The sequence below is a fragment of the Balaenoptera ricei genome, chromosome 7 (genome assembly GCF_028023285.1).
Source record: "Balaenoptera ricei isolate mBalRic1 chromosome 7, mBalRic1.hap2, whole genome shotgun sequence".
Classification (NCBI taxonomy): Eukaryota; Metazoa; Chordata; class Mammalia; order Artiodactyla; family Balaenopteridae; genus Balaenoptera; species Balaenoptera ricei.
The window spans coordinates 104,266,284-104,410,462 of NC_082645.1; positions in this window are offsets into that span (position 1 = coordinate 104,266,284).

The following is a 144,179-nucleotide window of genomic DNA, read 5'->3' on the forward strand; positions in this document are numbered from 1 at the left end:
CTAGCCTCGCAGTGCTCAGTGCTGGAGGCTGAGGAAGTTTAGAACACAGTAAAGAGCCCTCAGTGGGGTGTGTGTGGGGGGGGACACCCCATGATGAGGCATATGATACTCACTCATAAAGACACAGTGAAACAACCCAACCCAACCTGGAGTCAGATGAATGGGCAGCCGCTCAGGGGAGCTGGTTAAAGTTACTGTAGTAGAGTCAGGTAGAAATTTCTGGAAAGGCTTTTCTGTAGAGGTGAACCCGAGACAGGCTTTGGAAGACAAAGGCTGTCTAGCAGAGCCGTGGGAGTGGGTTCAGGGAAAGGACAGGGAAGCCCAGGCAGGACCAGCCGGCTTGGAGGAGCTAAGTGGAGAATGGGAACTTGAATTCTGAAGGAGGTGAGGGCATTCAGGCTTGGAAGGGCAGAGGAGGGGGACGAAATCCTGTGAGGGAGACATCCTTGAGGAGTCAAAGTTTAAGATCAAGTTAAGGACTAGCTAAATTACTTGGCTGAAAAGATGGAGGAAGAGAGGGGAGGATGGGTGAAATATCTCCTACCCCAGAGGAAAGTCAGGCACACCTGATAAAATTGGATTCACATTAGTACTTTCCCTTGGCTTACTTCTAGGGATGCTTTTTTAGCATCCAGTCATACTGTCCGATACCAAAATCCTAACTCTTCTTTTCTTTCCTCACTTCCTTTACTAAACCCTGGTTAGGGATTAGAACCTGCAGCCAGAGGTCAGTCCTCACAATGTGGAATCAGCGGCAAGTCAGGCCCTTTCATCTCGGTGTGAGGACTGTCAGGCTTTGGCAGACAGATTAGCCTGAAGCAGACTGCCTGTTCCCAGGGGCACGTCTACTTGCAGGGACTTGCTCCGGAAGACCCCTCTGGGGCCAACACACCAGTTCCATACCTGAACCCAGTCACCTGACCCTCCCCAAGCGGGCGTGTTTCCCTTGTACTGATACAGAGAATGTGATTCTTGTCCTTCTGAGTAAACAGTTCTGCACAGTAGAGGGTGGGGACAGATTCAAACGGAAAGCCTGGGATTAGGTTGTTTGTCTAGCACCTGCCTCCCCGGGGTGAGCTCACAGCTCTTAATGACACCCTTCCAGCCCAGTCTGGCCCACCTTCTTCGGAACCCTGGGTAATGCCTGACATCCTCTCTGCTCTGTTGCAGCTGGGAATTCACCTTTTTTCATGCCAGTTAGAATCAGATGGAATCTCTTTAAGATCCCCAGATAAAACATGTAGATCTGTCAGTCATTAACCTGCATGTGACTGATGCACGATTTTCATTTCTAATTAGACCTGTTTGTTGGAGAAGGACAGATAAAACCAACTCGCGCTCCTTAATGCTGTGGGAGCTAGTGGCAAGGTAGACTTTTAACATTCAAACTATAAATGTGAATTACTTTTCTGTCTGACTCCTCTGGTGTAGGTTATTGTTATGCTAATTCAGGTGTGTGTCTTCCCAGACCTTATAAGTATATAAATCTTGTGTTCTTTTGAACAAATTGCATGGTTAATCCTTTAATCAGTTATTGAGAGATTGCTACATGCACAGAGCAAAGGCCAGAGCTCTAAGCTCAGCAGTTTGAAGGTCATCATTGTTATGCATTTGGTGTTTCTCCTTTGTTTTTCCTTTTTTCTTCTATTAAATAGGAAAGTTAGCCTAATCCTACAGCAAGCAGGTTCCTTTAAAGTGGCAAGATGGAACCAGGGGAGGAGGAGGAGATTCCAGTGATTCAAACAATAGGTAATGCTGCTGATGGGAGCAGTATCTCACCCTCCCTTTTTCAGCCCCCAGCCCCCCATCCCTTTTCTCTTAGGTATTTTCTGAGAATGGGTATCTATCTCAGCAGGCTGGCTGTATTTGTCATCTAGCTTTTCTGTTTTCTTAGCAAAGTATTTATATGTATTCTGTGGATAAACTTTTGTTAGCATAAGCAAGATGTTTTTCCTTGATCTGTCCCTGAAAATATTAGTTGAGACTCCGTTAATTGCTGAGAAATAATAGTTTAAATTCAAACACATCATCCATTGACAGCTGTTTTTGGCGGCAATGGGGGAAGGATTAAATCTGTGTGAATAATTAATGTTGGCAATAGAAGCATAAGGAGATGATTTACCATCAGATTTTTTGTGTGTGGAGGTCCTGGCTTGAACCCTGGGCTACTTGGCTTGATATGGACCTATGGCCAGTCATGCCCCAGACACTTGTCCTATCTCCTTCCCATAGGATGCATTCTGAATTAATTTATATTTATAAGGATTGTGTCCACCTTTTTGCTCCTCCAGCTGGCCAAGGTCATGCTGAAGGTGACCTTGACAGTTGTTAGGATGGTCCCTCTTCCATTCTCCACTCCCACCTTGGAGTTCCTCTGCTGGGATGGTGGACCAGGTGTGACTGGGGCTCAGCCTTTCCAGGCAAGGGTCCCAGGTGATCTGGCCTCTAAAGGAATTCTCCAAACCCTGCTCTCTTGAAAGAGGCTGGCATGGAGAAAACCTCAGAGCATCCGATTGAGCCAGAGGACCTCTGTGGGGCCATCCCCAAGTCAGCCCCACATTGGGCACCCAATTTGATGCTGAAACTCAGCCTCTGTGTACCAGTGCTGAATTGAATCTTGGAGACAGAGTTTTAGGTGAAGTAGAAAAGAACAGCTTTCTTGCTTTGCCAGGCAGAGGGGAACACAATGGGCTCATGCCCTCAAAACTGTGTGCCCCAACCTGGAGGGATTTGGCGAGGAGTTTTATAGCAATGGTTCAAGGGCGGAGTTGCTGATAAGGATCAGGATGCGTGCAGGGCCTGCATTCCTTTAATCTGGCCTCAGGTGTTCTCCTGATGAGCTTCTGTGGTTCTCAAGGTTATCAAACTGTGACCTTCTCTCTGGAATGAAGAATGCTTCATCAAGTAGTTAACATTTTCCATTTGTTGGGGGTTTTAGTTCTGTAGAAGACTTAAAAGATATTGTAATATGTATCCCTTGAAGTGGCACCAGGACGCTGCTCCAAGGCTGCAGTACAGTTTTTTGACTGCTCCTCCCTTGTCTCTGCATCCCCTCCCTTCCCTGATTAACAGCTGTTTGAACCTGCCCTTTGGAACTCAGGGAAGGTCATGGAGGCTGAAGCCTATTCCCTAGAAACAAGAAACGAGGGACACAGAAAGGCTTCTGTGCCCAGGAGCCCCACAGGGTCCTGCTAGGTTTCAAAGGCACATCATTGTATAGCCTCTCCTCTACCCAAGCCTCATTCAGTAGAGCCCAGGGAGGGCCTTTTTGGGGATGCTCATCCATTGAAAGCCCCATGTGGAAATGGGGGTGGGATGACCAGGTTCTACCTGGACAAATGAAAAGAAGATGGAAGGAGTGATAGAGGTGGAAGGAGTAATAGAAATCCAGATCCTGGCCTCAAAGCAGAAAAAATTCTTTGCAAACCTTCTTCCATGGAGTAGGGGCAGGATTCAAATCAGAATTGGAAGCATGTATAGAATTACACACAAATGATGTTTTAAATCTTTGTGGCCCTGAGGGTTTCAAATTTTTCTCCTTTTTAGAAAGTCGTTATCTAAAAATCTGTCTGAAATCTAACCTGCCTTGCTTGGTGTCTTCCAGTGGCTCTTGTCACACACTCGGCCAGCTGGTGTGATAGCAGCCCTTCCTTTCGAGGATGTACCTTGAACAGATACAGGTGTGTATAGGGTTGGGCTTCACATATGTATAACTGAGGAAGACTGTTTAGAAAACACAAATAGAAGTTCCTCATGTTGAAAAATGAAGTCGGTTCCATTTGGAATACAGATCCATATGGTGATGATAACGAAAATTACCCATTAGGGAGCCTTCACCGACCTTGCTAGTACAAACTGGGCATTACTATCTGCTGTGTTACGGAGAACACTGAGACTCACCTCAGTAAAGCAAGCTAGTAACAGTGGAGTGGGGATTTAAGTCTAGGTTTGTTGCCCATAGTGATTGATTCAGAGGTGGTCACATGAGCCAAGCCAGGCCAATGGAAAGTTTTAAAAATAATTTCAGAATCCTGAAAAGTTAATTTTAAGCCTTAACATTCTGTGATAAACTCCTAAAGGGAACTTGCCTAAGAATGAAGCTAAAGCAGAGGGAAGCACAAGAAATGGAGAAAATTGGATCTCTGAGGACAGGCTTTCAGCTCCTGCAGATAGCTATACCTGAGGCCAACTGCCCCTGGACTGTTTAGTTACATGAAACAATAGATTCCTTTGTTTGGTTTAAGCCTCTTTCTTGGGGAAGGTCATCTCAAGCACTCAAGTAGGCAGTCTTTTGACCTCCACTTGACTATATAAGAATGGGCTGTGAGCTTGGAACATTTCCTTGCCAAGAGAAAGAGAGTCCTCACAGCCTGTGCCGGGCTTATCACCTTGTGTGGGAATATCTTTCCCTGTTTCAGATTCCACGTGTGCTCCTTTGTTCAGCTTAAGCATGTGCATGGTGGCACCTGGCCAAGCCTACTACGATATCTGTCCTCCTAGGGGAGGGGACTGAGTCCTTTTACTGCAGCACAAGAAGGATGCATGCAGGACAATGGCCCTGCATCTGCTGCTGAGAGGGACCTGCTAGCCATGAGGGACCGATGCCCACCCTTGGAGCTGACCTTGCTCTTTCCCTTCTGTGTGAGTGAAGTGTTGTCCCATCCAGTGCCTGACTGAGTTGTGTTTTTCTGGTGATTTTGATACCAAGATGCAGTGGACAGAAGTGTTTGAACTTCTGCTCCTGGTGACACGCAACAGGTGTCACTTGCTTGTCACTCTTTGAAATAGTTTTCTGCCTTGAAACTGAAAACTGAAAGGCTCTTGACTATTCTATCTCCATTGCCAAACTTTCTCTGCATTTCCTAGTTAAACCCAGTAATTTTTTCTATGCTTCCCTCACACCTGAATCTGCCACCATTATTGTTCCATCACAATGGATGATGGTTGCTTTTTTTACATATCTGCCTTTCACTAGATTGCAAAATCTTGCAGGGCAGAGATAATGCTGTGTGTGTGTGTGTGTGTGTGCGTGTGCACACGTGCACACGCGTGTGTGTATATTTAATTCACACACATTTAATTCTTGCCTCTAGGCCCAAATTGCCTCCCCAAATGCAAAGCAATCTTTAAGTTTTCACCAGAAAATTCTTCAGGTAACCTTAAATAATAAGGTGCAGATTCTCCAACTCCTCCCCAATATGATAACCCTTCCCATGATTCTCAAACTTTAACATGCAAACAAATCATGTGAGGGTCTTGTCAAAATGTAGATTCTATTTCAGAAGGTCTGGGATGAGACCAGAGATTCTCATTCCTAATAAGCCCTTTGGTACTTTGAGAAGCAAAATATTGGGTATGTGTCATTAGTTCTCTCCAGGAGGATGTCAGGTCAGAACATGTAGGAAAATTCTGATAAATCTCTAACTTGAGCTAAATAAATTCCAACTTTATTCCAACAGAGATTAACTTAATAAAAAAAAACCTGAGACACACAGAACCATTATTTTCTTAGGCAACGAAAAAGTACTTTTTTGAGCACTGATTTAAGTCTAGCTCTCAGCTAAATATAATGACATACAAAAGAAATATGAGACTAGTTCAGTGGATCCCATTTTAGTCTTGGAGAGGACTGAGAGCTGCTGATTTTAGGGGTGTTACCAAAGTTTGTCATACCCCCAACTACCTTTACTTTCCCCATTGCTTTGACAATGTTTTACTTGACATTATAGAACCAGAACAAGAAAAGATTCTGGAACTCATCATCCATTCACACCTTGACGTGAATTAGTTTACTCTGCTTTCCTTTCTCTTACCCCAAAGAGATCCACCAAATAAGGGAATGGGGGTTTTGTTCTGGTGGCCAAGCCAATCCTAGAGCAAAAGGATAATTCTAGAGGAGGGCAATGGGGATTCCTGTAGGGTGGCGTTCTCATTGCTAGAGTTTCCTAAAAGGCTGCTGTGTATGACCCAAACCCAACTGTATTGCTCAGGAGAAATGGCACCAGAGATAAGATGAAGTCTACCTATTTTGAAATTTTATATCTGGACCATAAGAATCACTGAACATTTGTGACTTCAGGGAACTGAGTGATCGCTTGGTCCAATCCTATCACTTCATAAAGCAGGAAACCATAATCCCTAGTGGAGTTTGGCTTGCCCAGACACACTTCTAGTGCAGTGTGGGGCCCATTCCTCCCAGTTGGAGTTCTTTCGTAGCATGAGGGGCAGCGAGCAGGGGAAGCTACGAGCCCAGGCTCTCCTCTGTAGTCAGGCTGTTTGGGTTTAACTCCTGCTTCTTCAGGTACTAGTGGACTTGGAGTGAGTATTTTAGTCTGTGTCTCAGTTTCCTCATTTATAAAATGACGATAATGGTAGTAACTACCTCAATGGGCTGTTGTGAAGATGAAGTGAGTTGATACAGGTAAAGTGATAAGAACAGTGTGTGTCCATAGCAAGTGTCCAGTAAATATAAGCGACAATTATTATCCTCATTACTACCTTGTCTTCCATGGTGTGCTTTCAAGGCTACGAATAAGGAAGCCTCTGCTACAGGGCTCCCCAACCCCCAGGCCGCAGACTGGTACCAGTCTGTGGCCTGTTAGGAACTGGGCCGCACAGCAGGAGGTGAGCGGCGGGTGAGTGAGCGAAGCTTCATCTGTATTTACAGCCGCTCCCCATCGCTTGCATTACCTCCTGAGCTCTGCCTCCTGTCAGATCAGTGGCGGCATTAGATTCTCATAGGAGCGCAAACCCTACTGCGAACTGCACATGCGAGGGATCTAGGTTGCGCTAGAGAATGAGAATCTTATGAGAATCTAATGCCTGATGATCTGAGGTGGAGCTGAGGCGGTGAGGCTAGCGCTGGGGAGTGGCTGCAAATACAGATTATCATTAGCAGAGAGGTTTGACTGCCCAGAGACCATAATAAATCAATTGCTTGCAGACTCATATCAAAACCCTATCAGTGAGTGGCAAATGAAAACAAGCTCAGGGCTCGCACTGATTCTGCATTATATTGAGTTGTATAATTATTTCATTATATATTACAATGTAATAATAATAGAAATAAAGTGTGCAATAAATGTAATGCACATTTATTGCTTGAATCATCCCCAAACCATCCCCCCCACAACCTGGTCTGTGGAAAAATTGTCGTCCACAAAACGGGTCCCTGGTGCCACAAAACCGGTCCCTGGTGCCAAAAACGTTGGGGATCGCCACTCTGCTACATTCTATCCCTAAACCCTAGACCTTCCCCTACCTACTTGCCATGACCTCATACTTTATTGTATAAATATTATATTATATTACTTATAATAGTTTTTGACCCCCCACCCACCCAAATAAAAAGGACTCACGTTACACAGTTGACAATGTGATTTAAAATGCCAGTATCCCTGAGAGAGGAACCATGATAATTTACTGCCATCCTACATCTGGAAGAACCAACATTCAATCATTTCCCAGGAACAGGTTTGCAAGGAAGAAAGACCATGAGGCTTTGGGAGCCTGGAGTGTCAGGATGGCAGGGATAGGGGGATGGGGAGTGAGGCTACAGAAGGCGGTTTGCCGAAAGCCAAGCTTCTTAACATCGCTGGTATTTGTGACATATTCTCCATCTTGTCCTCCCTAATTCTTTCTCTGTGGCCCCTCACATGGGGATAACTGAGCATCCGATCTTTGATCCCATTAGCCCATACAACTCTGAAAGGCTGTTGAAAATATCTCCCCATTGTGAAGGGGGAAATGTAGCTCAGGGTTGCCGGGCCCAGAGCATCCCAGGGAATGACTGGCATAGGTCAGAGTTTCTCAACTTCGGTGCTGTTGACATTTGGGGCTGGATAATTATTGTTGCACTGTCCTGTGGGATGTTTAGCAGCACCCTTGGCCTCTACTCACTAGAGGCCAGTAATATTCCTCCCCAGCAGGTTGTGACAACGCAAGAATGTCTCCAAACATTGCCAAATGTTTCCTGGGAGCAAGATTGGTCCCAGCTGAGAATGCATGGTTTAGGTCTTCCTAAGACCTGCTGATTTTATTCTTTCTTGGTCAGGGCCAGACTGGACCCCAGTCCCTGGGATCAAGGACTTATTGACTTCCACTCTCCACATGGAGATTCTCTTCTACTGCCCCCACCTTGTTCTGGACAAAATCCACTTGGGCCTTAATTTACCTGCTATAGTCACTCCCCTGTAATAGGAGAAGGGTGTTTCCTCCTGGGTAGAGGTGACTGGCTGAGGTCCCAGCAGGCTATCCAAAGTTGGAGGACAGGCTGACCTTTTAAGTCCACTACCCTAGCTGTCAGCTAGAGGCACTCAGATTTTGACAACCAGATAGGATCCCCTCAAACTCCTACTTCCCCAGACAGGGGAAGTCCTCTTCCCACAAATGTCTGCTCCCCACGCCACCCTGTATTTCTGCAAATCCTCAGACCCTTCATCTTTGCTCTGGGGTCCAATGTCCAAGAAGGCTTTCCCCAGGCTGCACAGACCAGGTCACAAAAGTTAGCATCTTTTTTGATTTCCTGCTAAAGAATTCACTTGTATGACAACATTAATTTCTGAAGCTTTCTCAAGGAAGATAGAGGAGTGGTTTATATAACAAATCCCACCCCCCCCAAAAAAACACCTTAAAAACGTCAATTAGATATATCCCTTCCCCAAGCTCCCTCAGCTTTTCTACCACTTGCTGGGGGTGAGGGTGGGAGTGCATGGGTATGTTTTCGCTTAGGACCTTCCCCCAGATTCTGTTAGTCTTGACTGTCCCAGATTTCTCTCTCAAATAGATTGTTTTTCTTTTGTTGCTTTAAAGTAATAATTCTCAAAGTGTGGTCTTAGAGACACCCTAGTCCCTAAGATCCCTTCATGGGGTCTGTGAGGTCAGACCTTAATAATACTAAGTGACTACTTGCTTTTTTCACTCCCTTTCTCTCACAAGTGTACAGTGGAATATCCCAGGAGTTACATGATGTGTGATGACATTCTGTAATGAAATGTGTCAACATTCATTTGAACCAATATTTTCCAAATGACCAACGCATGATATTACAAAATCATGCCTAAATGAAAGAACCATTCAGAGTGCAAGAGACTTCAAGAAGTAAGTTTATTTATATAGTTTTAGATTCTTCATTGCAACAGACCTCTAAAAAACTACCACTTGTAGAGTTTTGGTGCTGCATCAAAGAAGACTATCCACAATTATATGAAAAGGCTAATAATGCTCCCTTCCCTTTCCAACTACACATCTCTGTGAGGCTGGATTTTCTTCACATACGTTAATGAAAGCGACATAACACAACTGATCAAATGAGAAGCAGATATGAGAATCCAGCTGATTCTTTTAAGGGAGATAATAAAGAAGTTTGTAAAAAATGTAAAACAATGTCGCTCTTCTCACTAAATTATGTTTGGAAAATATAGTTATTTTTCATAAAAATGTTATACAAACATATACTGAATTTATTATTATTTTTAAGTGTTTATAAATATTTAAGAGTGTTTCTCAGTTTTAATTTCTACTGTGGCAAGTGTTGACATATACAGTTTACATAAACAAAGGCTCTTTGAGGTTCTTAATAAAGGGGTCCTGGAACCCAAACTTTTGAGAACTGTTGTTTGCGAGCAACTCATCTCTTTGATTCATATCTCAAATCTGCTGCACAAATACATGAAGTTGCTGAGCCACTGGCCAAATTCCAGGCACTTTGTTAAGTATTTTACATGGAGCTTAATTATTGTTAACCCTGTGAGGTAGGTATAGTTATTATTCACATTTACAGTCAAGGAAACTGAGGTTTAGAGAGGATTAGAAACTTTCCCAGCATGACACAGCTAAAAAGTAGTAGAGGAAAAATTTAAATTTAAGTGTCTGACTCCAGAAGTCTCCAACTTAACAACTTTACAACCTAACTCAGCTGAAAAAAAAAAAAAAAAAAAGAATTCCTTTTCATGAACAAACTCCACTTTGCTTAGAGAGCAGTGTGTGTTACAGGTTCTTTTGACAAACGTTGTTGTTTTGGTTACACTCTTTTCTGCACTCACTCCATCCATCTCTAGGAAGTTGACCCCAGCCACCGGAGCTGTCATTTGGGAAATGAAGACCCCAAATGAGCCTTAGTCCTCAATCTATGGCACGGATCGACTTTCTTCCCTAATTGTCTGGCAGCCTTTCTCTTGGCTCCTTTTAAAGTACAGTCTCCAAGTCTCTTCCAAATGCGGATTTCTCCGTTCTCCAGGGCATGCTCACCTATCACTCAATGGCTGAGCCTGAATAAGCACCTGGTGTGCGGGAGTTTGCTCGAGTGCACATGTAGCGTCAAAGTCAGGTTCCGAGTTGGCTCGTGACGCGGTACCTCTCACAGCCCAGAAACTTAGGCAGGAGGCCCTCTATCTGGGCCTTTCCAGACCCCACAGTCATGCTCACATGAGCACGTGGGACAGGAGTCCCTAGTGTCACGTGATAATCGGTGCTCACCTCATCACACCTGTTTTAGGTCGCAAAAAATGAAGTCTGAGATGACTTCACTGGGGGGTCTCAGTTGGTGTGAAGGCACTCAGCGTTTCAAGACGCACCATCTGGAAAAGTCTCTCATAATATGAATATTGTAAATATTTATTTAAGCTTCCTCATCCTCCACTGGCATTTCAGAAGCAAGAAAATTGTTCAGACTTTGACACATAGTATTCATAAAATATACTATGGGCAGTGAGAGTGTAAACGTCTCTGCCCTGCCATTAAACTCTCTGCAGAAACTTCTTTGTGACTGATGGCATTTCAGATCGGAAATGGAGAGTTACGGTTTTTAACTAATTTGCCCAAAGGCACACAGTTAGTAAATGACTTTGGAATCAGACGGAACTTGGTTTAAACCTCAATCCTGATAGTCATGCAATTTCAGCATGTTGTTTAATGTCTCTGAGCCTTGATTTCTCTATCTGTAGCATGAGGACAGGGTACTGAGATGATTAAATAAGCAGTTCCAAGTTCTGAGTAGAGTGTCTGGCACGGGCTCAATAAATTCAGCTCTGATGGTAATTATTATGCTGTTACCTAGATAGTTGTTTTACAACTCTTATCTGTTTTCACAACCATTCCTTCACTTCCTGGCGTCAATGGACAGTAGCTGTGTATGTCCAGTCAGTGCCTAGCACAATACTTGATATTTGTTGTATTGGATAAGTGTTTGATGAATGAATGAATGACAAATGAAAAAAATGATGAGATCATGACGCAGGAGATTTTTATTGATTAGTGAATTTCTAAATTGAAATGCTGGGAAAGCTCATTGAAAAAAATCAAGAGAAAAAAAAAAAAAATCAAGAGTCTCAGAAGTGACTGCTGAGAGTAAACAGTGATGAACTAGGTTGAAGAAGGTCCTTGGGCAGGAGGGCAGCCAGAGAGCAGAGTCTCTAACTGACCCACGCGGGCACCCGTACACAGGTGACTGAAGGATAGCAAGCTCTTGCTGGAGGTCTATCGAAATGGTTCTATATGTAGGTAACTTCTAAACTAGGTGATTTGCAGGGAATTGGAAAGTCTCTTCCATCCTCCAAAATCTGTCATTAAGGAATGATTCCTTTGGATTAAGTAGTGTTTAGGGTAGTATGATTACAGTTAAAAAAATAGAAAGAGAGAGAGACCCAAATGTGTATTTAACCACATTGGGAGGGCGTGTATGTACATGGGGTGGCCCTATTTCATGAGGTCATTCAGGAACCCAGGTTAGTGGAGGTTTGTCAGATCACCCTGGGGATTGTCTCCCTTGCAGTCAGCTGAATGAGGAAAAGTTCATGGAGAAGAGCTGTCAGGAAGGTGTTCACGGGCCAGACTTCAGGTAGCACTTATCACTTCTGTCTCTATTTCATTGGCCAGAACTCATTCACATGGCCACACCTGACCAAGGTGTGTCTGGGAGTCTGGGAAACAGAGTGCCTGGCTGGCCAACAACTTTCCAGAAACAACTGTGCAATAAGAGGAACAAACATTCGGTGAACTGTGGACCGTCTTTGCCATACCTTGTAAGGAGCCAGTATCTCTGGGAAGGGCAGTTTAGTGTAAATAAAATTGTCCCCACCAGAGGAATGTCTCCACCTCAGTAGGAAGGCTTTAGCCGAGAAAAGGTGAGGGAGAAAGGTTCAGAGCTATAAAGCTGAGTGGTGCAGGCTGTGGGAAAGATACCTGGGACCAATCTTTGGTCCTAGGGTCTTAGGCTCTGGGTATGAGAAGTGGGGCTTTAGGAGAGGATGGGAGAAGTGTAAGATAGAGACAACAAGGTGCTGAAGTCACAGATTTGTGGAGGCTAAAATATGACTGCCCTACAGAGAGGCAACATGGTACTTGTGGGAGGTCTTTACAGTAAAGCATTTATGAGCCATTTGGAGGCTCCACTCAGGTGCCCCAAGCTGTGGAGGGAGAATAAGGGTCTACTTCCTCCCTCACAGCTTTTCCTCCTCCAAGAAGGCGAGTCAGGCTCATTATGTCTCTAGGTGGATTTTATAGTTCTGGGTTTGAGCCTAAAAGTTGCATGTGGCTTTCAAATACTTATTTTATCACACTCCACGATTACTTCCATTATGTGTGGCTAACATTTGAGTCTTTTCAGATTTAGGAGGGATATAAAAGGTTTAAATAAATCCAATATCAGATGTGTCTGGGATACCATTTCTTGCATGCACACTGTAAATAAACGCTGATGAAAAATATTTTAGTTCCAAATTCTGCCACCCCAAATCCTACAAATATGCACATTAAAGTTCCATAATCCCATAAAAGCCTTTTTACTTGTAAATAACACTATCTTGTTTTCCATCTCAAATTTCTTCTCCTGTAATTACACAATATTTGGTTTCCCCTTTTTAGTCAATTCAAATTAAAACTTATTTCATTTCGTAATTACAAACATTCATCTTGAGTAAAGACTAATCTGATGGGAATTTGGTTCCAGTGATATTGTAACCCAGACTTGAAATAGCAAAGCAATCCATCTCCTGACTAATGTCTTGGAATCTCCAGCTAAACATTTGCATTTGGAAAGTTTTATCCTTTTCCCTTAAATAATAATGCTTTATTAAGAGCACTGTGTGATTTGACTTTTTTAAAATAATGATTTAAATCAAAGACCTCAAGGTATAAAGAATTTAAAGGGTGAGCCATTTCACCCTCTTACTTTTGGGTGATTTTATAACTCCCATGAGTTCTGGAGTAGAACGTTGCTTGGAAAATGTTTATTATTAAGTTCGTTTTTAACCATTTCCTGAAAAGGGAGAAAGAAAATATTCTTTGTCTGGGTATCATGATAGATGGTAATTTTGAAATATTAGATAAAGTATATGTTATTACTATTCCCAGTATGGATAGAGGGAAAAAAAGAGCATGCTGACTGCACACTTAGGAATGGATAGTTAATACCTAAGGAAACACAGTGATTATTAACTAAAAAACACATTGAGGAAAAGCCGGTTGGAGTGCTTGCATGATCACTGTTTATGCATTGCAGTGTGAAAACCAGCCCAAAATGTAGTGATTTACAACGGTGATTTATCATGGTCTCGCACGGTTCTGGGGGTTGATGGGTCCAGAATGGCAATTTTTGCTTGTTGGGGTCTTTCATGTGAGTGCAGTCGGAGGTGGAGGCTGGGGGCGTCTGAAGGCCTCATGGCCCACAGGTCCGGCTCTGAGGCTGGAACACCTGAGGGCTGGTTGGGCATCTTTCCAGCAGCTTCAACACGTGGCTTCTACACAGTGTGATGGTCTCAGGGTAGTCAGACTTCTTATCTGGCAGCTGATTCCCCCCACAGCGAGTGCTCCAATAGACCGAAACAGAGTTTGCAAGGCTTTTTCTAATTTGACTTTCAAAGTCCTTTGGGGTCAGTTCTGGCTCATTCTGTGGGTTGTGAGTGAGTCATGGGACAGCCAAGTTCAATGGGAAGTGATTACCTAAGTTTGTGAATTGAAGAAGGTGTGGTTTATTGCGGGTCATCTTTGTGGAGTGCCTACGACCATCACCAAGTTGTTGATGAGTTTGCCTGCTCAGCTCTTTTAATGGGTGAAATCATGAGTATTCGTATTCTGAAAGATTTGATTGGTAAGAGCTAGGAGGGAAGGGAGCGGATGGAGGCTCTTTGTTAGGACCACCTCACACTGTTTGAATGGGGTGCGTGTGTGTGTGTGGGTGGGTGTGTTTGGGTGGTATTTTGGATTACTCTGATTATCCCTGCAGTTTGATTTAGGCTGGGGTCAGGACGAGAGTGATATTACGTGCCCAATCTGTGCCAGGTTCTGTACTACACACTTTAAACATTTAATATCATTGTTATGTGGCTATTAATGTAAAGGTCATATTCAAATCCTTGGTGGCTTTGCCACTTGCAGGCCACAGGACTTGGAACAGGGTAAGTTTCTTAACTTCCCTGGACATCAGTTTTCTCATGTGTGATATATTTGAGGGACTTTTGTTCATGGAGGGAAACACTCAGTTCTTTTTATACTTTTTTAGTACTCAATTTATTAGCCTTATGAATTTATTAGTCAATGAGTATTTAAAAATATATAAAAGCTTAAACGTTTCTCTCTTTTATGTACTGTTTGTACAACGAATACATACAAATTCATGAATTTAACAAGTGACGTTTTTGAAAACATGCAAACAGTGATTACTGATTAAATCTAAGATTTCTAAATATTTAATTAAAATTGTAAGTCTAATTTATCATATTCTTGTAAATGTTTTAAACACTTAGAAGACAGACAACACTCATACAATATTAACATGTTTGCAGTACTTATCAGGACCCTCACACCAAAACCTGGTATAAAAATGGTAATATACCTATTTGTTTCTTCATTATCTCTAGTCTTATTCTGTTTATTTTTTCCGCGGCAGAATGATGTGGTGCATTCACTCACCTGGAGATTCAGAGTGACGTTTCCCAAGCTATTGAGGTTGTAGATAGAGGTTGACATTTTTTGCTCCCCTGCTCCCTCCCCCCTCAGAGCTCCTAATTCCCTACCCCTGCTTTAATTTTCTGCATAGCACTTTTCATTAACTGATATGCCTATTGTACTTATTTGTTTATATGCATTTGTACTTATTTGTTTGTCTCTACATCCATGCATATATTTTTTGCCTGTTTTGTTCACTGCTGTAATCTCCGTGTCCAGGAAGGTACCTGGCACATAGGAGTTGCTCACAAAGATTTCTTAAATGAACAGATGATGGATTCTGGATCAGGATGTCAATTAGCTTATGAGATGCGGGTGTCTCTTCCATAGAGATTTGGATTGACTACTCCATTGGGCAGGCTATGATCTAAGTCAGATACCATCCATTTTATGGTGAACTGTTCAAATTATGGGTTTTGACCAGGGTGATAGTTTCTATTCTTCTCGAACCAGCCTTTCTCCTGAATCACATGGATCTGTATCTTATAATTAAGGAATCTTATTTTAGAGTTGCTCTCATTTTAGAGTTGCTTGCTCTGAACGGGAGCTAGTTTATGTCAGTCACGTCTAAAACTTTGGGTCAGTTTGGTGCCCTGAAATGGCAAGTTTCTTTCTCATTGACCATTATGACCTATAATATTAAAACCTGCATCACAGGGTTGAAAGGATTAAATGGGATAACCCACGTAAGGTGAATAGAACCATGCCTGGCACATGTTAAACTCTCAATGTTATTATTTTTGTTAATAAGGCTATTTTCAGTTATTCTTGCTAAAAAGAGAGCCATTTGTTTTCTTTGTAGGTGTTTATGAGGAGTTCCTTTGTCCCAGTTTGAATGACAGGATAGGTGCATTGTATATTTGAATGAATCCTAGAGCAATAAAGAGGTGTCTGTTCCCAGCTCTCCCTTCCCCTCTGCACAGCTCCTTGACCTACAGATTACAGGAGCACAAATGCAGAAGGGACTAACATTTGCTGGCACATAGCATGTGCCATGAATTTTGCTGGGTGATATAGAATCATTACTTCTTTATTCCAACCAACAGTCAACTGAGATCTGAAGGATTTAAAAAAAAATCAGTTTTTTACATGCATTTTATGGATATGAAACTGAGGCTTAGGTAAAGTCACATAGCTGGCAAGTATCAGAACAAGAATTAGAATCACATATGACGGACTCCAAACTGATTTTTTTTTTCCATTATACCTTTTCTAAAGGAGAGGACAACATGAAGACCAGGATAATGGCTTCTTGTGGTTCTTATGGTTTTGTCAGTTGAATTATCTTTTTAATCCCATTCCATAAGAGTTTATTACTGAGCCTCTACTCAATTCTTATTGGGTAAATTTTCCAAATGAAAACTTGCATCCAGTATGGTCAGATACCTAATGTCAATCAAATACATGGATGCTAATGACATTTACTTGTGGAATTGACAGTAAAGTTATTTAAATATAATAATAGTCTCTTACACTAACATATAATTTTGTTAGTATTTCAAGAAGATAAAGTCCTAGAAATGGATGTCATAAGTACACATTTTAAATTTAAATGGCTATTGTAAAATTACCCTCAAAAATGATTTGAATAATTTACACCTCAAAATGTTTTTGCTTATATAGATGTCCCCAGCTTTTAATGTTCCTACCAATGTTTTCGGCAAATACTGCTTTAATGTGCATTAATTTGTTAATGAGGTTGGGTCCTATTTTTATTTGTTTAGTAGCTGTACAATTTCATGTGTTCCATGAATTCTCGTTCATATTTCTTTTGGCCCGTTTTTATATTGAGTTTTTTTTATTAATCATTTGTAGGAGATTTTTTTGTATAGAGATATTAACCCTGATCATTATTTGTGTTACAAATATTTTTTGCATATTCTGTCATTTGTCTCTCAACTTTGACCACAGAATCCAGTTTCCTAGCAAAATTATTTTGTAAATGTCATCTCAAAAGAGAATGTAACACTACCAAATGTAAAATAGATAGCTAGTGGGAAGCAGCCACATAGCACAGGGAGATCAGCTCGGTGCTTTGTGACCACCTAGAGGGGTGGGATAGGGAAGGTGGGAGGGAGATGCAAGAGGGAGGAGATATGGGGATATATGTATATGTATAGCTGATTCACTTTGTTATAAAGCAGAAACTAACACACTATTGTAAAGCAATTACACTCCAAAAAAGATGTTAAAAAAAAAAGAGAGAATGTAATCTGTTATGAATGTTCATTGGATAATAACAGTATTAAACAAATATATTTAATGTGTAAAGTAATAGTCACAGAACTAAATTATCTTCTGGAACAAATACCTAATTCAGTATATAGGAGTGCTCACCGTGGAAGACCTAACAATATAATTTTTCATCTGCCAGAAGTATAGCACTATATTATAAACAGCAAAATAATTTGTGGAGAAATACACCTCAAAATAGAATGAAGACAGAACTACTTTAGATGGTAATAAAATATGCTTAGCTTCTAGAATTGATATATAAGGGGAAAAATAGAGTACAAAGGAAAATCCTCCCTTAGTGGCTCAAAAAACCCCATTCCAAGAAAATCTTCCCTGCTGCCAAACAAACCTATAGGACAATCTCCTTTTACGTGGGCATGAATCCTTCCACCCTGTCTTTTGTCACCACGGGCCCAGGGGGCATAATTCCTAAACAATGTGATTGAGGTGGCAGTAGTGGGATAACAGGAAAAGTCTTGGTGCTACCATTTATTATCTGTATAGACTTTAACAGTTTACTTAACTCCTCAGCCTCAGTTTTCCTCCCTGTAAAATGGGAATAAGAATGCCTACTCACAGGGTGATTGTGAAGATTATCATGGGATAAGATATATTAAACTGTTTTAAAACTCAGACATTGCTATAAATCATAAGTTATTCGATCTGATAATTCATTTTTAACATCATTTTCCAATAATGAATAAATTAATCAATTCAGGTACCTTTTACTGAGGAAACGAGGTATGGGAAGAAAAGAAGACAAGAGTTCTGCTTTAATCAGCCTTCAAATCTAATAATTATACTTTGCATTTATATAACACCTCAGAGTTTACAAAGCATTTTCACTCACTGTATTATTTATCCATTCATCCATTCAATCATGGAACTGGAGGATGGAGTCCTGACCTCATGGTTAGAGAAAAAACGAATACACAGAAGAGTGAATGAAATGTGTGCAAGTTATAATACTTGCTGTGGAGGAACTGAGCATAGGGCAGGATGGAGAATGACAGGTATGGTGTGGGTATGACATATATCTTAGGAGGGTGGTTGTCTTAGGAGAGTGGTTGGAGAACGTCTCTCTGAGGCAGTTGCAGGCAAAGCATGCTAAGGTCCTGGAGCAGGAAAGAGTTTAGCACTTTCCAAGAGCAGAACAAGTCGGGGAGGTGTGTCCCAGAGACAGAAAGTGCCTTGAGCTCAGAGAGACAGCATGTATAATAGCTGGATCCTGGAGGGCTCTCTAGGCTACTCTAAGGAGTTTGGACTTTATTCTAAGTGCAGTGCAAAACCACTGGAGGCTTTTAAACCAGAGAATTTCCAAATGTTGAGAAGATCACTTTACTGAGAGTGGATTGGAGTGGGTAAGAATGGAGGTGGGGAAACCACTAAGGAGGCTGTTGGATTAATCAAGGGAGAAAGAATCTATACTTAATTATGACCAATGGAATTTATTAGACTAGAGCAGACATGTAAACTCTTCACCAGCCTAACTTCATCTTGTCTGTCAGAGGGGTTCAGAGGAGGAGATGTGATTTCACCCAATTCTAGGACAGCGGTGCTCTTTATTTCAGTGGCTTTGAGAGTTGAATGTAAATGGCCATGGCAGGCAAGTGATTGTATTGCAGATTTATTTCAACTGAACTGCCTTAGATTTATCCATATTGAACATCTACAGTTTTGGATTCTGTGTTAATTTGCTGGGGTTACCATAGCCAAGTACCATAGACTGGGTGACTTAAACAACAGAAATTCATTTACTTACAACTCTGGAAGCTAGAAGCCTGAGATCAAAATATTAGCAGGTAGCTGTCATCTGAGGCCTCTCTCCTTGGCTTTTAGATGGCCACCTTCTCCCTGTGTCTTCACATGGTCTTCCCTCTACTTGTGCCTGTGTCCTGATATCCTCTTTTTATAAGGAGACCAGTCATAAGGGATTATATCCACCCTAATGACCTCATTTTTATTTATTTACCTCTTTTAAGACCCTATCTCCAAATACAGTCACATTCTGAGGTACTGGGGGTTGGGACTTCAACATATACATTTTGGAGGGGGCATAATTAAGCCCATAACAGATTCTAAGATGACATCTGTGTCTGGGGAATCAGGCATGGTAATGAAAATCAGGATCTAGTTAACTTTCTTCTGGCATGTGCTGAAATGGTTGCATTTCTCCTAAGTCTTAAAGAAAAAGACGTGGTTTCCTTTTATAATTAGTGCCAACTGTGATGACTTAAATACCTCCTCAAAGGATTGTTTAGCACATTCACTAAGCCTTAGTTAGACCACCAGGTTACTTCTTGTTAATATTCATGTGATCTGTGCTCTTTCTTTAAGAATAATATTTTAACTTCTCTTCACCTAGGTAAATTTTCAGGAAAAATGCAATGAAAACAAACATGAGCTATTGTTGGCACTCTGAATTTGACGATTGCATGCTTTCCCCACTCTGTCTGTGATATCTAATTGTGAGAGTCAATTTCCATGCACACTTGTAGCTACGGTGATTGGAGGCACCACTTCCTTGGCTGAAGCAACCAGAGACCAAGCTGCAAGTTGTTCAAAAGGGATGAGCACTGCTGCCCCTGGACACAGCTTAAGCTCATGAAAAGATGAAATGGTGGAGAAGAGGTGGTCAGTGTGAGAAGTGGCTCAGGTTGGTGAAGGATAGGGAAAGCTCGGTAGTCTTCCTGTGGGTACTCTCTGGCCCCATGGCTACACGCTCACTCATCGGTAGCAGTTTGAGCTTTTCTTACCCTTGCTTAGGGAGAGTGGTTTATTGCTGTATGGAGTTCAGTTGATATTTTGATATTAAAGTGCCTCATGCAAATTTTTCATGAGCTTGTTACAAAGCTTTGAGACTAACAAGGTACATGAATGTTTTCCATTCTATGTGTAATATTGAATCCCAACCCATGAAAAAGCTCTCTGTCTCTCATGTGAATTGCCATGATCAGAGCCAGGAATGGCTATTGACAACTTCAGGAATCAAATTCTGAAGCCAGAGGGTTCTTTTCGAGTTTTGGTGTTGGACCAAGACCTGCGGTGTTGGAAAGATGCATAGATGAAATGGTCTTCCCTTTTCATCAGAGAATTTCATCTGTTTACTTATGAAGTCCTTGGGGACTTTGGCTAAGCAGAAAGAAAACTAGCTTTGGACTGAGACATGGGCTGGATCACTATTAATTGTGTGACCTCTCTGAGCCTCAATTTTCATACTTGAAAATAGGAATAATAACTCTTCTATGGCTTGGGTCATAGAAGAGCTTAATAAATACTTGTAGGCAGAATGACTATTATCTTTCTTACCTCAGATCAGCCTACCTCTATCCCTTTATCATTTTGTCTTTATGAAAAGCACTTCTTAGAGATGGTTTCTGATATTTTAATCTACCTTCAAGTAAATTTAGGACACTGTTACCTGTCTTGGAGCTATCTTTAAACTTTGTCTCTAACCATAGAAAATTCTATGACCTCTTAAAGGGGTGTTAAGTATTAAGTGGAAGTAGGTGGCAAGGCATTGGTAATACCATCCAAAGTTTGCCCCATGGGTGATCACACAGCTCTGCATGAACATGGGGATAGTTTGGGCTGCTGTAATCACTGGCATCGTTATAATTTTCATCATCATCATCACCATCATCTCCTCCTCCTCTTCTTTGTTCTTCTTGATCATGATCATCATTTGCAATCATAAGCATCCAAGTAGTTATTCTGTTACTGGGTCACTTGGAACAAGTGAACAGTTATAAGGGTAACGGCTTTCATAACCTCCAAACTGTTGAGCTTAACAGATTGTCCTTGACACGTTCCATATCATACCTATCAGTGTTCCTGTCCCTGTTGTCTACACTGTCACTTAGCTTTTGGAAATAGCTTGGTCATTGTATTTAGACAAAAACTCTATTCAAATGCTGGCTCTGCTACTACAAGCTGTGTGAACTTGGACAAATTCCTAAACTTCTCTGAGCCTCAGGTTTCTCATCTGTAAAATAAAAATAATAAGTAAATGACAACATTGCAGAAGTATTGGATTAAGTAAAAAGAATATGTTTAGAGCACTTAGAGTTCTGGGCATATATTAGTGCTCAATTAATGGTAGTTATTATTATTGTTGTTATTAGTATTGATTCTAATGTAGTGTAAATAAAAGCCCCTAAGATAATATCTAGCATAGAGTAATGCTCAGTAAGTTGTAGTAATGGCTGCTATTTTTATTATTTTTGTTGGTACAGGAACCCTTCAAAACTTAACCTAAATCTTCCACCTATGCCTATACCTTTAAAGGAGCCTGACTTAACCCAGCCTGAGTGGCTGACACCCAATAAAAATGAGCCTTTAACCCACAGCTCCAATGTCAGCAGTTGCCATGTACTCATTTTCATCTCCCACTTTGCTCCTGCATATCTGCTCTGGTCCTTGTCTTTTGGATTCTGGTTTCTCAGTTTGGCCTTGCTCACCCAGCTCTGTACTCATCCCTAAGACCTGGTGGCCTCCTGATCCTGCTGTCTTAACTTGGGGACTCTCTGAACACGGCTCACCTCATCTTCTGCCTTCCCTGTGCCATCCGCAGATTTCTGCTTTTCCCTGGCTTCTGCTGGGCTCTGGGATTCCCATGGGGGCCTTGGACAAAATCTACCGTGGTCTAGGTTTGGTCATTAGGAAGTCCTTGATCAAATTGCCTTCTTATTATCTCAAAATGTCTATTTGGCATGAAATTCCATCTTGGATCCCAAAATCTGCTCCATAGGTAATGTCTCTTCTTTTCTACTAGTTTACTTGGCTTGTGAGACGATTCTAAGATTAATTCACCTTTTTCCCCAGGGTGAGAAAGCTGCCAGCAGTCTCCTGTTCTCATAGTATTGGCAATATTTTGTCCATTCTGACCCTGTCACTCTCTGGCCCCTATTTTTAGGAAGGTCGCTTTACAGGGCCTGGCCCAACGATTAGGAGGATCATTAGTCCAGTGGGTAGGGCACACTAAAACATATTTGGTAGAGCTGCTCTGGGTCTGTGCCAAAACGTCTAGGAGGAGAGACCACGGTTCTTGCCAAAACTCTGAGTGCCACTGCTGGCCCATGAATTCCGCTAGTTAAAGGGTTTAGCCAGCCCTAATTTTAATTAGAAAGTTTGATCATACAGTTGCTTGTTGCCTAAGCTATGTCTTACCAGAATTCAACAGACTTCCAAAACCTACTGCTAAGGCCTATTTAATATACACACTTCAGCCAATTCTTATCAAAATATGCTCAATAACTAAACAGGCAGCTTTAGCTTTCTAAACTGTGACCTTCCTCTCCTACAGAGGCTTCCTGATAACTATTAGTAAACTGTGGTCATGCTGTTTGTGCCTCATGAGATCTGATTTTTATTCCATACAGAGAAGTGGACATGTAGAAAGCTTAAAAAGAAAACACACGCACACTTCAGTAAAAACAACCCAACATTTATTTCAGCGTTGTTTCATCAGGCAAAAAGGCTGCCTTTTAGCTGCTTCGATGCTTTCTGAAACCTTTCATGCTACAAGGAGAGTGATTCTGGTTTGTGTGGCTAAAACACGAGAGAGGATGATTGATTTCATTAGCCAGGGAGGAGTGATAATATGCTGCAATACTTCTCCAGTTATTGGCACTTTATATTAATAACTCATGATGGCTGGAGTGTTTAGGTGTATATTTCAAACTCAGTGTCAAATACAATGCCATTAAGAATTTAAACACATTCTAACTTAATTATGGCCAAGAGCTGGTTCGAAGTGATCCCATGGTTTTGTTGGCTAGTTTCAACATTGCAAGTTTCAAATATGGAAAGATTTATTTTCTTTTACTCTTTGCTCCTTTTATTCTGGATTGTTAAAAAACTTTAGTCATTCTAAAGAGCACACATTTAGAAAATGAAGTGCAATTGAAGTTACGGAAAATTCTAGTTTTCTTCAGTAGTATTTTGTTTTCCATTTTGAAATGTGCCAAATTTTTTCTTGCCCATGACATATTGATTACTCACAAGTTCTTTTTACCTCCTTTTTTTGTCCTTAAATGACTTTTCCATTTCTCAAATGGCTAAACTCTTGTCATATAATTTTTCTATCATGGCCTAAAATGGGACCATCCAAGTCAACTTGGGATATGACAAATAGAGATGACTTCTTGAGTCCTGTTTTTTTGGGGGTCCCTGTGCAGTGATTTAGCCAGGCAACTACAAGGGAGGGGGAAGGAGTTAGCACAGGAAAACTGGTAATGAATAGTATTTGGGGTCAGGGATAAACTCAATCACATAAGACTATTTCTACCCTGTCCTACAGTTCCAGTGTTCTTCCACATATTCGTTAAGCTAATGCCTTTGGGTGGCCTTTGATAATCAATTTAAGTAGACCTAGATAAGCTACTACTATTTTAAAAAATAAGGTGGCAGCACTATTTACAATAACCAAGACATGGAAACAACCTAAATGTCCGTTGACAGATGAATGGTTAAAGAAGAGGTGGTATATATATACAATAGAATATTACTCAGCCATAAAAAAGAATGGAATAATGCCACTTGTGGCAACATGGATGGACCCAGAGATTATCATACTGAGGGAAGTAAGTCAGAAAGAGACAAATACCATATGATATCACTTATATGTGGAATCTAAATATGACACAAATGAGCTTATCTATGAAACAGAAACAGACTCACAGACATAGAGAACAGACTTGTGGTTGCCTAGGGGGAGGTTGCCAAGGTCGGGGGGGAGGGATGGATTGGGAGTTTTGGACTAGCAGGTGCAAACTATTATACATAGAAAGGATAAACAACAAGGTCCTATTGTATAGCACAGGGAACTATATTCAGCATCTTGTAATAAACCATAATGGAAAAGAATTAAAAAAAAAATAAGATGGAGGAGACGAGGCTCCTCACTGAGTGATTTTCTGGAATCTGAATGCTCTGAATCTGTTGGCCGCGACTCTTCAACTTTTAGGAATGAGTTCAGTTATCAGTGACCTCTGGGGAGCTGGTGGAATGTATGAATCTAACGCCCATGCCCAGCTTATAGACAGCCCCTTTTAGAACCAATTGTCATTGGATCCCCTGCCATCTCCAGCCATTGGGGACCTTGAAATCTCCAGATATGGTAGACTGTAGGCTCCCTAAGTATAAATCTGGGGTCTCTGAGTCCTCTAAAACTTTCAATTGGTAGACAACAACAGGTTGATAGACCCCTTTCCCCCAGGGTGGGGCAGTATGTCCTAATGATTTTGTGTTATAAAATTTAATTTAGAAAAATATTTACTGTTTAATTTGGAAAAGGAACAAGCACACCAATCCATTTTTCTTATATAAATTACAAAATGAAAAAAAAAAGTTGGTTGGGATAAGATGACGAAAGAATCCAAAGGATTCAGATATCGTTTTAGGGGGACAGTAGAATTAGCTTTTTGGATTTATAATTTTTAAAAATATATATGTCAAAAGATGCAGGGTTTGGGGGAATCTTTCTTGCTTTGATGGTTTTGAGTGGCAAGGAATCATTTTCAGGAAGTATTTAACCAAAAGGACTGTCCCTTAGGAAAGGAGGATTCCTGTCTTTAGTCCTTTGCTGCCCTCTCATTTCAGATGTTCCCCTCTGTCTTGCCTGCCCTAGGGAATGAGGGCTGGACACTGCACATGTGGCAGGCCGCCTAGGACTGCTGAAAAGGCCTGTAATATTTTTGCCAAATTATTTTTCCAAAATCCCCTAATAATAAGATAAAAATACTAAGTTTATATTTAAGACTTACTTATTGGCATGTCTCCCTACCCCATTAGGCTGTGAGAGCCCTTCAAAGACAGAGGTTATGAGCTAGTGCCTGACTTGCAGCAAGCTCACAGTCAATATTGAATAATTGAATTAATAAATGACTTGGATTTAAATAAGAGATACTTGAACCGTATGAAACTGCCCACACATGAAGTTACAATGCTGGTGGAGAGAGGTCAGTACCTGTGAGTCATGCAAGGTAGAACTAGACCAGGTGTATTCCTGTAGGATGCTACCCATTACTCGTCTGTATTTTAGCTATTTGTACTGTTAATGTATATGATATTTTATCTTCTGACTTTTTCCTAGTTAACCACTTATTATAAATATTTTTCCATATGGCTTCAAAGCCCTCATGTTTTATTTTTAATAGATGAGTACTATTCCATTGGCTTGTTATAGGATGCTTTTCTTAAACTTTATGTCCTATTGAATTACTGGTGTGAGATTATTGACTAAAGGGGAATGGACATCGTGGTGACTTTTGCTATTAATTGTCTTATTGTGATAAAAAAAAAAAGCTAGCACAAATTTACATGGCCATCAGTGTAGAGAAGTGAATGAATTTCCAATCTGAGTCTACCAGCAACCTCTCCCAGACCCACTTTGAAAATACAACCTCCCACATTGTACACTCCCCTCACCACAAACACCCACAGCCATTTCCTGAGGCTTGCCTCTATAGGACACCAAAACATTCAGGGGGAAGGAAAAATGTTCCAAATGGTTCCCAGATGTCTGAATGTGTGGCATAATTGGGCATTGAAACGATTGGAGTTTTCATTTTTCAATGCGATATTTTGGTAACAAGCAAACACAATCTTAATATAGTAAGTAAATTTCTCCCTGCCCCCTCAAATAGACTTAAATTCATAAGGTATTTAATGAACACATACTACATGCCAGGTACAATAGTGGGGATTCTGGAGCCTATCTGAAGAAGTTTAGGCTTTGATGAAGGGTAAAATAAGGATGCAGTTTTCTGTTTGGGCAAAGGTCTTATAGCAGTTACTTATGCTTTCAGTGGAGGAGATTGTATTTCTCACACAACTCTTTAATTTGCAAATTTAGTATAATAATTACACTCTGGACAATATGTCACTTATCTACCAAGATGTTTTTCACAAGTCAGAGGAGAGAAAATGGAGACACAGACTGGTACACCTAAGCACCTCAGGAGAGGGTGAAACAGGATGTGCTGCCCCTTCCCAGGACCCCATCCTTCATCTTTTGGACTGAGAGAAGAGAGGGACTCTTGTCCTGCTGGTGTGAACTCAGGTGGAAGAGATACAGAAGAAAACCATACCCACAAAATCGCCCAGTTAGTGTGGTCTTTAAGAAGTCTGATTGTTTCAGTCACATAATCTCAGTGGTAGAGGCAGACCTAGGATGAGTTAATCAATTACTTTTCAGTGCTACTCTGAAAGAGGCATGGTTGCAGGTGCTAGGGAATACACATGTCTGTACCTCCCACACAATGCTTTAGGTAGGTGACTGGTTGGAAAGGTCTGCAGGGAAGGATCTGATTTGAATATAGGACCTCCAAGTGATAAGATGCTTTAAGATTAAGTAGTCTATTATACTTCTTTTCAGGATGAAAAGTCAGTGACTCAAAGGAGGAAAGTGATTTGCTCAAAGTGACACAGTTCGTTGATGTCAGGAAAACAAGGAAAACACAGTCCTTCCCGCTTTTGGTCTCCTAGGCTCCTGTTTTCTTTTCCATTGTCCAATATTCCACATTCATTTCCTAGGGAGGCAAAGGCAGTGAATGGAGGAAAAGACGTGAATGATTATCTGGAGCTCATTCATGACTGAGTAACCACTCTTTCCCAGATTCCACTCCTGTAGTAGGTTGTAGAAATGGCCACACTTCCTCATCCCTTCCTGTATCCATACTATTTACTATGCAACTTCACAGTTCCTCCTAGTAAGCAGTGGAGTCCATTTCCACACTCCTTGAATTTGGGCTGGCCCTGTGACTGGCTTTGGCTAATAGAGGTGGGCTGAGTCTCAGAGTGCCAGTACTGAACTTAAGCCTCAAAGGTTTATGTGCTTCTCTTCTTTCTTGGAAACATCTTGAAAACCGGCCTGGGCTAGCTGTGGAAGATGGAAACTGCATGGCCCAGCCACCCCCATCATCCCTGATGACAACTAGACAACCATCAGCCCGGTGACCGATGCTATCCTAGACCAGTGCCCCTCTCCCACCCCCAGTACACACACACCCGCCACCTGGCCACAGACATGAACAAGCCCAGAAGAAGTCAGCCACATCTGCCCCAGGTCAGCTAAATTGCCCAGCTGGGCAAAGATAAATGCTCAGATTTAAGCCAACGAGTTTGGGGTGGTTTGTTACTCAACGATAATAATGATACAACTGTAATGGTATCTAGTCATGTGATCCTGCCTTTGCTCTGGAATTCTAAGCTGCGTGTTTCCCAAGTCTCTGCCATCTGAGTTCCAGGAAGTGTCTGGAACACTTTCATCCTGGCTCAGCCAGTCTAGATTTACGCTGAGCCCAGAGCAAGCTCTCAAATGCACAAAACCTGTGGCACCAACATGGGTATTGCCCTGGTGAGGCCCCCTCAGAGGGAGCTTGTAGGAGGATGAGGTTAGTGGCACTGGGGACTAGGAGGGAACCAGGGGGTGTGGAGTCTCTGGTGCTGTGATTCACCGAACCCTTGCCTGGGGCATCCCCCATGGACACCAAAGGTCTGGCTTACTTAATGCTAGAGATGAAGCTTGCTATGGACTGAATTGTGTCCCCTCAAAATTCATCTGTTGAAGACCTAATCCCCTGTATGATGGTATTTGGAGCTGGGGCCTTTGGAAGGTAATCAGGTTTAGATGAGGTCATGAGGGTAGGATCCTCATAATAGGATCAGTGCTCCTATAAGAGGCAACAGACAGCCGGATCTCGCTCTCTGTCTCTGTTTTCCTCCCTCCCTGCAATGTGAAGATACAGCGAGAAGGCTGCCATCTGCAAGTCAGGAAAATAGTTCTCATCAGAACCCAGCCATGCTGGCACCCTGATCTAGGATTTCCAGCCTCTAGAACTATGAGATAATAACTTTCTGTTGTTTAAGCCACCCAGTCTAGGGTATTTGTGATGGCATCCCCAAACTAATACACAGCTGTTTCTAGTTAGACAGATGTTTGGCATTGCTTCAGGGGAAAATAATCTGAATGATTAAATGAATTTTTCATTCCAGATGTTTTGGCAATGTGAAGATGTAGCCAATATGTGCTTGTGGGATGACCCCGTGGCTATCCTGGGGAGTAACTTCTGGACAAAGGGGGAAATTCTGGGAGGGGCCAGGGGAAGCTTCCTTCTCTTCCGTATCAGGGAAGCACATGTTCGTTTTTGGAAAGAGGGCACCAGAACTCCATATGCGAGCTTTTGGTCCATGGAGATTTATGAAATATATCCAGCCCCCTCCCTTTAGCTACAAACAGACTACGTTAAACAAGCCTGCCTGCTGATTTGCCATCGTCCTCCTCTTCTGTTCAGTTTGTTGGTAGCCTCTACTGAATTTGTGGTTGAAAATTGTAAGAAGCAAATTCTGGGCAAGGTCAAGTGAGTGAGCAAAAGAATGTCAAAAGATGAAAGTAGGTGACTAGTGCTTGTACTGAAAAGGATCCCCAGTACCAATTATACAATGATAAAAGGCATGTCTTAATGAATAGATGTTAAATAAATGCATAAGTGTAAATTGAGCTCCCCAAACCAAAAATTCTGTTAATAACGATTCTAACTTTCTCACATGTGACTCAGAGAATCAGGTTTGCTGACCACACAGTGGGGAATTCTCTAGCGCAGGTGGGCCAGCTTTCTATAAACACTAGACAGTGCATATTTCTGGTTTTGCTAGCCATAAATGCTGCAACTACTCAACGTTGCTGTTGTCCCATGAAAGCAGCCACAGACAACACTTAAGAGAATGTTTATTTATCAAAAGAGGTGACTGACCAGATTTGGCTCATGGACCGTGGTTTGCCAATGTTTACTCTACTGGGTTCAATGAATCAATGTTTCTAAGGTGCTTTAAGCAGTGCCTGGAATATGATAATGACTTTGAAATTGGCAGCAGGAGCTAAGCACTAAGAGGAGATGGGTTAGTGTATAGAGAATATGAGAGTCAGTCAAATGAAAATAAGGGCGGAGGTCAGTTGAGGGGATGTACACACAGCCCCAGCACTTGGCAGAGAATTGCCTTGGAGATTGTGTCTTACTCAGTTCAGGCTGCTGTAACAAAGTACCATAGACTGGGTGGCTTATGAACAATAGAATTTTTTTTTCTCACAGTTCTGGAGGCTGAAAGTCTGAGATTGGGGTGCCAGCAAGATCAGGGAGGGAACCTCTTCCAGGTTGCAGATGGCCAGTTTCTCTCTTTGTCCTTACATGGCAGAAAGAGGGCTAGAGAACTGTCTGGGGTCCCTTTTATAAGAGCACTAATCCCATTTATGAGGGCTCTACCCTCATAACCAAAGGCTTCACCTCTTAATACCATTCTATTAAGAGTTAGGATTTCAACATCTGAATTTCAGGGGGGTACAAACATTCAGTCCATTGTTGTGATTTTCTTGCTGTACCAGGAAATTAACATGCCATGCTCCCTCATGGAGTAGGCCCTGCTACCTTTCCCTTCTACATCAGCTTTATGAACTAACAGTCTATAGATATTCTGCCTGCATAAGCTACCTTGATATCCTGTACCCCACAGTATCCAGCAGAATATGAGGTTATCGCTGTGACAAGACAAAGCAAACGAAACTCTGAACCCCAAGGCAACGTGTCATCTTGCATGATCCAGACTAAGTGCCCATGCTAGCAACATTCCTACATGATGTACAAATCTTTTCACTCAATCCTGGTTGCATTGGCTTTTCCATTGCTCTATTAGCTTAGTGCAGGTATGTGAAAAGATTTGAGCATGATGAATTGTTTCTCCAAGAGCCAGAAAGGTAAATGATGAAAGAATTGGATAGAAAACATGTTAACAAGGTATTTTATATTAGCTCCAAGGAGCTAGATCAATTACTATGATGTGTTACATGTTCAGAAGTCAGGAAATTCTAAATTATGGTTCCCAGTATGAACGTAACTCAGACCCTTTGCACATGCAATATTTTATATGACTGTATATGGTGTTAACTTTAATGCTTTAACATCTATGCTTAATGTGGCAACTATAAATTTGAATTTCTTGACTTCAGAGGTTATAACATTTAACCATACAGCTGCATTGATGTACTTACTGCATTCAAATATTTTTTGGTATAATATTATGACAAATCAACCCCCTATATGGATGGGTCTGGTCTTTTTTGTTACCATGAAAAAAAAATAAGAGTGTTGCCTGCCACTGTTTAGCTCTGTGGCCTCTCTAGGTCATTTGAACTAAGTGGGATGTGACTGAACAATTTTTATTTTCTGGTAGTTTCTACACCAAATCACATCTTGAGGAAGAAGGATTTTCTGAACATTGTTGTGCCATTTATTTCAAGAGGTTTGGTTACCCTGGAGATGTTGTGGGAAATGTAAGAAAAGTTCAGAGCTTACTTCTAGTCTGTAATTCACATTGTAATAACTGTAAATGGAACCCCCTTGAGTTTAAAATCTAACGTGAGAGTCTGATAGGAGATTTATAAATGAAAAATTCTGCATGCCTGGGAGTGACCAATTTTGCCTGTTAAGAAACTGGTGTCAGAGCCACTTGCTCCTTCTATATATATTTCTTTGCTCCTGCATGCACATTGTTTCAGGCAAACAGGTTTCCTCTGTCTCCCCTCCCCCCCATCCCCATACCACTCAGGGCTACAACTTTCTCTGGTTTTAGCAAATAGGCTGTGAAGCAGCTGTCCTGTCTGTTGCTGGCAAGAAGCATGAAGGGCCAGGAGGGAGTCTGTGCTCTTAACCACTTTGCTATTATAATTAGTCCCAAGTTCCTTGTTCTTGGGCCAGGCACTCACCACCCCCTCCCCCACACAAACCTACATGTAGGTACAGTGAGTATGGGTCTTATTTTGTAAGCTCAGGTGTGCAGGAAATGTACCTCTTTAAACATTTTCTTTACATTGACTTAATTTTAACTCCTGGCACCCATCCTACCGGGCTGTATTATATGCTGTTCATAAGAGTCGTACTTAAAATAGTATAAGGACACTGAGAGGATGAAAGTAAAATATTGGAAGAAAACGTACTATACTAATACTAACCAAAAGTAAGCTGATATATCTATACTAATGACAGACAAAATAGATGTTAAGGTAAGAAGTATTACTAGAGAAAAATGGGAACATCTAATAATGTTTAAGGGAATAATTCAACAGACATAATAATAACCTAATAACATAAACTTTAAAAATATGAAGCAAAATATTGCTGAAGTAAAAGTAGATGTTGACAAATCTACAATTAATTGGATTTGTTGTAATAAGCAGCCAGATCTGTTAGAATACACAGTTATTCTAATGCAGCTCACTCTAACACAACTGTTAGAATCTGCAGACAAAAATATGTGAGGATATAGAAGAGTTGGCCAACATTATCTACCAATTTGACCTAACTGAAATTTATAAAACTCTACACTCAACAACTGTGTAACAAAAATTCCTTTCAACTACACAGAACATTTGTTTCTTAATATTGACCCATAAGCCAGATCATAAGGCAAGTCTCAAAAATTTCAAAAGATTGAAACCATGTGCAGTATATTCTCCAACCACAGTGAAATTGAGCTGGAAATAAATGCAAAAAGATAACTAGAAATCCCTCAAATGTTTGGAAATTAAGCAATACATTTTGAAATAACCCATAGGTCAAAGAAGAAATAGCAATAAAAATTAAAAACATTTTTTCATTGAATGCTACTGAAAATACAACATAATAAAACTTGTGGGATAAAACTAAAGAAGTGCTTTGAGGAAAATATATGGCCTTAATTGAACATGTCTGAAAAGAGGAAAGGTTGATAATCAAAAGTCTTATCTTACTTCTCAGGAAGCTAAAAAAAAGATGAGCAAATTAAAAGGAAAGACAGAAGGAAGGAAATAAAGATAAGATCAGAAATGAATGCAATACAAGACAAACACACAATAGAATCAACAAACCCAAAGTTGGTTCTTTGAATATACTAATGAAATTGAAAAACTCCTAAAAGGATGTTTTTTCTTCTCTGGATATGCTGTGTGTTAATATCTGAATTAGCTAGAGAAAGAATCTGATTTTTCATGTGAAGAGACAAAGTATACAGTGACTGCTATGATCCCTTATGGAACCCCAAACTCTGGACCAAGGGTTCTCAACTTGGAGTGAATCTTCCTGGATGAGGTTTATTACACGGTCACCACTGTTAGTTCATTGGGGTTATATAATTTGCAAAAGCAAATAACAATAAAACTTGTGTACTCCAACAGGCAAATGTGTGACCCCAATGACGAGTCTCAGAGAATTTGAGAGATGTTCACTGTGGGTTGGAGAAGACTTCATAAAAGAGAGGGACCTTGGCCAGGGACCTAAAGCAAAGGCATCTTAGTCCATTAGTGGTAATGTCAGCTCTTTCTAGCATGCACCTCAAGACTGTTGCAGCCTGTACCCATTACTCAGTTCCAAAACCACTTCCACATTTCCAGGTATTTGTTACAACAGCACCCCAGTTCTCTGAAGCAATTTCTGTCTTAGTCAGTTTGAACTACTAAAACAAAAATACCATAGACTGGGTGGCTTATAAACAACAGAAATTTATGTCTCACAGTTCTGGAGGCTGGGAAGTCCAAGATCAGGGTGCCAGCAGGTTTAGTGTCTGGTGAGTTCCTACTTCCTGGTTCATACATGGCCAGCTTCACCCTGTGTCCTCATATGATGGAAGGGAAAAACTCAGGTTTCTCCAGCCCCTTATAAGGCACTCATTCCATTCTTGGGGGTTCCACCCTTATGACCTAATCACCTCCCAAAGGGCCCATCTCCACTCACCATCACATTGCAGATTATATTCAACATACAAATTTTGGAGGAACATACATTCAGTCTGTAGGAAGAGGTAAGCCTTAGTTAAGAGGAGAGAGGGGAGGGCATGACCACTAGAGGTAGCATCAGGGAGAAAGATGCAGGGAAGAGGAGTATGGAGGAGTTTGCTATTAGGCACCTCTTGAGGTGCCTGTTCAGTTGCCCCAATTCTGTCTTCTTTTCAAATTGCCTTTGGAACACAGGAGTGGGTCCCCAATAATGATGTCTGTAATACATGACCCTGACCCTCTGTCCAGGACTGATTAACCCACTCTGGGTCTTAAAGACTTAGAGTGGAAAATTGAGAATCACATAAATGGGAAATGCAGAGCTGGGTCTCCATACTGATAGAAGTATTAATACTATAGCAATGTTTCTCCACCTTTGAAGGAGCTTTTTTAGACATTTCCCCCTAATGACTCCCACCCCTATGAAATTTTAATACCACAGATAAAATGTATGTATCTGAGTGTATTATATGTATAACTGTGCTTTATACATAAAAGAGTAAGATTTTTTGCTCCTTCCTCCAGGAATCAAATTTCACTCCCTTGAGGGCAATATCACCCACACTGAGAATATCTTTTTTAGAGAGAAAAATTTCTGAACTTTTCTATATGGTCCCTATAATATTGATGTTTCCTGACTTTTCTTAGTCTTGTTTGTTCAACTCTTCCATGAAATTCTTGAGACATTGCTTCATCTTTTAAGAGCATTCACTTTCTGTTACTTGCAACCAAGATGACCTAAAAAGAAAAGCAAAAATATCAAATAATAAAGACTTTATGGAAAGGCTATAAGGTTTAAAACATCCAGAGGGCTACCTCAGGGACTTTTTGCCATGACACTCCTTATCAGATATGTTTTCATATCAGTACCTCCTTTTTGTATGGAAAAAAGGCAGATACTGGTTTTTAATTCAAATTGAAGACAACTCTGAATACCACATTTAAATCTACATGTTATAGAAAAGGCAACAGGAAATTGCTTTGAATAATGGAAAATACATCTGTGTCTGAATAATGTAAAGATACTGAACCTATTTTCATTTGCATTTTACACATGTATACCAGCCATCCCACGAAAAGCTGAACAAGTAGGAGAACTGATAGCTGAATTTAATTTTGCACAGGAATTTAAAAGTTGGTAGAAATAGAGGATTAGAAAAAGGATCTCATCTCATCTCATCTCATCTCATGCACTATTACACCATCAAATCAAATCTGAAATTAGTGTGTGATTTGTTGTTTCTTTTAAGAAACTTATTTTAAAAGTATATTTTTTTTCTCAAAAATTTATTTTAAGTTCTCCTCAATAGGACTCAAGTTACAATGTTTATATTAAATTTTTATTTCTGACATTTGGTGGTTTTTATTTTTTTGGTTTTTCTAATAGTGAAAATTAAAGACTATTTTTTATAGTCTTTATACTTCGCTAATCTGGTTCTTATTTATTTATTTATTTATTTATTTATTTATTTATTTATTTATTTATTTATGGGTGCGTTGGGTCTTCATTGCTGTGAGTGGGCTTTCTCTAATTGCGGTGAGCAGAGGCTACTCTTTGTTGCAGTGCATGGGCTTCTCATTGCGGTGGCTTCTCTTGTTGCCAAGCACAGACTCTAGGCTCGTGGGCTTCAGTAGTTGTGGCTCACGGGCTCTAGAGCGCAGGCTCAGTAGTTGTGGCGCATGGGCTTAGTTGCTCCGCGGCATGTGGGATCTTCCCGGACCAGGGCTCGAACCCGTGTCCCCTGAATTGGCAGGTGGATTCTTAATCACTGCACCACCAGGGAAGTCCAACTAATCTGGTTCTTGATGGTTTAAATCTTGTTCTCTTTATGTTGTGATTCTCCGAGATTTGATGAATCTTTATTGCACTTTTTAATTCCTGTGCCTTATGCATAAAAATGTGTATGTATATTTTTCATTACTTCCATATTTTCAATGATATCCTCTTAAAATTTTTTTTTATAGGTTTTAAAATTTATTTTATTTTTGGCTGCATTGGGTCTTTGTTGCTGCGCGTGGGCTTTCTCTAGTTGCGATGAGCCAGGGGCTACTCTTCGTTGTGGTGTGCGGGCTTCTCACCGCGGTGGCTTCTCTTGTTGCGGAGCACAGGCTCTAGGCTCGCGGGTTTCAGTAGTTGTGGCTCGCGGTCTCTAGAGCACAGGCTCAGTGATTGTGGCGCACGGGCTTAGTTGCTCCACGACATGTGGGATCTTCCCGGACCAGGGATCGAGCCCGTGTCCCCTGCATTGGCAGGCAGATTCTTAACCCCTGCACCACCAAGGAACCATCCTCTAGAAATCTTTAAATTATTTTCCCATTACTCTTGCTTTTTTTTTTTTTTTTTTTTAATTTTTAACTCCACCACCCATCCAGTTACTTTTATTTATTTATTTATTTTTGGCGTGTTGGGTCTTCGTTTCTGTGCGAGGGCTTTCTCTAGTTGCGGCAAGCGGGGGCCACTCTTCATCACGGTGTGCGGGCCTCTCACTATCGTGGCCTCTCGTTGCGGAGCACAGGCTCCAGACGCGCAGGCTCAGTAGTTGTGGCTCACGGGCCTAGTTGCTCCGCGGCATGTGGGATCTTCCCAGACCAGGGCTCGAACCCGTGTCCCCTTCATTGGCAGGCAGACTCTCAACCACTGCGCCACCAGGGAAGCCCCGACTCTTGCTTTTAAGGATTTTTTTTTTCTCAGTGTCAAGTGCTTCTTTATGTTACATTGTATTGTTTTCTCTAATATGTAATTGTTAACAATCATAAGATAGAAAGTAAAATCAAACATTTTTTCTTGGCATGCTTTGTGTTACATAGCTTCTATTGAAGCTTCACAAGTATTCTGCCTTCAGTGAAACAGGTGAATACTAATACTTTATTAACATATACATTTAAAGAAAATATGGCTGATTCTTCCTTTCTGGGCAAGGGGATCTAATTTTAAAAGTAATGTTTAGTAATGTAATAGATTAAAATCAAATCCTCTATAGACTGAGTACTTCCCTGGGTATGAAGCACTGTGTAGGCTTTCTACAAAAGATCTGGCTTAATCTCAGGACAATGCAAAGATGTAAAGTTATAATTCTGCCACCTCACAGGACTGCTTAAAGAAACTGAACCTTACAGAGGATGGCAGAGAATAAATGTCATAGGACTGGAGAATGGTTGGAAAAAAAACCCCAACACTCAAATTGAAATAAAATATAAGCCTATATAATCCCAAGGCCTAAGCTGTTTCCACCCAGGTAAATATTTTTGGAAAGTTTAAAAATATTAACTTAAAGGATAATGGATCCATGCAGATTTATTAAAGAACTTGGGGTGTTTAGTGGATAGACATGTGCCTGGAGCATTCTAGGTACTCACTTCTTGTTTGTTTTTGAATGATTGATGAATTAATTAATGAATCAATGATTTTGAAGATAAACTGTTTCTTGGAGTCTGTTTTGAACCAGGTAACTAGTCAGGTGACTTCTTTTTCTGATGCACTTTGCATGTTCATGTAACTGTTACTACAGAGGTGTTTCAGTTGGGTGAGGCAATTCATGGTTTGTGCAGACGACTGTAACTTGACTGAAGACCCATTTTGCCCCCTCTTTCCATGTGTCTGGCTTTGGCTCCCATTCCAAGAGTGCTAATGACCAGGGCATCTGCAGTCTGCAGGCTCAGCAATTGCTTTGGGGGCTTCCAGCAGCTGTCAGCTGAGGGTCCAGGGGATTTCTCTCCACTGGTGATCAGCTGGTCTCATCACAAGGAGGGCATTGGAACTCTGTCTACTTCCTGGGCAAAAAGAAAAGCTCTCTTCTGGTTAGGATGTAATCAGGCACCCTCTTCTATTCAAATTGTTCACAGGTTCTTCCAGTTACTGAGCTGGTGTCTCTACATCCATCAGCACATTGACTGGATGTAGGCCCAAGGGGAAGGGGCCTGCGTCTCCCATCGGAGAGAGCGGAATTGGCTTCTATGAGGCATAGAGAGAGTTTTCATTTTTATTCCACAGACCAAACTACAAGATTCTGCAGCAACGGTGAGGGCTGGCTGGAGAAGTCAGGAGGGAGGCCTGCAAATATGTAGGTATTTGAGCAAGTATTGTGGGTCAGAGAGGCAAGTTCTTGTTTATGGAGATTAGCACAGTGCCAGCCAGATTTATAGTAAGGGCTCAATACATTCTAGCTGTTTTTCATGTTAATGGCTAGAGTGTCAGTTAGGGTTGATTTTATTTGGAGATGAAATCAATGGATTAAGGGAAAATCTGGAATCTACTCCCAGCTCTGCCACTAGTAAGATGTGTAGTTTGGGGCAAGTCAGTTCTCTTCTCTGGATCTCCAATTCTCATTTATAGAAGAAGGTAGTTGGAGAAGATGGTCTCCGAGATTGCATCCAGCTTCTTCAGTTTGGGGTGGAGTTGCAAAATCACATGCTAACAAGGGTCAGCAGGTAATAGTAACAAGCCAAGTAAGCGTAGTGGATTTGATCTGACCTTAAGCCTCTGGACACAAAGGAGAAGGGTGGAGACAGTAAACTGAGTGCTTCTGCAGCCTTGAGGAATATGCCTAGTGGTACTATCCTGAATTTTTCAGAGAAGCTGGGACTCCACATTTTCTATGAATTCTCATAATTTTTGAAAACTAGCAACTGATTCAATTTTTTTGTTGATTTATTTTAGACATTGTTTGGTCCACTGCTTCAAGAAGCAAACCAAGTATATTTGTGAGCCACTGGTTTGCTGCTTCTGGGTCTAGGAAGATAAGAAGAAACCAAGATCTGAAAAATGAGAGTCTTCAGGGCATTTTAGCAAAAGCAGAATCACTACTGACCCTGGGATATAGTGGCTTGCCCTCTGCAATGCTTATAAAAGTTTCTAGGGATGCCCACCAACCCAGAACATGACCTGCATGTAGTCAAGAGTACTGAAACAGAATCCTGTTCCTAATTGGGTCAGAAATCCTGAGATCCTCCCTTTGATATTTCCAGCTACATTCAAAATGTTTTTAGTTGCTTAAGAGTGTTGAGCATGGTTTAGGACTCCTCAGAAGGAACTAAAGCTAAAACATATCCATGTGACTCTTTTCAGTTAAAGTCAGCTGTAAATGGGGGATTCTCAATCTGGGAAGGGGGATGACCTCTCAGGATTTCAGTCTTGGTGGAAGGTGTAGCATGAAGATGTCTCTACCTGCTGAGTTTTTGATATGCCTTTTGCAGGATGGAAGCAGGAGCCCTGCGATTTCCCCTCATTGCTGAGAGTCACAGTTGTGGGTTTGAGGTCTTGGGAGAGACAGAAAATATCACTGAGTTCATCAGTCCAGACTGGGTCAATCAAGGGTTGCTGGTCCAGTAAGAATATCCTTCTGGAAGAGTGGTGGTCAATTTCTACAGATGGAGAATTCATGTTGATTCAACCGACTGGCTTCACGTAGGCCTCAGTGAGAGTCTAACTGAGCATGATGTGATCTTTTGATCATCCAGCAGCAGCTGACCAAATCAATTGATTTTTTGTAACTGCAGCTTTTCATTTAACATTATAAAGACACAACCTAAATAAAGCATTAGCCTCTAGAATGTGTTTAAATTGAATTTCTGGATACTTTGGCATGTGTCCAGTTTTAAATACATTCTGATCTAACTGTATCTAATCTCTAATCAAAGGATCCTAGTATATGGAACATTCCCGTTAATAATGATACCTTAGACATCCATTAAGTCTGGACATTAATTTTATGGAAATTCTCCAATACATCTCCATTAGAATTTTTTCTGGGCAAAATTAGTAATAAAAGCTTTTAATAAATGTCATAAATATCTGTATTCAATCAGACTATTACCCAAATTAAAGCCAGACCAAAACAGAAAATAGTTACTTCTGCTAAAAGTCATGACCTTCAGAAGACATTTTGAAGAAAGAAATTATGTGCTCTGTTATTACTTAAAATGTATTTGCTATAAAGAATAATTAGCTAGTGGGAGCAAATTAGTAGCTATTTGACTACTGTGTGGATTCCCTAGTCTTACACAATTAGTGGCTCCTGCAGTAAACTGTAAGATCTATCCACATTGTGAGAACAGGCTTTGCAGCTAAGAATGTCAAGGTAGGAGTTCTGTACACTTTTATGACTAGTTCAGAGATCCTGAGCAAGTTAGTTACATTTCTTGAGTTTTGCTTTCATCATCTTTGAAACGGGTTTATCATACCTAGTAAGCTTGGTGAGAATCAAATGAAATTTTTTGTATGGAGAGCATTTAGTACCACACTTGGCCCATAGGGGGCGCTAAAGAAATGCAAGCCATTATTGTAAATACGGCGGTGGTGGGGTAGGTGTACCGAGGGTGGAAAAGAAGGGTAATAAGGATGAGTGCTGGCTTTTATTTTCATCAATATATCTAAGCAAATAAAGACCCTTTCCTGCCCATCTTTGGCACTTTCTTCCCCGTACTCTTGGTAGTTAACTAAATGAGAAGTGATAGTGGGATGGAAATATGTATGTGCTCCAGTCCTTTTCTCTTTCAAGCTTTGGGGGTATAGTTGCAATCTAGTATTTGCCCCATTTGGCCCGGTCCATATAACCACAATAAAGCAAATCCAGCACTTAAGAAACATGGGTAGTAGGAGTTTACCTGGAAAAGTGGAAAGACAGGCTGTAGAACCAGATTCACTGGCTTCCTAGCTTCCGAATGGGTACTCACTTGCTTTTGTCCTGTGTTATGTGGCCAACACCTTTGTCCTCAAGATTCAGGCATCTGGTCCTTAAGTCTTTTGTTTCTGAATTTTGGCCACCACCTGAGGTCCTTCTAGGTAGATGGTTATAGTTGCGCAATGAGTTAGAAGTCATCTAGTCAAGGGATTTTCAAATTGTTTTATAAAGACAGTGGAACCCTTTCTTTAAATGAAATCTTATGAGGAAATGTAAATGAATAAAAGAGATAAAAATTATAATCACTCCAGAAGGGGTGAGGATTTTTCCATTTATCCCTTGCTTTATCCCCCTGTTGTTGCCAAGAGTAATAGTTAGAAAACCATTAATTCTAGTTTGATCTTCTCCGAAAATAAATTCTGAGAGGATAATTGATCTGCTCAAGGTCACATAGTTAATTAATGGAATAGCAAGTCTAGGGCACAGTTGTAGTTACTTGAGGTGCTGCATGAAGATCATATTATTGGCAGGGCTTTTGTTGGACTATAACATCAGAAAAATCTTTCCCCTTTATCCTCTGTGCCACTGCTTACCACGTCCCTGATAGAATCTCAGGTCAATGCTTTTGATGCAACAGAAGGTACGGTTTACATGTGTAAATGCAGAAGTGGAGAATGAATGCTAATATCAAAAAATGACATGACATAGAATAAATAGGCTTTTATTGAGAGACCCCTTTATTTTAGATGCCTCTATCTAACTACTCAAGTTCGATCTGCACTCAACTCAGGATTAAAAAGAAATTTTTTTTAGCCTTTTTGATTATCCAGATCCTCTCCAGCCTTTCTGTGGCTACTGCTTGCTTATGTCTGGCTTAAATGTAGCTCATGGACCCCTGAGAACCAGGAAAGCTCTACCTCTTACCTGACTGGTCAGGTTCAACAACCAACTGGCTCATCTGTGGGCAGGCCAGGCAGAGTCCTAACTGAACTTGTTCATTCCATGTTGCAATGTAAAACCAACAAACTCTACAGACAAATAAATGAGACTGGATTTGGCCTATTACAAAGTAGAAAACGGTGGAAATTTTAGAATATAAAGGTAAGCAAATGGAAAAAAGTAAAAATTACTCGTAATTTACCATTACTCAAAACTTTTAACATTTTCGTATGTTTCTTCTCTCTTTTCTTTTTCTTCCTTAAAAAAAAACCAGATATAGGTTTGATTTATTAAAAGAGTTTCCTACTGTAAAACAATTAGATTTTCACACTTTTTTCCTTTTATAAACAATGCCGTTGCAAGCACCCATGTAGCTGAGTCTTGGCCCATATCCTTTGGAGGTACTCCTGGATGTTTGCTATCGGGGTCTTGGAAATATGCAGTTTTAAGGCTTTTGAGATCTATTGTCTCTGGCATATTTTGATCTTTCTTTTGAAAGGTATGGTTCACTCAATTTGTTCTATTAGACACTCTTTTTAACCTACTGCAAATGCTCTAAGTAATCCTTCTGTCTTATAACATAAACTCCTGTTCTGATCATAGCTTTAAAAAGTCAAGTGACATATTGTTTCAATATGATCATAAAGATGTCTCTCAAGCATAGGCAATGGAAAAATTAAAACAATTTAAATTTTAAAACTCTCAGGCTGCTTGCATCATTCTTGCTGTTGTTGTTTTGTTTTTGTTCTTAGTGTTATTATGGGTTGCAATTATGGAACACTTGCTCTGTAAGTGGACCCTTGACTGAGTACTCCACAGTCATTATTTGATTTAATCCTCGACATAACTAAAAATTCCCATTTGACAGATAAAGAAACTGAGGTCCACCAAGATTGCACTTTGCCAAATGTCGTATAACTAATGTGGCTGGCAGGATAGTGACCCCCAAAGATGCCCAGGTCCTGATCTCTATGAATATATGTCAAAGGGGATTTAGCAGATATGATTAGATTAAGAATCTTGAGATGGGGAGATTGTTTTGGATTATCTGGGTGGGCCTAATGTAATCACAAAGGTGTTTATAAGTAAAAGAGGTGGGGCAAGAAGATCAGGGTAAGAGAAGGAGATAAGATGACAGTAGCAGAGGTCAGAGTGATATGATTACATAAGCCAAGGAATACAGGTGGCCTCTAGAAGCTGGAAAAAGCAAGGAAACAGATTCTCCTTTGCAACCTCCAGGAGGAGAAGTTAAGTAACTTTCCCAGGATCACATAACTAGTGCAACTGTCACCCAGGTGGCCCCAAAGCCTGTGTCCTTTTTATTTTTAACATGCTGCCTTCCTAGACATTTTCATCTATTTATGGAGAACCAAGAATGGTTTTAGCCAACACTGCTGCCTAAAACAAAGTTCTCAACTCTGGGTTGGGTGAAACTGGTTTGGAGAGAAAAACTTTGCTACCCACACCTGTCGAGGTTTGATCTGTTCCTTAGAAATGTGTTTAATTTTCAATGAGAGTGGGTGCACAACTGTCAAGCTAGCTTGCTGAAGTGACAAGTGGATAAGATTGGCATTCTGTGCCTTCCTGGCTGATTTTAATTGTTCTTTTGGTTGGAGTGAGTACAACTTTAGTTCTAAAGTTGATAACGAGAGCCTGCTATTGCCCCTTTTATTTCCATGAGAGATATATCTACATTTTTTAAGTCTATTACATATACATCTGTGGTTACTCTCTTATTTTTCTAAATGTAATTATCCAGCTAGGCTAAATTATGGAAAAGAAATTATAAAAATCTTTTCCTGGCAACAGTCTGAATCTGGCCAGCACATTCTTGGTGGTTTGAATGTTGGGTATCGTTTCTCTCCATTCTTTCTTCTCCCCTGCCCCTGCCCCCAGAACCCTTTTAAACTCCAACATGCTTTTGAGTGGAACTGACATTTCTTAAGGTGGTTCCTTGAGCAGAGCACTATTGCCAAGGGGTGTATTTGTCTATACTTTGTAGGGATAGGTATACTTTAACTTTTGTATTACTTTTGAGTTATTGTTATATAGAAAACAAAAATACACATGGTAGCTTTTATACGTGATGAGTTATGCACAGAATGAAGTCATGTGGAAAATCATAACTGGGATTTGGAATGTGGTATTAACTAGCCGATGTAATACCTAATCAATCTATTTTTAGTAAGAATAAAAATAATTGCAACATTTCTTAAGAAAGTTGGCTTAAGCTAAAAGAGAATTAGGTAGAACCATGGCAATTAAAGAATAAGAGACTCTAAGTTATTTTTAGTTATTCATTTTCGCTTGGTCACTGAACCTGTACAGCACTGTTCATACTCAGGCATCATTGGTAGGAGCGTAAACTGGTCTAGCGTTCCTGCAGAGTAAACTGTCAGTGATTAGTAAACTTAACTGTATGATTACCTTACACCTCAGAAGTTTCACTCCTGATTGGACACCCCAGAAACTCTTGCAGAACTTCACAGGAGATAAGCACAAGGATGCTTCCTGTTTGCTATCTGCGGTAGCAAGAGCTGGAAGTAATCTGCATCTCCATCACTGGACGAATGGCTTTGTAAAACCCATTTTATGCTTATATCATGCAAACGGGAAGGGGAGAGCCTCAAAAAACTGAAAAGTAGATATGGACCCTATTAACTAGACTCTATTAACTAGGGTCATTTGGTATAAGATTCTACAGACTTCGGGTTTGTCACTAACTAGCAAGGTATTAAAGCAAATTTGTTAGCAACTTTCCTTTGATTATGTGGATAAGTTTAATGCTGAGCAGAATACCTAACTACAAATTGCCTTTTACCAGCTGGCTGGAATGCATGGTCAAACATTCCTTTGGATGTCAGAGAAAATAGCAGCCACCCATTTCTGCATCCTGGCGGCATCCATGCACCTGGTTCTCTGAAGTCAAAGCTTGTTTGTCACCGGGACTTGGCTCCCAGGTGTCTGGTACCCAAGGAAAGCATGTAAACCGTGTCAGCAAAGGTGGGTGAATGCTTGGGAGGACCCAGAAAAACTGGAAAAACAGTTTCGTAATCTTGGACTCTGTCTCATACCCCAAAGGAGGTTTTTTCGGGTCTTGATCAGTTGTAGTCCAAGGAGATTGAAATTATTTCTACTCGGGTGCAGAGAGACTTAGAGGGATCCCCCCAACCCTACATTTTCTCTCAGAGTGTTCTCTTTTTTTTACGCTTGATGAGAAAGAGTCACTCAACCCTGCTCCACCCTCAGGACTGACTATGGCATCCTGCACAAACACATTATGGCAGTAAATGGGCCTCTACTCAAGCTGCAGAGGGTCCTTTTATCTTCTCCCTAGTTCTTGGGAGTGACTGGCTCTACAAAGTCATTGGGGATTGGTTTGGCTCCATTCTGACCAAGTCTTAGTAATGAAATGTTTACTGACCTTAGTTTTTTAATTTTTTTTTTTTTTTCCTTTAGTGGTTCTCAGGCTTGTTGGCACATTAGAATTATCTGGGGAGCTTTTAAAGGTACTGATGTCAGGGTCCACTAGCAGAGATTTTGGTTTAAAGGCTTTGGTGCAGGGCCTGCCATCAGGATTATCAACAGCCTTCTGGTGGTTCTAACATGCAGCAAAGTGTGAGAACCACTGCCTGAAACAGTGACCTGTGTGAGCTTCTCAATGGAGGTGACCATGGTCATGGTGTCACATCCCAATTTCAAAAGGAATACAACCTTGGATACAGATCATGCAGTATAAGCAAGCATCCTCCAAGAGCCCCACATTAACCCTCTGAGCTCCTTCAAACTTTGGCAATTTTCACAAAGTTCAATGTTCCCATCACTGGGGAGACAGGATGCATCTCAGGGTTCCTTTTGAGGTACAAATAAAAGTGGAACCTGAATCCTAAGAAAATCTAGCTGGTCCATAATTGCATGATTTGTTCTTTCCACTAAGACTGTTCAGAAAAGGTCTTATGGAAGTTTTTTCTGAGAAGAGAAAATATTCTTTTTTTTGTTATTAACAGATAAATATTACAATGGGTTTAAGATTATAAACATACACACACACACACACACACACACATATCCTAAAGCAGAGACCAGGAACAAAGACCTGAAAGGCTGAAATGGGTGGGGGCCGAGTTCATTTCTATTTACTCCTTCTGGTACATATTTTCAAGAAGCAAGTTTTTTTGGTTCTTGTTTGTTTGTTTGTTTTTGTTTTATAAAAGAGGGCATTACAGGATCTTCTGGAGTTGTGGAGGTTGTTAAAAAAACCCCTGTGTGATCCTCATAGGTTCTGATGAACTGTTGCAGGAAGTTCAGTTCATGTAGATTTCATTTAGCAAATTGCTTTTCTTTTATTGTTTTCATTTTCCTGATTTGGTATATTCAAATACTGCTTCATCTGCCAAAGGTCATGGATCCACCCAGGAATCAGCAAGACTTCCCCTAGAGGAACCAAGTTATTGATGTCCTCTGTAGGGGGTGCCCTGCCTCTGACGCTGCAAAGTCGATTACTGGCACTAACACCAGAATCACTATTTTATCATTCTGCAGCCCATGAATACTGCAGTAACTTCCAGAAATTGGTTTGGGGCCTTCTCAGATCCTGGTAGCCCTGTGTAAGATCTAATACCCATCCTGTTCTGAGTGTGCACCCCAGGAAATCCCGAGATATAGCGTCCTGTGTGCCTCACATGTGCTGTTTAAACACTTCAGTATTATCCAAACTCCTATTGCACAGATGCTTACCAGAATGTGTAACCAATTAACCATTATGGACTGTAGATTTTAGCATCACTGAATAGATCTGCATTGGCAAGACAAGTTTTTTTGATATAGGGACATTTAAAAAACAAAAACAAAAACATGAGTACACGCTCTAGTATGAGCCGATACACCATCTGAGAAATGGGACTTACTCTCCGAAACCAGAAAGGTTCCATATAATCTGAAATGCATATTCTTCCCACCTGTATAAGCCTATTTCCTCCTAAATATTATTCTATACTTCTGATCTTTCAAAGAGTAAATGGTAGTTCCCCTGATCCATGCATAGATGATGGAGAAATTGAATAAAGCACATCATCTAGTGGCTTAATTCCATTTTTAATAAAATTAACAATAAAATGGACCAACAGTTGTTATTTTAAACACAAATCAGTTTTGTGTTTAAGACAAAATACCATTTGGAGCAAGGTTTCATAAAATTATAGAGCTGGGAAATACTTGAGATATTACTATGCCTGGCCTAGCTTAGTTTCTTTAAAAATCTGCCCTAGCAATGAACTCTGAAGGCCTGTGCATAAAAAGGAGTAGCCTTGTGGAAGCTCTGCATTCCAGGAGTTAGTTCCACAGCTATCCTGTGTCACCTGCTCGTAAGTTTTTGTCTTTTTTTTCCCCAGGTTAATACCTTTTACTTGTTTTCTGGCTCATTTTCCTAGAATTTTGCCTTTCAATAGCTGCCAGCCTGGGGCCTCCTTTTCTTGCTTCTGAGCTAATTACTTATCCCTGGAGTTAATTATTTTCTTCATGGTGAGAAAGAAAAGTGTAGCCCCTGACTGCTGTCAGCTTGAAGCTGTCTGGCTCTAACAGCTAGACCATGGAGTTCTGTTGGACATAAACAATTTCACAGAATATCAGTATCAGACAATACCACTCTCTGATCATGGATGGAGCAAGACAAAAACAAAACCACTGTGTAAACTTGTCTGCACACAGTCAAAAACAAGAGCCATAGCCAAGCCAAAATGGCCAACCTTCTGCTTTCTGGGCTGACATGAGTGCCTGCGGCTGCTTTACCAATTATAGCTTTAGTCTCACTCTGTTCCTCCTGTCTACTAGAGAAAAATTATTAAGATACTACCCAATGATAGAATTGCTTCTGCTTTCTGACAGTACCCAATTCAAAACAAAACCATGTTTCCTCGAGCCTTCCTTAACATTACCTGTAATTCAAATCGTAATACAAGCTCATCGTAAAACCTTTTCATTAGATGCTTGTCCCATGGTTCTCTTTAGGGTGGTGTCTCCCTCACTGCAATGAGCCAATAAACCTAACTCTGTTGAATATACGTGTCTTCCGGTGGTTTTGGGCTGGAGGGCATGGGCAATGGACCGTGAAAAATTCATTCTCCCTGAAACATTCATTTGATGACAACAACCGTTTTTGGCATGATCTACAACCCCAGGATGGCTCTGTCCTATAAGCAGACCTGGGCAATCTAACCTAATTCCATCAATTTACAGGTAAAAATATAAAAAAACAAAAACAAGGACAAGCAAACTTGTGGTTTTTCCTCACTAAAGCCATCAGGTAGTTACTAGTAGAGCCATGATTAGCACCCAGTTTTCTCATGCCTGTTTAGTGCCTTTCCTGCTCTACCATGCTGACTTTTTAAAGAAATACAACTCCAAGTATAACGTACCTTTGAGCACTAAATTCAATTTGCTGTCCATCGCTACTTAATTGAGTTGGGTTTCCATTCTCTCCCTAGAAAACACTTTAACCTTCAAATGCTGGGCACTGTCCAATGCATGGTTACCCGCAAGTCACTTTTAGCTTTAAGTTTGAAAGCTCCTATGGGTACTTTTGGTGCGGGCATTAATTTCTTAGGTGTGAGAAGCTTGTCAAAGCTGCTGTTTTCTTTTCTGCTAATATTTGGCAGCTAGCTCCATAGAATAACTAGCCAAAGAGAGTTTTTTGCTTTTTGGGTTTTTTGTTTGTTTAGTTGCTTGTTTTTTGTTTTGATTTATTTTGTTTTGTCTCTGACTTCATAGTTTAAAAAGAGAAATTTTCAGAAAGGAAAAACTGAAACAGAATTTGAAAATTCTCTCACCTGGATTCCCCGTGTTTTTCTTCTCTTTGCTGAAGAAATGGTTATTGGTGAGACAGATTTCTCCCGGAAGCTATTCCTCACCTTAGCCTTTTAATTTCCTTTTATTTTTTAATCTCTAAATTGTCTGCATGGAAGAGAATTCTTTAAATACATTGTAATTTTACCATCTGGATTTATATCAGAGCCACACTGACTCTTGAAAAGACTTTCTTAAAACATACACATTTGAAGAGACAGAATAGCTCGTTTGTTTGTTACAATCACAAAAATAAAATCAAGGAGTTTTAAGGAAGAAAAAATGGAACCCCACTATCAGAATAAAACTAGTTTTATTATTTTCGTATTGCAAGCAAACATTTTCAACATATTTGTGACAGTGGGTGGGCACTAAAAATTGATATCTTATTTTTCCATTTAACATGACACAGTGAACATAGCCCCGTGTTTTCAGATGGTTTGCATTGTATGTAATTTCAAATTAGCAGAATATTATACTATGTTAATGGATCATAAACCTATTTTGGACATTTAGTTGTTTCCAGTTTTTGAGTTTTTTGTTGTTTGGTTTGATGGAATAGACAAGACTTCGGTAAATATCTTTGTGCACGTAGCTATTTGCTTTTCCTGAATTCCTTTTTTAGGTTAATTCTCAGAACTTAGATGGTAGTGTTGCTGTTCAGAGACCGGGGACATCTCTGTGGCTCTGGTTACGTATCACCATATTGCTTACCGAAAGGCTGTAGGCCAGCAGCAGAGAGTATACCAGCATCACTGAAGCCTCATTAGAATTGCGTATTATCATCAAAGATATTTACCCCTTGGTTTCAGAACTGTAAAATAACACCTCTGTTTTACTTTATTTTGTATATTTTCCGTTATAAGGGGAAATTATCTTTTGTCATGTGTTTGCTATTTTTTTACAATATTAATTTTGAGTTTTCATGCTGACCTAAGGTAAATAGGTTATTTATTTTTTTCTCTATCTCCAGAGTTGTGTACTATAGTAAAATTAGTAGACTTATTCCTAGGCTGGAAAGAAGCCAGATTTCTCTGAAATTTGGGAAAAATTTGAGGAGTGTGAAGCAGAGATGGTGTAGTATTTGCCTAGAAAAAGGAATGGGGCCCTCTAATATACTTCTTTGTGCCCCAAATAGTAATTTTACGACCTATTCTGTTCTCCTTGCTTTTACGGACATTTTAATTTTTGATCCTAATAGTAATTTTCTCCCTTTCTAGTTTTCTTTGGCTGGGATATTCATATTGGGCGCTTGCCTTCCCTTCATAAGTTGGGAATATTGTATATGTAGTAAAGCAGATTTTCGTTTTATTTGAAAGGAGGCCAAAAGAAAAACTGTCTTTCTCCAAAGCAAGTAGGAGTAACATTTTTTTTGGAAAAGAAGTTTCACTTACTGTGAGAAACCTACATTATATTTTCTACATATTTAGCAATGTTTCCTTCTAGTTGAGAAGAACATGATGATTATTTTCTTAAAAAAATTAACCATTTCTGAAGTGGTGATGTTCTCTGGATAATACTCTTCATTTTCCAAATGACAATCAAGATTACGTGGGCAATGGAAGGCTATTTGTAATTAATACTTGCTGCCTCAGAACATCTAGATACACTGTCACTGTAACTCTGGGCTATCTACATGTAGTGTTTCAACTAGATATGTTAAAAAATGTAACTTTATTTTCCATAGTTAGTCTCATTCTCCATTTCATTGATGGCGGAATGGGGAATCTTAATCTCATCCATTAAAGATGACTCAATTTATGACGTTTCTAATTGTGTCTTTCAAATAGCTATCTGAATGTTCGAACCTCCAATCAGAGGCCTTTTTCTTCCCTGTGAGATATCTCCTGTTCCCCTCCGTCTTCCCAGTGGCGCAGAGTGCTGCTGGGTCCTTGCTTGACTCCTCTGAGAGGTCCTTTGTTCCCTCTGATCACTGGCATCCTGTTCTAGTGCCTCCAGGGTGTGACTTGACTTACCTGGTTTTGAGGTATCACATTGGCTCCTGTTGATGAAGACGGCAGTCCATGCCGTGGCTCATGGATGCTCTCAGTAATCTCATGCTGGCCCAACAGTCCCCTCGCAGGCCTTCCCACCAGGACTTGCTGAGATCTCTGGGCTCCCAGATGCCACACCCAGCCGTAGACAACTGCGTGGATACCCACCTCGCCCGTATGGCTTCATGCACATATCTTATCTTCTCCAAGAAGCTAGTCTTTTTATAGAGTGTTTGAAAAACAGGGAGCAGGCCCCCTCCCCTGTGAGGATCACCAGATCCAGTCTGGGAGCTTCCACCACTTCTAGCCACCCAAGGTGTGGGGAGGAGCAAAACCCTTTACCTGAGTCTGACCTCTTGCTTCTCCCTTCCTCCCTCTCCTATCAGGGTTCTTCTCCTCAGCGTTGAAAGAGCTTTATATTTTTCCCTTCTCATCTGACAAGAGCTGCCCCTATATCATAGCCTCCACTTTTGCTGGGGTTTACACCCTCCTCTTTCTTTAGGCGATAACAATGAAATAGTTGTAAGGAGGGGTGAGTCAGATTATTGAAAAGGCAAATATATCAGAAGACATGCTCAAAATATCATCCCTACTTTAGAATTTTAGAATAAGAGGGGAACATAGAAGACCTAGGTAAAGATTAGAATGAAGGGGGGAAATGAAGAGATGAATTGCATGATGCACATTTTGGAGAAAACTGAAAACTGCCTATAATATTTAAAGAGACACTTGAAGGCTGCTTTTATAGTTGTCTATAGGCCCAGTTTGTTTGTTTATTACTTATTTATTAAACTGATGTATAATTGACATATAAGGTTATATTTGTTTCATGTGTATAAAATAATGATGCAATATTTGTATACATTGCAAAATGATCACCGCAATAAGTCCAGTTAACATCTGTCACCTTACATAGTTACAATTTTTTTGAACTTTTAAGATCTACTCTTTTAGCAACTTTCAAATATGCAATACAGTATTGTTAACTATGGCTGTACAGTACACCCCCATAACTTATTTATTTCATAACTAGAAGTTTGTACCTTTCGACCTTCTGAACCCATTTTGCCCCCTCCTTATCCCCGTGCCTCTGGCAACCACCAGTCTGCTCTCTGTATCTGTGAGGTTGGTTTTTGTTTTTGTTTTAAATTCCACATATAAGTGAGATCACATGGCATTTGTCTTGATCTGACTTATCTCACTTAGCATACTGCCCTCATGGTCCATCCATGTTACTGCAAATGGAAAGATTTCATTCTTTTTTTTGTGGCTGAATAATACCTCATTGTATTTACCTACCACATTTTCTTTATCCATTTATCCATTGATGCGCACTTAGGTTGTTTCCATATCTAGGCTGTTGTAAATAATGCTGCAACAAACATGGTGAATATATCTTTTCAAATTAGTGCGTTCATTTTCTTCTGATAAACTCCCAGAAGTGGGATTGCTGGATCATAAGGTAGCTCTATTTTTAACTTTCTGAGGAAACTCCATGCTTTTTATCCATTGTGCCTACACTGGTTTACATTCCCACCAACAGTGCACAAGGGTTCCCTTTTCTCCACAAGCTCGCCAAGATTTCTTTTTGATAATGGACATTCTGACAGGTGTGAGGTGATATCTCATGTGGTTTTGATTTGCACTTCCCTGATGATGAGTGATGTTGAGCATCTTTTTATGTGTCTGTTTGGCCATCTGTATGTCGTCTTTGGAAAAATGTCTATTCAGATCTTCTGCTCTTTTTAAAATAGAATTTTTTTTTTTTACAATTGAGTTGTATGAGTTATTTATATATATTTTGAATATTAACCACTTATTAGGTATATGATTTGCAAATATGTTGTCCCATTCAGTTGATTGCCTTTTCATTTTGCTGATGATTTCCTTTGCTGTGCAGAAGTTTTTAGTTTGATATAGTCTCATTTGCTTTTTGTTCTTTGTTTTTATTTTAGCTTTTGTTGCCTTTGCTTTTGGTGTCAAATCCAAAAAATCATATCTGAGACTGATGTCAAGGATCTTAGTGCCTATGTTTTTTCCTAGGAGTTTTATGATTTTGGGTCTTACATTAAGTCTTTTTTTTTTTTTAACATCTTTATTGGAGTATAATTGCTTTAAAATGGTGTGTTAGTTTTTGTTGTATAACAAAGTGAATCAGCTATACATATACATATATCCCCGTATCTCCTCCCTCTCGCGTCTCCCTCCCACTCTCCCTATCCCACCCCTCTAGGTGGTCACAAAGCACTGAGCTGATCTCCCTGTGCTATGCGGCTGCTTCCCACTAGCTATCTATTTTACATTTGGTAGTGTATATATGTCCATGCCACTCTCTCACTTTGTCCCAGCCTACCCTTCCCACTCTCCGTGTCCTCAAGTCCATTCTCTACATCTGCATTTTTATTCCTGTCCTGCCCCTAGGTTCTTCAGAACCTTTTTTTTTTTTAGATTCTATATATATGTGTTAGCATACGGTATTTGTTTTTCTCTTTCTGACTTACTTCACTCTGCAGGACAGACTCTAGGTCCATCCATCTCACTACAAATAACTTAATTTCATTTCTTTTTATGGCTGAGTAATATTCCATTGTATATATTACATTAAGTCTTTAATCCACTTTAAGTTACTTTTTGTGTATGGTGTAAGATAATGATGTAGTTTCATTCTTTTGCATGTGGCTATCCAGTTTTCCCAACACCATTTACTGAAGAGACTGTCCTTTCCCCATTGTACATTCTTTTTTTTTTTTTTTTTTAATTTTAATTTTTATTTATTTATTTATTTATTTATTTATGGCTGTGTTGGGTCTTCGTTTCTGTGCGAGGGCTTTCTCTAGTTGCGGCAAGTGGGGGCCACTCTTCATCGCGGTGCGCGGGCCTCTCACTATCGCGGCCTCTCTTGTTGCGGAGCACAGGCTCCAGACACACAGGCTCAGTAGTTGTGGCTCACGGGCCCAGTTGCTCCGCGGCACGTGGGATCTTCCCAGGCCAGGGCTCGAACCCGTGTCCCCTGCATTGGCAGGCAGATTCTCAACCACTGCGCCACCAGGGAAGCCCCACTGTACATTCTTGGCTCCTTTGTTGTACATTAATTGATCATATATTTATGCGTTTATTTCTGGGCTGTCTATTCTGTTCCATTGATCTATGTGCCTGTTTTTGTGCCAGTACCATACTGTTTTGATTACTATAGCTGATAGTTTGAAATCAGGGAGTGAGATGTTTCTAGCTCTGTTTTTCTTTCTCAGGATTGCTTTTGCTATTTGGGGTCTTTTGTGGTTTCATACAAATTTTAGGATTGTTTGTTCTATTTCTGTGAAAATTGCCATTGGAATTTTGATAGGATTGCATTGAATCTGTAGATTGCTTTGGGTAGTATGGACATTTTAACAACATTAATTCTTCCAATCCATGAGCAGGAAATATTTTTCCGTTTATTTGTGTCTTCTTCAATTTCTTTCATCAGTATCTTATAGTTTTCAGTGTACAGGTTTTTCACCTCTTTGGTTAAATTTATTTCTAGGTATTTTATTCTTTTTGATTCAATTGTAGATGAGATTGTTTTCTTAATTTCTATTTCTAATAGTTCATTATTAGTGTATAGAAACACAACAGATTTTTGTATATTGATTTTGTATCTTGCAACTTTACTGAATTTATTAGTTCTAACAGTTGTGTGTGTGTGTGTGTGTGTGTGTGTGTGTGTGTAGTCTTTAAGGTTCTCTCTATATAATATCATGTCATCTGCAAATAGTGACAATTTTACTTTTTCCTTTCCAATTTGGATGCCTTTTATTTCTTTGTCTTACCTAATTTCTCTGGCCAGGACTTCCAATACTATCTTGAATAAAAGTGGTGAGAATGGACACCCTTCTCCTGTTCTCTTGATCTTAGAGGAAAAGGTTTTAGCTTTTCACTATTGAGTATGTTGTTAGTTCTGGGCTTGTCATATATAGCCTTTATTATGTTGAGGTATGTCCTCCATATACCCATTTTATTGAGAGTTTTTATCATAAATGGATGCTGATTTTTGTCAAATACTTTTCCTGTAGCTACTGAGATGATCATATGATTTTTATCCTTCATTTTGTTAATGTGGCAAATCACATTTATTGACATTAAACCATCCTTGGATCCCTGGAATAAATTCCACTTGATCATGGTGTATGATCATATTAATGTATTGTTGAATGTGGTTTTCTAATAATTTGAAAGGATTTTTGCATCTGTGTTCATCAGGGATATTGGTATAGGCCTCACTATACCATAGTTGGCACTCACACACACACATCCACAACTATATACACACATGGCATATCCCATTCTATGAAACTAGAAGGGCATGGCGACATTGTTTTTATAACCAGGGAGATGAGCATCATTCTGAGTTTTAAAAAATTGGTAATTACACACTTTCTCCGTGTTTCAAGTCCAGTCATTTAACTGATTTTCCCATTCTCTCCTGGCTTGCTAGTAATTTGAAAAGCAATTATATGACATATTTGGGGAGACTACTGATATTACCACCACCACTATTACTTACATGATGCTTCCTATGTAGCAGGCAGTTCTAAACCCTGTAATTTATTACCTCATGTATCTTCCCAATAACATTATGGGGTAGAGCTATGGTCTGAATATTTGTGTTCTCTCGCAAATTCACATATTGAAATCCTAATCCCCAGAGGTAATGGTATTAGTAGGTGTGGTCTTTGGGGTGATTAGGTCATGAGAGTTGAGCCCTCATGAATGGGATTAGTGCCCTTATAAAAGAGACACACAGAGCTCTCTCACCCCTTCCACCTTGTGAGGACACAGCTAGAAGGCCCCGGCTATGTACCAAGAAGAGAGACTTCACCAGAACAAAATCATGTTTGCACCTTGATCTTGGACTTCCCAGCCTCCAGAACTGTGAGAAATAAATGTCTGTTTTTTATTAGCTACCCAGACTGTGGCATTTTGTTAGAGCAGAATGAACTAAGACAGGTACATAATAATAGTCAGTGGCCACAGATGATTTGAGTGGCAGTTTCTTAGTTCTTCAGAAATGCTGTGAGCCTGGCACAGGCTAAAAACGTAGAGCAGTGTACAGGAAGGGGAGCCATAGACCTTTACATCAGCTCCCATGAGGACATCGGCTCTGAGCTCCCTTTTGCCTGCCCCAGAACACATACAGGTGGTGCAAGGCAGGGCTGACACCTCTTCAAATTGGCTCTCATCTCACTGATGCAGAGACTCTTCCTGCTATAATGAGTGTTCATCTTGATGAATAATACAGGGATTCTTGTTTAGGTGACAGATATTTAGGATTGCTACCTTTGCTTATGGCAAATCCTTGAGTTTGGTAAAGAACCATATGTGGTTTGAGAGGGATAATGGGAATGTAGACTAACTCCTTAGTCCTCCATCACTATGATACCAAATTAGATCCATTCTGCAACCTATCCTTTTGATGCCACGTCTCAGGATGACCAAAATGTTTTTTCTTGGTTCTCACTCAGATCGACTTCTTCCCCAACTTAAAATGTAAACTATTCCTAAGAATGGACTATGGCATATTAAGGGATGATTTCTTCGCAGCGCTCAGCACTGGGCAGCACTCAGAATATTTGTTGAGTAAAAGAATTAAAAAAATCTTTCCCCTAATGCTAGAATTCATTGCTCTGAGCTTTTATACTGATTCCTTTTGTACCCTTTTCCACCATGACTTCTAAGAGTTTAGTTTATGTTTCTGAATTTTCTGAATAATTGAGTTTCTTGAGGACAGGGACCTGTGTCTTATTAATTTCTGTCCTTATTCACTCAAGTCCAGCACTTTGTCTAGTGCCAAGCACAGAGCAGAGCCACCCAACATAAGTCTTTGAAATGAGTTAAAAAAGACATACCGATTGGATACTTTGGCTGGCTTTCAGAGAAATCATCCAGTGTAGGAAGAGAAAAAATAAATATAGGGTGCAAGGGTTACACTCCCTAAAAGCGATAAACTGAGAAGTAAACTCTAAGTCTGAATTACATTTCAAAGGAAATTGGCAAGACATATGGGCCACAAGCACATTCTGAAGGTCTGTGTTGTTCCTGGGTGAAATTTTCAGAGGCTGCCCTAGCCTAGAGTGGTCCCTTCCTTCCCTGAATGCCTATTCTCATATTAACTTATTTTGTTTCGTATTGGTTTCCTGTTGTACACTATTAAATGTATCTTCAAATGTTTATGTTTTACCATTCCAACTTAATCAGGAACTCTTTGAGGGGGATTATTTCTTAGGCTTTCTTTGTCTTCCTTTCATGCAGAACTGGGAGCTAGCTTAGCCCGTTTACTTAACATCTCTCTCTCACTCTGGGGTGAGGCTGTAGGTGCTTTACAGCAAGCCCCAGGGAAACTCCTCATCCTCCAGCTCTCCTTCCCCATCATTTTGTTTAGGGCCTCTGGCTTCTATATTGTTACTCTCTGGTTTCTTCCTGTCTTTTCTGCTTTCTCAGGCTGAAAATTTGGTTCCATAGCCTGTTCACTGCTAGTCTCCAGCCTTGCCCTGGAGTCCTTTGGATTCCTTTCTTCTAAAACTCTTGTCGCAGGCCAGTCCTACTTCTTCCCTGTTTCTCCATCCAGTTCAACTCTGATGGCTTTGTCTAGCTCCTCGGGGCCTGGCTTGTCTTGGAGGAGAATTTGCACACGCGAAGTACTGAGTAAATATTTGTTAACTGATGAAATATCCTCTCCATGGCTCTTTTTTCTATTAAAAGAGCTGTTACTATTATTATTATTTTTTTTATCACAGTAATGTCATCATTATCCTTAAAAAGATTTGGAGAACATGGGTTACTAATGTTGCTACATGGGTGCAATATTTTGTTGCCTCGTTATTAAACATGACATGGAAGAATAAATGTATGAAGTCAGCTGGATGATGCTGACTGTTATCTTGGACAAGTCATTTATCTCTCTGAGCTTAATTCCTTTCTGTAAGATGAGAATAGAAACAGAGGTTGTAGGTATGGCATAGAAGTTTTGAGAGGCTCAATTGACTTAACATTTGTGAAAAAATAAGCAAAGTATTATGTAAGTATAAATTATAGCATTATTACTATAAAATGTGACTTCGACTGTAGCCAAGTGCTCTAAAGGGAAAATTCACTACTTGCTTAAAAGATATCAAAATTGAATGCAGTGCGTTTTTAGAACTACCTAAAACTGTTAAAAAACTGTGAACCTGAATAATTTCCTTATGCTAGTCCTTCCTGAACCTGTCTGAAAACTCTTTACCCATGAAAAGTAGGTCCTGTTTGAACAGTCGTGTAAATGACACAGATATATGGACTCATTCAACACTGCCCAGAGAGCAAGTTTAACATAACCACTATTAACATCTTTGCTAGAACTTAAAACCACCTGACTTTTAACCTCTCTGCTAATTTGGTACATTTCTTCACTGGTGTATGTTCTCTTGCCTTTAGCTAAATATTCTTGTGTTTTTTAAAAAATATATATTTTATTATTTTTTTTTTAAATTTCAGTGGACTTTGTTTAATTTTTTGACAGTAATATTTACCCTTTCCTGTCCTCACCGCTTTAGTTAGCATTAGTTGTGGGTTTCATCTTGATTTTACATGCTCACCATCTAATTAAGTGCTTCTAGACCAATCCCAAGTCCCATTTTTTTCCATGATTCTAAGTTGATTCATGTCCAGGGATTTCCCCCTCTGTTGAATTCCTTTCACAGGAATTGTTGGTAAAGCTAATTTGCCATCCTCTGATGGCCCTTCCTTCCTCCTGACAGCACCTCAGTGCCATTTTGGGAGATTGCTTATTGAGTAGGGTCACAGAAGAATGATAAATCAAAGGGCTCTGCCCTCCTACATGAGAGGCTGAGAGGTCCTTAGGGGCTTCTTCCACTTTTATCCTTCCTATTATTACTTCAGTACAGCCAAGGGGACAGTATTATACTACGCTTAGCCAACTGGGCTCTCTCTACTGGGACTTTGAATCTTGAACAGAATTACAGAAAGGAAGAAATGGTTGGCAATTGTTCATTCACTCCAGCAATGGTGGCTGGGCTAAGCTTTGAAGAAGCTCCTTTCACTAAGGCACTTTGGGGCTTCCTGCTTCTGCAACCTTCTTTCCTATTCTCAGGCTCTCCCTGTCCTTGCATTATATATCTTTTCTGCTTCAGTCACTGTTGCGGACAATCAAAGAACCTTAAATGATACATCATTTCTCCCACTCAATTACACCTGCCATTTAATGTGATGTGTTGGGGTTTAAGTGTTTCCTGGGTGTTTGTCTTGTCTTATGTCCTCAACTAGATTCTTCCACAAGGACAGAGACCATATCTCATTTTCTTTTGCACACCTTTCGCTGTCAAGTCACAGATGGTGCTCAGACTCCGTGAGCTTTTACTGCTTGGTGGATTGTAGAGAGTTGGTGATTCTCAGTGCCAGACTTGCTCATCTAAACTCTTTGAGCCATATGCTCTCAAGAGCCGTGGAGAGGAAACTGGATCCACTGCTGCTGCATCTTTGGGTGCCTCTGGGCAAATCATTAGATGTTTTCCTTTAATTTGCCTTTGCTTCCTCCAAGGGGAAAATGAGGTGAATAAATGGCCTCCCTCAACCACACAGGGGTAGTTTGATGCAAAAATTAATGTGCTAACTTTGGTGTTGCTTTGGGCTTCTTAGAGGTATGTGCCCTATAATACTGTATGAGTGTAACCAGGAACATTTCTTTTTAATCTTATGGGGATTTATTTTAGAAGAAAATATACTCTTTATCCCCTTCATAAACCTTCAGCGAAGCATATACTTACTAATCTTCCCCGAGGATATGTTTCAATGAGAAGAGTGAAGCTGTAGTTTGTTACAGCCCCTATTTCCTCTCTCTCTCTTTCACATGCCGCATTTGTCCTCACCACATACAGACACGTTATCTAATAAAGTCTATTTATCCACCCAACATTTCTTTACTGAGTACCTACTCTGTGTGAGGGACTGTACCAGGCCCTGAGAACACAGTGAATAAAAATTGTATCCCTGGTCCCTGGGGGAGACACACGTGCATTCATTCATTCATTCAACAAATATTTTTAAAGTTGATTAAGTGCCAGGCACTCTTCTAGATTCTGGGATCTAGTGGTGAATAAATAATATAAACAAGTATTTTTATTCCTGGGGACTGATGCTGCCATACAAGCATGTGCAGGTTTCAGTGAGAATGATTTCCCAGGGGAGCAGTGCTGGGACTGAGTCTCAAAGGGCATACATGACAGGAAATAATAGAAGTGGAGGAGAACACAGACGAACTTGTGTGGGTCATGGGGACGGGGATTCCCTGTAATTCCAAAAGAGCAGAGAGATGTGAAAAGGAACAGATTAAAGACCAGGAGTCTGCTAGCAGGATGGATTGATTATTTTATGCATATGAAACACATCCCTGATAATCTGAAAAGAAAAACAGTTATCTGTTTGAAGCTTCCTACTCAGAGATTTGACCCACTGTTGGGTGTAAGAAAATTTTACCTGCTTGGTTTGTAAGAGGCTTTGGATGTTTATTATCCAGTGTTTCTGTGTGAGCAACCATTACAGGATTGGAAACTCTTTGCATGAAAAGCAGCAGTTGTATGGCGTGGCATGCCTGCATTTCTCTCATAGGCAGAGGGCGTTTTATTATTTCAAGATGCTCGCCAAGTAGCATCAGAAGGCACAGGAACTGGGGAGTTACCAAAACTTCAGATGATTCACAAGCAAGCTGTTATAGACTGTGGCATTTTGATTTAACACTCCCCTGGCTCAGAAACAAACATAGGAATTTTAAAAAACTGTGCCCGTGACTGTGTCAGGGTCACTTTTAAACCATTTGTGTGTAATTTAGGATTTACTGGATTTTTTGGAACATTCATATGTAATTCCAGGCTTAACAGTTGCTCTATAAATAATCAAATATTTATACTGTTTTTTTCCAAATGTATTTATTATTTACTGTACAGTCTATGAAATATTTACACTGATTTTTAAGAAAAGATATACATTATTTACATTTCCGTGAGTTCCTCTTGATGCAGGTAAAATGACAACACAGAAGGCTGAAGAATTCTCAGGTTTGTCAGTAACCACACGGAGGCTCTGTCTCTCAGGAAAACACCTGGAAATAGAATTATGTAATTAAAACCTATGCTGGGAACCACCCAGATTTCCTTGGATCCCCAACTTCCTTTTAGTTCTTGAATCTCAAATGGCAGGAGGAAAAGTTGGAATGGTTCCTACCAAAGTTTCCCTTCATTCTCCCAGATTTCCAGGTGCCTTTCTCTGTAGGATGGGCAGCACCTTGACTTTTCACTTTGGGACCCAGAACATCCCCAGCTGCAGAAGGAATGATTCTTTTCTAGGAAAACTGAGTAGAGTTGAGGTCCTTAGATCCAACTAATCATCAAGTTTAACTTGGCAACGTTAATAATGCTTATTCTCAGCCTCCACCTTATCCCGGGAGATTCTGAGTAAGTCAGTCTGAGATGCTGCCTGGTAATCTGTATTCTTAAAAATGTGCTTGTTGATTCAGATTATCAGCAAAATGTGGGAACCTTTAGAGGAAAACCTTATTTATGTGCTTTTTCATTTGAAACTTGGATGGTCCTCAGTCATCTGGCTGTCTACCCTCTCTTACCTTGTTTGGAAATATCTGATATCCACCCACTAAGTCTTGGTATATGACTTCTCATCCCCATTCAAGATTGGCTTTTGATAAGTTTGGACATTTCCAGGCTAACCATTAGCACATAATTCAGCAGAACAAAGTGGATTTTTCTCTGGGTTATATAAAATGCTCTACTTTCTCTATAAATAGTCATGCCATTTTTTTTTCCAGGAGAGCCATGGTCTCTTTGGGCCAAATGAAATTATTTTGTAGGAACCTGAATGGCATCAGAAATATCATCGGAAGAACAAGCAAATAGTCATTTTCGTGGGCAGACGTCCCCATGACTAACTGATTTCACAAAATTATGTCTTAACAATCTTATCCTTAAAAACCACTCCTAAATCTTCTTTTCTGATAATAAGATCTTAAGTCTATGCTTCTCTGAGTCACATGACCTACATCAGCCTTGTTTACAGCTGCTAAACCTGGTTTCTGAGATTTTTTCATCTGCTGCTCTTAGGGTCTACCGTGAAAGAAAACTGATTATTGGCTTTAGGGTCCTACTCAAGTATGTTTTTTTTTTTTTTTTTGGATGACTAGTTTAACACATTTCCACTTTAATGACTAGAAATTAATGTCAGGGAGCGTTCTCCATTTGGATCTCAGCTGTAATATTGAAACTATTAGGTTGGTCCAAGTTAAGTAGAAGATACTTACTGAGTTCTGTGACTGGTGCAGAGAAGGGTAAGACTTTGCTCCTTCTCCTTAAAGAGTTTACATTCTAGTCAAGATGATAAAACCATCATATATCTGTATATCTATATCTGTATCTGTATCTATATCTATATCAGAATAGCTGCAGTAGCAAATAACCTCCCTTCCCAGACTCAGAAACTTAAAACAAGATTTCTCATTAAACTACAGACACAGCATAGATGTCAGGGGATTCTACTCATTGTAGTCACTCAATGGGGCCTTATTTCAACAGATGCTTCCAGGACCAATGACTAGGGCTGAAGCAAAGAGCTCTAGAGGGTCTCTCAACAGCAATTAAATGCCCTGGCCTGAAAGTGATATGTTGCTTCCATTCACAACTCATTGGCCAGAACTACTCATGTAGGTTCCCCCCATCCAGGACAGCAAGGGGATGGGAATGTGTAATCCTCCTCTGTGCCTGGAAGGAGTACTGAGTATTGGCATGTACTATAGTATGAAGAGTGCTAAATATCCTAATTTATATTTGTTTGTTCATATTATTTTATTTTATATTATATATCATATTTTATTATTTATATATTTATTGCATATTATATATTTTATTTATTTTATAATTTTTAATATTTATGTTATAATCTATATAACGCATGTGGTACATGCATATATATGTTATGTAATATATGTAATCATGTGTTATATATATTATCATGAACCATAGTATGAAGAGTGCTTACCATAGTATAAACACGTGAAGAATGAAACCCACACAAGAGAGAGAACAGTGAATGGAGCAACTATCTGGGAGAGATATAGGGTGAACTGGGCCTTTAATGATGGGTAAGATAGGCCATAACAACAGCAGCATCTATTTGTCATGAAGTATGTGCCCTGTAATGCCACAAATTGGGCTAACATTAAATCATTGTCTAATGTATTATAACAACTCTCTGAGATGGATACAATTTTTATCCCCATTTTATAGATGAGGAAATTGAGGTTTAGGGAAAGTTAAGTAAATTTCCCAAGGTTTCCGAGCTAATGAGCCGCAGAGCCAGGATATGAACTAAGAGAGCAGTAGGTTGTTATAGAGGAAGGAGAAAGTATGAGTCAAAGCAAGAAGATGGAAATGAGCACGGCATATTTGTGGTACTGGAAGTCGGCTGCCTGCCTCAAGCACCAGGGTGGTCTGTAATTAGTAGAGTGCTAAAGTTAACTTTATTTCCAGTTCTACTTACAATCCAAGCAAATCTCCAAGACCTGTAGGGAAATCAGCGTGTTTGTGGCCTTAAAAGAAATAAAATAAGATTTCTGCCCTTGGAAAATAACTTCTGACTTTTGGAGATTTGACCTTTAGTTTTTAACATGCTTTAGGGCATTGCTGACCTAGGGGGTCATGTAGAATTTACTTCCGTCACCAAATTATAAACCTGCCCTTCCCTTGCTGAACCTTGATGGGAGTGAGAACAACTAAAACTGATGTATTTTGAAATTTAGATTCATGGTTCCTTTTTTTCAAGAAGAACATCATGAAACTTATTTGTGAATGGAAACAGATTTAAGTGACAGACACACACGGTAATTTGGAATAGTGAAAACAGCCACGTCCATCAATTTTTGAAATATTTACAGAGGATGATGTCTGCTGATGTGGTTCTAAATTGGAGTCCCTGCTGACTCAACATGTGTGTGAGTCACCCAGCCCTGAATTACTGGGCACCTGAATTACTGGTTATTTCTTTTCACACAGAGAGTAGAAAAATTGAGGAAAGGATCAGCATAATTCAGATAAACGAATAACACGACACAACGTAATCCTCAAAAGGAGGCCAAAAAAAAAAAAAAAAATCCCCACCAAGAACAAACACCAAATAATTCTGAAAATTTAACTCTTGACAAATGTAAATGTTAGAAGTCAAAGGATGGATTTCATTTTAATTATTTAGTTAATAATAATACCTAACAATCATTTAATTCTTATTACATGTTAGGAACTTGGCTAAGCCACTTTCTAGGCATTTCCTTATTTAATTGTCACACATTATGCCCATTGTGAAGGTGAGGAAATTAGGACTTTGATGGAAAAGTCACTTGCTCAAGGTAACAAAGCAAAGAAATAATTAGGCTAATTTTATATGTTTCAGTTTTTCCCTTTCAAGGTCAACCTTTCAGGATAATTCACTTATTCAACCCATATTTATTTAGCTCTTAGTATGTGCCAGAGTCTTTGCAGGGCTTCGCGCTAGGTAGATGAATAAGACACAGTCTCATAGTTCAAGGGGCTCACAGTGCTTCAGGGAAACACATGAATAAATGGGAGAAGGTAATAAATTAACCTAACTAGAAAGAGACCCAGATGCAAAGCATTATGGGAGCAAAGAGAAGGAGAGGAAGTCTTTTGGGAGGGCAAGAAGTACAGGATTAGATGCTAGCCAGGGGAAGGTGGGGAAGGGAGTTCTAGGCAGACGGGAGAACCTAAGCAAAGGGCCAGGAGCGAAAACAACTTGGAGTGTGTGGGGTCCTCGAAGAGCTTACTTCCGCTTTAGTGAACAAAAGGTCAAGGAGTGACAAGAAACACAGGGCTGAGCCTGGGGCACAGATGACCTCCTGTGCCATGTGAAGGCCCTTCGCATTTATCCTGGGGGTGAGGGAGCCTTTGAGGGACTTTAAACAGGGGTAACATGAGAATGACCTCAGTATTCAAGGGCTACAGAGTTTGGGTTGATGAGAGACAATAGTTGGAATTTCCTGATTGGTGTCTTCAACAATCTGTCCTTATTCATGTTCTCTGATGTTTGAACAATATCAATATTGACACTCCCTCCCTTCCTTACTCAGAAACAGGGTGTGTGTCATCTTCCTTTTGTGCTTTCTTGCCACAGCGCATGAGAAGATGACTGTGGGAAAGCACTGCATTTGCTTATAATGCAACGTTCTGATCCAGGCGGGTGAGCTGAGCAGCTGAGGGGCAGGGTGAGAAAGGAGGAAGCTTGGCTGTGGTGATGTCATCCTAACTAGCAATCCCCTCCTTTTCCTCATAGCAAGGTGCACATTGTCTATGGCACAATGGCATTCAGCAAAGGATTAACAACAGGACGGATGACAAGGGGCCATTTCTCAAGCAAAATACATTCTACAAAGTCACACATATATGTTATAATGAAAAATAAGTGTAGTAACACTTTTATCAGGATTCAAGGGACATAGTGTACCGCATGTCCAAGAAAGAGGACATGTTGATATGTTTAATAGCATTATGTAAAGTAGGACCTCGTATCTTTTCCAGGAGAGGACATAGTTTTTAATCCCTAAATGAACTCTTTTTTTTTTTTTTTTAGTACGAGTATAATAAAAGGTTTAATGAGTTTGCAAAGAAAAATCATTGTCCTACACTTGCTTCCACAAGGTCACACAAACCATATCTGGAAACTGGTCCTGAATGAGCTTAGGATAATCAACTGCAAATTTGCTAGAACGTAGACCAGCCTCACACAATAAGAATACACAGCAAAGCTGTCCAGAAGAAATAAATTCAACAAACCAGAAAGAGATGTCAGACCCACAGTCATGAGATTTGTGGGCACTTCAGATTTTAGCTGGGACAAAATTCCAGTGTAAATACTGCGATGCTGAGGTGAAATTCTATTTTTCAAGCTCACACATTTGCAACTGCAGAAAGTCATCATTTAGTCAAGCATTGGATACAAGGTCTTGTAAATGATCATAAAATGAATAATTTCCTGTTTTGTGCGTGGAAAGCATGCGCTTGCGTACACACACACACACACACACACACACACATCCTCTTCTTCCTTTCTCTTCATACAAAGTCAGTTGTTCTAGTAATCATGCTGTGTGCTATTTACAGAGCAAACGCCTGTCCTATTGTCCTTGTGTGCTGAGTTGGTCCACGTTCTCCTGAGTGCAGTGGTCGTGTGAAGGGAAGCGCAGAGGCTGTGTGCTGAAAAGCTGGACCCTGAATACAGGAGAGAGGCTGCCTGGCTGAGCCACAGGTTTGCATTTTAAGGCCATGAATCTACTACTCTAAATTAGGAGTCCCAAAATTGTTGATAGCAATCACCACCCCGGCCACATAATGCTTGAGGAAGCCTAAGAATTGTGCTGCTATGGCACTGGTGCCATATGTTTCTTCCTGCTCTGCTGCCTTGGAGTATAGAGAGAGTTCAAGGGCAATCATTTCATTTAATCAAACCGCAGCAATAATGACTTAACAGAGGCAAAATGAAACCAACAAAGATGAACACACACACACACACACATTTTAAGTGACAATATATCATAGAAAGTAAAAAATTGTAAATTAGTTTATCTATGCTGCAAAAGCATTCATTTGTGTGATATATAGAGCCAGCTTGTGTCTATGGAGCATAGATATGTTTCTCAGAAATTGTGCTCTTTACAAATGTTGTTACCTTGTTGCATGAAGTTTGCGGTTAGAGAGGACTTAATTCATGCCTTAGCCTTTTACCGAATATGTGAGTCTGGATAAATTGCATAATCTCTTGAAGCCCCTCAGTTTTCCCATTTGCAAAATGGGAGAAATAATAATAGCAATGTCCTGGAGTTGTGAGGACTAAATGAGATAATGCACGTCTATGGCCTAGCCCATAGCATAGACTGAGGGATGCATTGATACTGTCTGTATATCCACTGATATTATAAAATATATCCCAATTGTTAATGAGTAGCAGCTGGCTTGAAAATGCTTTAATTGCTTATAAAAGAAAGTAACCAGTTGTGGTTCCTTTTATAAAGGTCAATTTTTTTTTTTATTGGAGTAAAATTGCTTTACAGTGCTGTGTTAGTTTCTGCTGTACAGTGAAGGGAATCAGCTGTATGTATCCCCATATCCCCTCCCTCCTGGACCTCCCTCCCCCACCCCCATCCCACCCATCTAGGTCATCACAGAGCACTGAGCTGGGCTCCCCGTGCTATACAGCAGGTTCCCACTAGCTATCTGTTTTACACATGGTAGTGTATTTATGTCAAACTTAATCTCCCAATTCGTCCCACCCTCCCTTTCCCCACCTGTGTCCTCGTGTCCATTCTCTATGTCTACGTCTCTATTCCTGCCCTACGAATAGGTTCATCTGTACCATTTTTCTAGATTCCACATATATGCTTTAATATACAATATTTGTTTTTCTCTTTCTGGCTTACTTCACTCTGTATGACAGACTCTAGGTCCATCCACATCTCTACAAATGACCCAATTTCATTCCTTTTTATGGCTGAGTAATATTCCATTGTATATATGTACCACATCTTCTTTATCCATTCATCTATCATTGGACATTTAGGTTGTTTCCATGTCCTGGCTATTGTAAATAGTTCTGCAATGAATATTGGGGTACACGTGTCCTTTGGAATTCTGGTTTTCTCAGGGTATATGCCCAGTAGTGGGATTGCTGGGTCATATGGTAGTTCTATTTTTAGTTTTTTAAGGAACCTCCATACTGTTCTCCATAGTGGCTGTATCAATTTACATTCCCACCAACAGTGCAAAAGTGTTCCCTTTTCTCCACACCCTCTCCAGCATTTATTGTTTGTAGAGTTTTTGATGATGGCCATTCTGACTGGTGGGAGGTGATACCTCATTGTAGCTTTGATTTGCATTTCTCTAATAATTAGTGATGTTGAGCATCTTTTCATGTGCCTCTTGGCCATCTGTATGTCTTCTTTGGTGAAATGTCTATTTAGGTCTTCTGCGCATTTTGACCAACTAATTATGAGGTAAGAATCCACCTATTTCTAGTATGTTCTTCCCTCACTAGACTATAAAGTCCATGACAGCTCTTAGCTCACCTCTAAATTCCCAAAGTTGGTACTCAATAAAAATATATAGATTTATCTCTTTTTATTATATTGACCATTTTTCTCTGAGATAAATATGTTTTCCCATAAGTTTATAAAGGCTTTTAAAGTATTAAACATATGAACCCCTTTCACTGTCATATTGTTACAGATGCTTCTTCACTTTTTTATTGTCTTTTATAATATTTAGAAAATCCTTCACCAACTGAATATCAATTGAATATTTCTTTACGGTTTTTTTCTAGTTTTGTTTTAATTTTTATATTTATCTTTTATCCTTCTGGAATTTGTTTTTTACATGAGGTGAGATATCTAACTTGGTTTTTTTTCTTACTGGCAAAATTTATTGGCTAATTCATTGTTCATTCCTTTGGTTTGTGATGCTTCCTTAATTATACACATGTGTCTATTAAACTCTGTTAAGAAATGTGTATTTATATAATTATATGTATACATATGCATATATATGTGAATATACATATGCATTTTCTTGAACTAGTTTTATTTTATTTTTGTCAAAGTACTAATGAATTGTACAAAAAGAAGTAAAAAATTAGACCTCTTCAACTCTATAACACCAGGCTTTAACCCAAAAAGAAATATCTCTATTAATACTTTCTTCTGCAACATTGCAAATGTTTCCCTACCTAAACAAGGATTTATGTTTGCATTGAGAGTGTGTGTGTGTACACTGAACATCTTTTTTATTTACATAAGTGGAAAAATCTTGTGTACTCTATTTGACACCTTGCTGTTTTTCCTTGACTACATACCTTGGAGGTTGTTTCCCCAAAAGCTCTATCTCATTCTTTAAATAATTGTACACTATTCAATTATGTGGCTATTTTAAAAGTTAGTTTAACCAATTCCCTTTTGATCGCCATCTATTTTTTTGTCTTTTGCTATTACAAACTATGCTTCTGATATTTTTATTTTTAATGCTCATTTGTTTATTTCTTTTACATCTCTTATTGCTTGGCCTGTACTGTTTTTATTTCATTTTTAATGTTGATTTTCTTTAGTTGTTGACCTAAGAATATTCTATAACTTCTTTTTATTATTTATCACCTTTAAATATTATTTATTATCTATAATTGATGAAAAATTAATATTAATAATTCTTCCCATCTTTCTTCCTTCCTTTCCACCACCCAATTTGTATTGTTTATATGATTATTCTTAGTTTCTCTAGAGGTTATTTTGTGCTTTAACATATTACACTTAAGCCTGTATTTATCTGCTTTAAATTGCATATTCTGACTCCCTAACTCTGAAAGAAGAGGAGATCACCATGTTTACACTATATTCCTGCCTCCTCCTTTCTTTATCTCTCAATTTTTTTTTAGGCATAATATTTCTACACTGCCATAGTTTATAACATTTATATGCTCTGCTCAAAGTTATTTAGCCTTGATTCTATATTTAAACTTATTCAATGCTCAGAATCAGTCTTTTTACTGTGGTTTCTTCATTCATGTCTTAATTGGCTGAGACTCACTTTCAAGTCATTATTTTCCCCAAGCAATGTCCATGGTTCCTATATTACCCAAATTTTGGAATATATGAGGATGTATACCTTTGATCTTTCTAGTTTCATGATACCTTGGCCAAGTATAAAATTACTGAATCAGACTTCCTTTCTCTCAGAACTTTGTAGGCAGTTTACCACTGTCTTCTAGCACTGAGTGTGGCTATAGGAAAACCAGAGGTCAACCTGATAATTTTTTATGCTCTTAGTTGATTTGATGTTCTTGACCTAATGCCCACAAGAGTCTGATAACTTAATTGGGACTTGTCTGCATTGTTAATTTAGTATCATCCCTCCTTGAACATCATGTAGTATTTTAATCTATAGATTTTGGTCCAGTTTTATTTCAGGAATATTTTCTTCTCTTAGAGCATTGAAAAAAATTATTTCAGTTTCAGATTTTCTAATCTCTTTAAATACCAATTATATATATGCTGGATCTTTGGCTGCCTTTTCCAAATTCGTCATTTTCTGTCTAATTCCAGTTTAATAATCCCCATTTTTTTTCCATTTATTTTTGCTCCATTTTTCTTATTTTCTCATTGATTGTCCTCCATGTTCTTACTCTTTTTAGCAGGATTCCTTGAAAGCTTGAAGGAATTTGCTTGAAAACTATTTTGCTTTGAGTAGTCACTGCAGTTTGGTGTCTACTGAGTGCCATGTGAATCTATTAAAGTGGGGAGAAAACACTGAAATGCTTGGCTCTGCTATTTACTCCATTTAGAGTTTATTCTTTTACAAACACCTCTGCTTTCCATGTAGCATCTGTTAAATTTCCACAAAAATCTTAAATCTTCATGAAGACGGTCAGTAATTCCTTTCTCTGTACCCTAGGATATAGAAAATTTCTGTTCATTTAATATTAATGAAAGGAGATATACATTCTGTCTATTCTAAATGATTAAACATTGATTAAAAATGACCAATTTAACAGTGCAGGTTCTCATTTACTCTTCAATAGATAACATGAGGGGAGGTAGGTCTCCTCCTGACATTGCTCTTGTATGTCATTTACTAGAACTCACAAAGACTCAGTCCCTTTGAAAGCTGTCATATTTAGTTATATTTAGCATTTCTTGTCCTTGTGTATACTATCAACTGAAAGAAAAACCGGAAATTTTTCTTAGAAATGATTGATTATTTATTTATTTTTTAATTCTTAAAAATAAACATTCTCAAGAATGCTTAAGTTCATCTAGGTGACAGATTTCACATGTAGCTTTTGATTTAAGAAGTGGTAATTAGACTATTTATCAGCATAATTTTTTTTCACTATTAGTGTAGCTTAGCCAATCAACAAATGATCACTGAATGACCACTTTGTAGAATATTCTGTATCATGCAGCATAACTGAAACTTGTTTTCCAGGAGGTATCATCTCTATCCCTGAAAGGGGTCATCAGCTTATTTTCAAACAATTGGTTGTGTGCTTGACCTGATTTAGTCAATAAGACAATAGAAAAGTCAAGCAATGACAACTGAATGAATCAGACATACAAAGGCCCACACAATCTCCCCCAGACTCTAGCTAGGTTTGGTATTTCTTGGATTGCTTTCTTTTTGTTTGGGTTAATTTTAGAACTAGGCTTCTATCCTTACTTCTTCCATCTCTCCCTTCCTTCCTTCTTTCCTTGCTTTTATCTGGTTTGTGTATAGTTCTAGGTTGTGTGTTATGATGTTTTTGCATCAGTAAAATACATAAATAAATACTATAGTTCAATAAGATGAATGAGTTAATTTTGCTAACTGGAAAAATATTAATGTAGGTGTGCTTTTTATTTAATGGGATTATGATCTTTACCTGGCCTTTCTCTGCTGAACTTCATGCCTGTCAAGTATATTTTATCAAGTTATTTTCAATGGGGAGCTGGGAGTCAGGTGACCATATAACTATTGAAAATATTGTTGAATATATTGGACTTCTGAATATATTGAGTATATTCTGGACTAGTAAATATATTCTGGCTTGAGCTTGAAATCTGTGGGTGTGGTTTGATACTGCCAAATTCTGAAGACATTGGTGTCAGATATATCTGGTCAGTTTTAAGGTCTTTCTTGAGACTTAGGCTTTGGCCTAATGTTCCCATGGTTATACCAAGGCCACTGGTGGAGTCAAACCCTCAGGGACACTCTATGAATGACTCAGTTGTATTTAACCAGGAATGTCTTGGAATATGGAGAAAACTCTAAGAATGGCTGCTGCCGATGGTAACACTCTTCCTGGGATCCAGGATGGAACCTCTCTTAATAAAGCCAAATTTTTGGATGTGACCAAATCACGTACATAGGCTACATTTAGCTTCCCCAAACTGAGTCTACCTTTGCATTCCTTCTGGATCATGTTGAAGAAGGTACTTATTACACAGATACAAATTAAATATGAACCATAAATAGACATAGAAATGAGATTGAAACCAAGCAATGATATAAGGTAATAGAAGCTGGTCTTTTATTCATCTCTCTTGCCCTTGCTCTATCCTTTATTTATCCTTTTGTTCTCCTTCTTCCTTTCATGAAATACTCTTTGTTAGTCAAGTCTATTTTCAATAAATTGATGAAAAGATAAAAGTTATTTATAAGACTATAAATGCAAACCGGTGTATTATTGCTCTCCTTTTACACTATAAAATAAATTTTGACATTAACAAGTAATATTTACTTGTTTTATAAGAAAAGTCTCTCTTCTCCTTCGTATCTCCAGAAATCACTCAATTTTGGCAGGTCTGCCTCTAACCACATTCTGCAGATAATGTATCCTCTCAAATCTCTAGATGCATAATACACATCATATCAGCAAGTATTTCTTGCATGTTAACTCTACAGGAGGTACTGTAACAAATGTTTTGTGTTGATTATTTCATTTAATCTTAGCAACTGTGAGATATAGGTACTATTATTATCCCTATGTAATAGATGAAGAAACCAAGATGCAGAGAGCTTAGGTAACTTGGCTAAGGTCACACAGCTAGTAAGTGGTAGAGGTTAAATTGAACGTGGGTCATTTAATAGGACATCTGTACTCTTAACTACCACTATTCCTCTCTCATCGCAAACCCACTACATATTAACAATGGCCCCTAACCACTTCCTGGGAAAGAGGACACACATTTGAGGAGAATGATAGAGTCTGAAGGTCAGAGTGGAAAAGACCTCAGTGATTATCTAATCCATTCCCTTTATATTATACAAGAAGCAAAAGAGGATCAGGAATGCTCATTTATCTGTTCAAGTCTACCCAGCCTTCATGGGTGACTAGACTCTGTTCCTGCAAGTCTCTCTCTACTATAAGAGTTATAGGAATGAAGGCTCATTAAAGATTCATGTTCTATAGATAAATTTCCCTGCAGTCCTTTATTTAATTTGGCCTAGTGCATCTAGGGAATTGACTAGTGTCACTGTAAACATTAGAAATCTTAGGACTCTAATTACGGGAAAGAAGGAAATCATTACTGATGAGAAGTTGGAAAAACTGAGCCCCGAATTGCATAGTGACACCCCAGTGTCTCCAACTTCTATATTTCAGCTGTATTTGTGATATTCCTTCAAAGCAAAGGCATTCTGGATGAAGGTGCAGATTTCCTGAGTTGAGTTATAGGAGCAGTTAATATCCTAGATGCCAGAATACAGCCACCTATGTGAATACTGCAGTTCACTTGAGCCCCAGAGGCCTGCCTTTTCTCTGAGATCTCCTGTGTTACAGAGAAGTGGGCTTCCTTTTTTTCTTTCCTCCCCAAAGGCTCTTATGATGGGCATTTTTAATTAGGACACTCCTGATGCACAAACGGGATCTACCCCTGACAGCTTCCTTCTCAACACATGTTTTCCCTCTCATTCATCCATCTTACTTGTCAGCCTCCTTTTCCCTCTGTGACTATGTTTGAAATGCTGTCCCACAAATCCTTCCATTACAGAAAGGAAATTTGACACCTGGGGAGGCAATATTTCCTCTTACTCTCTAACTGTGCAGAGGGCATGCTGGCTATTTCTCAAAATAGCACAGTCAGCAGTATTGAGAACATTAGTGCTTTGTAGAGGAAACCAAGGAATTTTTTTTCTGATGAGGTGCAAATTGTACATTCTATATCTCCCATCAGTGAGAACATCATTTTGCCTTGAATAGTTACACAAGCACCTTCAAATCAATTAAGGGGCTGTGATGATACTGCTTTGACATCCCATTAGTCCTTCCCTTTAGTTATGTGTCTATTAAAAGCAGAAATAAAAGTGATTTTGCCAGTCAGAGGTAGAATTTCAAATATCCTGGTGTTCCAAGTCAGATAAAGAAGCATGAATTTAGCTGCTCTGTGTGCTCCACAGATGTTTGTCTTAACAGCTAATATTGGGTTAAATGTTGAGTTCTGTGAGGGCAGGAAGCATATCTTAGTCGTTACTGTGACACCATGGTGCCTAGGGCAACATCCTGCTCATGGTAGAATCAGAGATTAAATACTGTTCAATTGTTTATTCGTGTGGACACCAAATATGTAATGAGTGGTTGTGACACATGGGCCCTGTGCTCTTCTAACTGAGGAGGACTTTGGGGTTTATCTACCATAATTCTTCACCATGGAACTATATGTTCAACAGAAAATCATGGAGCACTTACTATTTTCTGTGCACTGTTGTGGGCAGAGATCAAAAAGACATGGTTTCTGGTTTCAAGGGGCTTCTAGTCTAGTAGAAGAAACTGAGTTCCAGAAGTGTCCAGTGTCATGTCTAAAGTTACATCATTTGGGTCTCCTCACTCAAACACTTAGTGCTCATTTGAAACTTAGCATTATAGAGACATGGGACTACGGGGTCATCCCGCTCATCTGGGATTCAAACTCTTCAACAATTGATGTAATACTTATTTGTCAAATTGAATATTCATGGTGTATTGGACAAGGGCTAGAGTGGTTCAGTTTATGCCTATAAACGTTTATCAGATAAATTGCTCTTAATTTTCTGCTTACTAAAAGAGAATCGGACCTATTTTAGTGTGGTTTAAGTATAGGAGAGCTCTTAAGTAATGGCAGAATCAGATGGTTTATGTAGTGTAATTTGAGAGCTATGGAAAGGTCCTCTGAGTCTGAAAAAAAAATCTCCTTAGTACCATACCAGTGTGCCTAAAATTCTACCATTAATGTACTGCTTTGGTTGTCAGCTTGAGGAGGATGGGGCTGAAGATAAGTCTTAATGTAGGGGGAGTAGGTAGGGAAAAGATAGTAGAGAAAGTGTAAACACTGCTCACATTTAGAACATAGTAGGCACTCAATGATTGTTGTCCAAGTGATTGAGTATTTTAAGTGTAAGTCAAGGTACAATCAAAGTACTACAGAAGCACGAAAGAGGAAGGACTTCTTACTGGAGATGGAGAAAGGTCATTAAAAAGTGACACTTTGAACAGTGATGGATGGGTTGAGTTTTAATAAGAAATTAAGGGGGGGAGAGCACTCTAAAGAGAAGAAATGTCAAAAGCTTAGGGTGAACAGGTATAAAAGCAAGATGAAATTTACCTAAAGCAGTGGTTCTCAAAGTGTGGTCCAGGAACCCTGGGGTTCCCACAGTCTTTTCATGATAATGTTAAAGTGATATTTGCCCTTTTCACTTTCATTCTCTCATGAACATACAATGGAGTTTTCTGGAAGCTATATGTCATGTGATATTTCAAGAGATTAGATGTGAATGCAAATATGAGAATCTACCTGTCCTCTATTCAACCATTAGAGAGATTTGTAAAAATGTGAAACAATACCACTCTTTTCACTAATATATTTTTATTTCAGAAAATATAGGCTTTTAAATAACGTTATTTATATTAGTACATTTATTTTTATGTAAAAATTAATGTTACAATACTTTAAAATTTTCTGTTTAATTATTTTTTTCTTATTAGTCATCCATTTTATACACATCAGTATATACATGTCAATCCCAATCTCCCAATTCATCACACAAAAGCCCCCATCCCCCGCTGCTTTCCCCCCTTGGTGTCCATACGTTTGTTCTCTACTTTTGTGTCTCAATTTCTGCTCTGCAAACCAGTTCATCTGTACCATTTTCTAGGTTCCACATATATGCGTTAATATACGATATTTCTTTTTCTCTTTCTGACTTACTTCACTCTGTATGACAGTCTCTAGATGCATCCACGTCTCTACAAACGACCCAGTTTCATTCCTTTTTATGGTTGAGTAATATTCCATTGTATATATGTATCACATCTTCTTTATCCATTCATTTGTCGATGGGCATTTAGGTTGCTTCCATGGCCTGGCTATTGTAAATAGTGCTGCAATGAACATTGGGGTGCATGTGTCTTTTTGAATTATGGTTTTCTCTGGGTATATGCCCAGTAGTGGGATTGCTGGGTCATACAGTAATTCTATTTTTAGTTCTTTAAGGAACCTCCATACTGTTCTCCATAGTGACTGTATCAATTTGCATTCCCACCAACAGTGCAAGAGGGTTCCCTTTTCTCCACATGCTCTCCAGCATTTGTTGTTTGTAGATTTTCTGATGATGCCCATTCTAACTGGTGTGAGGGGATACCTCATTGTAGTTTTGATTTGCATTTCTCTAATAATTAGTGATGTTGAGAAGCTTTTCATGTGCCTCTTGGCCATCTGTATGTCTTCTATGGAGAAATGTCTATTTAGGTCTTCTGTCCATTTTTGGATTGAGTTTTTTTTTTTTTAATATTGAGCTGCATGAGCTGTTTATATATTTTGGAGATTAATCCTTTGTCCGATGATTCGTTTGTAAATATTTTCTCCCATTCTGAGGGTTGTCTTTTCATCTTGTTTATGGTTTCCTTTGCTGTGCAAAAGCTTTGAAGTTTCATTAGGTCCCATTTGTTTATTTTGCTTTTATTTCCATTACTCTAGGAGGTGGATCAAAAAGGATCTTGCTGTGATTTATGTCAAAGAGTGTTCTTCCTATGTTTCCCTCTAAGAGTTTGAAAGTGTCCGGTCTTACATTTAGGTCTCTAATCCATTTTGACTTTATTTTTGTGTATGGTGTTAGGGAGTGTTCTAATTTCATTCTTTTGCATGTAGCTGTCCAGTTTTCCCAGCACCACTTGTTGAAGAGACTGTCTTTTCTCCATTGTATATCCTTGCCTCCTTTGTCATAGATTAGTTGACCGTAGGTGCGTGGGTTTATCTCTGGGCTTTCTATCCTCTTCCATTGATCTATGTTTCTGTTTTTGTGCCAGTACCATATTGTCTTGATGACTGTAGCTTTGTAGTATAGTCTGAAGTCAGGGAATCTGATTCCTCCAGCTCCGTTTTTTTCCCTGAAGACTGCTTTGGCTATTCAGGGTCTTTTGTGTCTCCATACAAATTTTAAGATGAATTGTTCTAGTTCTGTAAAAAATGCCATTGGTAATTTGATAGGGATTGCATTGAATCTGTAGATTGCTTTGGGTAGTATAGTCATTTTCACAATATTGATTCTTCCAATGCAAGAACATGGTATATCTCTCCATCTGTTGGTATCATGTTTAATTTCTTTCATCAGTGTCTTATAGTTTTCTGCATACAGGTCTTTTGTCTCCCTAGGTAAGTTTATTCCTAGGTTTTTTATTGTTTTTGTTACAATGGTAAATGGGAGTGTTTCCTTAATTTCTCTCTCAGATTTTTCATCCTTAGTGTATAGGAATGCAAGAGATTTCTGTGCATTAATTTTGTATCCTGCAACTTTACCAAATTCATTGATTAGCTCTAGTAGTTTTCTGGTGGCATCTTTAGGATTCTCTATGTATAGTATCGTGTCATCTGCAAACAGTGACAGTTTTACTTCTTCTTTTCCAATTTGGATTCCTTTTATTTCTTTTTCTTCTCTGATTGCTGTGAAGTCTCTAGGACTTCCAAAACTATGTTGAATAACAGTGGTGAGAGTGGATATCCTTGTCTTGTTCCTGATCTTAGAGGAAATGCTTTCAGTTTTCCACCATTGAGGATGATGTTTGCTGTGGTTTTGTTGTATATGGCCTTTATTATGTTGAGGTAGGTTCCCTCTATCCCCACTTTCTGGAGAGTTTTTACCATAAATGGGTGTTGAATTTTGTCAAAAGCTTTCTCTGCATCTACTGAGATGATCATATGGTTTTGATTCTTCAATTTGTTAATATGGTGTATCACATTCATTGATTTGCGTATATTGCAGAACCCTTGCATCTCTGGGATAAATCCCACTTGATCATGGTGTATGATCCTTTTAATGTGTTGTTGGATTCTGTTTGCTAGTATTTTGTTGAGGATTTCTGCATCTATATTCATCAGGGATATTGGTCTGTAATTTTCTTTTTTTGTAGTATCTTTGTCTGGTTTTGGTATCAGGGTGATGGTGGCCTCATAGAATGAGTTTGGGAGTTTTCCTTCCTCTGCAATTTTTTGGAAGAGTTTGAGAAGGATGGGTGTTAGGTCTTCTCTAAATGTTTGATAGAATTCACCTGTGAAGCCATCTGGTCCTGGACTTTTGTTTGTTGGAAGATTTTTAATCACAGTTTCAATTTCATTACCTGTGATTGGTCTATTTTTATTTTCTATTTCTTCCTGCTTCAGTCTTGGAAGGTTATACCTTTCTAAGAATTTGTCCATTTCTTCCACATTGTCCATTTTATTGGCATAGAGTTGCTTGTAATAGTCTCTTAGGACACTTTGTATTTCTGCGGTGTCTGTTGTATCTTCTCCTTTTTCATTTCTAATTTTATTGATTTGAGTCCTCTCCCTCTTTTTTCTTGATGAGTCTGGCTAATGGTTTATAAATTTTGTTTATCTTCTCAAAGAACCAGCTTTTAGTTTTATTGATCTTTGCTATTGTTTTCTTTGTTTCTATTTCATTTATTTCTGCTCTGATCTTTATGATTTCTTTCCTTCTGCTAACTTTGGGTTTTGTTTGTTCTTCTTTCTCTAGTTCCTTTAGGTGTAAGTTTAGATTGTTTATTTGAGATTTTTCTTGTTTCTTGAGGTAGGCTTGTACAGCTATAAACTTCCCTCTTAGAACTGCTTTTGCTGCATCCCATAGGTTTTGAATCGTCGTGTTTTCATTGTCATTTGTCTCTAGGTATTTTTTGATTTCCTCTTTGATTTCTTCAGTGATCTCTTGGTTATTTAGTAACGTATTGTTTACCCTCCATGTGTTTGTGTTTTTTACGTTTTTTTCCCCTGTAATTGATTTCTAATGTCATAGCGTTGTGGTAAGAAAAGATGCTTGGCATGATTTCAATTTTCTTAAACTTACTGAGGCTTGATTTGTGACCCAAGGTGTGATCTATCCTGGAGAATGTTCTGTGTGCACTTGAGAAGAAAGTGTAATCTGCTGTTTTTGGATGGAATGTCCTATAAATATCAATTAAATCTATCTGGTCTATTGTGTCATTTAAAGCTTCTGTTTCCTTATTAAATTTCTGTTTGGATGATCTGTCCATTGGTGTAAGTGAGGTATTAAAGTCCCCCACTATTACTGTGTTACTGTCTATTTCCTCTTTTAGAGCTGTTAGCAGTTGCCTTATGTATTGAGGTGCTCCTATGTTGGGTGCATATATATTTATAATTGTTATATCTTCTTCTTGGATTGATCCCTTGATCATTATGTACTGTCCTTCCTTGTCTCTTGTAACATTCTTTATTTTAAAGTCTATTTTACCTGATATGAGTATTGCTACTCCAGCTTTCTTTTGATTTCCATTTGCATGGAATATCTTTTTCCGTCCCCTCAGTTTCAGTCTGAATGTGTCCCTAGGTCTAAAGTGGGTTTCTTGTCGACAGCATATATATGGGTCTTGTTTTTGTATCCATTCAGCAAGCCTGTGTCTTTTGGTTGGAGCATTTAATCCATTCACGTTTAAGGTAATTATCAATATGTATGTTCCTATTACCATTTTCTTAATTTTTTGGGGTTTGTTTTTGTAGGTCCTTTTCTTCCCTTGTGTTTTCCACTTAGAGAAGTTCCTTTAGCATTTGTTGTAGAGCTGGTTTGGTGGTGCTGAATTCTCTTAGCTTTTGCTTGTCTGTAAAGCTTTTGATTTCTCCATCGAATCTGAATGTGATCCCTGCCAAGTAGAGTAATCTTGGTTGTAGGTTCTTCCCTTTCATCACTTTATGTATATCATGCCACTCCCTTCTGGCTTGTAGAGTTTCTGCTGAGAAATCAGCTGTTATCCTTATGGGAGTTCCCTTGTATGTTATTTGTCGTTTTCCCCTTGCTGCTTTCAATAATTTTTCTTTGTTTTTAATTTTTGCCACTTTGATTACTATGTGTCTCCACATGTTTCTCCTTGGGTTTATCCTGTGTGGGACTCTCTGTGCTTCCTGGACTTGGGTGGCTATTTCCTTTCCCATGTTAGGGAAGTTTTTGACTATAATCTCTTCAAATATTTTCTCTGGTCCTTTCTCTCTCTCTTCTCCTTCTGGGACCCCTATAATGCGAATGTTGTTGCACTTAATGTTGTCCCAGAGTTCTCTTAGGCTGTCTTTATTTCTTTTCATTCTTTTTTCTTTATTCTGTTCTGCAACAGTGAATTCTACCATTCTGTCTTGCAGGTCACTTATCCATTCTTCTGCCTCAGTTATTCTGCTATTGATTCCTTCTAGTATATTTTTCATTTCAGTTAATGTATTGTTCATCTCCGTTTGTTTGTTCTTTAATTCTTCTAGGTCTTTGTTAAACATTTCTTGCATCTTCTCGATCTTTGCCTCCATTCTTTTTCCGAGGTCCTGGATTATGTTCACTATCATTATTCTGAATTCTTTTTCTGGAAGATTGCCTATCTCCATTTCATTTAGTTGCTTTTCTGGGGTTTTGTCTTGTTCCTACATCTGGTAACTAGTCCTCTGCCTTTTCATTTTGTCTATCTTTCTGTGAATTTGGTTTTTGTTCCACAAGCTGCAGGATTGTAGTTCTTCTTGCTTCTGCTGAGACCTTTGTTTCTGATGCTCTTTAGAGAAATGTATGATTCCTCACAAAGCTTCTTTTATTGCTACCATGTAAAGGTTAGTTCTGATCCAGGAGCCTGTCAATTTGAACATCAATTTGATCCTGCTAGTTTTGGAGGGTCTCCTGCAGAGGCGGGGGGTGGCTCTGTCTCACTGTGAGCACAAGGACACTGGCAACAGAAGTTCTGGGAAGTACTCCTTGGCGTGAGCCCTCCCAGAGTCCGCCATTAGCCCCACCAAACCTGTTTAATTTTTAATGTGGTAAATACTGATAGATACAATCCACTCTATCACTCACTCTGGGGAGGGTATGCTGGCTATTTCTCAAAACAGCCCTGGCAACAGTATTGAGAACAGTGTGCTTTGTAAAGGAAAGCAAGAATTTGGGGGTCTTCAATAGTTTTTACATGTCTAAAAGAGGGCCTGAGACAAAAATGTTTGAGAATCACTGATCTATTCTGAGTGTAGGGTAAGGTGTGTAGTGTAGATGGACATAAACATGGAGAGGTAGGTTGGGATCTTGAATGGCATTAACAAAGTGTGGATTTTATTTTGTAAGCAAAGAGGAGCTGTAGAAGGTTTGTGTGGAAGAGTTCGGCATGATCAGAGTTGTGCTTTGGAGGACAATTCTGGCAAGAGTATGAAGAATGGATTGGAGGAGGGAAGGAAATGAAAACAAAAAGTACCCAACAAGAAGCTCTGGCAGTGTCCAGATAAAGATCTGACCTGGGGCAGGAGCAGTGGGGATGTAAAGAAGGTAAAAGAACTATTCAAGGCATTAGGGAACATGGTGATTGCTTGAATATAAGGCTGGAGGAGGGACCAAAGATGACTGCAGATTTTCTTGCTATATCAACAAAATTATCAAACCCATTATTTGAGGTCTTAAGGGCAAAGCCCTGGGCTAGATGCTGTTTTTAAAATGCTAGGCTGCCTGATGTAAAACCCCAGCTCCAGTAGTCCCTAGCTGTGTTGGGCAAGTCACCTCTCTTCACCTGTAACATGGTGATGATATTAGTACCTACGTTATAAGGTTGATGTGAAGAGCATCGTCATTAATCAAGTGCTTGGAAAGGTGCCTGGACACCTTGTAAAAGACAGTAAGTCTTTTATAAATGTTTGTGAAGGAAAAGATGGGGTGTAGGAGAAAGGAAGATACAGAACTGAGCATGAGAGGAGCCCTGCCTGGATGTGGGAGCACAGGAAGGTAAGTGATGTTTACCAAGTTGTATCATTAAGCATGGGTGGGGCCCCATATACCAATCTCCAGCTCCCCTACTTAGTTTATGCGGCAGAGGGTAGGGCTGGAGAGAGTGGCTGTTGGAAATCTTAGGTAAATCTTCCAGAAGAAGTTTGTTTTTGTTGATTTAAGTTTTTGCTGGCAGTTAGGCCAGGTGCTTTGATTAACCTAAAATTTCAAAGAGCAAAGGAGTGTGCTCATCCGTGGGCTTGGGAGCATGTGGGAGGCCGTGGGGAGTGGTAGGAAGTATAGAGGGTACTGAATGGTGGCTTACTTAAAGTGGTCTTATGTTCTATCTTTAAATTTATATGAATTTTGCATTTTATTCTGTAATATAATATGAGTTTATTTTGGTATGTAATGATGTTTTAAATTACAAATCATTAAGGAAAAAGATGCTTCAGAAGGAGGCTCCATGTTTCTTGAGTACCCCCAGCACACTGCCACATACCCCCAGCGGTACACTGATTTGAGCAGCACTGATTTAACCCAATTATGCAGCCCAGTAGGGAAAAAAAATTCAACTCTCTGTATGTTTTAGTTCTTTGTAGGAGAAACAATGAATCATAAAGATTAATCGTGTCTTTTCTTGTGAGTTTAATAAATAATATCAGTTTACAGGAAGGATGAAAAGTTGATATGTTAATTAATGCTGAGTGAAAAATGCTACAGTCAAAGATTTGTACACAATGCTGACTTTTAAAATATATGGAGGGGGTGCTTTTATTTTAAAATTCATGAAGACTTGAATTTAAGCTAAGCAACAGTTTCTGCAAAGGTAACTGAAGACACCTCCGCCCTCAATGCAGTCACCTTCCCTCCAAAGGGAAAGGAATAAAGAAGTTCTACAAATAAACTAGCTTTTTGAATACTGTTCAGTCCCAGGGAAAGGAATTTAAGTTGGATTTCAATATATATACATTTTCAAAAATTTGCTTGAATGAGTTCCTGCTCATACAAAGGGGAAAATGCACCAATATATAACAGACAGATCAGGTGGTGACAATCTTGATCATGTGGTTGATTGTGGCACTCCAAATAGTGGAGGTACTGACACATGTGCCTCCTGATAGGACGCAATCAGAAAACATGTTTCACCTTAATCTAACCAAACTTTTAAGCCTAACTTCTAGTTTCCAGGATATACGGGAACTGGAAGAACAAGTTAAATGATACTATAAGGAAACAAGCACTCAAATCCAGAATATAGAACATTCTACAAAACAATTGAATTGGTTCTTCAAGACCTTAACTGTGTGTGTGTGTGTCTGTGTGTGTTGGGAAATGTTTCCAGAATCTTGATTAGATACTGGTTAATAAAAATAAAAGAGCTTTAAATATCAGATGGGGAAACTTGAAGATGGTCTAGATATTGAAAGAGATTAGGGAATTATTGTTTGTTGTCTCAGGCTGGCTAATGGTATTGAGGTTATATAGGACATATACCTTATTTTTAGGAGATGTGTGCTGAAATATTTAAGCAATAAGGTATCATGACATCAACCACTTACTTTCAAATGATTTAGCAATAGAACTAGAGAGACAAATGAAAGAGAGAGAGTGAGAGAGAGAGAGAGATCTTGCAAAAAATGGCAAAAATATGAACAATTGAACTTAAGTAGTGTGGGTTGTATATGGTACAATTTTTAATTCTTTTATATGTTTGGGTTTGCACATCAATTACGTATTAATCACTGTGTCAAATGTTGGGGAGATAATGGTGACAAGAACAAATAGGACCTCCTTGTTCTTGTGGAATTTCAAATTGGGTGAGAACACTTCAATAGTGAGACATGCAAGCAAATGAATAGTCATGTGTTGCAATGTGTCACAAAGAAAAAAAAGAGTAGAATGTCGAGAGAGAGAGAGAGAGAGAGAGAGAGAGACAGAGAGAGACAGAGAGAGAGAGAGAGAGAGTGATAGGGGACATAATTTGGATGAGGGTGGGGTAAATGACTGGAAAGTCCTTTCTAGGGAAGGAGGTTCTTTCAAAGAGGCTCCTTGGGACACTTTGTCCCTTAACAACCTCTCTGACCCACAGGCAACTCTGTTTTCACACTGTTCCTTCAGCACTTCCTTGGGAAGCCTAGTAGCATTTCACTCCCCTTGCATTAATCTTGTCATCTCACTTAGATGGTAAACAATTTGAGGGCAGGCCTTTGATTTATTCATCTCCGCATTCCTCAAAGCCTCACATGACACAGAAGTTCAATGTTTATTTAAAAAACAAACAAAATAATATTTGTGCAGCTCTTCATATCTTTGAAATTTCTTTCCTATGTGTGAATTCATTTGATGTGAACTTTAAAGTAGCTCTGTGATGGTTAATTTTATGTGTCAACTTGGCTAAGTTATGGTACCCAGTTGTTTAGTCAATCACTAATCTAGATGTTGCTGTGAAGGTATTTGTGGATAGAATTAATTTATAATCAGTTGACTTTAAGTAAAGCAGATTACTTTCCATAATCTGGGTGGGCCTCATCTGATCAGTTGAAGGTCTTAAGACCACATTTGCCAGAGGTTTTCCCAAAAAGTAATTTGCCTTAAGACCACAATATAGATATTCATCCTGAGTTTCCAGCTTGTTGCACTATGGAATTTGGACTCAAAACTGAAACATCAACTCTTACCTGAATTTCTAGACTTGCCCTACAGATTTCGGACTTGCCAATCCCCACAATTGTGTGAGTCAATTCCTTAATCTCTCTCTCTATAGGTAGGTGATAGATAGATAGATAGATCTCCTTATCCTACTAGTTTTATTTTTCTGGAGAACCCTGACAAACATAAACCTTGAGAGATAAAGACAACCACTATTCCCACTTTACAGACAGTTAAAGAGAGGCACAGAGAGGTTAGGCCATTAGTCCAAGGCCCCATAGTGAGTATGTAAGACTAGAAGAAAGCCAAGTCCCTGGCCTTCTATTCTAACTCAGGGCTTTTAAAATGGAAGCAGTTTCCTGGTAAACGTTCATTCAATAGTCAAGAGTTCAAACGTTTGGGAGTGATATTTTAACAACATTTCCTCTCTCTGGCACTGTATTGGGTCTGGACGCTAAGCCGGTGACACTGAAAGGCTTCAGAGATCCACACAAGCACTGTTATATATTTAACAAGCACTGTTTTGATGGGCTTGCTTTAGAGGAGATATAAACCTTCATCTGAACCAAACAGTCACCTCACTGTAAATGTGTACGGGGACACCAAGCCATCAGCAAACTGAAAGATTTTTATCCTTTGCAATCAGTAGAGAAAGCCTGGAAAGGGTTTCTCTTGAGATATTCCGTTTTTGATGGATTTTCTTTGTTTACAATGAACCTGGGACTTAAATTTTGCAGCCTATCCTTCCTCACTGAAATAACGGAACCACAATATCTGGAACAATAACTTGGGTGTTATCTGAAGTATGTTGGTCAGAACCTTGACTCTGTTCACATGAGGTGGAAAATTAACGAAGAAACAATTACAGCCTGGTGGCTCCCTTTATGGGGGGGGGCAGTTTGGAATCTCACAGGCACTGGTGAGATTTTGCTCCACCAAGCCCTTGGGTGGGAAAGCCCACCGTAGGTGGTTTGGGGAAAGACTTGGTCTTCTCCTGTTTCTCTCTGATGCCCGGGCTGAGCTGTCCCCTCCTGCCAAGGGTAGAGTTAGACCCCACAACACGGGAGTAGGTTTAGGTGTAACTGCATTATTTTTCTGCTCATTTATCAAAAAATCATGGGAGTTTGAAATTCTCTAGAGAAGCTGCTACCTACAAGGGAGGTAGCGTGTGAATAGCAAAGCTTATGTGGTCTTGTACAAGCTCCTTTACAGTCTATGCCTCATTTTGCTCATCTGTGAAATGGGAATAACACTCTCTTCCCAGGATTGTTAAGAGGATTAAAGGACACAATACTATTCGTTGACATTTACTGAATGCGAAACTTGAGTCAGCACCGGGTCCATCATTTGACAGTCCTTATCCTACTTAAATGTCACAACAGTTCCACTCAGGGAGGTGCAGTTTGGGGTCCTGTTTTAAAGATGAGGACTTTCGTGTTCAACTCAGCTGGTTAAGCACCTTTCCTTTGTCACTTAGCCCGTTGTCATCAGACAGTATCCTACGCTCAATCACTGACTCAGGAGAAGCTTGCCGGCCACTGGGTGCTCAGGACAGGCTGGTTTTCTCCTCCTTGCCTTTGGTCCCCACCCTCTTCCTTTTTTTGCTCTGCTTAGGGTCTTTTAAGTGGAATTCCAAATGAAAGTAGCAGAAGGGGTGCAGTGTTTTTGCTCCAGCTAATGGGCCCTTCCCGAGGTTGGGCTGAAAGCAGCTGAGGACACTTCCATGCCAGATATGGGGCGAAGATATGTCTAATGCAAAGTGAAATAAAATCTTTGAGGTCTGCAAGTGCCACCCTTGTTCTGTGTTCCTAAGAAATTATATATTCCTAAGAAATTATGTATCTGCTAGAGGTAACGAAGCAGGTCTGTTAGCTTGCTGTAGACTCTGGGGTTTTATGTTAAACAAATAATTTTTGATGAGGAAGTTGCCATTTCCTCTGACAATAATCTGCCCTGTTCATTGCTTGTCTCATTGTCCAACTCAGCTTGTAGGGCTTTGTCAGTTCTCATGAAAAGCTTTCTTTCCAGGCAGTGAGAAAGTTTAAGGTCAGAAGAAGGACACAGTGCTGAGAATGTTAAAGCTCACGGGATTCGTTGAGTGATGAGACCCTCTCTAGCGCGTAGAAAAATAAAAAGCCCTTTCTTGCCTTCAAACTTAGAATTTATGGAGACGAGTAGAAAACAAGCACAGGAACAATTATTCTGAAAGTATTATGCTTTCAGACTTCCCATTCCTTTGAAAAAAACATTCTCCATCAGTAAGGGGCAGAAGATGAATTCTGTAGTGAATGGGATAGGAAAGAAGGAACCACCTGGCATATGTAGGAGAGGATTGAATCAGAATGTAAACTGAAGGCACTAGGTATTGCTGTTGTCCTTGTTAAACCCACTGTGTTGAAGAGGTGGTGCTAAAGCTTTCAGCCAATGAATAGCGAGTGTCTACATAACGAACAGCCACCCCTACTCTGTATCTAGACATCGCATATGTGTAGTAACAGCTTCCCAAGGGCATGGCTGGCTAATTTTCTGGAGCCTGGATGAAGAGAGAGAGGATTATATTACATGCTCTGGCATATTACATTAAGCTGAGTCCTGATTCAGGGCCAATATTTTTGTTCAGTGATGCTTGTTGCCTTAGATCTCTCCCTGGCGGACTTTATCTCCCTGAGGAAACATGGTGATAGCTCTAAAGAGCAATCCATAGACTATTAATCAAAACACTGGAGCCCTTTTCTGTCTCAGGATAGAGATGTCTTCTAGGAAGAGGAGCACTGCGCTGAGAGTCATTTATGCTGTACTGTAGGCCTGGCACTGCCATTGGACAGGTGTTTGACTGAGGATAAATCACATGTACTCACAGATTACCACTTTCTAATCCATAAACTGAGAGACAGTGAAGGCTTTCTTCAAATTATAACCAACCAGAAAACCTAATATGTACAACTGATAAATTCAGAACAGCCGAGGGACCAAGGACCCATCACTTACCTTATCCTCTGCTCCTTCCCACTTTCCCTTCAAGTGGCTTCACCAAATCTTTAAGCATCCGTAGTTCCCAAAATAGCCTCTCATGCTAATCCTCCTAGAGATCACATAGCAGAAATGTCAGGCTTTTATTACTGTGGTTTTAGACTTGTGTGTGTTCTAAAATTTCAGTAGGAGAATGACCCTGAAGGTGATTTTACAAAGAAGATAGAAACACACAAGAGGGTGTCTGTGTTCTGCAATGCCCAAGTTTAAAACAAAATTCAGTCCTTCTCTATTGTGTGGAAATCTGTATTGATTTTTGTTCAAATTAAACTACATTGGGGGCTTTCCTGGTGGTGCAGTGGGTGGGACTCCACGATCCCAATGCAGGGGGCCCGGGGTTCTATCCCTGGTAGGGGAGCTGGATCCCACATGCATGCCGCAACTGGGAGTTCGCATGCCGCAACTAAGGAGCCCACGTGCCACAACTAAGACTCGGTGCAACTAAATAAATATTAAACAAAAAAAGTTAAACTACATTGATACTATGCTATTACGTGGGTTATGGTTGTATATTGTTGTTGGTTAAAAAAAAAATCCCCATGTTGGTCAGTCTCAAAAGGGGCAGCGTATGATGACAAAGGCTTATCTGGTAGATGTTTTGTCCTGACTAGGAGAAGGAAAGGGGCAGTAGGAAAAGAATAAAAAAGCAGAGGTTTATGGAAGGAGTTGTGTAATCTCTGGTTCTTGAGTTAAGGCTCTCACTAGACCAAACTGTCAGATGTAAAAAATAGGAAGCAGAGAGATGGGCACATTTGAACTGCTGGTTTTTTGGTTTAAAGACTGTGTCTAAGTTAGGAAGAGATTTTATAGAATCATAAAGTATTGAAATTTTAAAGCTGGAAGAGATCAGAATGATTTTATCCCAAGAGTGGCTTTAGTTTTTGAGAGGAGCTTTTCTTTAACTTTAAATGAATGTTCATATATAAGCAAAGGATTTTGATCTTTTGCATAGCCACTTAGGGAATGTTCTTCTTTGCAATATACATTAGGTTTTGGAATGACTGGCAAAGCCTTTCTGGGAAAGAAAATGTAATAGTACGTTGGATAAATTGAGAAACTGAAATAATTACCCTAAGTTTATCAAGATAATTTCATTAATACTAGTATTATCAAAAATTGTTGAGATCACTCAAACAGTCCTCTGTTGAACTGGAATCATTTATGTGCTTTAGTGATGGTATTTTTATTACCTTTTTATTTGAAAAACAGAATGTAATCAATTAAGTCACATGTCTGGGGAAAAAAAGGTCACGTTTTGGCAATTATTTTAACATAAAGAAGTGTTACATATAGAGTCACTGTCAATTACTAGAAATAATTACATATTTTCTTGGGTAATTTCTTGGTAATTAAAGTGTCACTGAAGCATAAGACGCTTTGTTAATGAAAAGATTAGAAAACCCCACAAGAGTTTATCATATTTTGTTGAAATGTGGTTCAGTGTTTATTATCATAATTTCTGATTGTTATTGCATAACCTTGAATGGTATTAATGCACAAATCATGAGTGTAAGCCAAATAATAGCTCACGAAGTAAAAAGTACATCACATGAGGCAGTTCAATAGCAATCAAAATTATGATAATAAACATTAAACCGTGTTTCAACAAAGAAAGAAGAAAAACACTCTTAAAATATTTTTTCTCTTGATTTTGAAAGAATCCACGACATTAATTACAAAAAAATTACTGGAGAGGAAAAAAACCAAATATTGCACTATTTGTTTCCAAACATTCTATACTGAATAGCATAAACATGCAAAACTGTAAACAGAAGTTTTATGAATAAAAGGATTTCCAAAATGTCCAAAAAGACTTTTTGAGTGAATTTTTCATGTGGTGTACTATAGAAAAGACAACACACTGTTTTCTGTTTTGAACCTAATAATGTTAACCGAACCCTTAGCTAGGCAAGGGTTTTTACTTGTTACTTTAGAAGAAGATGGATCTAAATGGATTCATTCTTTTATTTCCCATCCTTCTTGGGACCAGTAAAAATGTGAAATGAGAGGGTAAATAGATCAGTGTGCCCTTCTTGTTTCCAGATGTTTCCTGGGAGGAGCAGGAGAAACTCAGGAAATCTCACAGGAACACAGGCAAGTTGGTTGGGATGCTCCAGGAGTCTGAACCTAAGAAGATAAGGCATAAAATGGATACATTTCAGAGATGGAAAAATTAGGAGCTGGTGCAATGGTGTGCTAGAGCTGGCTCTTAGAGTAGACTTTGCAAGAGTAGATTTTGTGCATATCTTTTCAACTCTCCTTTCGGTGACTTTACTTTTGGAAGCTTAAAATCAGCCATGGTAGGAGTATTTACACCATGGAAATTGGCAAATGCTACCAATCAGAGCATTTTTTTTTTTTTTCAGAGAGCCAGTTTTTCAGCATGCTATTGATGGCAAGAGAGATGGACTGTGGATTTGAAAGTCACATCAATCAAAATAGTGACTACTATAGAGGTCAATTAGATCATGTCATGTAGAGACAAAGATTTACATTTATTCACCTTGTTAAAAATGACCCCTAGTCTGATCTATAAGCCTGAATAAATTTGGAAAATCTGGTCCAGTGCTTTTGATCTCTTTACCATTCACATAAAGCTTCCAATAATCATATGACGTTAGTTCCCCTCTCCCTCAACAGACTCCCATTAATCTTTTCTTCAAAGAGCCAAATGAAATGGAGGCTCTACTAAGGGACTTTTGTAGGACAGGACCTGTGTTTATTGCAATCTGACAGTCCTGTGATTTTCCAAGGAGTCCTCACCACTTAGTGAAAGCTCAAGCACTTTGTGACATATCAGACACCCTGCAGTCTGAACCCCCAGGTTCTCTTTGCATTCCTACTCTCAAGTCTCCATCCCACTCCTTTCTCACTCTCTTGTGCAAGTCGGCTGTGTGCATATCTAAGTGCCTTTGCCAAGAGTGCTTTTCCTCTAGCTCACCATCTGTCTAATCCTCCAACTCAACTAGCATCACAGAAAACCCTTTTCCTGCAATAGCTCCTCTTATCCACAATATTCATTGCATGTCATATGGCCAAGCACAGGGGCCCTTTATTTTGTGGTCATTCAGTAAATATTTTTGAACAATTTGGAACGTGCAGTTCCAAGTGCACCCCACAGTCTGTAGGCAAGGGTTCCCATGAACCTTGGAACAAGTCTGGGGAGTTACTGTTTTCATAAGTGAAGGGGTGAGGGGGAAAGTGAAGAGGAAAGGGCATCTATTCAGGATCAGGTTGTACTTGAAGTTCTTAGAACTCATAACTTTGGGATTAATATTTGTGCCTAGATTAGTTGACCCTAGAGCTTTCTGCTATAGAGATACAGGTCTAAGATCATTCACACATTTTCTGGTTTCTAGCCAAGAATTGGAGCTTGGAAAGCCAGATTTACTTTTTGTCTAATTGTCAAGGGATGGAAGGCTAACAGGACCAGCTGGGGGCATGTGTCAAGAGCATGTAGTATATTGGCAATCCTAGTTCTTTATTTTCAAGCCTTCCTGTTTTTCATCTTCCTGTGACTACATTATGATTTACTAATAAACATTTACATTTTCCAAGTGCAGATATTTATTTATTTATTTATTTTTAACATCTTTATTGGATTATAATTGCTTTACAATGGTGTGTTAGTTTCTGCTGTATAACAAAGTGAATCAGCTATACATATACATATATCCCCTCCCTCTTGCATCTCCCTCCCACCCTCCCTATCCCACCCCTCTAGGTGGTCACAAAGCACCGAGCTGATCTCCCTGTGCTATGCGGCTGCTTCCCACTAGCTATCAGTTTTACATGTAGTAGTGTATATATGTCCATAATTGCTTTACAGTGGTGTGTTAGTTTCTGCTGTATAACAAAATGAATCAGCTATACATATACATATATCCCCAAGTAGGGATATTTAAATAAAACTTTCACTGAGATATCATTTTTATAAAATTGTCTGTTAAATTTTTTTTCTCGAGAAGTTAACTGATTTTGTTGTTGTTGTTGTTACTGTTACTTCAACTTTTAAAATAAAATTATCTCATTCCGGACAGGGCTTTAGAGAGATTTACATCAGGTTCTGAAGTTGCTAAGGGCCACATCTGAACATCTAATCACTTCCCTCTCATCTCCTTGTGTTGTCAAACTTTTCCAAAAGCCTATTTGTGTCCCTGGATAAAGTCTTGTTTTCATTTTGCTGGGGGCTGGGGGTGGGAGCAGCACGGTTTTAAACATTTCTGTCTCCTCATTTTGCTCAAATGTGTTTCTCCTGGCAGGAATCCTAACTTGGCTGGATTCACTTTGGTGTGGGTGTGACCCCAGTTTTCCTCCAGCCAATGTTTTGCGTGGCCATGCCAGTCTGGAGAGCCAAACTCTCTCTCCTGACCGAAGATCATAAAAAGGCAAAGACAAGTGCTCAAGGTGCTTTCCTGAGATGATGATTTAAATTATCATGCTCTCCTGGGGTCCTTGAGAAATAGGCCACTCTCTGATCATTTTTGAGCACTTGCCAGCATGCCTGAAATATGAGGAGAGGGAAAAGATGTGTCTGCTTTTCTAATTAGTTTTTTCCTCCACTAAGTCATATCCCCTTCCTTTTAAGTGACGGAAAACATTAGAGTTCTTAAGAGATGTCTATTTTCCACTGGGATTTACATCATCATTTTATCTAATTATTTCCCAATTACGAATAATAATTAAACCAAATGGTGATGCAAACTGGCTCAGTAACAATCTGTCTTTTTAGAAGAGCTCCCCAAAGGAGTTATAGAACACCAGGGTTGAACGTTCTTCGTTCAGTCTCAAAATTCAGTCTTGAAGAATGCAGAAGTTACAAGTCTTGGTTTTTAAACTAGGTCTGATGCCCCTTGTCCCTGACCTGGGACAGAAGACCGACGAATTCAGTCTTCAACTGTTTTTGACACCTCAAAAGTGTTTCCATAGTTGCAATAAACATAGGCATGCTACAGAAGGAGAATTTGTTAAGTGATTCATTATTAATGGAAAATATCCAAGGATGATTCTTAACCTGGAGTCTGGAGACCTGAATCTAGAGTGATTATGTGTCTGAGTTTGCCAGAAACAACCCTGGTGGATGCCTCTTGTCTTGAAATTATTGTGGCTGGTGACCCCTTCCACTGTCAGAGGTGTCCGACTTCAAATTCTTTTACAACTTGCTAGGTGGACAAACAAAATGAGATTCGACTTAGACATTCTTTATTGATATCTAATAGCAAGATTCTAAAATCAAGTTGTCCAGGTGGTATTACTCAACCTCAACCACCTTGTTTAAGATCATATAAGAAGCTCATAGATGAAAATATACACTTGTCATGATAGCCCGTCGTGTGCAAGCTAAATTTGTAAAGCTTCTAGAAGAAAGAAGAGAATATCTTTAAGACCTTGTATAGGCAAAGAGTTTTTAAATGAGACTTCATAAAAATTAAAAACTTTCTGCTCTTCAAAGACACTATTAAAAAACTGAAAAGCCACAGACAGGGAGAAAATATTCACAATACATCTAGCTAAGAAAGGACTCTTATTCAGAATATATAAAGAACTCTTAGAAACCAATGACAAAAATACAAATCACCCAATTAAAAAAAATGGGCAAAAACTTGAACACTCCAAAAAAAAAAAAGATATTAGATTGGCAAATATGTATATGAAAAGATGTTTAACATCAAGGAAGTGCAAATTAAAACCAGAAGATATTTTGAACCCATTAAAATTGTTAAAATTTAAAATACTGACACCACTAAATGCTGGTGAATGACTGAAACTCTCATACTTAGCTGATGGGACTATAAAAGGGTACATTGATTGACAGTGTATTGTAAAGTTTTATATGCACTTACACTTTAACCTAGCAATTCCACTGAAAGTATTTATCCAAGAGAAAAGAAAACAGATGACCACAAAGGGGCTTGAACACAAATATTGATAGCAGCTTTACTCATAGTAGCTCCAAGCTGGAAACAGCTCCATAGATTGTCAACAGGTGAATGGATAAACAAATTGTGACCTACTCACAATGGAAACCTATGCAGCAATGAAAAAATTAACTTCAATTATATGTAACAACATGGATGAATCTCATGGATAATATGTTGAGAGGAGGAATCCGGACACAAAAGAGTACATACTAGAGTACATACCTTTATATGAAGCTTTAGAGTAGGTGAAAATGATCAATGGTGATAGAAATCAGATCAGTGGTTATCGGGGCGGGTTTGTGTGTGTGAAAGGGGGGCTAATGAGTGGAGAGTGGACTGAAGGAACTTTCTGGGTGAAGGAAATGTTTACTCTCTTTATCTGAGTGGTATATGCATGGGTGTATACATATATAAAAATCACTGAGTGTACACCTGAGGTGTGTTCATGTCCTTTATGCAAATTATACCTCAATACAATACTGTAAAGATAAGTTACACTACCTCTCAGTTTATCAAGCACATTCTCACACCATAATGTTTTTCAAATATTTCTAAGCATCACAATTATTTCTCCAAACAAACTTTTACATGGAATTCCGACATATAAAATAGCAAAAACAGAATTTCTGGGGTTGAAACGAGGAGCGAGTTCTGAAGTCCTATATGCCTGCTGTTTACTGCCCACCTCTTTACCCTGGCTCTGCACCCCATTCTTTTAACAACTCTATGATATAATAAAAAATATCAACTATACAGATGAAGAGACTGAGGTCCAGAGAAGTTATGACTTGCCTAAGTTTACATGGTTAATAATAATATAACAAGGACCTGAAAGTCGTGACTTCTGGCCCGTGATCTGTACCTTGCCTCCCACTGAATGCCTGTGAAGTTTAAAGCAGTGTCTCAAACATTGTGAGGGATATAAAGTAATCAAAAGTGTTCCCAGCTGCCAATGAGTTTATAGTGCATTGGGAGAGGTGAGATATATATGCACACCTCTAGTGAACGGAGATGCATGGGGTCAGGCACTCAGCATCCTGCTCCAATCTCATCTAGCTGGAGGCATCATGTCTGATCAATGGGAAATAACTACAGGTGAGAAACCACCACTCGTCAGCACACAGGTGACATTTCTGGTCAATTCAGTAACTCCGACAACCAGGTTGGTGCTGTCTTTTGCTCTCCTGATGGTTGATTTTTATGGATTCGTAGTAGGAGATGGAAATGGGTGAGAGTTGGTCGAGATTATCCTACATTTCTTTTTGCTGTCTAGTTTTGGTAAATCATCTACACAAAGTTGTAAGTTTTCATTTTGATGTGGCCATCACTCACTATTACTGAAAAACCCCTTATTTCCCCGTTTAAGGAGGGCTACATCAAAAACACTGACTTGGATGTTTTCAGATCAGTTAATGCTGTGGTTTCCTTGCTCATAAACGTCCTACTCATACATCTTTGCATTTCCCATCCTATAGCAGCTGGTTTGATTCATTTATTTATTTTCAAGTTCGATTTGTGATACAGTTAGAAGAGACTGTCAGCAAGGGAGAGTCAAATGGAAAGTTTATTTTTTTCCCCAGCGGGTAAGTGGTGGATAAGAAGGGGGACTGCTGGCAGGGGGCTTATTGGATTTATTTGGTTTATTTTTTTCTAAAAGTCCTTCCCTCTGAGAGGACAAAGTTCTTCTTTTCTCTTTAAGTGCAAAGCCCAAAGTGGGAAAATTTGAAATTTGATTTACATATTTTTGATGTGGAACAGACTAAAGAAAACAGTGATGCTGTGAATTTTCTTTAATTTAAATAGGAAAGAGATTGGAATTCTCACGAGGGGGCTGATTGTTGAGATTCGTATTTTTTTCTTTTTAATCTATCACTGGGGAAATGCTGATTTTGATGGAGAAAACTCAGAATGAGGAGCTTGACAAACACGTGTGGGCCATGAAAGGATGAGAAGCTGAAGCCACTGATAGTCCCACCAACAGAGTGAGGCCACGTGCAAATCCCCTGCCTCGCCCTTCCTGGGCCTCTGTTGGGCTTTATATTTCCTCCATTAGAAATATTTCCTGATTTGGATATGAGTTATGCAAAAACAAAAAGAAACAATAAAACCCCGAACCAAAAAGCAATTAAGGAAAACTCCTGTGGTTGAAAAAGTTTGGGAAAACTGGAATAAACGAAGGAAACTGATGTCTTTATTGTAGGATTTCCCTGGACCTGTAATATTCTCATGTACATTATGAATCTCCAAGAAGAGCTATAGAATTAACCACGTAAGGAGGCCTGACTTTAGATGAGAGGAAAATTTTACCCATTTACTCCCACCAACATCTTAGGAGGCTGACCTCGAAGTAAAAAAGCTTTGATGAAAGCATTGAAAAACGCTGGTTAAAATGCAAATCAGAACAGGGACATGATAATATTTGAAACCATTATTAACCAGCCTAACTCCTCAGTTTAAATTAGTTTATCAAATTAACTGCAAATGCCTTGTAAAACTCCTGTGGGAAGGAGATTGGACTGAAATAAAACATGACAGGGGCCAGAGGGTATCAGTGATCTAACCAGAAGGCCTGGAAGAGATGGCAGATCGATAAAAGAGACAACATTTCTGTTTTTGTTTCAGTTTTTTTTGGTCGTGCCACGTGGTGCGGCTTATGGGATTTTAGTTCCCTGACCAGGGATGGAACTGGGGCCCTGGCAGTGAGAGCACCGAGTCCTAACCATTGGACCACCAGGGAATTCCCAAATATTTAGTAAACTTTTTGGGGGGGGGTGGGGTGTGCCACGTGGCTTGCGTGATCACAGTTTCCCGACCAGGGATTGAACCCAGGCCACAGCAGTGAAAGCCTGGATCCCTAACCAATGGGCCACCAGGGAGCTCAGATTTACATTTCTGAATTTTAAATATTTACTCCACCAGCTTTACTCCATGTAGCATGTATCAGCCTAGAACCAAATAAGAGAAAAGAGATGTTCAATTTACTTAAACACAAGAAGAATCATACAAATCAGATTCTAACATTTCTATATTAACTTAAAGCATAAAATCAAATAAATGATTGCCAGCAACAAGTGGAGATGTTTAAAGTTTTCTCAGCACACAAATGTGTTTTTTGGTGTATGGAGAACTGACCTCGAAACTCAAGGTTTAGCTGGTTTATGTTGACACTACCAGGGGCACCAAACTTATTTCCTTTCATTTCTTTACACACAGTTAAGTGAGATTTCCCTGTCTCTCCTCCAGCTAAGTGAATGCACCTGATTGAGTTCTGGCCAGTGCAACATGGGCAGAAGTGATAAACTCTGCCTCCATCCTGGTGTATACAGAAAGTCCTGCATGGTCCTCATTTTCTCAACCCTCCCATCTGCCAGGTTTATGCCACCAGGGCAACAAGAAGGCAGAGCCATGTGATTGAAGCAACCTGGGTTCCTGAGTCACCATTTGGAGGATAGTCACACACGCATTCATACTAGACTTTGTATAGGTTAGAAATATTTCTATTTTATTAAGTCACTGAGATTTTGATTTTGTTTTTGTCATCACATTTCATGTTAATTGCCCTGGCCAACACAAATTCAGGGAATAAAGGCATGTTTAATTGTGGAAGCTGAATCTAGAGTAAATTACTGGTCATAACTCATTCTTTTCATGTTGACTGTAACAGGATGTACCTTGTGTTACTCCTGCCTTATCCCATGGAAACTGCTTTAAAATCAGATTATGTAAGATTAGCTTTAAAGTGTTCCAGCTTTCCAATATCTCCCACTGGTATCCGGTTCCTCTCTCCCATCTGCCGCATTGAAAGGGACCACCCTAAACTCAAGTGCTCCAGTTCCACTGTGGTGTGTTTTTGGGCATAGAATATGTGGCTCTGGGTGTCAGTTTCCCCAGCCATGAAGTGTGGAACCACCCCTCAGAGGATGCAGCCCAAGCAGAACCCAGCCAGGATCTGCTGACCTGGTAACCTTCTTCGTATTTACACACATTGGCCTTTAGCCTAGCCCTTCACAGCTGGCCGAAACAGTCCTCAATACTTCAGGAACTCCTCCCAAGAGAATTTCATGAAAGTAGGAGCTGGTCAGAAAAAGATGAAATTAATGTAAACCTTGCTTAGGAATTAAGTGAATTTACTGGAACAGGAACTTCAACAAGCATGATAGGATTCAATCTCTTAACAGAATGGAGAGGTTAGGGAATATTTGTGTTCAGGTTTACATCTGGTGAAAGTCTCATTTGATAAGAATATATGTATTTATTTGAGTCTAAGTGTGAATGGCTCCTTTTGGGGAGTAAATACTGTAGTTACTACCCAGAGGAACTCATAAATCCACGTCCCTTTTTTTTAAAGGTAAAGCTATTTTAATTATTTATTTATTTATTTATTTATTTATGGCTGTGTTGGGTCTTCGTTTCTGTGCGAGGGCTTTCTCTAGTTGCAGCAAGCGGGGGCCACTCTTCATCGCGGTGCGCGGGCCTCTCACTATCGCGGCCTCTCTTGTTGCGGAGCACAGGCTCCAGACGCGCAGGCTCAGTAGTTGTGGCTCACGGGCCTAGTTGCTCCGCGGCATGTGGGATCTTCCCAGACCAGGGCTCGAACCCGTGTCCCCTGCATTGGCAAGCAGGTTCTCAACCACTGCGTCACCAGGGAAGCCCCCACGTCCCTTTTTATAGCCAAAGACGAATTTCAATCAAGTCAGCTATTTTGAAGTCTGGAAGATGTAACCCTATAAACAGGGATAGATCTAGGTTTTGTGAGCCTGGAATGTTACACAATTTTTAAGACCTTCTTTAAAAAGTGAATACAAAATTAGGTATGAAAGTAAATATTTCTTTAGATTGAGAAATGAAATCACAGTGAGTAGCAAATTTTTAAAGTTGACTGCCATAGAAGTCACAAAATCCAGGAATATTGTTGATCTATTCGTAGACTTGCTAACATACTTCTATAGTACTTTTTCTTACATTTTTAGTTGCATACTCTGGTCATCTTGTTATATGATAATGAATTTGTAATATTTTCTGCATAGAAAATAAAACGGTAACTCAGTCTCTTTTTTAGCAAGTTTAGTGTTAACGGTTTAGAAGTTTCTTTGGTCTCACACATTTTTATTGGTAATTTTATGTGAATTATTAAGATCATTAAATTGGGGAAAATTTCTCTATCAATATTTCTTTCATACATGAGCTGTTATGATTGTAATTTTTTTCCCTAGACTAACTTCTGGCTCCCTACTTTTGAACCTAGCTTCTTGCCACTACCTGCTATCCACATTCTCCTAGTGCAAGTGTCACATCATGACATGACCTCTGGCCCTTCACCTTTGTATCAGGGTGCTGGGTGAGTTAGCATAGTGGGTAGTAGGAGTATTCCTGGAACCCATTTCTGCATTGAGATGGCTAGCAATAATTTGATTACCCATGGAAATAATGGCAAACCAAATAAATATATTTCAACAAACCCTAACTAAATGTATCCTGTAAGTCAACATCACTTAAACTACATATTAAAAACTCTGTGGCTAGTATTACCCTTGAACCCAGTGAGCCAGGCTGCCACACTGGATGCTGTGCCTCAGGAGGCCATGCATTTTGGAGTGCCTTCCTTAAAATCATCCAATTTCTTTGAGATTGGCTGGGACAGGCAGTGCCATCTGGATGGGGCATCTTAACCCTGGACCTGGGCCTGTATGGATGCTGGTCCTCCTCTCAACTGTTGGGATACTCTCTGATCTTCTACCTCATATATGGGGTTGACCAGATGCCCCAGTGATCTATGGGACTCAGATATAGCGTCTTGGTGAGTGAATTACACTCATTAGCCAATGCAGCATTTCTTTCATGGCATCTTGTGATACTTGGCCACCAGAATAGTGCTAACAGACTGATTTAGGGTGATTTTCACTCACATCTGACACAGGATGAGTTTGGAGCTCTGAGCTAATGATGGTCCACTGTTAACCCTTAGGTTTAAGCGGGGGTGTGGTGGGGGGGTAGATCTATGTATTGGCTCTCATTAGGCCTTGTTCTAACTGTTCTAACCATATCTCACATAGACCCTTGACTTTTCTAATATATTTTTAATAAAATTGTTTATATAAATAGAGGCCCAACAAAAATATTTTGCTGGGGGCCCTGTATATCTTATAGGTAGCCCTGCCTATGGCCACTCCTGCACAACCTAACAAAAGAAAAATGTGAAAAAGGGGAAGTTTGATGGAAAGAGATGACAGTCTAAGCTGATTGAGGGAAACAAATTTTTTTTGTCCGTTTTACAAAAACAGCCATTGAATACCATGTTGAGTCCCCTCCCAATGCCTTGGGTGGGGCTCATGCAAGTGAGGGGCCCTGCAGGTTCACTGTAAATCTACTTCTGCTAATGGACTTGATTTTGCAAAATGGTGGTATTCTCCTAAATTATTAATGGTACCTCATAGTGACAATGGTCTTAGGGTTTATTTAAAACTGAAACCATTTAAAGAACTTTTGTTTTTGCTTAATCTTCTCTGCTGCATCCTACTCTAAACCCTGCAGAGAGTGGCTTTTTTCCCACACAATTGACCCTAATAACAAATACAGCAGAATTTGATTAATTCATCTTATATGTCCATAGTTAATGTAAAAGGGACAACAATCTCTCAAATCTCTTCTCAGAAAATATCTAATAATGAAGTTCAAGTGCAGTTTAATATGACCTAATTTTAGGAAATATAATAGCTGGAGAATTTCTTTGAAATGTTAGCAGTGCTATGCAAATGTAAAGTATCCTCATTATTATTGCTACTATTAGTCAAGTATCTATAAGCTAATGTTCAGTTATTTGCTGCATTACAAACTTAAAAAGTAAAATAGTCTCTTGACATCTATCTCTCTGGGCTCCTTGAGCGATCCTATTGGTCTTGTTAACTATAGTGTCTCTTGCGCCTCACCCTGTTCTAGTACTTAGCACTCATAAGTATTTATTGAATGAATAAATAAATAATTTCTAATTGTATGTTTAGGTTATTTTGTTTTTTCCAAATTTTATGCTATAAATAAGCAGTTCTTCAAATACTAAATTTTACTTAAAGTTTTTTTAAGGATAAACTTCCAGAGGTTAAATTTCTAGGCCATCAGCTTTACACATTTTTTAAAGCTTTTGATACACATTGCCAAACTGCCTTCTAGAAATGTTTTTTCATTCAACAAGTATTTATTAAGTGCTGATTAAGGGCCAGGAACCGTTCTAAGTATTGGGGATACAGTAATAGGTAAGACATCCAGTCCTCATGGAGCTTATATTATAGATTAATCAAGAAGATAGAAGATAAAAGGTAACCAAATAAACAAATAAATATATGATGTAATTTCAGGTAGTGATGAGGGCTATGAAGAAAAATAAAGAAGACAAGAGAGTTTGGTAAGCTTGTGTTATTGTTTTCAAACACTCACTTAACTCTTGCGTTTACCAAAGTGACTTATGGGAAAGGAGATGGGAAGAGGGAAATACTGGGGAAAGGGAAATACTCATAAAATACGGGATTAATAGATACTGTCTCTAAATTGATGCTAATTCCTGGGGGACCCAAAACAATTCTGTGGTCAGCCAGTCAATTAGGAGCTTGTGGTCTCAAGCAATAAATGAAATTTTGGCCCAAGTCTTTTTCACAATTGGGCCCAGTGGGTCAGTGACACCTCCTATGATTATTTCTCCAGTTACCTAAAATATAATTGGAATAGAGATACTCAGTGACATGGGCCCAGTCACCTGTGAAGTAAGCTCCCTGATGGTAGGAAGGGAGATTGCCAATATTAGCTCCACCATCAAAGACATCACATACTCTACCACTCAGAAGCAACTGACCTGCTAGAATGTTATAATGACCAACTGAAAACTGAGTTAATTTTTCAGTGAGGAGACAACACCTTGGGGTTCTATCTCAGGGGGTAAAAATCAGTGATGAGTTTATGGTGCTGTTTCTACCCAAGCCAAAATACATGGATCCTAGAATCAAGGTTAGAAGCAGGAATGGTTCTTCTATTATTTTTGATAAACTTCTTGCAGAAATTTCACTTTCAGTTCCCAGGCTGTTGAGGTCTGCAGTCCTGATGGCCTTGGTTCTCAAGGGAGGCATGCTTCCACAGGGGGATGCAGCGTTGGTTTCATTGAATTGGAAGTTGAGACTGGCCATTTGGGGGTATCCTATTGGCAGGGGAAATTGATCCCAATTACCAAGGGAAACTGGGCTGCAGCTATATGATGGAGGCAGGGAACAACAGACTGGAACCCAAAGGATTCCTCTGGGCACCTTTTAGTCTTTCCACGTCCTCTAGTAAAAGTGTAAGGAAAACCAGGGCAACCAATACAAAGGTGGGACCACGGAGAAACAGGCCCTTTAAGAAAGAGGGTTTGGGTCAAGCCACCAAGGAAAGAACCCAACCACCTGTGGTGCTGGCTGAGGGCAAAGGAACAGGGAAGGGACAATAAAAGAAGGAAATAATAAATACCAACTCTAAGCCTGTGACCAATTTCAGAAATGAAGACTGTAGCACATCTTCCAGATTCTTGGGGTGCACGCATCAGCTGGGCAGCACCCTGTCTTTTCTGAGGGAGCCTCTCCTCTTCCAAGACTCTAATTTCTTTTAATTAACTTCTTCCATTTGTTCTCCAACCTAGGGATGGTAGATGCTTATTGCAGCTACTATTTCCTGTTACCTCAGTGTTCTCTTTCTGGTTTTTTAGTCTTCAAGAATTATTTTAACATCACAATTCATTATATTAAATTGTCTCTTCTGAAAAACTTAATGTGGTTTTTGTTTTCTGCATGGGATCCTGACTGTTACATAAACTATACATCCTCATCCATAGCCATGTGGTTTGCTGGGCCTCCTTGTGGGCAGATATATTTCATTGCCTATTCATATGATTCACAATGGCCAATGGAATGTGATTAGATGTGATTTGTGCCACATCTGATAAGGCAGATACTTTTTAAAAACTACGCTTTTATTTTTGAGATGAGTGTAGGTTCATATGCAGTTGTGAGAAATAATACAGAGTGATCCCATGGCCCTTTAATCCAGCTTCCCCCAATGGTAACATCTTGCAAAATATCATATAATATACAACCAGGACACTGACATTGATAAAATCCAGCACTCTTACTCAGATTTCCCTAGTTTGGGACAGAAACTTTTACAATGGTCACGAGGTTTAGCTAAGACTCTTGTTCTTCTCCTCCATCATGTGAACAAGCCTGTGGACCAGAACCACAGACCTGAGCAGAGTCATAGCCAGCCTGCAGCCAACCAGGAGCCTACGTACCATATGAGCAAGAGAAATCCTTAGTTGTTGTAAAAACTGAGAATTTGAGGCTTGAGTTACCTCAGCATGACTGATTAATAGAGAGATGGAGAAGGGGGATTATTATAGATAGAAGGGTCAGTGACGCCCTCAGAAGAAGGGACATTTGAGCAGGGACCTGCCTGGGGTGAGGATGCCACTCAGGGAAATGGCTAGGGATGGTCATTCACACTGAGGTGGCAGCAGGTGTGAGACCCCTCAGTGGAATGAGCTTGGTACACATGTCAGAGAAAGAGCAGAGCTAGCATGATGGGAGGAGGTTGCAGTGAACAAGGAAGAGGACAGGCAGAGATGCAGAAGCTTGATATCTTCTAGGCCATGGTCAAAGAATGGATTTGATTCTCAATGCAGTTTTGATAATAATTTTCAGAACTGCATATTTAATACCATGGATAGTTCTCTTAAGGACTTCCTCCTTAAATGAAGTTGAAATCTGCCTCTTGGACACATCTTCCTTTTTATACTATTTCTGTCTTCTGTTTTCTGTAGACAGTTAGCCCCTTCTCCTGTGACCAGCCTCACATGTTTGAGAATGGCAATGATGCCTTCCCAAGTCTCTTCACTTTGGGCTAAACAGTTCCATTATTTAAATTAGTTAGATAGCTTTGCATTTCACATAGTTTTTTAAGAGAACATTTTAGACTTAATTCTGGTAATTGGTTATTCATATAATAATTATATCAGTGGTTCATAAGGTGAGAATATCTAGAATCTTAGAGGTACCACATTTACTTATGGGAGTATATCATTTGTGTATGTCTGTCTCATTCACCACATTATTCTGAAGATATGGCTCCAAGGATGGGTAATTGTAAGTGGGTGTTTGACTGACTCAACGTGAATTTCCTATTTAATGAAGAAATGGAAGGGAGTAAATTGTCGTTAAGCCAAAGAAGGCAATCCTTTAAAGCAGTGATAGATACCCAAACTTTAATGTGTATAGGAAAGACTTGGGGATCTTGTTAAAATTCAGATTCTTAGTCAGTAGATCTGGGGCAGGACCCTCAAGACTAGATTTCAGTGGGTGCTGCTAGTATGTGGAACATTGTTTTGAGTAGCAAGGTTCTAAAGAACTCAGCTCAGTAGAGAATTACTCTGACTGCCAAGGCAGATGTAGTCTGTCTCATCAACCCACTGGAAGTTTAATATAAGTGGAGCTCTTCAATCATTTCAGGCTGTTCCCAGATGCCAGCAGAACCATAAGGACACCTCAGAAAAATTGCTTTTCAGCCATTTCTAGACTGAGACTTTAAAGACAGAGACTTTAAAGAAAGTGATTGACTCTCAAACCGCTCTTGTTCAATTTCCTGTGTAACTGCATGAGTGTCTCCATGGGACAGTGTTGTGATTGATGGTAAGAGGCCAGTAGACACAGTTATAGAATATAATGTTTCTTTAATGGCAAAGGATATGGAAGCTGAAGATCGTTACAAAAGCAGGAGACAATAAGGTGTGCTCCCAGATGAAGGTGTCCCAGGTCTCTAGGTCTCCGCAGGAATGTATAACAGCTGCTGATACAACCTACATGGAGTTAGACTTCTTGCATTGGTGATAACCACCCCTGTTCCGTTATTGGGGTGCAGTTGTATTCTCATGGACTTTGCTGATGGTATGGAGACAGCCTACTTGTGTGCCAGCTCAGGGTAAAAACACAAGCTGGGAACCTTCCTGAGTGTTCTCTGTAAGACCAACTGAATCAAAGATCAGTTTCCCAGGTGTAGCATCTCTTAGCAAGTCCACGCATCGGGTCTGCCTAAGGTTCATTCCTGCACTTAACATGAGGACAAACATGGGTAGATCATAGTGTATGACGAAAAATATCTTCTCCTAAGATAGCAAAGACAGCAAAGTCACTGCCTTATGTTTACCCTTTATTCCATCACGTTTTCCCTTCTAAGTTATGGATAAGGCAACTGCTGCAAATTAATTATGCTTTATTAGAAAAATTCGGGTATATGAAAATATTTCCTTAGGAACACTTTTCCACTGAGAAATGTTAATAAAATTGAATGAATTCATAAGATCATAGATTTCCAGAACTGGAGGTTAACTTAAAGATGTTCTAATTCATAAAGTTTATGATGAAGTCATTATGGCTTATGATTATTCTGAAGACAGAATATAAAGATTGGTCTCTGTAGGCTTTACCTATAGCCATTTCTAAGCCAAAATACTGTGGTGGACTAACTGATTAACTCTTGAAATATTGTTCCATCCCAGATGACTCTCAGTTTATGTCATTATTTGGTGGCTGTTTTTGGTCTAGAGTTGGGTCTGAGTCCTAAGTTGGTCCAGTTAGCCTGGATGGAGGTTTATATTATAATGAATGTTGAGAGCCAAGTTTTCTCTCTCTTCTCTTTTTCCAAATACAAACAAGGACAACTTGTATCCACAGAGGAACCTTTCTTAGGGCAAAACCAACAATGCATATGGCAGAACAGATAGATCAAAAGAACTTGGGTCCTTTTGAATTAAAAATATTGATCACTGATTATACCACCCTTGGGTCTTAGTCTACCTCTGGACTTCCAATGTTTTTCTTTATTGTTTAAGGCAATTGGAGTTAAGTTTTCAGAAAATATAGTGGTTATAGCATGGACTCTGGAACCAGACTGCCTGGGTCCAAATCCTGACTCTGCAACCATAGTCATGTAGTCTTGGGCAAGTTACTTAAAAACTTTGTGTCTCAGTTTTCTTATCTGTAAAATGGAGGTGAAAACATTACCCAATGTCCTAGGGTCACTCTAAGATTAAATGAGTTAATACATGTAAAGTGCTTGGAACAGTGCCTGGCTAATACGTGCACTAAAAAAGTGTTGGTTATTAATACTATTACTGCTACTACTACTAATATTTGCTGATAACAATCTAAAACTTTTCATCCATTTTACTCATTCATTAGTTAAATATATATTGAGTGACCACAGTATACATGGTTGTTGGATTGAGTTGAGATTTGAATACATGTTTATGCCCACCATTTAAGCATTTAAATTCCCTTCCTTCCTTCCTTCCTTCCTCCTCCTCCTCCTCCCCCTCCTCCCCTCCCCTCCCCCTCCCCCTCCTCCCCCTCCTCCTCCTTCTTCTTCCTCTTCCTCTTCTTCTTCTTCCTCTTCCTCCTCCTCCTCCTCTCCTTCTTCTTCTTCTTCTTCTTCTCCTTCTCCTTCTCCTTCTTCTTCTTCCTTCTTCTTCTTCCTTCTTCTTCTCCTTCCTTCTTCTTCTCCTTCTCCTTCTCCTTCTCCTCCTTCTCCTTCTTCTTCTCTCTCTGTCTCTCTCTCATTCTCTCTGTCTCACATTCTCTGTTTCTTTACTTTGGGATTATGATGTAGAAATAATTTTTTTGGCAATCAATATATGAAAACATTGTAGGAACTTTATGACTGAGTTTAGCTTTTGTTTATTTATTTTCCAGAAGCATGTTTTTCTGGGCCAAATAGGTTTTTTCTAGTCTGGATTAATAAAGACCTAGATAATGTGATTCACTCCCAAACTGGTCATATGAAATGCATTCTTTACCATGTAGAGCACTTTGGATATGAAATTATTAGGTAAAGCTTCAAGAATGAAAAAGCAGACTGTCTGGGTCTAGAAAACCTTAAAATGAACAGCACAGGGAATTTTCGTTAATGAAACACCTTTTGTGCTGATGTAGTATGTTATAAATGAAGATAAGTTCACTGTCTTTTCTTTTTCGTCTGTTGGTAGGTGTTCTTACTCCAAAATGTACTTCCCAGTAGAGAATCCCACAAAGCATGGTGGTTCTGTGGATCTGTTGCATCATCAAAATATTTACTCTTTGGTGGTCTGGTGATTGACTCTCTTAGAAGAAGCAGAGAAACTCCACAAAGTGGGGCTCCCAGAATCATTAACATGAAACTCGTCCCTCCAGGAAATTAAAGCATTTTAACGTATGTGGTGCTAGATAGCTTACCTTCAATCCCTATCAGATCACATGCCAAATTTCCCTGGATTTAGAGAAAATAATATGAGTTTTGTGAAGAAACTTCCTCTGGATTCCCATAGGAAATGTGGAAAGCCATTCTTGGACTGAGATCTTTTGACTGTAGGTGTGTTTCTTTTTTAGGGCTGTGGTAACGCCATATGAGTCCAGCATACATGGCTTACACACCCACTGCCTTTGTGAACAAGCCGTTTGAATTAGATTTTCTAATGCTGTAGCAGTAAGAAAATGTTATTCTGAGGCTGGGAAAGTACTGAGTTAGGAAATCTTTATCTCCTAAGCCCTGAATTCAGCATTTTCCATTATTCCTAGATGTCTGCTCAGAGGTACTAAAGTAGATCTGGCAAAGGTGGGTGCTGTAGTGTTTGAATTTCTCCTTTATTTCTTGTGGTGCTGAAGCAATGGGAACTCTATTGAGAGCCTAAATGAGATACCGTATGTCACAGTGGCTAGTACTGTGTAATGGGGACTCAATAATAAGAACCAACAAATCCTCACTTTTAAATTTCTACTTATCTAGGAATATCCTATCTTGGAATATAAAAATCTCAGATGTAATTTTCTCATATTATAATAGACATGTCAGAACAATTATTTCTATGGACATTCCTTTTTCTCTTTTTTCCTTGGGGGGAAACACACACACACACACATTTTCCATTTCCCACCTTCCATAAAAATGGTTGAAATTGACCTCTAGGAAAACATGTAACTGTTGTGGTCCTTTACTCCCTGATATTCCTTGGAAGCACAGAGAATGTTTAGTACTAATCATAATTTTTGTTGGTGGTGTTTCTTTGCCTGTGTATAACTTGAAAGCTTTAAAAATGGCTTGGAGGAATCAGGGAATAATGCTGCAACTCATTAAGTAATTCAGTTGATAGGAGACCAAGTTTAGTATTTTCTATTTACATTCTGGAGACCAAAAAAACCATAAAATAATATTTTTATGTGACTACTTATTTAGTGCTTCCCATTTCTCCTTCACTGTACTAAGCTTCTAATATATAATATTTCATTCATGCCTCAAATGACTATATGAGTTTTACTATTATTAACTCATTACTACCATTATTATTAACATGTTAGAGATGAGGGAACTGAGATCTTGTGAGACTACATGACTCACCCGACTCTCACAGCTAATAAACGCAGGAGCCAGAATTTCCAAAGCCTGTGATGTTCTTAAGCAGTATGACTCACTGCTTCCCCATTATGCAGACATAATTCGTAATTTCTCTACCCAAAGTAAAAATCACTAAGGAAATGCACGTATATAGCACTTTTCCATTAGTTGGTTGGTTTCTTCGTTATACTATTTGAGGCTTGTTCTTTTTTTGAGTGACTTAAGAAAAGGGAATCGTTAGCACATGTCTCCAAATGGGGATGTGACAAATTAATAACTTTTACATTATTAGGTCTATCTGCTTTGAAAATTTCAATCTGCCCAATGAATGTTTTGGAGATAAGCTTAGTCTCATTCTGTTAAAAGTAACTCTAAGTCAGTCAGGTAGGGTTTCAATCATACAATCAGCACATTTTATCTGCAGATAAAGCAGATGTTTAAAGTATAGCAGAGAACAGTTGAAATGGAGGTGAGGAGAGTGGTTGTAGCTTTGAATTTGTTACAGGAGTGCGCGGGGGTGTAAGAAAGCATTAAGTAATGGTGGAAGAGAAAAAAATCAGAACTGACTTCAAATCATGACCGCAACTTACTCACAGTATGTGGGCATGTTTCCTGGCCTCTGTAAATCTTCATGTCTTTATCTAGAAAGGCAATAATAGTAATTACTCGATAGGATTATTATGAGTGCTAAATGAGATGCCATATGACACAGTGGCTAGGACTGAGCAATTGGGGCTGAATAAAATAAAATAAATAAAATTGAAATTTGCGCTCTGGCACTCTGGCACTTTTATGACGTTGTGGGGATGTAAATGATAACTCTTCTTCTTGAAAGACCATTTGTAGTTATTGCATTAACTTTGTTTATTTTTGTACTGAGATATAGATGAAACATGAAATAGGTAAAAGATGGTCTTGGTAGTTGCTTGTATTAAATTCACATTCCAGAAAATAATTCTTGGTTGGGCAGAATGCTTAACAACAACAGTAGCAACAACAATAATAATAGAGCATAGAGGGACAAGTTTTGGCAGCCTGATAGTCTGTTCTTATGATTTGTGGCAGAACACAGTTTTCTCAGAGTAACAAACTGCATGTATCAGATACCAGCAGAATCCTCTGAAAAAACTGTAATCAAAGGGAGCTAATTTTGCATGAGTTAAGAAGGTGAGGAGGACAGGGAGCTGTGTCTGTGGAATTCTCTTTGCATAATTTTCCATTCCATTAGATGCCTAGTGGATGCTTGGTGATGATGGTAGACAGGTTGTCCCTTTGCATGTGAGACATCAATGGTGAGAGAGGAGCCCTACCTGCCACTTTCAAAGTGCACCGTGTGTCATGGTTGATCAGGGCTGGTCTGTTTTCTTTACAAAAGAGGGAGATACTGGTTTTTTTTAAAACTTTTTTCCCTTGAAAATTGGACTGGAAGGTTGAATCTCAGGAAATTGAATTTGATTCATTCCAGAATAAAAAAATTAAAAAACAAATCCTGCTGGGCTAAAAATATTTCATTAATTCAACAAAAGCTGAATTCCCCTAACTCAGGGCTTAAGTCTGTATTCCAGCATTGAGAGACCAGTTCGTTGTCAGCGTGCTCTTACATCCTTCACTCACAACCCAGTGGATTACTTTGGAGTCCACAAATTGAAACTTCCAATTTCCTTAATTAAATGAGTTGCATATAAAAGCACTCAGCATGGGCTTGGGATAGAGCAGAGCAAATGAACTGTTAGTCTCCTTTTTTTTCATTTTTCCCTCTATTCTTCTTTGCCTTTAACCATAATGTAAAACTTCTATGTTAATATGCAACTAGTGTCTAAGATGATGTTTTAAAACAATACTTTGAACAAAGATGGAAGCAAAAACAATAGTTTCTTTCACTCTGTGAGCCATTTTTCTAAACCCACAAGATGCCTTGGGTCAATTATGGCTTCCTGGTGAGTTCTTCTTAATTGGATTTCAATGAGGTTCCATTTTGTTCAATCAGCACCTTAGAGAGAAAATTATTTGTATCAATTTGTGGCTTATTTTTGCTGTTTGTTTTGATAATCATAAGCTATTTGCAATTTGAAAATGTATCATTGATTGATGGAGAACATTCATAAAAAGCTAAAATTTAATTATACAACACAACAAAACATACTTTTATTTCTCTTCTCTTGTGAAGAATTTTATAAAACATTTTTCTTTCATATTCATATTGGCAGAATATTTTAGAATGATATAATAGAAAGTGCCACCTGAAAATTGATAAATTTATTCAAATTTCTCTCTTTCCTTCCCTCCCTCCTTTCCTTCATTTATTCCTTCCTTCCTTCCCTCCATCTGGCTTACTGTGAACCTGGTATAAAAAAGTAAAAAAAAAAAAATCCACATTAACTACTCTTAATATATTGGCAAAGACAAGGCAAGTTCCCAATATATCAATGATTAAAGAATGAATGTGTTAAAGGCCATAATGAAGGAATAGCAGGACTAATTGTTAAAGATTTAGTGAGTGCTATTGTGTGCCAGACACATTATCTTGGGCATTAAATACATAAAAAATTGTAATTTAATCCTTCCAACAACCCTATGATGTAAACCTCTTTCCCTATATTTTCTAGATAAGAAAGCTGAGGTACAAAAATGTTATAACCAAAACCAAAACCAAAACCAAAAACATGTTCAGTATCACATTTTTAGTCAGTGGCGGACCTGGGGTGTAAATTCAGGTATATTTACGTCAAATATTCTCTTTTTACCACAGTATGGTGCCTCTTGTATTAGTTTCTTATTGCTGTTATAACAAATTACCATACACTTAATGTCATAGGACAACACAAATTTATTATCCTTTTTATTGAAATACAGTTGATTTATAATATGTAAGTTTCAGGTGAACAACATAGTGATTCACAATTTTTAAAGGTTATACTCTATTTATAGTTATTATAAAATATTGGCTATATTCCCATGCTGTACAGTATATCTTTGTAGCTTATGTATTTTATACATAATAGTTTGTATCTCTTAATCCCCTACAAATTTATTATCTTATACTTCTGAAAGTCAGAAGTCCAAAATGGGTGTCACTGGGCTAAAATCAAGGTGTCAGCAAAGCTGTGTTCCTTTTCAGAGGCTCAAGGAAGAATCTGTTTTCTTGTTTTTTCCAACTTCCAGACGCTGCCTGCAGTCCTTGGCTAGTGGCCCCCTTCCAGCTTCAAAGCCAGCAATGACTGATCAGGTTTTTCTCATATTACATTGCTCTGACACTGACTTTTCTTCCTCCCTCTTCCACATTTAAAGACTCTTGTGATTACACTGGGCCCACCAAATAACCCACGATAATCTCCTTATCTTAAGGTCAGCTGATTAGCAACCTATAATTTTATCTGCAGCCTTAATTCCCCCTTGCCATATAACATAACATATTTCCAGGTTCTGGGGATTAGAATGTGAGTGTCTTTGTAGGGAGAGCATTATTCTGCCTACTGCAGCTCCCCAAGCAAATGAGGGAATATGAGAATTTAGAGGAAAGAGATGTTTAGGGCTAGGAGCCAGGGAAGGGTTCATGGAGAAAATGACATTGAACTCAATCTTGAAAAAACAGATAGAGGAAGGAGGATTCCCAAGGGATCATATAGGTAAAGGAAGCCATAGGAACAAATATATGCAGGTGGATACTGCAGAGCATGGTGGGAGCAAGGTTTTCCTAAAGGAGCAGAGAGACCAGAGCCCTAGGAAGGCAGAATATGGACAGACTTAATGATGTTGAATGCCAGACTAGGAAGTCTGGGCTTTATTCCACAGTGAGTGTGGACCCTCTGGAGGATTTTTAGGGCATACCAGTATGATCAGATTAATATGGCAGCAAGGTGGAAGAAGCTGCAAAAGAGAGAGATGGGATATAAAGGGGTTTGTTGGGTCAGTATTGAAATGGTATTAGCCAGAGACAAGAGAAGCCCTCCATTAGGTTGTTGACAGTGGATGTGGAAGGGAAAGTAGGACCCAAAGATATTCTGGAGGAAAAGTCACAGTTTCATACAGAAGATGGGAGAGTAACAAGAGTAAATGACCAGGTGAATTTTAAGCATATACTGCTGAAGCTGTTGTTGGCCCTGAGAGACAGGAAGTCAGAAGGAGTTAATCTCAGTTTTGTGAAGCTTGAGTTTGAAATACCAGCCAGGTGGATATTAATAAGCAGAGGAATAACTGAATTTTTCATTATCATCCTGAGGTTTAAGTGAAGGTAGATAGGGCTTTGGGGAGTGAAAGGAGTGGCCCCCAAACCTATACACTGGTGGTGGGTCTGTAAGATGGTCCAGATCTTCTGGAGGGCAGTTCAGCAATGCATCTTAAGAGCTTTGGACTTTTGCCAGCTCCATGATACTCTATTTCCACATGACAATTTATAACAACTGGAAAGTTATAAACAACCTAAATATCTTACAAAGGGAATTGTTAAAGAACTTGTCATAAGTGCAAATGATGGAATATTATGCAGACATTTAAAAGTTATGTTTTAGAATAGTATTTATTAATATGGACAGATGATCACTATATGTAACATCCAAAAAGGGAGGCTACATCAGAGCAGTGGCTCTCACTTGGAGAATAATAATAATAGAAAAAAAAAAAAAACCAATATTCACTGAGTCTCTTCTGTGTGGCAGGCCTTGTACTGGACATGTTTTATGAATATTCATTTAATTCTCACAATAAGCTCAAAAGATAGGCAATCTTATTAGCTATTCTAATGATGAGGAAACAGATATTAACTGTCTTGGTCAAGATCACACCAATGTGACAGGGTTAGATTTGAACTCAGGAAGTCTAACCTGGACTCAACCACTATGCCACATTTCCACATTTTACATTGTTGTCCTGCTTCAAATTTGAGAAATGGATGTAATTACTTGGAGTTGTGAATAAACTAAAGGCTATTTTTTGCATGTTGCAGCTAAGTTGTCCAAATCTGGGTAAGCCCATAGGAATATCTTACATGTGAAAGTGTGTGTCACAGAGGGAAGTGATAAATGTCAAAATCATGGGCCAAATGAAGTAAAAATGTGAATAGTGGATATCTTTGAGTGATAGGGTTTGGGGTAATTTTTATTCTATTTTTGTACTTACCTGAGTTTTCTAAATTCTCTAAATAAATTTTCTAAACCCTTAGTAAATACATGTTACCTTTTAAATAGAGAATAGTTACTAGAAATAAACACTAAGAAAGGTTAAGAAGAGCATCTACGGAATGGAGTTGTGTCTATATGATGAGAAATATCCATGAACTCTAAAATGTCATCGTTGTGATAGGTACTTCAGTTTAGGGCCCATCATCTCATATATCAATAGAGTTTTAAGACCATGTAGACAGTGGCTGAAATAAATTGTAATTCAGTAAGGAGATAAATGCCTATGAGTCGAACAAGTCCAAAAAATGTTTACTCTTGTCCAGGTGATGGGCTAATTTCCAATTTGGGAATCTGAAAAGCATTGCTGAAGTAGAGCTCTTATAGACAGAATCAATTAGAAGGGATATGGGAGGTCATGAACAATATCCTCTGCTTAACAGGGGCCCCAGCCAAAAGGGATTATTGAGTTTTCAGAGTTTTACAAGTCAGATTCCCATATTATCCACTCAAATCCTATTTTAACTTTGACTGTCCCAAACATTGTCTTTACTTACACCATTGTGCAGTGTATAGACCCGTTTAAAAGAATTTCCACTCTAAATAAATGCAAAATAGCTGGCTACCTCCAGCTGAAGGTAGCTGAAACACCCCAGTTACTTCATTTTTTTCAATTGAGGTCTTACCTTTTAACCCTGTTTGTTCTGTGCCTCTCCCTCAGCAGTCTTCTAAAATCTTCATGCTTCCTCCAAAACTGAGAAAAAATTTACTGAATTTTAGCCTCTAGTAAAATATATTTTATGATCAAAAATGATCTGTGGGAAAGACAGGATAATGATGCCTATATTTACATATCTCAGCATCACAGGGTCTGGCCCTGAGTAGGTGCTTGATTATGGAATCAATAAATGAGTGGTTTCTTTTAAAATTGAAGCACAGTTATTGGACCATGGTCATCATATCTTCAAATCTGATTCTTACAGCACCTTTTGGGTGCTGTGCTATTTTAAGACAGGTAGGTCCTCTATCCTTTGTGTTTTTCAGTCGGTTGCTCACATTGTTTCTCTCCAGTGACACTCTCCTTCATTTATCCTTTTCATGTTCAGTTCTCTTTATTTCTAAACACTCTTCAAATATACAAGGGCATTTAATCTTCCAATGCAAAATGCCAGCCACTCTAGATTTGTGTCACCTGCAAAGCTTAATGTTGTACTAACTATTCCATCACGCAGATCACTGGCAGAAACATGGAATACCAATACTCTCAAGTCAAAGTCAAGAAGAAATCCACTAGTGATGGTCCCCCTCTCCTCCTCAGGTTGACACCAATCTATTGATTATCCTTCTGAGTACAGACTCTGTAATAACACAGTGGATTACTCCTGCTATCTATCAAGATTTGTGGTCTCCCAAGGAGCCACAGATGATGTATTAAAATAGTTTATTGGCATAGAACATCTTTAGTCTCAGAAGAACAAGACATTTTACACAATAAGTGGGAAGTAAATCACATTTTTGAAAATGGAATTATTTTTAAATGCTCTTAGGTACTATTTAGAAGAGACCTATAATAAAACCCATTGTCAAAAGAAAAATCCCTAAGAAAAGTTAATAATTATCCCCTAATGTATTTCTTTAAGATTGGCTATTTTACGGCAGATTTTCTCAGAGGAGATCGCCTGTACTCATTTTCCCCTCATAAGCTTTATAAAATCTGTAAGGCCTAATAGCTCTTGGAGCTGTATGTGACTTATCTGAGGATTAATGACTCAACCGCAGCGCTCCTTTGCTCGTGTCCTGGGCTCCCCTCTTAGACCTCACAGCCTCAAATGCCTTGAAGAAAAATGGCTCATCTACCCAAATCATCCATTACCAAGGCTGGAGCTTTCCAGTTGGCTTACCTTTCTCATGTTGAGACTTTGTTTAAATAATAGCACGGCTGGAGAAGTTGCTGGCAGAATTAGTTCTAATTCTGTGCACAGCTACTGGAAAACAGAAACTGACTGGATGCGTTCCAGTGAAGTAGGGTGGAAGCATGATGAATTTGTGATTTCTCATTTAACACTAATTTAAAGCAGACACCTCTGCGGACATTATTTTTTTTTTTTCCCCCTGTGGACATTATTAAGCCCATAGATAAACTATAGGAGATGTAGGAAAGTATATGTAACATTTTGTGTATCTGTGCTCCACCCAGCAGTTTTCATCAAATCCGGGTGTTCACACACCCAAATAACGTTAAGAACTATTACATTACAAGTATCTTTAGTCTTCAGCCCCTTACTCCTAGACTCTATTTAATAGCCATTTTAAAATAAAATATCTTTTAAAAGTTTAAACTTTATTATAATTAAAGAAATGTAAATATATTTATGAGATACTACATTTTAGTTATCACGCTGTGGAAAACCACAAGAATGAAACTTAGTGTTGACAAAGATGTAGGAAAACACACACTGTCATTCTCTGCTGGTGGGAGTTTATACTCTGGCCAGCAATTTGGCGAAAGCCTTAGAATATATATATGATTGGATCAACAATTCTCTTTTGAGGAATTTATCCTAAGAGAAAGAATTGGACAGGTATACAAAGATATTTATCTCAAGATGTTTATTATAGTCTTGTTTACAAGAGTGAGAAGTTTATAACTGTGCATTAACGGGGTTAATTTAAGCCAGTTATGGTACACTCATCAAATGGCTTTCCACAAAATAATATAGCTGTACATTTATCGGTATGGAACGATACTTGTATTATGTTACGTAAAAATGCTGGTTACAAAAGAATAGGTATAGTATTGAATAGACACTATATTTTTTAGGCACAAATGGAAAAATCTGAATATACACTGAAAAGATAGTCCCAAAAATAATATTTGTGTTTACACTTAATTAGATTTTAGATTGTTTTTCTTCTTGCCTGCATTTATTCTGTCAACAAATATACATAATATAAAATTTAAACGTAAACACAATAAAATAATAAAAGTTTGTAAAATCCTCAGGGGGAAAAACATATGTTTTGGGAACAGACAAGAATTTCTCTACAATGATCTAATGGGTAAAATTTCATCATCTCATTATAGACACTAATCATCCACTTATTTAGCTATTGATTTGTAGAAAGAAGAACATTGCTTCCTGAAGAGACTAGAAATATTTTGTGTTTGGGTGTAGAAATATCACCTGCTATATGCTCTGTGTAGGGTCACCAGATGCTTCACTAAAGGAGAGAAGGATGACAGGAGCTTCTTATTTCGTATAGAAAATCCTCTTTTCTTCCTCGTAACCCCCAGCGCAAGGGGGCTCACTGAATTGGTGTTTGGTTGGCCTGTGCAAATAATAAGAACTGAAAATTTACTTATTTCTTCATCAAAACTTTTATATTACTTACTAGGTTCCAGGCATTATTATAAGAACTTTGCAAGTATGAACTTAATCCTCTAAGCCACCCTAGGAGTTCAGGGTTATTATTCCCATTTTATAGATGGAGGAACAGATGACTTTAAAGATATTTCAAGTAACTTGTCTGAGATCAAGCAGCTGATGGTTGTGAATGATCATTTATCCTCAGATTGGTAATTACAGTGATGTATATGATATAAGGAATGGAAATAACTTGATTGTCTTACAGTAGGGAAGGATTATACAAATGATGACAAATTTTTATATTGGAATCTTATGTAGCCACCAAAATAATTTTGATACTTTTTATTAGGGTGGGAAATGTTTCCAATAAAATATACATCAAATAATTCAGATATATAATTAAAACATAGCAATATCATAAGTTTGTGCAAAAATGTCCAAATATATAAAATAAGGGGGACAAAAAGACAAGTAAATATAACCAGATGTTGATGACAACTACATCAGGAGGAGTGAGACTACGGGTGATTTTAATTTTTTTAAATCACTTTCTAATTTTCCAAAATGAGTAGAGTGAATAGTGTTACTTTAAAATGAGTTAATTCTTTTCCTTTAAGTTACTAGCTAGCAAGAAAAGTAACACATCTAAGGAGAAATGGCACTAAAATTAAAGATCTGCAAACATGATGTTTGATTTAATGGTGGTACCAATATGTGTGACCCTGAGCAGATATCTTAGGGACACTGACTGTTAGTGAATTTATGGATGGTCACCAAGTCCTGTCCAAACTCCACTCTCTGGGGAACATTGGTCATTTCTTTCCTCCAGTACTAAAATTCTCTGCTAGGCTTCTCACTTAGTAGAAGTGCAAAAATTGAAAAGTGCAAAGTAAGAATGAAAAGGGCTGGACTAAATAGCAGATGATCAACTAAGTAGAGGGCTTTAAGGTTTGCTGGGAAAACATCTGTGGAAGAATAGAGTGTATGATTCAACTATTAAATATTAATTTGTTTGGTTGTTTTTTTGCTTTTTCTGATCTAGCCAAAGTTCTGATGCATACAACTAAACCACAGTAATATTTTAGTAGGAAGTTTTCAACAAATTCCCAGTATGGAACTGGATCTATTTTTCTCTAGCCAGAAGCACAGAGAGCTGAAAATAGCAAAAATGAGAATGAGTCTTTCGCCTGAAAGAAAATCCTCCTTCCCAGACAGGAATGGAAGTCCTCTTGGGGACTGAGATGCAGGGAACTTGCTCTGCTCTAGAGCTGGGATGAGGAGGTTGGGAGATGTATTTTAGGCATATAGTGTAGCTGAAAGACCCAGCTAAGAGTGTGGGTGTGTATGTGTGAGCATATGATTAAAGCATAGTAACACCAGGGATACTGGGCCCAGGGGAAGAATGGAACTTTGACAGTTAATTGTGTCAACAACTCTGCAGGGACGGGAGATTACTTTTTCATCCTTGGGTGAAGAGAACACTAACTGCAGGACTGTGGCAGTGGTCCTTGGACTAAAAACACATCCATTTTCTAGAGAGGGGTGGACCAGCTTACTGGGTTAGCTAGAAGGTTTCACTGATAATGCATAAACACACCCATAATTCATCAGTGTGTGGAGGCCAGTCTGCCATGTTCAATGGCAGCACCGTAAGACACCTAACTCCCTTGTCCTGCTCGAATCTGTTTTTTTAATCCCATCTACATCAATTTGTCTTGCCTTCTTTCCTTCACTTAATTAATCCAGGCAAACTGGATTAATCTTCAGACATGAACCCTGTAATAATTCTGTCCCTTTGAAGTTCAAAGATAATTCGGCTTCTTGGATGGCTAAGCAGTTGTCGTTTGGGGTTTTGTTTTGTTTTGTCTTACATTCTCTTCCCAAAACACGAATATCCACTACCGATCCCTTGGGCTGAATAGACATTCCTCAAAGTCTTGGAGTCACCATGCAAGAAAGACTCTAGAGAAGAAGGAACAAGGACATTTGTAGAATCACGTGGCATTAGAACTTTTAAAAGGAAGTGGCGCCATTTGGTACTTTAGATTCTTGAAGAGGTGCCAGCTGCCAAGGAAGGGAAGTTGTGGACCACCCCTCTACTGCTTTCCTTTAGACCCCTAATTCATACTTGTTGACACTTTGGAATGATTCTGCTGTTGTTTCAAAAATCTGTTTTCCCTTTTCCCCCTCTCTTTTCCTTGGAGAACTTACCCAAATTTATAGCCTCAGCTGGGCTCTCCAATCTTGACTTTGGTCCCAAGATTCAACACTCGATCCCAAAGCCCTGATATTTACTCATAGATGTTCTGCTAACTTCAAATTAATAATACTCATTATGTAGTCTGACAGTCCCATCCCACCTCCATCAAATGTTCTCAACCTCATTTTATGGTTTATTCTCCTAGACACCAGACACAAAAACTCAGAATTGCTTTTGTATACTCTCTTCTCTTCTTCCTATAATTAGAGAGTTCCTAAGCCTCTTATGTTCTTCCTTTGATCTACTTCTTTGCTGAATTAATGTAACATTTTCTATCTAAACCAACAGTTAGTGTACTTGCAAGAGCCCTTGTTTTATTAATTTTCATTTAAAAACAGCAGAATTTTGATATTGTGTGCCACTTAGATATGCCACATAATATCATATCTAATAGCATATTAGCATTAGATATAGCAGAAGCTACATTAACTAAGACCCATTTACACAACTTACTGGTCTTACTGTTTTTCGTTCCTTCTTGCTAACATTTGCAATGATATCTGTGGTCTGCTGAATGTTCAATGTTTATTTCTGTTTTCTAAGAGCCAGTTGTGTTTCTTCGAAAAACCTATTTATGCCCCTTAAAACTTACTATTATAATTGTGTGGACCAACGAGGTATGAGCCTCCATCAAAAAAATGACTTGGTTTTTGGAAAACTAAGTGGAATGGTTTGGAAAGACTTGAAAAAAGTGAGTTGCTAAAAAATGCTGTTTTAACTTTAAATAAATTCATAGAATAAATGTAGGTATATATTTCTCTTTTTAATGACTTATTTCTTTACCTAACTTTTTCAATTAATTAAACAACTACTGAACCTGACCCTATAGCTCTGAGGGTTTCGGTATGTGCCTTGAGGGATTACAGCACAGTGATTCCTGGCATGGGCTCTGGCACCTGTCTGGGTTTATATCCTGTCTCTATTTCTAACTAGTTGTACTTGATTTTCCTCATCTGTAAATAAGGGTAATACCAATTTCTATCTCCTATGAGGATCAAATGAGTTAATTCACTTTAAATAGTGTCTGGCATATAACAAGCTCTCAATAAATACCATTTATAGGTAAAAGTGGGAAATGAGGAAAGTCAAGATGGAGAAATGATCTAGAAGAAAATCTAAGCAATGCCCTTGATGTCGACGTGATTCACAAAGTGAGGAGCTATTTCAGCCACTTTTCTGAGAAAATATGATCGAGAAGATAATTCTAGCTGCGGTAATTAATAATAACACTGACAATATAAATAATAATAACAGCATTTTCGTGGCACAGTAGTAACTCTTGAGTGTTTGTGTGACTTTTTGATCTCTCAGAATAAACATGGAAATTAGAATCAGGTCCCCAGTTCTAATCCTAGTTTTGCCACAAGCTACTTGAGTGACTTCTGGTCAGCTACATTCTGTTTCTGAACTAAAGGTTCCTCTTTGGGTAGTTGGAGGTAATAGTATTTGCCTGCCAACTTTATCAAGTATAGAGTAGCAAGGGTACAGAGAGGTAGGTAGGAAAGAATGAATTAGGGAGAGTTTGGGGGCTCAGAGTAAGAATTAAGTCATGACATGACAGCTGTAAAAGAGTGTTTCATCTGAGGGCTTTTGGGTGGCTGAAATTTAAACTGTATCCATTGTTTTTTGTAGGCCATATACCCGTTCATGACTTTAGCTCTGTGTTCTGTGATTCACATTTATTGTATGAAAGGGAATGACTTGAGGCTTAAGTGACAGGATATGGAGCAGAAAAAAATATGGGGGAGTGGTCAGCATGGGATCTGGACTCGTTCTGCATCTCTCTGTGGAAAATCTATGCAGAGAATAGCTTTTCCGCCATCTTGGGCTGGAATTGCTTTGGATTTAAAGGTGTTGAGAAGCTTGGCTGCCTGTTGTTCAAATAAGGTATATGTCAGTGATGTCAACAGAGCATGTTAAGGAAATGTTACATCTGTCTGCAATTGGCTACCTTTCGATAGGAGAAACACCACTGGAAGCCTGGAGACCAGATGTTGCTTTCAATCACACAGGGGTCAAACAGCTTTAGATGAAGAACGTCCGCACCTCCCCATCCCTGGCCCTAACAGAAATACGCAAGGCGATTTGGGTGGAATCATAATTGTTTTAGCTCATGTTCCCGTGTTTCTTAGTGTATGACATCGCAGCCACTAAAATAGAGCAATCAAAATGGTGGCCCTTGGTCCAAGGGCCATGAAGAGGACATCAGAGCAGAGAGATTCCTGTTCATGGGGTCACATCACCTACATTCCAACCTGGGTTTTGCCATTGCAGATGTTGAAGGAGTCTGAAAATATCACTAGTTTTTTATTTAGAATTCAGTTTTTTAAACTGAGCAAAAATGACCGCGTTATCCTCGATGGTTTGTGTTATCCTTCCCAGTTTAACATTTTGCAGTTATGCAGATACGAGGGAAGCCTGGTCTTGGCTAAGCCTTGGGACAGCCACCTGGAAAATCAGTACAGCAGTGTTTCCAGGGTGAAAGCCTCTTCTGGTATTTCCTACTAGTCCACGTGGGAAAAACCAGTTAAAACAGCTGGTTGGAAACGTGTCCTGAGCCAGAGTGAGAAATGACTGATTGTGAACTTAATTTTAAAGAACTCTCTAATTAAACCTCTTAGAGTCATAAAATATCTCATCCCCTGACTAACCCTGTGTGCTAGGGGGAGTTAGGAATTAATATACCTTCCAGGAGAGTTTGCTTTGTTCACATTTGTGAAGGTTTTCTGTTAAGGTGACAGTAAAACAGAAAAGGAAAAACATCCAGGTTTCTTTCCAATTCAGTTTCATGCTAATGACTACTTATATATGGAGCATCCATTAAGTGAGAAATTTTTTGCTAGGTGCTGCTAGTGATGTATAGGACACTGTGACAGGAGAAATGGCTTGCCCCCACTCCTGATGGTTTCCATGACCTAGTATAGCTCCTGGTTTCTCTCTACGCTGTAACTCACTCCCCATCAGTGAATGTAGGAGACTTATTGATTAGTAAATTTGGGAAGAATAACTGACTTGATTCTGCCCTTCTACCTAGAAGTCCACCCCCCTGCATAGCACATTTGCTTTAGGTTGCATTGTCCTGCATGGGTCTTCTACTACTAAGTGGCAGATAGGAGGAGTGATGCTGCAGTTTTCAGGTAATAATTTTAAAATCTTCCAATATTTTTTTTCATTGATGGGTGGTACTAAGAAATTAAAACCAAAGAGTGAAATTCAGGGAAGCAAATTATACACGTGGCAAGGCTTTTGGTGGTCAAGATGTATGGATTTTGGCCATAGACTTTGTGTGAGGGAAGAGTCTTTTGACATGGGTGATTTGAGGTTCATATTAGCCCAGGTGAGTTTTTATAGTTATATAGTTGGCATTTAACTACTGTGACCCAGATGAGAGTCTTTAAGACAGGCACATAGTATTTTGACCTTGGTGAATGACTGAAGTTTTTGGAGGTTTTGTCCGCAGGCAAGAGGCTCTTTTTATAGGGAGAGTTACACGTGTGGTGTGAGTCACTTCAGCTGGCCCATGTGGGTGCTAGAAAATTGACACCTTGGGCCCTTGCATGGTCTGGCTGAGGGAGACAAAGCTGAGACAAATGTGCAGTTAAAGACAAAAGAGACTCTCTACCAGCCTCCTAGGCATTGATGGGCAGAACAATACTAGCTGCATTTAAAGGACAAGGCAACTGAGTCCCATGCATGCTATGAAGCACTGGTGTAATTCTAGCTTCAAATTGTTAATGTCAGGTCAGAGAAACAGTGTTGAGTTGGCTATTTTGAATCCCATTCTGCATTCAAGAGCAAAGAGGAAACTGTGGAGAGGTTAATTCTGAATTCATGTGAGTACCCCACAGGTTTAAGAGTGGAAAATATTCAAAGAACTCCTGGGTGAGTTTCAAGGTGATTCAGATTTTATAGGTGGACATGCATCTTGAAAGATCATGCCAGAGCACGTATGGAATTCAAGTCAGAGGAAGCCAGTGTCTTGAGGAACACTTGAGAAAAAGCATCTGGACTCCACTAGGTGCCTGAATATCCAGGCATAAAAGTAGCGATAGAGCTTTAGAACTAAAGACAGAGATAGGTGTAATGTATCAGGGGAAGGAGTGGTGGTGAAAGAAAGGAAGATAGGAATGATCAGAGCCATTTAAAGCTGAGGAGTCAAGACACACTTCACAGAGCGGTTGGTGTTTAAGATGGATCTTGACCATACAGCAGAGATTTTTAGGCTTCTTGTTCCAGAAGGGCCGTGGCTAAGTCTAGTGAAGAGGAGATTTGGAACTCCTAGTACCATCTCTGGTTACCAGTTTCCTTCTCAACCAGTGTGGATTCACTTAAATGATACATTTGTGAGAGGTGGGCTTTTAAAACAATCCCATTAAGGGTAAACAGCAGCCATAAAAGGAAACATGGTAGGACTCTTCCCTTGTATCTGTTCTTTCCCTATCTTCCTGCTATACGCTTAGGAATTTGGAACTTTTCAGGTGTGAGTTCCATCTCAAGATGCAATGAACGTGAGCTCTTCTTGGGTAGATTGAGATTCTTGGCTTATTTCCCTCATTTGTCAAAAGAATGGTTAGGTCTCAGCATATGTGTCTTGGATCAACAGAGAAAACTCCTCTTCAATGGCCCAACCATCTGGCATGGACAAAATTTTTATATCCTCAATATTCTGATTTCTGATGCCAGAGACAGGGACATGTGTAAATCCTGTGATGTTTTAATCCCTGGAATATCTTTGTTCTTGTCAAGATTAGCTGAGAAATTCCCCTATCACAAGTTACCCCTAATATAGATCCTTGGGCTTTTGTTATGTTTGCCTATAATAGGACTTTGAACACATTGCCTGATATAGAACACCTAGGGTATTTTGATATGTAATGGTTAATTTACACACATGCTACCTGGTGTGCTTAAATACGAAATATCTTAGACCCCATGAATAATACATACTAGTAGATATCTACCAATAGTAAGGGATAAAAGAGAAGGTCATCTTGCTCAATTACATAGAGATTTAAAGGATGATAGGAGGAAAAGGGGGCTCCATAAGCAAAGGAAAGCATGTTTGGGAAACAGTGGAAAATCAACTTTGGCTAAAGAGTTGGTTCTGAGTAGATGAGAAATAGAGATAAAACTGCAAAGGTGGGGCTTCCCTGGTGGCGCAGTGGTTGAGAATCTGCCTGCCAATGCAGGGGACACGGGTTCGAGCCCTGGTCTGGGAAGATCCCACATGCCGCGGAGCAACTACGCCGGTGAGCCACAACTACTGAGCCTGCGCGTCTGGAGCCTGTGCTCCGCAACAAGAGAGGCCGCGATAGTGAGAGGCCCGCGCACCGCGATGAAGAGTGGCCCCCACTTGCCGCAACTAGAGAAAGCCCTCGCACAGAAACGAAGACCCAACACAGACATAAATTAAAAAAAACAAAAAAAACTGCAAAGGTGCTAAGAATAGAATTTTGAGCTGGAAGAGTCCTTTGTGGTCATCTCGTCAGGTCTTAAAGTTGAATTGGGATACCTTTGTTCAAACAAAATCTATGGAATTAGTAGGTATGTAACTTTATTCAAGTCAACATCATTTGCCTACAGTTTGCGCATTATTAAAGTGAGGTTTAAATAAAGTGAATAATGTAATATGGGGAAATGCCTAGTGAAATTCAAATACATATCAGGTGTTCAATGAATAATCCTTAAATATGTTGAATCCAAATATATTCCCTCTTCTAATTTAATACATGAAGTACCTGGTGCTCAAAGAAATTAACTTATTTGTTTAAGTTTCCAGAGTTAATAGTGGCAGAGAAGCGATTCAAATCTACTTTCCTCTTTTCTCCTTGTCTAGTGGGCTTTCGACTGCATCATGTTTAAAGTGGCATGATTATTTCAGTAAAAGCCTTAGAGAAAGCGAGTTAGATTAAGATCTCACCAGGGCCCTTGAAAGATAAGGAAAAGAATTGTGCTGCGTTTGTCAAATCACTGATGATTTTGGAGCTGAGGGGCATATGTGAGCCTGGTGATCTGCAGGATGTATTAGGGAAAGGAAGCCTTCTGGAAGACATGAATTTCTGTTCCATTGTAGGCTCCAAGAATATGGGGGGCTAGGCTGTTCCATTATCTGGTATATGATCAGCTTCAAGCAGTGTCTAGTTCATAGATACTAAATAAACAAATAAACAAATATATATATATAGAGAGAGAGAGAGAGAGAGAGAATGAATACAAAATAGGAAAGAATTAATTAAACATATCAATTGAGTAAATAAATAAATGAAATACATGCATGAGTGAATGAAATGGTATTTTCGTTACAAACTGGCCTTCACTTTCTTTTCCTAGTTGAACAGTAGAGTATTCAGGTTAGGGCCTGAAAACTCATAAGGATATGGTCAATGTCTTCTGGGTTATTACTGTTAGAAATGCACTAATTTGCCCAAGATCCATTCTTTCTTGGGAGTAGATAATGAGAATCTAGTCTGGTTAGGAGTATTAGATTCAGTCAGACAGAACTGGATTTGAGTCATGGCTTGGCTCTACCACTTATTAGCTGTACGATTTTCAGTGAGGACTCGAGGGGAGGAAGCAGAAGAGGGAAAAAATGGCCAGCATAAGATGATTGACAGGGATTAAAAAAAAAAAAAAACATTTGCCAACCCGTGGGAATTCCCAGAAATGCTTATCGTCAGAATACTCTGCTCTGGGTTGGGCTTTATTTTAGCTGATGAGAAAAGAACCAGTAAAATACAAATTGTTCATCAATACAGAGCTATTGTCATGTGAATGTGACAAAATATTTATTTGTCCACATCCACTGAGAAGCAGGAATATAGTCAGTTCCATGCTTTTCGTTTGTGTATTATTCATTTACTTTGCCTTACCTTTACACCTTCCGTTTGTAAACATGAAGCAGAAACCACACCCAAACAGAGTTCAGTTGTCTATTTATTACAAAGTTCTGGAAAAAAAATGTTCAGCAAAGAAGGGTGCTCTCTCCTTTGTCTGAATTCTCAGAGTACGTTGCACCTCCCTTGTCATGCTACATTTTCTACCTGGTGGTGCAGTTGTCTGCTTGTGTTTTATTCTTGTTTTAACCTCAGTCTTTTCTCCTTCATACTGCCCAGATCATAGGTATTCACATCAGTTCCATCGCTGATTTGGAGGAGAGCCTTCAAAAGGCTCCATTTAACTAAAAATTGTTTCTATTTACATCTTTTTAATTTATTATTATAGACAATGAAGAATACATGGTCTTTGCTTGGCATACCTAAATTTCTCCTTCTGCTGGAGGATTTAAGCATTTAAATATGCGACTTTGGGGCCAGAGCCAACTGAAAGCTTTTTGTTAAGTCAAAGCCAAAGCCCACCAGGAAGATGAGGCACCCCTTCTGCTCAGCACTTGGGGGGCTGCATGGGAGAGTCTACCAAGCATGGGGTAGGAGAAGGGCTGAGCTAGGCTTCTGGATATTGGGTGGCTTCTCCTCTCTTGGAAATGCCCCAAGTAACTTTAGGTGAGGGAGTTCCTTAGATTCAGAACTGTACCATAATCCCCATTCACAGAACTTCTTTCTGAATAGGATGTAGGGGGTGGGAAACTTTCCTATAGCTGAAGTCATCAGGGACTATAATTCTTCCTCACTGTCAGAATTTTATGCTATTTCAGCCATGGAAAACCTCGGGTTACCAAGTAATAGCTATTGTAGCTTAAATCAAGCACATCTACCCCAAAGAGGCAGGGCCTGTATGCTTCAGTCCACACATCCCACAGTGACAACTAACCAGCTGAGCAAGAAGAGAGTAGGAAAGGACCTGGGCAGGCACATCCATCTCTTCTCTATGCCATAAACATTATGGGGAAACAAAGGGAAAATCCTTCAAGTATTCCATGCTGCCTAATGCATTTATTTCAAACTCTAGATAAGACTTGTCCAGATATGGTCCTTGTCTCATTTTCTTGACTTTTTCCCATAGGATTTCTCCCCTATTGTATCATAAGCACATTAAACTACTGATCATTTCCCTAATTCTTCCTGCTTTTTCATACACAGTGCCTTGCATGCATGTTTCCCCTTTCTGACATCCCCTTTGGGCAACTTACTTTTCTGAGCCCATTTCATTACCTGTTAGATAAAGAAAAAAATATCTACCTCATTGGGGCTGTCACGTGGATTAAATAAGATAATCCACATGATCCATGGAAAGGGCTCAGCACAATTTCTGGCCCATGGAAGCTTGATAGTTTTTTTTCCATGTATTTTGATTATTTATTTATTTATTTCCTTATATCCCTACCTATTTCCAACAAGGTTGGGATGGGGGCGGGGAGAATTTAGATAAAAGTACAGTAGTAACAGTAATAGCAACAGCTACCGTGTCACTGCTTGCTCTGTGCCAGACTGCATGCTAATCCTCCAACTCAATGACAATGAGCACATACCATTATTCTCCCCACTTAATCACGAGGGAACTGAATGTTAGAGAGTTTAAGTAACTTTCTTTCCCACAAGCTTGATAGTTGTTACTTAGCATTTTTGTTTGCTTGTTTCTTCCTTTGTCTGTTTGATGAATTTCTACTCATACCCCCAAGAACCATCTCAAAAGTACTTTTTGCTTTGAAACCTCCCCCGTCTCTTCAGGCAAATCATTGCTTTTTCTTTTATGCTTCCATATGATTCTGTATGTATTTACATTACACTCAGCTGAAATTTATTTAGATGTCTGTCTTCCCCAAAGGACTGTGACCTTCTGAAGATGGGCACTATGTCTTGGTCATTTTATCTTTTCAACATCTAACACATTTCCTCTGCAAATAAAAACTTAATATTTGATGGATGAATTTTTGAGAGAACGAGCAAGTGAGTCAGTGAGTGAATGAAGAAATGAATAAATGAAAGAAAGGTTCTTAAAAAGATGGACGATGGTGGAATAAATTCTTCCTAAAAGTGTGAGTGAGAGGCAGTAGATTTTGACTAACTAGTTGGTATTTCATTTTGTGGAGAAAAGTCCAGGTCACACAAGCCTTTGTTTTTATGATAATATAAATGGAGTGAGTTAAGAGAGTTTACTGAGTTAAGCTCACTTTTCTAGGTAAGGGATGGAGGAGATGGACTAGGAAAATCTAAGCACCTTTGTGAGGAAAAGAAGAGCAGAGAAAGTAAACAGAAAAAAGGAGACAATAAAGGGAGATCTGGCGGAGTTTGGGGGGAGAGAGAATTGGGACAGCTGCTGAAAAAAGAGATTTGGGAGAAAGTGAGGAATAATTCAAAGAGCATTTTTGGAAACTTTAAGGCAGCTCTCTTACCTGTCTTTCGAAAGCAGACCCCAATTTCCCTGTTCCTGAGATTGATAATTAATATTTTTCTGTCATTTTCTCTAAAAGCCCCCAGCTCAGAGACTGGGAATTGCAGTCTTCCCTCATTTGTGTCCCAGCTGTCCTGGGTTCGGACTCTGGAAATTCCTGTTGTTGCAGGAAGGGAGACTCCTTCCAGGGCCTGAGAGTGGGCACTTGTCTAACACTTGGAAATGAATTGTTCGAGGACACACACGTGCTGACAAAGCAAAAGACTTTATTGGGAAGAGGCTCCTGGGAGGAAAGCAATAGGGTAAGGGAACCCAGGAGAACTGCTCTGCCGTGTGGCTCACAGTCTCAGGTTTTATGGTAATGGGGTTAGTTTCCTGCCTCTAGCCAATCTTTCTGACTCAGGGTCCTTCCTGCTGGCCGGCACATCTCTCAGACAAGATGGATTCCACCGTGAGGGTTTCTGGGAGGTCGGCAGGACATATTGTCTCCTCCTTCCATTTTTTGGCCCCTCCCGAATTCTTCCAGGTTAGTTTTACAAGACATACTATGGGCTGGCGTGTCCTTCTTCCTTTCAACCCTTCCCGAACAATCCCGGTTAGTTTTTGGCAGCACGGAGTTCTTTATCGGGACCTCCTGTTGTGAGACAACTCGGGCAAGCGGTTATCATCAGGCCTGGCCAAGGTGGGCGGTTTCAGTCAACGTTTCCCTAACATTTTCAGCCCTCTGCATGGACCTCCCTTTCTTACAACTAGGTTTTCATCTGACCCTGCTAAATGCCTCCACCCACAGCTTCTGAGAATGTGTCCTTCCCAGATACCTTCTGAGAGGACTTGCTCACTGATGTGAGTCTGTGTTGAACTTCAGCTTAACCATGTGCCTTCAGAACTGGTCCCTGCCTGAGAAGAGGAACCAACTCTTTTTTTTTTTTTTTAAAGCACAGATTTCTGGACCCTGACCCCAGGGGTCCTCTGATTAAGGATTTCTGAGGTGGGTCATTTAGAATATGCTCCTCAGGTGGTTCTTTTTTTTTTTTTTTTTTAATATAAATTTATTTATTTATTTATTTTTGACTGTGTTGGGTCTTTGTTGCTGCGTGCGGGCTTTCTCTAGTTGCAGCGTGGGGGGCCTACTCTTTGTTGCGGTGCACGGGCTTCTCATAGCGGTGGCTTCTCTTGTTGTGGAGCACGGGCTCTAGGCGCACGGACTTCAGTAGTTGTGGTTCACGGGCTCAGTAGTTGTGGCTCGCAGGCTCTAGAGCACAGGCTCAGTAGTTGTGGTGCACGGGCTTAGTTGCTCTGCAGCATGGGGGATCTTCCCGGACCAGGGCTCAAACCAGTGTTTGCTGCATTGGCAGGGGGATTCTTAACCACTGCGCCACCAGGGAAGCCCCGGAACCAACTCTTCTGCTCTGCATTTGCCACACTCCATGTGATCCATCTCTAATCCCACATTGGTGTTCACCAAGTGCGCTGGGTAGTTGGGAGCATGGTGCATGACATTTGGTCACTGCTGTCTTGGAAACATTTCAAATTATTAACATAAGCCAGCCTCTCACCTAAAGCAATAAGGTAAATATCTCTTTATTTGTAGCCTATTTGTGCTTCATGAAAGTTAAAAAAAAAAAGAAAAAAATGTTATTTTCTCCTTATGTACCATCCTATTATGTTGAAAGTAAGTGAGCTTTGAAGGGAATAACTAAAATATGATGCCCTTGGTTAGTAGCTAATTCTGTCAGTTGATCATGTGGCAGTAAGCACAATAAAATGGGTGATTTTCCCATAAGTAGAAGGAGAATCACTACAGAAATATCAAAGGGCAAACAGAGACAGAGGATTAACAGCCATAAACTCTCATAAACTGAGTTTATCAGAGCATGGATTTTTTGCAGGGAGCTGGGACAGGATCCCTGATTTAGTAGATTACTTTATAAAAAGTACAAAACCAGACTGGTCTCATGCTGAGCTATTTACAAGCTAATGTTTATGGACAAAATGTAGACTATAGGGATGAAAATACAAAAATGAATTCATCATATTGTTTTTGTACCCTACTGTATGATTTCCCAAGGCTGTCTCAACACATCACATGCATTTTCACTAGAGGAAAAATTGGGTGTGCTGGTGGATTTGCCTTGGGCCCAGTTCCTGGTGGCATAGTAAATAGGGCTTCCTGTCCTACTTAGTATGATTCCAGGGGCAGTAAGGAGGAAGATCCTTCTTGTGATACTTAAAGTACTAATGATTCACCCCTTTGGAGTTAAGCATTGACCTCATTATGTGACCATCCCTGAAAAGGCAATAATTCCTTAGTCCCTTACTTGGTAAGAGATCTTTGTTTCTAATACTAGGGCTTAAAGGTTTTATGTGTGTGGTAGTAAAGATGAAAAGGGCAGAAAACTGAATAAATAAATTGCAATTTTATCTTAATATGAAGTTATTTTGTAAATGGATTCCTAAAACTCACATTTGAACTGTCAGCCCCAATCATTCAGGATATGTTTGTTGAATTTGATCTATCTCATGAAACTGCTGGAGACAATATGAAATCAAAGATGCTTTTGAGCTCAAAGCAAAAGATGGGCCCCACAATAAGACAGGACTAATCAGCAGGGTCCTTAGTGGGCTCTTTAATATCTTTTTGCCCTAGGGCAAGACACTTCTCTGTAAGTGAAACGCTGAACTTTACCTGGAAATTGAAGTTGGGTAGGGAAAGAAAGGGGGTTTGCTTAGGAGATCTTGGGTCATGTAAAATGACAGCTATTCCCACATGTCTGGCTCCAAGAGGCCTGATTTGATGCTCAGCTGAAACATCTGCAGAAAATATGAAGAAAACACACCCACATACCACTCAGAACAGGACCCTTCACATGTGGCTGTTGGAATCGTTAACCAAAGAGTCAAAGCAAGTCATAGGCCAAGAGTTCACTGTAAACACAGGATCACAGAACGAACTGAGGCCTGGTCTCATAGCAATACATGATTTGTGTCAGTGCTAAATAATCCCCGTAAATAATAAAAATAGCAACTTATTCTTTCTGGTACTTTAGAATTTACAAAGCACTCATCCTTTCAGGGGAGTAAAGCTATGAATTACTCTCCTCATTTTACAGATGTAGAAACTGTGGCTTCATGAAGATTTGTCCTTTTTGAAAGTCATACAGGAGAGCCCATGCTTATATGCAAATGTTCTGATCACAGATTCTAGCTTATCACACTAATTTTAGAACCCAATTAAACATTGTCACGATATGTCGCCTTTTTGAAAATTATATCCTAGAGATATTTTCCAAAGGTTCTTTTAGAGGAGATCAAAACTGATTAACTAATCTAAGTACTATTGGGATCAGTTTGAAAAAATAAACCAGCCTTGCCCTCTCCATTTGTCAATTCCAAATGGAGAAACTGGAATGAATGGGGCTGGGGCTTTAATGTCCATCTGGAAGATATCTACTTTGCAACATTGCTGTACATCAACATATGGGTCAGAGAACCAGACTCATCATCTATATAAATATTGTTAAATTATTTCTCATTGTGAAAGTTTGAGCCTCATTGGATCTAGAATAGAAAGAACACCATTAGCTCAGTGTTTACAGCTAACTACTGTTTTCCATTTTAGATTTAGTGCAATAAATTTAGCAAACGACATTGGAAACAGCTCTTACTTGCTTGAAAGATATAATTGCATTGTTTTATAGCATTAAAATATTACAACTGGATACAAACTTTATCTATTACCGTTCGTTTTCATTTAAAAGCTTCTGGTTTGGAGGACCCAAAGGGTACAGCTTGGAAAGTAGAAGGAAAGAAATCATTAAGTGTGCCAATGACAGTGACTTTGTTGTTGTTATTGTTTGTTTGTGCTTTTTAAAAGAGAGTTACAAAGGGTTGAAGAATTTGAGAAAATTGCAAGTGAACTTGTGAAGTCAGTTTTAAAAGGCCAGCCTCTACCACTTGTAATATTTACGCTGCGACTGGGCACCAGGTTTAATACTCTGGAGGTCTGTTGATTGCACAAGCAATGGACCACTCGCATTTGCAGTTAGCCACTCACACCCTTGTTTTTCCTCACAACCCAAGAGGTTGATTATGTGATTGTTGGTAAGCAATTAGTACACATGAAAAGAAAAACTCAGCAGAAGCCTCCTAAGAGTGTTTTTTCATTGAAAGCCTCAAATATGAACTAATTAGGTTAGAAGGCACAGAAGATGGTCCCCAACATGTATTCTTATTGTGTGATAGAAATTGTTCCCCCACCAGTCCTACGTGGGGATGCTTCTCTGTTCCAGCACAGAGCAGGGGAAAAGTGATATAGAGGGAGTGGGAAGCCTTCCTTCTCTACTCTCAGATACATCTTCCTTGCTGTAGGCTGACACTGGAAATTTTAAAACACCTAGACAAAGGATAACCCAGAGGAATATACAGAAACCTACCCATCTTTCAGAATGTCTTTTTTCTTTTCCTTCCTCCCTCCCTCCTCCCTCCCTCCCTCCCTTTCCTCCCTCCCTCCTTCCTTCCTTCCTTCCTCCTCACCTTCATTTCTTCCCTTCAATTGCATTCTGGTTCTGGAAATACAGCAAATTAACCAAACAAATACACAAATAAACTGTGAAAAACCTTTTGGTACAACCACTTAGAAAAGTTAGATAAAATATTTTAAAATATTACAGATATGTAGTTGAATTTACAAGGAAGAAAGGGCAAGTGTCATTTACTTGCCAGCAGTAATAAATTGTTAGCTATATGAACCAATTTAGATGCTTGAGGTTGGTATATAGACTGAAAGTCAGCAGAATTACAAGTAGAATTTGACAAATGCCTTAACACATAAGATTTTAATACATTAAAAAAAAAAATCCAGGACTAATATGTTTAGCAAGTACCATTTAGGAAAAATACAGAATTTTCAAACAATGTAATTAACAATCTTGATGTAATGGGCAATACATATGGAACTTGCCATTCTGTATTTAAGAATCTTCATTCTTCAGAAGTACATATGGAACTTTTATAAAAATTGACCACATACCGGGACACAAATATAAAAAAATAATTTTATAGACTATTTTCTCTGACAACATGAAATAAAAATAGAACTAAAGAGAGAAAATCAATCCTCTTTCTTCTGTATTTGGAAACAAGAAAAGCAACACATTTCTAAATATTTTGTGAGCAAAAAATAAACTTAGAAATCAGAAAATGTGAAAATATTGAGTACTGAATGGGAGTGAAAAGACTCACATAAAAGCTAGTGGGATGCAGCTAAAGCATCACTCAGAGGTAAATGTGCAGCATTAAATGCCCATATTAGAGAAGAACAAAGTCAAAAAACTAATGATCTAATTCCAAAAAAAAGAGTTAGAAGAAAAACAAAACCAGAATAAACACAAGGAAAGTAGAATGAAGGGAACTTTAACCTCAGAATAGGAAATAATACATTAGAGCAAAGGCATGTAAAAGAATGCCAGTAATACCAAAAGTTGGTTCTTTGAAGGACTAACAATAGACAGGAATAACAATAAACAAAACTAATATGAAAGAACAAATATTATATTATACATTACATTAATAAATAATAATAATGAAAATAAAGATATAATTAGAGATTAAAGAAATCATAAGAAAATAATATAGAATGACTTTATAATAATAAATTAGAAAATGTAGACCAAATGGAGAATTTCTTAGGAGAATACAATTTTCCATAATTAACTAAAGAAAAAATGGGGAGCTTAATAAATCTGTAAGTATTAAAGATATCAAATTGGTACTAAAACTTCTAGAACCAAATTTCATTAGGCCTAGGTGGTTTTCAGGTGATTTTTAGCAAAATGTCAAGAAAAGTAATAATTACATAAACTCTTACAGAAAACAGAAAAGGAGGGAAAAACTCCACAACTAATTTAAGAGGCTAATATTACCTTATTACAAAATGAGTCAAAAGCAACACAAGAAAAAATATAGACCAAATCTTACTTAAAAACATAAATACGAAAATAACAAAATCTGGTGAATTAAATTCAGCAGTGCATGTCAAAAATTAATCACCACGACAAAGAAGGTTTTATCCAATGAATATAACAAGGTTTTAAGCTCAACAAATCTATCATTATAATACAACACAATAACACTCTAAAGGAGAAGAAGTGAATGATCATTCCAATGAATTAATAAAGAAGCATTTGATAAAATTCAGCCTGTGTTTATTAGAAAATCCTCTTAGTATACCATGAGTAGGCATGAAATTTCTTAACTTGGTAAAGGACACATCAAAAATCTTTAGAAAATGTCCTTGTTAATGGTGAATTTTTGGTTGTATCCTATTAAAGTCAAGAGAAGAAAGGTATGCTTATTCTTATTAGTTTTACTCTGCATTGGCCAATAGGCCCTAGGTAGTGTGGTAAGATATGAAAAGTAAAACATAAATATTGGAAAGGAATAAACAGTTACTTATTCACTTATATTATTGTATAAGAGACAAAATGATTTTACAAACTACTTGAGCTGATGAGAGTTCAACAAGGTTGCTGGTTATATGATCTGTATGCAAAAAGCAATGGTATTCTAGGCATGAACAACACATTTGTAGAAAATGTAAATTAAAAAGAAGGTGCCATTAAGGACAGCAACAACAGTACAAAAAAATGTACCTATAAATAAATCTAACAAAAGATGCAGAAAATTATGAACCTAAAGTCTTATAGTTGAAGAAAATAAAAGAAAAACTGAGTAAATGGGAAAAAGTATACCTTATTTATTTAGAGATAGAATCAATACTGTAATGATAGGATTTTTCTCCCACATTGATCTGTAATTACAATGATTCTCCAACCAAACTGACAATAGGATTTCACAAACTCATTATAAAATGTTTCTTTGGAAAAGCAAAGAGCCAAAATAGCCATCAGAATCTTAAGAAGAAAAGGAGGGAAAATTTTGACTTATTTGACACAAAGCTTACATTAGAGCCTAGAAATGTAAGAAATGTGGTAATGGCACAGAAACAGACAAACAGATCAGGAACAGAAAAAGAAGACCCAGTAACAGGCTTACTTATACATGGGATAAGGTATACAACACAGGTGGCATTGCAGATCAGTGGAGGGAGGATAGACTACTCAAAAAAAAGATACAGCCCATCTAGAAAAAATAAAGTTAGATCCCTTTCCAACATACAGAAATAAATTCCAGATGGATGCAACACCAAAATGTGAGAAGAAAAACTGCTAAGCATTTAGAAAGAAATACAGGAAAGTATTTTTTAAAATATTTTGATAGGGAAGGATTGCTTAAGATTCAAAAAACCTAAGCCATAGAAAAAAAGATTACATTCTAACCAATATTTCTAATAAATGACAACATAAGCAAGGACCAAAGACACTGGTTTAGCAGTGACGGTGGATGCCTAGTTATCTGTTACCTAGTGTTCTGTATACTTTAAATGTTTGAAAAGACTCATCGTTAAGAACTAAAAACAATAAAGACTAAAAAATATTTTGGAAAATGTAGAATAAAGTATAGGGCAGTAGAGCTGGAGATGATAAGCGTGTTTTTCAACCTTCTGGTCCCTCTCTCTCCTCCACCCTCCACCCTGCTGCAGTATTATTTGTACTACTTGTAAGCACTTGCTTCTGGTCTCTTTCCAGTTCAGTTCAGGACACAATGCTTTAATGTTGCTGAGAGTATTTGGGGCTGACTATCGACAGAATTATGACTAAGAGGTTCTGCTCCAAGTCCCTGGAGACATTTTTTCTCTGACATACCAAGAAGTGTTTATTGGGTTTGTGACGAAATATTTCTTAGGGGGCAGGTGCATACCCATTTCCATAAGATGACACCCATTCACAGCAGGCCAATCCGTTTATGAATGTTGAAAATGCCCATTGAGTGGTAATCCAGCTTGTGAATTTGCACAGACAATTCCCAGAAGGGTTTGGTGGCAACTTACTTGCTGTGACCCTCCTACTTGGCCTCACCTATTCTGCAATTGCCCAAAGCTGGCAGCCCCCACAGTCCCATATAAATGGGGATGGTACATGGGGATGGGACCTCATTCTACCAATTCATTTTTATTATCTGAGGTCCTTTTCCTAGCACATTGGATTTCATAGAGAGGGTTTATCCTTTACACAGACTGAGTTTGTATTCTACTAGAGTCCTGGGCTCCTGATGCCATGAAAAAGCTGAGTTTACGGTAACATGTGAAGGATATTGAAGCCAGTCTGACCCAAGCTGCCCTCTTGACATGTGAGTGCCCACGGAGGCAGGGAGATGGCGCTATTGGTTTACTGCTCTGTCACTGGGAAATAGTCCCAAAGTACAAAGACAAGGGGAACACCAAGGTTAGTTCAGGATGTAGTTGGACAACTACTGGCTTGATAAATGAAATCACATGCAGTTGTATGTACAAAAGAGCCAAGCAAAGCAATTCTTCATTTATTTACTTATTTATTTGGCTTAGTTGCTCCGCGGCGTGTGGGATCTTCCCAGACCAGGGCTCAAACCCATATCCCCTGCATTGGCAGGCAGATTCTTAACCACTGCACCACCAGGGAAGTCCCAAGCAAAGCAATTCTTAACAAAGCTATTCAGCCCACGAAGGTTTCCCAGCAAGACTAGATGAATTCAGTAACTGTTTAACGTCTATTTTCATAGTTGAATCGGGGAACTTTGGGCAAGTACAGATATTAAAAGAACTTTCAACTCTAAATGCTAATTCCTGAAATTATGAACTCATGCCATAAGCCCGAGGATTTGATCACTACTGAAACGAAGTGACCCATCAACGCCTCCAGGTCTGTGTGGTGGACATTGCTGGTGCTCTGCCCTGACTGCCCATGGTCACTTTAACCCTTCGTGTGCTTCCCTCCCCTGGCTTTGATGTGTGTTTGTTGCAGTGGCCTAAACCTGCAGAGAGCTGGAACTGCTGGGCTTTTAGGGCTTACTCCCACCCTACTCCCGGGTGGCCCTTAGTGGATGACGGCTGGGGGGTATGACTTTCAAAGGCCAACTCCCAGCTTCCAACAGGATTGGGATGATTCTGAGCCCTAACTTACTCTCCAGAATTCCTCCAGGGGATCAGACTTTTTCTTCATCCACAGCTTGCCTTCCTCACTCTTTCAGTGGCTTCTCCTGGGAGTACTTCCTTAATAGGACACATGCGTGGACATCTTTATCTCAGCCTTGGCTTCTGGGGAACCCAGTGGAATGCATGGATGGTTTATTAGAGCTTTTCAGAGATAGGGAAGAAAATTGAGGGGTCCCGAGCTGTTGAGATGGCTGAAACTCTGAATCTCTGAGAGAGGGGGGAGCAGGATGGGAGAGTGAGGAAGGTCCTCATTAGAGAGCCCAAATGTCCAAAGGAAATATGAAGCAAGTTCACAGGTTTGCCTCTGGACAACCTTTATCTAAGTTATTGGATGATGTCCTCAGTTCTTTGGATTTATTTTGCTGGTGAAGACAGTTGTGGTGTTCCTTGCTTGAAGCTATGCCCTTCCACGCCTCTGCCCTACCTCAGAATGATCTTCATATGTGAGTTTAAATAAATACAAGCTCGTTGTTTCCTCCCGAGACAGACTTTTCAATCCCCAGCTTGGTAGGCTACTTGGAAACATGTCTCAGAAATCATCTGGTTTGGGGAAACATCCATGTTTTATAAGGATGTAAACTCTCTCCCAGTTAGGAATCTAGTCATCTGAAGGGCACATTATGGGCTTTGGCCCACTTGAAGAATTCTGTCTTTGTTTATGGATACACATATAGTAAAAGTTAAAAGCATGACTGGAAATGATAAACACCAAGCCAAGATGGTGGTTACTTCTTGGTGGGATGGAGGGAAAGAAATGTGGCTGGAGAAAGGTTCACAGAGTTTCAGTTATATGTGTATGTTTAATTTAAGCTGGCTGACAGGAACATAAGGGTTTAAAAAAAGAAGTTTCCTCCAAATATTTTCTTTTTTTAAAAAATTTTATTGGATTATAGTTGATTTACAATGTTGTGTTAGTTTCAGATGTACAGCAAAGTGATTCAGTTATACATATATTAATTCTTTTTTAGATTCTTTTCTCATATAGGTTATCACAGAATATTGAGTAGAGTTCCCTGTGCTATACAGTAGGTCTTGGATGGTTATTTATCTTATATATAGTAGTGTGTATATGTTAATTCCAAGTTCCTGATTTATCCTACCCCTCCATGTTTCCCCTTTGGTAACCATAAGTTTGTTTTCTATGTCTGTAAGTCTGTTTCTGTTTTGTAAATAAGCTCATTTGTATCATTTTTTAAAAATTAGATTCCACGTATGAGTGATATCATATAATATTTGTCTTTCTGTCTGACTTGCTTCACTTAGTATAATAATCTCTAGGTCCATCCATGTTGCTGCAAATGGCATTATTTCATTCTTTTTTTCATGGCTGAGTTATATTCCATTGTATATATATACACCAAATCTTCTTTATCCATTCTTCTGATGATGGCCACCATGTCTTGGTTATTGTAAACTGTGCTGCAATGAACATTGGGATGCATGTATCTTTTCTAATTATGGTTTTCTCTGGATACATGCCCAGGAGTGGGATTGCTGGATCATATGGTAGGGGTGCAGAATGAAGGAGAATGGGAATGCCTTTCCCTTAGAAAGCATAGTCAGCTGGTAGGGAAGTAATAGTTGTTCTGACTACGTAGTCTCTGTAGCAACACTGTCCAGTGGAAATTTCTGCATTGATGGAAATGTTCTATATCTGTGCTGTCTGGTATGGTCATCACAAACTTCAGAGGACCATATAATTTAAATTAATTAAAATTTTAAAAGATAGAAATTTTAGTTCTACTGCTGCACCAACCGCATTTCAAGTGTTCAAGAGCTGTTTGGGGCAACACAGCTCTACAGTGGAGCCTCAAAGGACAGATTTCACAGAACCACAGATAGGAACAATGAGGTTCAAGTTTTTTTTAATACAGATGAGAGAATTATATGATTAAGTTCAGTTAATGAGGAGATCAAGGCCTAGTTTTCTGATTCCCAGTTAATGTTTTAGCCTCTAGTGGCCACCACCTCAGCTGGGGAGGGGAAAGGAAGGTGAATGGGGTGGGGAGGGGGTAGAAATGGTTGCTTTTCTGTTTCTGCATGAGAAAGACTCTAGGCGGAAGGGGTATCTCCCCTTTGCCCTTCAGGTACTCTGTCTACCTTCCTCCATCAACAAACTCCCTTGCCCTCTGGCTTCTGGTTAGGTTTATGGAGAACAGTGGCAGAATTTGGGTTGAAAGGAGGAGCAAAAGAGTAGGGCATGTGTTTCCCCAATTCCTTCTCTGAGGGCCTCTGCAGACCCAACTCCTGTAGGTCCAACATCTCCAAGTAATCCTCCTTGAATCAGGCAGGGCCCCGCAGGAGACACTAAGTGAAAGCACTAAGCACTAAGCTTAGTTCTTCTCCACTAAGCACTCTCAAACTGGGTGATTTGAAGACAGTTTAATAAGGAGCTATTTACAAGTGACAGCAGGGAGCTGATAGCACCTGGTCCCAGAAGGGAGAGGTTAGAGAGAGGTTTTGCAACAGAGATAGAATCCCATTTTCCCCTTCTCTGCTTCCAAGATACATGTGTGTTTTGTGGGTGGTAAGAAAATTCTACCTGGGTCAGGGATAGAGGAGAGGGTTTATATTTTTCTCTAGCCTCCAAATTTGTCTTTCTACAATGTATAGTTACTCAGAGTTAAATCAGTTGTTACTGGGCATCTACAATTGAGAAGGTAGTATATTAGTCATCTTCAGGATATGGAATAGAATAAGGACTTGTCTCTGCTTCTGAGGCCCCTGCTATCTATCTGGATATGTTAGACACACATGTATGAAATCATCGGACTATAAACGAATCTCAGATGAAATGTATAACTCATATGTATAAAATATATTTGCATATTATGTGTATATAATATGACACTTTTTAGCTGTATTGTCTTTGGACAGGTTGTTTTATTCCTCTGAGCTTTTGTTCACCCAAAGCAGTAGGGTTACTTTTAGGGTTACTAAATCATAGTAATTAGCAAAATTAAATGATAATTTTGTAAAGTGTATCCACTTGCCTAGTGTACATCTCTACTTAGATGAACATCTCTAATAGGCAGCTTAACTCAAGTTTAACATTTTCCAACTGAATTCCTAATTCGCTCTGGAAATCTACTTCTCTTACAGTCTTCCTATCTGAGTAAATGGGGACTTCATTAAGTCAAAAGCCTCACTTCCCTACTTTTTCTTACATCCCACATTCCAGTCATCTGAAAATATTCTGGAAGGGTTTCCCTTCCCGTATATTCTCAAGTCCACCCACTTCTTACCATGTGCAATGTGATCACCGTGGTCCAAGCAATCATCATCTCTGGTCTGGATCATTGGAAAGTTTCCTAACTGGTCAACATGTTTCTATCTAAATCTCTTAGCATATGGCTTGGCCGTCTCTTTTCTTAATGTTGTTTAGATGATTTAGAATTGTTGAAATTTAGATTCCAGAACTTTAACAACATCTTTCTTTTGGTGATCAATTCTTGTTGGGAACCCTTTTTTGGCCATTTTTCCTAATTTGTGACTTTTATACTTTTTGGTAAGGAAAACATACACCCTTACTAGACATCATGAAGAACTCACTGAGCTCTAAATGTTTAAAGTAACATTGAATGATCATGTTAATCTGGGCAGGTAGATGCTCTATCCCCATTTTACTGAGAAATCTCTAAGGAATGTTTCCCAACAAAATTCAGAAATTTGCTTAATGGTCTCTGGCTTGAGGCATTCTTTTTCCTTACAAATAAGGATGGTTGAAAGTCCTCTGTCACCAAGAGATTCTGAACCAAAACTTAGCCATGGTACATCAATCAAACAAATCCTTATTCACCTTTGGACTACATGTACAATGTATGTGATAAGCATTCACTGAGGACAATCTTTATTCAAAGTGCACAGATACATGCTGATTTAATTCAGAGAAGAATGTATTTGACCTTGTCCTCAAAAAACTTATGTTCCAGTGGCAGAGACAGAAATGTACTGCATAAAGATATGATCCATGTGTTTAGGTCATAACAGAAGACTAAGCAGCTACTAATGTCCACAGTATGGAAAAATAATTAGCAAAATGATTCTAAATCAGAGTTCATTTACACTTTCGTTGTGAAACAGAGTCATTTGCCAGTTTAAGTAAAATGTTGTGATTTGATAACAGGTGTTGAAACAGAAAACTGTTAATAGGATCTGGGTCCTTGCCATAAAATGTAGAGGTTATGGAAATTCAAACACAGTTTACATTTTCTCCATGACACTAAAACATTTTTGAAGGCAGGGAAGTCCTTTCCCTCAAAACAATTAGTCATTTGCCTAAAGAAATGACATGAAAACAAAATCCTTATTCTAAGCTCATTTTCCCTGTGTAGATATGAGTGTGGACATTCATATCTAAGCTGTGACATGTGTATCTCTGTCCTGCAGGTCGGCATCTCCTTCCCTTTCTTTATTCTTCCTGTTTTAATATATGTTCTCTCCTTAATTCCATGTTTCATTTTATCTGTTTAAGGAACTTTTGAGCCCAAGATAATGCCTTCAGTTATACTGGTCTGTTTCTCATGTCCCTTCCATAGGCACATTTCAGACAGTTGCATGCTCTCCTCCTTCACTCTATTTCAGCCTAGAATTTCTCAAGTCTCCCCTGGAGCTCAGGCCTTTCCTGGGATCAATATGTAGTAAACTTACCTTTGGGATTTGTTGATCCATTCCCACCAAGCCCACTGATAAATGCTGCTTTAAAACTTGCTTTCAGCTCTAGATAAAGAGAATGAGTTCAATTAGTTATTTCCAAAGTGAGAGTTGATATCGATGTATGTATAATTTCATGTTATGAGGATGGTTTGTAATAAGTCCTGAGTCTTTGGAAGCCATTCATAGGAATTATCAATGCTTTCATTAATTTTATGGTTTGTCTCTTTCTGCACCAAAAAGCTCACTGGATGTATATTTAAAAGGAATTTGAAAAAAATATAAACCACAAAATCCAAGAGAAGTATCCATTAGAAAAATAATAATTTTTTGTGAACTATATGTACATTTACATCAGAGTTTCTCAAAAATAACAATAGTTTAATAGCAAATTAAAAACTAGATTTCAGGGCTTCCCTGGTGGCGCAGTGGTTGAGAATCTGCCTGCCAAGGCAGGGAACACGGGTTCGAGCCCTGGTCTGGGAAGATCCCACATGCCGCGGAGCAACTAGGCCCGTGAGCCACAACTACTGAGCCTGAGCGTCTGGAGCGTGTGCTCTGCAACAAGAGAGGCCGTGATAGTGAGAGGCCCGCGCACCGCGATGAAGAGTGGCCCCCGCTTGCCGCAACTGGAGAAAGCCCTTGCACAGAAACGAAGACCCAACACAGCCATAAATAAATAAATAAATAAATAAATAAATAAATAAATAAAATTTATAAAAACAAAACAAAACAAAACTAGATTTCATAGATACACATTGGTAATGTTTAAAGAGATGACATTGACTCCCAACACAATATATCCTGTTGAAGGAGATTATGGATTAGGGCTTTTTCAGCCCTCTAATCACAGATGATAAAAGTTCTCTGGTAGTGACAATAATGTTCACCAAATATTTGATTGCTCCCCTTCATGTCCTAGCCTCTCTTGTAGTTTCTGTGGCACCATATGACCAGTTCTGGTCAATGTCCTGTGAATAAAAGTGATCCTTGCAGATCTGAGGAACTGAGGGTGGCTGTGAGCTCTCTGTGCTCTCTTCCCCTGATGTGGCAATCCTGAATGTCATGTGTCGGCATGGTGATGTTATAAGATGGTAGGATATCATCAAACCAGTGCCCTCAGTGGTGATCGTGGAACAATGCCTCCTGTTGACTTATGTTGGATGCAGGGTGTAAGCATGAGGTGTAGTCAGCTTGGGCTGCTATAACAAATACCACAGACTGGGTGGCTTAAACAACAAACATTTATTTCTCACAGTTCTGGAAGCTGGCACATTTAAGATCAAGATGCCAGCAGATTCAGTGTCTGGTGAGGAACCTATTCTTAGTTTACAGATGACCATCTTCTTGCTGTATCCTCACCTGGTTGAGAGAGAGATCATCTCTCTTGTGTCTCGACCTGTAAGGGCAGTAATCCCATTCATGAGAGCTCCATCCTCATGACCTAATTTCCTCCCAAAGACCTCACACCACATTGGGGAATAGGTCTTCAATATATGGATTTTGGAGGAACACAAACATTCATAGCAGCAACATATAAACCTTTACAGTGTAGAGTCACTGAGATTTGGGGTCAATTTGTTACTCAGCATGACCTTGCCGGATACAAGTATCTTCTGAAGAGAAATAATGCTTATTGCCTGACTTCTTTTAACATACTACATAAAGTTAAATGTGGATATTTACCATAGAACCAGGGCGCATGTCCTTTTGCCTGGAAAAAGGAGGGAACCATGACATCTAAACTTACAAATAATGTCACTGCTGAAAAAAAGTGCCCTCATCTGCATAGCTTATAATAATGAAATTAATAAGAAATAACCTAAAATAAGGGATACAATGAATATGACATATTTTCTATCTGATTTTTCTTCCTTTCTAAATATACTACCCAGATGTAAAGACACCTGGATGTGCTAGGACTCAAAATTGGGACTGTCTAATGTGGAAATACAGCATATTAACATGTAGAAATGCAATAAGATCCGTTACCCTGCAGCTGTTTCTAATGCACAGTTCATTGTCTATCTCAATTAGAAACTCATCTTTTGAAATACCATTTCCTTCTCTGTGGTTGATTTGATCAAACGTCCTATTGTTTAGGCCAAAAACATAGCTTTACCAAATCAGCCATAGTATTGTTCAAAACTCATCATTCATTACATTGTTCTTCATCAATGCTTATGGTACTAATATCTGCAAAAAATGAACTGAATCTTAAATGAAGCTTTTCAAATCCACTTGACTAGAAGTAGTCTGTGAACAGAGAGTTTTCTCTCCTTTGTATTTTTTTTAAAGGAAAGCAAAATGATTCAGTCTTGTATGGGTCATGACAATACCAAACAGATGCAAATAAATATTAAAGTACTATATGTTAGTGTTGGATCACAGCCCAAATTCTTTGCCCCAGAAAATTACATAAATGCTCTAGTGTGCATGTGGTTTATATTTAAGGTGTAATGAGCTGTTCAAATAGAGAAGGGCAGGCAACCATATTAAAAACAAACATCAAATTTTAACAAAGACACATCCACTTAGTTTGCAAATAGCCCTAATGGTTTCAGTTTATTGCAACTAGTCCAGCCTACAACATCTTTGGTTGAAACCCAATTTCCAATTTCAAAGTCTTCTAGTGAATATGGAAAGGTTGCTGTGTGTAATTCTTTTACGGAATAATTGTTCAATTGTGATCACATTGCCAGAGTGAGAGCAGTCTGATGAGAGGGTAGAAATCAGAGTAAAATAGTGTGGCAGTGGTATATGAGTACTTAAGACTGTCTCACCAAGGCCACTGGATCAGAAGTCAGCCTCAGTCTATGTGTGATGTGCATCATAATGGCACTTTCCTGACTAGTGCTGGGGCACCTCCATCTGGGTTCTGATACCAGCATGTTACACAGTACTATTTACAAAGCCTTAGGGGAAACAGTAGGTACACTCCTCCCTGATTATTTTAGGTTTAAAACACATGCAAGTTATGTTTCAAGTGCTTACAACACACACACACACACACACACACACACACACACACACACACACATACACACATACATACCCCTAGATTTGCTGTCTTCTCTGCTTATGATGGCAAACCTGCCCTGCTTTTTGCCTCAGTAAGTGGGTCTTTGTAACCAGGGAAGCGATCCTGATTCTCAGCCCAGAGAAATGCTGGGATGCTGTCTTTGCAAAACATCAAAAGTGAGATATATGGTTCCAATAAATCCCTATGTTCTAGTTTATAGTTTATAAACCATAAAATGTTAACTCTCCTTGGAGTCTTCCAAGTTTCAACCGAAAAAATGCCAACCAGTCTTGAAATAAAACAGCTAATCTCAGAGTTTCACATTGCTGAGGATTGACAACTTCGTCTCCCTTTTCGCTTGCTAGAGACTAGGAGCCGGGGAGCAATTGTATCACCCACTTGGACTTGATTTATGAATAAGTAACCAAAGACTATTTTGTGTGGCAGGTTTCCAAGTTTGCAGAAACAATATGATGAACCTAAACAAAAAAACTAGTTGGAACTATACTCTCTAGGTCTTCTAACACCAGTCGTGCATCGACTAGATTTTCAAATTGGTTGATGATGCCAGTATTTCTTTCTGTCGGTATGATCATTAAGCTAAGCCTACATTTCCTATAATATCAAAATGATTTCAAATCCCTTCTTAGATTCTTCTATTTCTTGTATAGATTTTTCTTTCTAAAAATCAGGTGGTACTTTTCACCTACCCATTGAGTGAGACTTTTCCCAACTATCTGAAACTTCTCTGGTTTCCAAAAACTACAATGAAAAAACTCGTAAAAACAGATTTCAAAAAAAAAGATAACGTGGAAACATGGAATAAAGTTTAGTCTGTCACCCAAGATGAATTCAACATCTGGAATTTGCTTGGACCCACTTTCTGCAGGCTAGGTCATGGAAGGATTTTACAGAGGAATGGAGTTGACCATCCCAGGGTTATTTCATGGCATACCTGACTCTCAGATGTCCTGAAAGTAGTTGCATTATCTTAGGCAAGAAATTCCATTATTTACCCCCCAACAGGGGGAGGAGCCCACAACCTTCTGAACTTTTTGCATTTTACAAAGAGTTGGAAGCTGTGGGAGCTTTATAAGGTACTGGCTGAATGCAGGGTGGGGCCACTAGGCAGGTGGTTGGAAAAAAATCTGAAAGAGGTCAGCTTAAAGTAGAG